Source organism: Rhinolophus sinicus, linkage group LG04 (assembly GCF_036562045.2).
Source record: "Rhinolophus sinicus isolate RSC01 linkage group LG04, ASM3656204v1, whole genome shotgun sequence".
Classification (NCBI taxonomy): domain Eukaryota; kingdom Metazoa; phylum Chordata; class Mammalia; order Chiroptera; family Rhinolophidae; genus Rhinolophus; species Rhinolophus sinicus.
The window spans coordinates 124,278,769-124,422,947 of record NC_133754.1 but is presented as its reverse complement, the minus strand read 5'-3'; the positions used below and the strand labels follow the sequence as shown (position 1 = coordinate 124,422,947).

Genomic DNA, 144,179 nt, shown 5'->3' with positions numbered 1-144,179 from the left:
TTTTTATCCGGTCCTAGAGATTTCCACGCTTTGCTTTCTCCCACCTCCTTAATCTACCACCAATAGATTTCATATAAACTTCCTTACGTTTTTTCCTTTGATTCTAAATGCATATAAGGAACTGCAAAACGGCCATTTTCCAGAGCATTTTCAAATCGGTTGAGATTTGGCTTCCAGGCATATCCTCAAAACTTTGGCTCAAATAAACTCTTATAAAACTTTTCTATAGGCTGGACACTCTTTCTTCAACACATCATTCATTCAAGCTTCTGGTGAGAATTCCTTGTCCTTTACCTCTCATTGTCACATGAAACATAATTGAAATTCGTTAAGCAGGATTACTGTTTTTATATCTCTTTCTCTTCCAAGTTAAAGCTCTAAGAGGATAAGTTTTGCATTTGCTTTTTTCATCTCTATATCCTCAGAATTATCACATAATCTGGCATAGAAATATACAGTTTTAAAACATAACTGACTGTGGAAAAGGAATGAGTGAGTTGAATTCATCCTCCATTTTTCAATATGGGTTCCAAATTCAGGTTATTTACTTTTTCCAGAATAAACAAATCCACAGTGTCTCTGGGGGAAATTTTCATAAACAAGAAAATCTTTGATAAAAGATAAAGGTAAACAGTTTTTTGTTATACTTGAATATATGAAGATGAGCTTGATACTATATGAACAGAACTATTTTAAATACACAGTATGATGTAGATAAAGTAGATAAATGAATACATTAGAGCCTTTGGCATATTAATTATAGTTAGTAAGTCCCTGATCTGATAATTTCAAAATCTCTGCCTACCTGAGTCTAGTTCTGGTGCTTGTTCTGTTTCTTCAAACTGTGCTTTTTACCTTTTAGTATGTCTTGAAAAATATTGTTGAAAGCTGACCATGATGTACTGGGTAAATGGAAATGAAGTCCATTGGTTTTTTGTGTGAAGTTTTGCATTTACCTCGCTAAAAGTTGGGTTGTGTTTACTGCTTGCTGTAGCTACTGGTGTCAGAGTCTAAAATTTCCTCTTGTGGCCTTGCTTTTTTCTCAAACCCTGTAGTCTTTGGTTTCCTTAGAGACTCGTTCTTAAATAAAGTCTGATTCTTGCAGCTCTTTTCAGTTGCAATCCCCTGTTATTATACAGGAACCCTACTGATATGGTGGTAGGTATGGGGGAGGGGAGGTGTTCTATAATCCTATACATTACTCTGTCTTTTAGTGAGACTATATTCCTGGGATATGGCCTTCACGAGTGCTTCTCGGCCTTTTTCTTTTCTTTTTTTTTTTTTTTTTTTACCACCTTATTAGGTGAGACAGGAAGTCTGGAGGGGGTTGGAGTTAGACATTTCCCTTCCCCCAGGTGGGAGAGGCTCTGTTAAAATAGTTTCCTTTGTGGGCAAGCCTCTGTTAAGGAGAACAGAATGCTCAGAACAGAACATTCCTGAATGATTACTTTTTCCCCACCTCTGCTGGAAAAACCGGGAGATATTTCACTGATCCTCAAAGTGAGAACCTGATGGGTTCCTGGAGGTAAAACTCAACAAAAATGTGGGATTCCTCTAAATCTGGGTCCCTGGAGTTTTTCACTTTCAAACTCATCTACGGAATCTGCAAAAGTCCTACAATTACAGATTAAATGTTCCTACCAATACTAGCTCCAGCCACCAGCTTTTGTTCCAGCTCAGCTGTGGTTCTCTGCATTCCTCTTCCTCTCCAGTTATCAGGGCAGTGCTTAGGGACCTCAGTTCTTGATGGATCTAGGCAGAGTTGTTGTTTTTCAACTCATTCTGCTTTTGTTGTTGTTGTTGTTGTTGTGAAGTCGGGAATGACAACTTCCAAGATCGTTACGTGTTGAATGAGAAACCAGAAGTTCCCCAGTATATGAATATGTACACAACATCAGTATAACTATCCCTTAAGGAATGATGCCCCTAGAGATATTCATCTTAACAGAAGACAATTTTAACAATTTTGAACAATTTAACTCACTGCATCTGTGACTAAAGCAGAAATAAGAGTTCTTAAAATGACAACGTGTGGGCAATGTAACTTAATCTGTTAGGTAAAGACAATCATTTCAATAACTGTATTAATTAAAGAATCATTTCCAGGTTCCCTTCCTTCATCTTTCTTGCGAATTTGATGATGAAGAGAATGATCAGAGGATTTCCATTCTGACAAATTCCTAGAGGCACATTTACTCTATTTCTTCTCTTTCAGGTAGAGATGGAGTACCTGGAAGTACCTCTTGATGGCCAGTGTAAGGCCTTCCAGTTTCCTTCTTCTCATTTTAGCATTAAACCTAACTAATATTAATTTCTAATATTAACAAGTATTAATTTTTAAAATAATTAATATTCAATTAAAATCAATTGATTATTGTGTTTATAGTACTTTCCCTACAAAAATCAAAGACACAAGAAAACAGAAACTGCATTTGTTAGGTTCACTGCCATATCCAGAGGGCAATGTAAACTCTGGCTTAGAGGAAGTCTATTTTTGCTTATAACACAAATATAATAACAATAATGGGTAAATAAATTGTACCACCCACTCTTAAATCAGGTTGCACATTTAGGTTTGGCTTTTTTTTTTTTCAATAATAAATACAAGATGATTTCTATAGTAAAAATTCAATGAACAAAGCAAAATAATAAATTGATTAAATATAAAGGATATAAGTACTTTGCCATATTAACCACAATGTAAAGGTGCACATAATATTTATCTGAACAAAAATAATTTAAACCTTATAAATAATTTAATAAATAAATATTTACATAGATAAATAGACCATCAGCATGGTCATATGTCTGAGACTACTGTCCTCAGAGTGAAACACAATATTAGTTAATATTCTTGAAACATTTGACAAATTTGATTGAATTCAGGTCATGATTATAGCAGAAATGAGAGTCCTTGAAATGACAGAACATGAGGAAGTGTGATATTACTACTCAGTGGGATTCATTTAGTATTTCTGTAAGATAGACACCTACTTTTACATTTGTTGGGTATGATGGATTAGAATTTTTGATAGATGTTGCTAAACTAATCACCAATAATGTTCAAAAGTTTTACACTTCTACCAACTCTGTACAAGTGTGCACTCTTACCCAACTATCACCAAGCAATCCTTTTGTTGTTGTTTACCAGCTTTCTCATTTGAAATTCCATTTCTTTGCAAAATCCGTGATCACAAGGAAGGCTGATTATTTGGCACATGTATAATATCTACTCGGTTATGCCTGATTCTGTAAATTACCTCTTTATATTCTTCTGCCCAGATTTTCATTGGATTATTAAACTTTTTTGAGCTCTTTTCTCTATTGAAAATGTTCATACTCTATTATATGTTATAAGTTCTTTTAACCTCATGTGATTTACATCTTATGAATTTTTCCTGGACAGACTTTGAAAATTAATGTGTTAATATGTGTAGTTCTCTTCCTTTATGGTCTTTAAATCTCAATTTCTCCCATCTTTACATCTGTTAACCAAACAGGCTGATTTAGCTTCTTTCATTGTACTTATTTTAAAGGAAAGGAAACGAAGCCACAGAGAGATTAAATAACTTTTCCAAGGTCATGGCCTGAAATCGAACCCAGACCTTCTGACTCCAGAGCTTTTACCAATTCTGGGAATATTACTACCAACAAGAACCAGAGAGATTGCTAAGAATCTGAGCATCCTTTCTCCCAGGACAGTCTTAATAAATAAATAATAAATTTTTTCTCCCCAACTGCCATTTGTCCCAGTAATAACAGGCTCCATGCCCTTATGAAAGACATTTTACAGCACAATTAATTTGGTCATCACTTTCCTTATACCTGTTACAAACCAGTTTTGTCATCCTGAGGATGTTTCTTTCTAAGTTTGGCCATCAGTGTTTTCTAAAAATTGAACTTGGGTGGTATATACATGTGGTGTTACATCAAGTGTTTATTTTCCGTCTTTATAGAATTTCCCATCTCAGGTTCTGATTGCCTTCTCCAATAGCCAGCCAACCTGCAGCTTGCCTCAAAATATACCTGGAGGTAGAGAACCATAAATATAACAGGCCAATCAACACATTTGTAACTTAAATGTAACAAACTTGACATCTTCTATTTAATCTGCAATCAAGAGCCCTGATGTACTAGAATTTGCGGAGTTTCTTACATTTCAAATTATTGAGCTGCTGCTGGCACTCACAAATTTTTCATAGTTCGCGATACTGTCTTTATGGAGAAAAAGAGCATCATGAGACTGGTGCTGTCTCCTAGTGGAATCAGAACTTAAAAGCACGTAAACACCTGCACAATAAGCTCCTGGATTCTCTACCAGCTTGTGTGGTATACACACGGGGGCCATGTTGGTGCTGCAGCTACCTCTATTTACTGCACTTCCGTGCCTGGCTGAACAGGGGTGCCTTGACCTCAGCAGAGGGCATGGCAGGTGGGTAGGGTCCAGGCGTGGCCATGTACAAACTGCTCATGTTCGGGCTGCTCCTGCAGCCCCCAAAAATCAGCTGCCTCTCAGTGAAACTACACTGAGATCCCCTGCATAAGCTCATGGTCACCATAGCACGACCCTATCTCCCCTCATTCTCTTCCCCAGGTGACCACATGTGTGTCAGGCAGCTACAGTCCAGAGCCTGGGCAGGTCCTGTGCATGGCGGGCTAGCAGCTCAGAGCAGCGGCAGCTTATTCACCCCCAGCTCTGCTTTGCCAGCCCCACTTCTCCGTTCTCCAATACTTTAGAACATACACATTAATAACTTCTAGATATTAAACAGGGCTTGACTACAGAGATTTTCAGGTCGAGGTGAAAGTAGAGAACTACCTAGAAGTTATCACATTAAATATAATAATATAACAAAATGAACAAAAGGTAAAATTATGCATATATATGTATGCCAGCTGGCCCAATGGATAGGTCAATGCCAAATCCTATATTGTGAGGTATGGATGACACCTAAAGTCTCCTATTATAGCTTGCTGTCAACATTTTTAAAATTTGAATTTATACAATCACTAAACTCCCCCTTGCTCCATGGTTGGTTTTGTTTTGACCAATGTGATGTTTCCTGCACATTACTTAAAAATTGTTCTTTACCTTAGGTTTTGGGAGAAAAATTGACTGATTCAGTTTCATTCATTTTTATTAGATGTCCCATTCTTTGTAATAAATAACCACTTGGGGTTCCACAAGTGTTTATGATTTGCATGAAACCAGTGCTCTCACCTGAGAACAATTCTAAAGTTAAACAGGGCATAATGCAAGCAATAATACTAAAAATAAAAAGGAATTCTTCCACACCCAATAGTTCTTAGCTACTTCACCTATAAATGAGTTTAAAAGTATCTGTAGTAAAACAACTATAACAATGATTAAAGTTTAGTAATCACTTTAATAAAGCAAACAATCTCAAAAATAGTTATATTATCAGAATTAGTTAGATTTAGAGTGAAGATGTATCTGTCAATAAGGAAAGAATTAACAATCAGTATAACATTCTAGGAAATTTGGCACTCTAACAGGAAGCAATTTAGATTATCATCTCACACCATAGATTTTTAAAACTGCCAATGGAATAGCGAATTTAGTGTAAAAATGGATTAATAAGAAAGGGATCTCAATATGTATAAAATCAAAAGAGGAATATGACTAGGAAGAGGCTTGGTCCTACATCCTAAGGAGCGCTTGGAGAAATGCACAAGGAACTGTCCAGCTCTTTGTATGCAGGCAAAATTAAAAGCAAGTGTCCATCAAAAGAATATGGCTATAATTTATAGAAAGTATTTATGTCGATCATTAGAAGTTATAAAATTATGAATAATGTAAACAACCAACACAAAAAACTGGAATAAATGAAGTAACAGAAAGCAGAAAATGAATCTTGACTGTAAAATTTGTTGGAAAAAAGGACTGCAAATAAAAGCAAATGGGTTACCATTGAAATTCGCTACAAAGTGATATTAATTAGAACAACGATAAATTATTTTTTAGCCGAATAAGCAATGTATTAAATCAAATACCTAAGAAGGCAATAGTTTAAGTCAAATAAGTCAGCCATTGAAAATGTTCATATATTTTATGCCAATTCATCTATTCTTTGAAAATTATTCTCAGAAAACATGAACGAAAATGTGCACGGACATGTTAACCCACATTCTCCTCCAGGTACCATCTACTGCACTCCTCCACTTCGCAAACAAGCTTAGGAAGCTAATTTTCTATACACAGTATCTCTAATTCTCGTTCTTGTGTTTCCTTGTCAACCTACTCCCACCTGGTTTCTGTCCTATTAATTCTACGAAAGCAGATCATCCTGAGGTCACCAACGGTGTCTGTTTTCAGGTCCACCGGGATAGTTCTTCTGCACCTGCCCTCCAAGTACCACTCAGTCTTTTAAACACACTCCTTCCCTTCATTAGCGTGTCCCCCCCCTATTCCCTATTTATCCTTCTAGCTTCACTGCCCCTCTACCTCACTGTCCTTTGCAGACTCTCTTCTGCCCAACCCTTAAATGCTGCGGGTCTGCAAGACTAGGTTTAGGTCATCGTCTCATTGTCCACTCGATAAGTGACCGCATGCATTCAGATGCCCTCATTACCAGATACGCAGTAAGGAATCCCAAATTAATACCTCCCCATGGCATTTCTAGACCCATATTCCCAACTGACAATAAGACTTCTGCATGTAAATGTCTCCCAGGCACCTTAGAAAGGGCATCTGTATTATTTGTCCTTTCCAGACTCATTTGTAACTAAACTCCTCGTGTGAGAACATGATTGTCCTTTCCTTCTCTCTGCGGTGTTTAATATAATTGAAATAAAAGAATCATTAGTACCGGTGTTATGTCTCCTTTTCTGTACGACAAAGTTACACCACAACAGGAACTGGATTTACTTTGCTCGCCTGTATTTCTTGACTGCAATTACACAATATATCATTAAGAGACTCAACTTATACATGTAATCTGAATGCAGTGAATGAGCAAATAAATTTTACTACTCATTCCTCAATATCTTTTACAAAACCAGGGTTTGGATTTTGATTTCAAAATAAATAAATTCAAGAAGTTTTCTTTGATGAGAATTTAATAAATAAAACAAATTGCAAAGTTAATAACATAGAAGAGTAAACGTGGCTTTTAAATTATAATACAATGTAAACATGTATATGTAATTACATGTGATTTTAAATATAAATATCATAGATACTAGAAGAACTGGAATAAATAAATAAACAAACAGGCATAATGCAGTCACCTCATAGGGACCGATGACACCGGAGCTGAATTTTTTAACATATTGTTGCTTAATGCTCTGACAAAAGAACTGCTGAATTAAATACAATCAATGCTGTGACTGAAGCAGAAAGAAGAGCCCTTTGAAATGACCAAACACATGTGCAAGGATGATGTGGCACAGTCACCGGTGAGAATCAGTTCAAGGTGAGCCCAGGTCTCCATCCTTCTTTCTTAACCCTTCTTGCAAGCTTGTTGATGAAGAGAAGGAACTCATGATTTCCTCTCTGACAACCTCCCAGGCACAGTCACTGTATTTCTTCTGTTTCAGGTAGAGACGAATGCCCAAGAAGTACCTCTTCACGGCCAGTGTAGGGTCCTTCCCAGAGGCAGATTCTGCCTGTCCCACGTCCTGCACCAAACAGGGTTCCAGGTCTTCCAGCTGCCGATGGAGACCAGTGAGGAGCTGGTGCAGCAGGGTCATGTTCCAGGCAGCAGAGTGCTCTGTGAGGAAGACTCTGGAGGTCTGCACGAGCATCTCGTAAAGGACAGAGATGGCCTGGGTCCTCTGGACCTGGCTGCCATTCACCGCCTGCTGGGGGAATCTGAACTCTTTTCTGTCATCCAGACACAAGGAAGGGGAGATTCTCCTCATTTGTTCCAGGAGCACGAGGTTCTCCCTGCTGACCAAATCGTGGTTCAGAGTCAGATTGCAGCCCAGAGACCCACCATGACCATGGCTGAACACCACAAGGGCCGAAAGAAGAGAGAGCATGAGGGCCATCTAGAAATGTGGGTGCTGCTGGCCTGGCTCAGCTGAGCGTCGGATGAACCTTGGCCTCTAGGTCCTCTGATGACATTCTTTCTGAGCATCACCATTAAATAGGGAACACAATCATTTTCATTTTCTAAACATTTCCTTGCACATTCACTTGCCTTTTTTGTTTTCATTCATGTCTTCTCCATGTGGTCTAACAAGATATCAGTCTACACTATTAATTTTGCAGTGGAAATTTAGGCTTCCCAGTAAACTTCAAATGTGCCAATCAAAATAGATATTGATCAATCAAATGAGAAATATTTTTGTCCAAAAGTCAGAACTCTATGTAGGCATATACTACTCGATCACATGCACATACTCATGTACATTTTTAATATATAAATACTGCTTTCTCAGCGTTAGAAACAAAATATGGCCTTGAATCTGGACAACATTTTTACCTCCTTACTTTATTTACAGAGGGAGTCAGGCTCCCTCAGCCCCGTAGATTTGTGTATTTTGTTAGGTACTTACCAAACCGTGTATAGGAAATAAGCTCTTCAGCACCCAGGACTGGGATTTGTTTTCTATTTTCTTCACAGCCGAGGCTGGTGATCATTAGTAAGTTTCTGGGATGTTTCTCTTCCTGCTAGGACACATTCCTGCAGGTCCATGTGGTTACACTTCACTGGGGCCACAAGGTCACGACTAACAGAGACATTGCCCTTTCTTTCCACCATTTTGTAATGGGTATATAGGGCTCCTCAGGTCGTGCCAATACTTGCAGCATGAATCCCAGTTCTTTTCTGGTGCATGTAGGTTGGCAATTCTAATACCAAGACAATTTTGTTTTCCCAGCAGCACCTCACTCATAAGGGAGGTATCACCTCTAGAAACCCTTTCCCTCTAAAGGGACAGAGTGTCCCTAACCTAAACTCTCCTGACTCACTCCCTAAGGGCAGGCTGACCACATCCTGAGGATTTTAGGATTCCCCTGCTGTGGAGAGATTGTGTCTTTGTTGGCAAAATAACGAATTTTCTAGCATCCTGGCCCATCCCACTGGATGTGTATTGAGGACCCTAGTTCTCATTGGTGACCTCCTCCTGACCTATGTCCCCAGGTATCAAGAGTGAAACCAGACCTCAGTGCTGATACCAAAGTTTATTTTTTCTAGTAAGTGGAAAAACCAGTTATCCAATTGTAATCATTTCACCCTTAGTAGGCAAATAATTTTTATATTTCCAGTATGACTTTTAGTGTTCGATTCTTTTACTTTGATTATTGGACACCCATTATGTTCAAAATTTGTGAGCTGCGCCCAGGAGAATGGATGATGACAACTCTCAGTAGAAACTTATGGCCAGAAACTAGTGAACTTCAATTGTTCATTCAGTCTGCATATTTCAGTTGGGCTTCTTTGTTCATCCTTCTTTGTCTCATGTGAGGAGGGCAATGAGCCCAGGCTATTATGTCGAGGAGACAAAGCTTTCTTTCCTTTACTTATCCGTGCTATTTCATTTTAAATTCAAAAGACAACAATAACAAGAATCTTAGTATCTTATTTTTTTTGCATAGCGGTTTATAGGGTATAGTCTGTCTCGCTCCTCTGGCATAATTTCTGTTTCATCCTGTGGTTAATACAAACAAAGGAAAGTAAAAGAAGGGCAATGGGGCTTCACTGTGTTTCTCTATAACGTTCAAGACTTCAGAGTTTTTGTTTCTCATTTCAACTTTCCCAGAAAGGAAAACTTGACAGTTGCTTGTGAGCAAAAATAAAACAAATATAATTCTGAATGTCATAAAAGTGCAAGAAGGGAAGTGACTCTTTGGGTGAGAAAATGACAAAGTGCAAGTTAGCAAAATTCAGTGTAGCCAAGTTGGGACCTGATCTGTGGCAGCGGAAGGAGGGAAGCCAGTGTTGAATGACACAGAATCAGGACATGGCTGCTCCTGCCAGAGGCTCACAGAACAGTACCTCTTGGGTCATTGACCAGCCTTTGGGTTGCAAGACCAACCATTTCATTTTTCTTCAATTAAGTCCACAAGTAATGAGCTCTGAGGAGAGAAAGGAGGAATCACACCAACCAACTCTCAAGGGACTGACCCCCTGAACTTCAATTGCTAGAAAACTAACCCTCTCGGGCAGGGTTGTGGATATGAACCCTTGCCTGAGCACTTATCTGCCTAAGATATTCACTCAGGAAATTAAAATGTTGACTCGAGAAATCTAGAATTAAGAGAGAGGGAATAGGGGCTGGCCCGGTGGCTCAGGTGGTTAGAGCTCCATGCTCCTAACTCCGAAGGCTGCCGGTTTGATTCCCACATGGGCCAGTGGGCTCTCAACCACAAGGTTGCCAGTTCGATTCCTCGAGTCCCGCAAGGGATGGTGGGCTCCGCCCCCTGCAACTATGATTGAACATGGCACCTTGAGCTGAGCTGCCACTGAGCTCCCAGATGGCTCAGTTGGTTGGAGAGCGTCCTCTCAACCACAAGGTTGCCAGTTCAAGTCCCACAAGGGATGGTGGGCTGTGCCCACTGCAACTAGAAAATGGCAACTGGACCTGGAGCTGAGCTGCGCCCTCCATAACTAAGACTGAAAGGACAACAACTTGAAGCTTAATGGCACCCTCCACAACTAAGATTGAAAGGACAACAACTTGACTTGGAAAAAAGGCCTGGGAGTACACACTGTTCCCCGTTAAAGTCCTGTTTCCCCTTCCCCAATTGAAAAAAAAAAAAAAAAAAAAAAACCTAAAAAAATAAATAAGTAAATAAATAAATAAATAATAAATCTAAAAAAAAAAAAAAGAAAAGAAAGAGGGAATAAAGAAATGATTCAGCTCGAGCCGGCCCGTGGATCAGGCGGTTAGAGCTCCGTGCTCCTAACTCCGAAGACTGCCGGTTTGATTCCCACATGGGCCAGAGGGCTCCCAACCACAAGGTTGCCAGTTCAATTCCTCGAGTCCCGCAAGGGATGGTGGGCTTCGCCCCCTGCAACTAAGATTGAACACGGCACCTTGAGCTGAGCTGCCTCCCAGATGGCTCAGTTGTTGGTTGGAGCACGGGCTCTCAACCGCAAGGTTGCCAGTTCAATTCCTCGAGTCCCGCAAGGGATGGTGGGCAGCGCCCCCTGCAACTAAAATTGAACATGGCACCTTGAGCTGAGCTGCCGCTGAGCTCCTAGATGGCTCAGTTTGTTGGAGTACGTCCTCTCAACCAAAAGGTTGCCGGTTTGACTCCCCCAAGGGATGGTGGGCTGTGCCCCCTGCAACTAGCAACGGCAACTGGACCTGGAGCTGAGCTGCGCCCTCCACAACTAAGACTGAAAGAACAACAACTTGAAGCTGAACAGAACCCTCCACAACTACGATCGAAAGGACAACAACTTGACGTGGAGAAAAGTCCTGAAAGTGCACACTGTTCCCCAATAAAGTCCTGTTCCCCTTCCCCAATTAAAAAAAAAAATGATTCAGCTCTTAATCTGGATAACAATAATAATGATGGTATTTTAAATGATAACACCGAAAGTTATCGCAGGCTAACTATGGACTGGGCCCTGTTCTAAGAACTTTGAGATTAACTCAATCTTCTCAATAACCCTGTTTGAATTACACTGTTTGGAGAGAAATTTAAATCTGGAGGGATGAATTTTTCTGAAGGTACCGAAGATTCAAGGTCAAAGCCTTAAGGAGATTTGAAATAATGGCTTGTCTAGAAGGATCTATTAAAAGAATTGATAGACAGAAATGGGCATGGGATTTGTGAACCAAGGAGAGGCCATGGCATGAAATCAGAAGAGCAGGGAAGGTGAAGTGATAAAGGATTTCCAGCTCCACTTCAAATGCCAAAGAATTGGTGTCTTTTGTATGTCAACGAGTGTGGTATATGAGTCAACTGAACTGTCTGACTTTACATTCTAAGGAAAAGTAGACAAAATTCCTTTTTAAGCAGTTGTAAGGGGGTAGATTTTTCTGTCAACTGAAACAGAAGTTTGCAGCTGGCACCGGAGTAACGCGCGTCCCTTCCGATGCTCAGCAGGCTGCTGTGCATTCAGAGCAGAGGGTGCTGGGGACACTGCTATTGGCCATGTCTCCGTGGGAGAACTCTGTGCTCATCTCCCCTCCCCTCTGAATTGGAATGACCTGGAGAAACAGCTGACTCAGTGCCGTCCATTCCATTGGATTGTTCCTCCTGCTGAGGACCTGCCTGCTGCAGTCCACGCTTTAAACGTCTCTGTTCTCCTTCCACGGGCTGGAGCTGCTGCTGACTTTCAACTCCTTCACGTTTCTACAGGTGCGCTCTGGGTTTTGGAGCAAATGTGAGTCCCGCGCCTGGTGAAGCCTTCTTCTATTAGAATCAGAGGTGGAACTGCCTACCAGATACCGGAATGAATGATTGCCTGGATTCTTTCCCAAGTCGTGGGTGTAGACGGGTGGGCCGAGCTCCGTGTCTTTACTGCGTTTCTGTGAGGGACTGGACATTAGGGGACCTGGACCGCTGCAGCGCAGAAATCAGTGGGTAGGGACGGTGTAGGGGGAGCCGTGTTCACAATCTCGCTTGGGAGGCTGGGCCACCTCCAGGGCTTCCAGCTGGGGCTGCACGGTGATCCCTCACACTCCATCCTTGTCACTGGGCTTCCCTCCTCATGCCAGGGGGTGTAATGACCCGCTCAGCTTCCCGAACTGTGACCCGGCTGCGGGCTGCGCAGCGCTCACTCCCCCTTCCCCAGCCCTCCAGCCCTGCAGCTTGTTCCTGCAGCACTTTAAAATATTTAGTAAGTCTGGGATGTGAAACAGCTCAGGGCTATAGAGATTTTCACGGCACGGTGACAGTATGAAAACAAATCATAAACTTTTACACCACTAAAGTACAAATAAAAAGCAACAAAAAAAGGGTAAAGTTTCAGGAAAAGAAAAATAATCAGCAACCAAGAGTGGAAGGAATCATACATATCATTCGAAAGGTGTAAGGCAATCACAAAGTCAGAGCCAGGTGAATGCAAACAATGACCTCCTAGTCCTCCTCCTGCAAGGTCCCCAACAAAAGGTGGAGGAATAAAGAAAAGCACGGACACACATCGTTTACCATGTGAATTAGAGCCCTTTAAACCCATCAATTGTAGAGCAGCAACCTAGACATTGAGTCTATAAACAAGCAAAGATTTGAGAGACCCCTGCTACCTGAGCAATTCATACCCACTTCCTGCTGACCTTGTTCATTTACAGGTGTGTATACCCTGAATACCTTTGCATTCTACCCAAATGGGTACTCGGCGGGCTGTCGTTTGGCAACAATTATACTCTCTGAAACTCTTTAAGTTGTGCTCTCTCTTACTACTGAGTCAAGGTGGAAGGGAAGCAAGTGGAGTCATTATTCAAAGTGACAATGAGAATTTTCTCCTGATTATAATAAAGTCAAACGACATGATCTGATAGTGGGAATGAATTTGAAAAACTGCCAACTTACTTTTAAGAAAGAGATCATGCCCCTTCGAAAAGGAGATGTTTCCCACTTTCCTCTCTGCTGCACACCCACACTGGCAGGCTCTTAGGGCCAAGTGGCCTGAAAGGACAGCAAAGGAGTGATGATTCAGGAGGCGCTGCCAGCTGAAGCCTGGAGGCCAGAAACATGTTCTGACCAGTTCTGTGCAGGTAGCTGCCCATTGTCCAAAGAGGGCGTGCCCTGCCGGCAGCTGGGGGGATTCTCCCTCTTCAAGATACAACAGCTGAGGAAGTGGGCTTAGTCAAATATTGGGGTGGGATCTTTCCAGGACAGAGCCTCTTTGCAGCTCTGAAGAAATAGGTGGAGGGTCAGACTCTTTTACATGGAACAGAAAGAAGCCTGCTGTCTACTGACTTGGTTGATTGTCGTTGTCCCTCTTGGCCAATAGGCGGCGCTCTACCTCTGTAAATGTTTTAATCATCCCCAGGGTAAAATCGACCGGATTTTCTAGTTCCTTTTAGCTACAGCTGCTGTTACATCATTTACAGTTCCAAAAATATTCATCCGAAGGAAAAAAAAAACAGTTCCAAGAATATTCATCAGAAGGAAAAAAAATATATAGGAGTTGTTTCTGAAACACCTAGAACTCTCATTCAACTTTTGTTTTTAATTGGTGGCCTTGTACTCTTAAAGGGAAGTAGGTGACCAGAAACCATAAAGGGGCGGGAAACCGCTGTATGAGTGGGCAGTGCAGGTGAAGGAGGAGTGAGTGAGGAGAGCACGCTGGGAATTTCTACACTGGAGAAAAAGGAAGTGATTCTGATATGGGAACAAAAGACGGGGATTCAGAAAAGCAAGAAGGGAAGGCAGAAGAGTGCCACATATTAGTACACGTACCATATAAGATTCATTTCTGTTTAGAAAACTAACTTCTCTTCCACCTATTTATACAAGCCGCCACTTCCTTACTGTACATACAAATCAGACTTATCTTTGATGGGAATAGTGACTATACTTTAGTCTTCACAACACTTTCCAGAATTCCTTTTTTCAGACTGTCAGTTTTTGCAGGTAGTTACTGAGACATTGGAGAGTTCACTATTCTGTGAATATAAATATATATATATTTAAAAAATAAGAAATAGTTACCATATTTTAGCCGTAACTCTGTAAATGTGTTTGAAGATGTTTTAGCTTGTTTAATACTCGCAATAACTCTAGGAATATCTCCACCTTATTTTACATTTGAGAAAACTGATGCTTGAAGAAGTTGTAAATTCCCCAGGATCACACATAATTGCTGGCAGAATCATGATTCAATACAGAATCCTATACTGCATATTTCTGGCAGTGGAAAGGTTTCATATTTCAGAATTCCATTAAGTTTTGAAATATGCTTTGATCCACAAATTAAATTCCGTTGTCTTTTTATTGGTGCCTACTATTGTTTTTGTTTTGTTTGGCTAATTTTCACCTATTCTTTGCTTTAGATATTGTGGAAGAGAAATTCCTTGATCCAATTTAATCAGGAAAATACAAATAATACTAAAGAACAGAAGAATTCTCAGCATAACTATCTGGTCTAGAAAACAAAGTGAGATAATAGTAGTAATACTAAAAACAGTGTGATAAAGGGACAAATTAGGTAAACAAATTGTTAAAGCACATAATCTCTAAAATTGTATTAACTGCATTAATTACATTTAAGATTTATGATATATATGATACTGATATTAATGCTGTGGAAAGAAGTTTTCAATAAATATTTCTAGGATGATTAGTTGGCAATCTAAGAAGAAATCAATGTCAAATCTCATCTCATTCCATAGGCAAGAATAAAATCTTGATGGAATGGAAAATTGACGGGAAGATTAGATTTTTAAAAAGAGAAAAAGCCAGGGGTACCATTGTAGCTCATGAGAATAGCTAACTTACAAAAGAAATGGTCATCCTTTTAAATATATACAAATTGCTAACTTCTTCATACAAAACAGGACATGACTACAGAGACTTTCCTGACAAGGTCACTGAATGGAGCCTGATCTCAGGATTTCCTCACGCACAAACCAACAAAATAAGGACTATTAAGTAAAACATATAAAATACGTAAGTGGCCATCAAATAATGAAAAAGGAATAATATTTGAAAAGTGTTAGGATATCAATTAGGGAGGAGCCATGTGATAGTTACTTTTATGTGTCAATTTAGCTAGGCCACGATTCCCATATATTTGTTTAAACATTATTCTAGATGTTTCTGTGAAGGCATGCTTAACATGAGATTATAGGTATTTAACATTTACATTAGTAGACTTTGAGGAAAGTAGATTTCCCTCCATATTGTGGGTGGCCCCTATCCAATCAGTTGAAGGCTTTAATAAAAAAAGGCTGACCTCCCAGGATAAGAAGGAATTCTGCCAACAGACTTTGGTCTGGAAATGCAAGTCTTCCTAGGGTATCCAACCTGTTGGTCCTCTTTCTGGAAACCCCTGAGAAATACTCTGGGAAGCCAAGTGTTCCCAATCATTGTGCATCTTCTGAATTACTGCATCCTCCAGAGAGGAGAACAAAACCGCACAGGACAGAAATATGTTGAAATTTAACTACAGTCCTAGCAAATCCCAAGTTGGAAAGCAGCAAATCTGAACCTTGAGCGTGTTACCTCAGGAAAAGACGGCTGAGCCCTCCACAATCGCAGGCGCTCCCTGCTACCTTAGCAATGACACATACTTCCTGGTGAAATACCTCAGGGAAGATATTATGCTCATCATAGAAATTCCTCTCAACATATACCACATTGATATATTTGAATAAGCAAAATGTCACTAGCTCGCAGGAACAATGACACTATTCATTCACAATCCTTAGCTTATATCGGGCTGCTCCATTTTGCTACCTATGCAGAGGTTTTCCCACTGAGTGAACGAATTTCAAGATCGTTTTTCAAGATGACAATGAGAACATTTCTCTATTCCATGATAGTTGGAGTCTGATAGTAGGAGTAAATCTGTGAAACTAATGTTGTACTATTGACAGTTGTATGATCAATGTTTCAAGAGATTTTCCTGATTAGCACTGAGTGCCATTCCCGGATTGGCAGCTCTACCTGCCCCCAGAGTCCTGTAGTGTGTGGAAGGGGTGATTCATAGTGAGGCTCTGGTCTGCACAGTAGGTTGTAGGCAGGGAACACACCTTTCTCTGTCCCTTTAACTGCCCAGTCCAAACAGTCCAGCCAGCCTGGAATCAGAGACTCCCACTCTTTCTCTTTGTAATAGACACAGGGTAAGGCAACAGGCAGGCTCATGACGGCATTAGAACGTATCGTTACCAAGAAGTAGCCGTGTTTTGTAGCATGAAGGGACGTCCCCTGGAAGTGGTAGCATCTGCCTAGATCAGAAGCCTGCCCCCCGGGAGTCGTGGTCTCTGCACTTGTTCCACTGGGTCACCAGGGAGCTGTTTCTCCTGAGAGGAGTTTCCTTTGCCCACCCACAGGCTGGATCCACTTTCTGTTTTCTGCTAGCTACAGCTACTATTACATCATACTCAACACATTAAGGAAAGCGATGTTTCTGCAAAACCTCGAAATGTGATGCACTTTTGCTTTTTACTTGTAATGTTCTGCTCTTTAGGGAAACTTCTAAGCTGAAACCACAATGGAACAGAAAGCAGTAGTGTGAATGGGCTGAGAGGTAAAGGGTGAATGACAAAGGGCTGTGGGGCTTTCTACCCTGGAGAGGAAGGAAAGTGTTGTGCTGTGGGGGTGTATCCTGGAATGTGCCAGATGCTGGAGCCATTACCTATCCTGCTGCTCTGCCCGTTACCTAGATATTTATTTCCCTCTCTCAGATATTAGTACAAGCCACCATTTCATCACTGAAAAAATAAGACACTTCTTTAAAATGAGGAATGATCATTTTCCAGCCTTCTCCAGAATTCATGACAGAATTTGTTTTTTTTCAGCTGCCTCCTTTGGAGGTCAGTTACTGAAAGGTAGGATACAGGTCCTAAGAATTTTATGGAAACAGACAGCATTTATATTCTTATATATAGCTGTCTGGGAAACACAAAACAAAACAAAACAAAACAAAACAACAGGAAAATACCTACCATCCTTTAAGTTCTTTCTCTATGGAAGATAGGATGCTAAATAAGTGCCTTAAAATGCATGAGTGCATTTAATATTCACAAAAACATATAAATATTTTGAACTAATTTTATTTATGGCAAAACTGAAGCTTATAAAGACAAAGTGGGTTACTCAAGGTTACACATATATCCAGGCAGAATGGAATTTCAATGAAAATTTCTTTATTGTGAGTTAAGGTGATTTTGTAAATTTTGTATTCTGGATTTCTGCTATAATTGTTAAATATTTTATACTCCTGAATTATATTCAACTCTCTCTTGCTCCATTTCATATTTCCAGCTGATTTTCACCATTTTTTAAAAGTACTGAGTAAGAGATTGTGTGGTTCACTTTCCAACTTTCTTTTTTTTTAACCTTGTATAAATTATTTTATTTATTATTGTAATTAGACCTTCACAATCAAAGTTGTCTTTTCACCGTCTGTGTTTTGTTAACGTGATATTAAATTGTAGTTATAAGCAAAAGTTTGTTGCCTAGGGAACAACTGTATATTCAGTTTAACAGAAATAAAAGAATATTTGTCTTAAAATGTAAGATTATTTGTTACATAGCCTTTCGCCATGCAGTGACATTATAAAAATTTTTAATTTCAAAAGTGAAAATTACTTGTGCTGTGTGAGGGCTGGAATGTTTAAGTGCAACATCAGCTCCTTAAAGAAAAAGCAAAGTGATCTATGATATATATCCCCTGCAAGAGGGAATTTAGATTTACAAGTAACATGAAAATCATGTGTCAGACTTGTGCAGGAGATTCTTCAGCAGACCTTACCCAGCTCTTATTCACAGTCCTTATAGCTTTGAAGAGACCTGGTAAGTATTTTCTCTGGCAGCCTCACTTTCCCACATCATGGAAGTACAGGTTCGCACATATACATAACATGATGATAGAAAATAAAATACAGTAAGTTAGATTTCTAAATTTCGGTTCTAAGTCTCCTTGTCGATACCAGTGGGTAAGTATGCAGACAGTAATACTACTCAAAGAGATGCAGAGAGCAAAAAATATATTCAACGGTTTTGGAGGTAGTTGAGGGAAAACAAAAGCACTGATCAGCGTTACTAAAATCAATAAGGAAGTTAAGCTGCCAACAACTAATTTGATGATTGGATCCTTGGCCGACGTCTCTCGGAACACAGGTCTGTTGTCCAGACCACTGGTGCCGTAGATCCTGGTAGAGAAGTCCTCCGTTTTGGGGTTTCCTCACTCTCCCCAAGTCACTCAAAACCGAGCCAGCATTCCCTCTTAAGTCTCAGATCCTGGGCTCCCCAAGGTGCCTGTTCACACGGCACACATATCCGAACCCCTGGAGAATCCAGGAAGTCCGGCAGCGCCGGTGGGTGGGCGATCTGACCTGGGGGATCAGGCAGCTGCGCCCAAGACCCTCTCTTCTCTCCATCTTGAGCCCCAAGTTTCAGTTTTTAAGAAAGTCTATTAGTTTATGTCCTTGATAATTTGGTTATTTTGGGATTCGCATGCAACTGTGATATTCATAAAATTAGGAAAAATTACCAAAGGTCATATTAAAAATATCCTTATCATGTCTAGCTCTACCAGGAAATCAGATGTGTTATAAACTGCTGTAGTAAACCAATGTCACAATGATGTTAAGCAACTTAATTAATAAAGCCAATGATTGCAGGGTTCATTATAGTATCAGTAGTAATTAGCTATTTTGATGAAAAATTGAGTTAGTTATCTATTCCTGCCTAACAAGTTCACAAAAACTGAGCAGCTAACTTATTTACAAAGTAGTATTACCAAGACATGGTAAATTATCTTTGTAGGTAATTAAATAACTCATTTAAATAAAAACAATATTAAACAAAATAATATGAATTACTAGTACATTGATTACATGAAATCATCCAGAAAAAGAAATATACTGCATAAAAGGGAAAACTATTCACAGAAAAACTAACCCACATTCTTTTCCAGATCCCACAATATTTCCTTCTCCACTTCAGAGTCACTGACTTCTCTTATTTACACTTCCATCTACTTTAATATGGTTATCAATGCCATTTATTTTTCAGATGTTGTGGGCAGTTGCAATCCACATCTTTCATGAATCTGCTGATTTTCATCTAAGCATATTTATTTTCTTAAATACACTCTTACCACTTTTCCCTCTTGTTTTCCTTCGAATGTATGGCCAATCTCCCTCAGTTTCTTTTGGAGCTCTTCTCTCCCTTCCCATTGAAGAGCCTCAGAATCAAGGTGAAGTCTTTTTCTCACTCTGTACTGTCTCCCCACATGACCACCTACATTTCTGGCTTTCCCTTGCCGCATATGAACCTCCAGTCATAGAAATTGCAAACTCACATATCCAACTAACAATGGATACTTGTACTTAGATGTCTACCAGTCAACTGTACAAAATATCTACTGCTTTTATTTTTATTTCCTGGCATTCTTCACTCTACCTGCTGGTGAGAGAATTCGTTTGTTTTTTTCTTCTTCTCGATACCATAACTTATATTAATTTTGATTATTGATTTTAGGTTCTTCCCCCACAAAAATCAAAGATACAAGAGAACAGGAACCTTATTCATTATGTTCACCTCTGTATCATGAGGGCAACACACAACCTGGCTTAGAGAACGTCAATAGTTACCTAAAATTTGAATGTAATATGATATGTAAATGAATTGTGCAATCCATTCTTTAAACCAAATTGCACAATGAGGCTTGGTGTTTCTTTTTAAAATAAACTGATACAAGAAGTTTACTATGATAAAATTTTAATAAGAAATATCACAAATATAAAGAACTAAATACAAAGAACACATTTTATTGCTTCCCCACAATGTTAATGGTGCATGTATGAGATACAATATACAAAATTTTATAAATAAGTAAATAAATAAATATTAAAATAGATAAACATATCCATCAGCATGGGCATCTATAAGTGACAAGTGCCTGTAAAGTTGAATGTGATGTTATATAATACTCTTGAAAACTTTTGACAAATTGATTACACTCATGTCAGGACACAGCAGAAACAAGACGAAAGACAGTCTTTGACATGACAAACACGAGGAAATGTAATATTATTAGTCAATGAGAATCATCTCCATGTTGAACCAGGTGTCATTCCTCATTCCTTAATCTTTCCTACAAGTTCGTTGGTAAAGAGAAGGACCTCGTGATTTCTGCTCTGACAATCTCCCAGGCAGATAGAGGGTGATTCTCTGGGAGTATTTCTTCAGGGCCAGAAGGGAGTCCTCATTCACCCGGGGCGTCCCTTCCACACCCACCTCCTGCATCAGACAGGCTTCCAGGTCATTCAGCTGCTGATAAAGCCCAGCGCAGAATTTGACTAGGAGGGTCTTGTCCCAAGCAGCGAAGAAGCCCTCTATTCTGAAGAGGTCGAAGGTCTGCTGGGTCATCTCCTGGATGACAGAGATGGCTTGAGCCTTCTGGAGCTGGTTGCCACCAAACTCCTCCCAGGGGGATCCAAAGTCTTGTCTGTCCTCCAGTATTTTGATTATACAATACACAAAATGAAATTACCCAGTGGCAATTATTTCTGAACGCCTAAAATGTGATCAACAAAATTAATTCTAATAAGAATTATAAAAATAACTATATTTAACATGCCTCCAGACCGTTCACATAGGTTGCTCAGTTAATTCTCACCATAAATTTATAAGATGCGTGGAAGACAAGACCCGTGAGAGTCATGGCCCCTTCACCAGAGAGTGACTGAATGACACACATTTCAGTTATTCCTGTGCAGAAAACACTGAGCTAGTGGCTCTTGTTGATTAAAAAGAAAAAATGCATATGCTACCAACGTACATGAATATGGAAAGGATTGGTAAAATATAAGACAGCATATACAAAACGGGCAAAATGTGAGGGATGGAGCAGATCGTCACCACTGGCCTCAGCAAACAGACCCAGGAATTCAGAAATTCAGTCCTTCACCCAGACCTCAGTGAAACTGAGCGCGCAGACACCGCTCAGCGGCGCGCGCAAAGCTCCCTTCGCTGCGCCCTAAACGGCCGGAAGGGGGCGCCAGAACTCGCCGTAACGGACCAACTGACGCCGCCGACCCAGAGGGACCCGCCTCCGGGTCCAGCGCGGCGGACTTCGGCGCCGCATCCACCGGGGCAACCTGGGCTTGGCTGTCCGCTGGAGCCTCTGCCTGGGCGAGGAGCCCCGGGGCCGCGGGAACAGCGAATAAATTCTTCCTTTTGGGGCCTGACTGCGTCGGGGCAGCTCTGCCGGGCTTTGCACGGAGCCTTTCATTTTCTGGACCTGCCCCTGCGGGGATCCTCTCCTTTCTCGGAGAATATTTTAGCCAGACCGCTTTACAAAAGTGCCCATTCATTCAGGGATTGCCGGCTGGAAATCAGAGCGTGTAGTGGTATGTGTTCGGATTCAGAATTATTTCTGGGAAGCAAGACAAGAATTCAAGGGAAGCGTAAATGCATCTATTATACAATATGGCAAAAAACTAAGAAATATTAGGACCCTCCAGTGGAATGATTTTAGGGGAAAAGGCTGAGACTTAAAGAAGCCCCAGGGAAAGGAAAAATGTGTGCCTGTATGTATACATTAGGATATATATATATATATGGATATATATACACATATATATATATATCCATATATATATAAGGATATATACATATGATAAAATATATATGATGTCATTCAAATTTAATGGTTAATTTCTCCTATAAGGTTAGTTATCAAAAAATGTTTTAATATTTAAAAGTAAATAATAGAACTCACATTAAGTTTAAATGTTTTGTTTATGCCAAAACCAGACTTCATTATAAATTCCTGGCTTTAATGGAAGGAAGGAAGTTTATCAGTAATATTTTCAAAATTACTTCTCTGCTTATCTCATTTTCAGTCAAGAGAATTGCCATATATGACAATATCTGATGACCCAGTAACTATTTTAAATAGTTAATTTCAACTTTAAAAAAATCTTTTTTCCCCTCATTTGTTTTAAGTAAGGGTCTTCTATTAAGCATTTGGCTTTATACAGAAGGTGCCAAAAAAAAGTATACACATTTTAAGAAACAAAAAAGCTGTATTAAAATTGTAATAATACTGGGGGTGCCAAAAAAAGGTACACGTTTTAAGAGAGGTTATCTATGTATTACTTTTAAAGTTGAATTGAGTTACAGTAGCAATGTGTAGTATGTGTTCGCTCAAAAGATGGCATTTATCAAATGAATGCTAGCATTATTCATTGTATTACAATTTTAACACCGTTTTTTCCTTCTAAAATTTGTATACATTTTTTTGGCACTCCCGGTATATACTTGTAGTCCTGGTTTTTCCATTGGAAAGTTTTATCAACTTTTTCAAAATGTCATCCTATATGGATAAGTTGCATAAAACTTCATAATATATTTGCATCAAGATACTTTCCATTTCAGCGTAATGTAGGTCTGCACTTAATATATCGTTAATAAATATGTGCCAAATGCACTGTTAGCATTTTATTTTGATGCCTACTGGATATCCTTAGGTGTTGTTAAAGCATTGTTTAGTATGGACATGAGAATATTTCACTTGCTGGTTGAATTAAAAATTTGTGAATACCCTTTGTACAACACTAAAAAAGATGGTCCTATTTTAATTCAGAGGTAGAATTTTTGCATAATAAAATTATGAGCTGAGCAAGGCACAACTATGCCTTAATCACCTTTTTGAATGGCATGAAATAATGGCTTTTACACCTTTGTATACACTTGTCACGATAGCAACGACCATAACTATATTTAATATGTCCCTAATGCTTTATATAATTTAATAAATTATGATAACTTTGAGTTGTTATAGAGACCATAATATGAGATGGTATCTTGCATAGAATATAGTATTCTAATTATCCCTATTTTAAAGCTGATGAAATTGCCCTAAACATAGAGCCAGTTGAGGGAAAGACTAAGCAGATGCCTGGTTAGCAAGTTTACAGGCCACCTGAGAAGACATGAGTAACCCATGAGAGAAAATGCAGCAAGACAGTCGTTTTCAAACAGTTTGCCTGGCACAACAGTGTTAAGCTTAGTACATTTATCACTTTTATTAACAACCCTGAGGAGCCATAATATCCCTAACACTGTTCAGGTTACTGGGTGGGTATAAGAAATGTAGAGGTGCTACTGCTCTGGGGGGTCCATTAATCGCAAGCATTTAAGTGGCTCTGTTATAAGGCCCTGAGTGAGTGGGGGCGGGGGGAGATAAAAGTAAAGGGCAACATCTTGCCCTTGAAAAGTACAAGACCATAGGAAATAATTGGAATAAAGTTGGAATATATTAAATATATAAACCTTCGGTAGGATTTTTGTCATTAAATGAACCCTGACTCATTACTGTAGGAACTTGGATATATCTCAATAACAATATTTTCTGTGCAGTAGTTTGACATATTGATTTTTAAAAATCTCTCCTAGAATACCATACTTTTGAGGACAGGGAACACATCTTATTTTCAGTAATTAACCTGATGCTCAAATCTCAGCCAAAGCTCAGTCCATGGTGGTGAACAAGTGCTGTGCTGGCTACAGATGACAAGCTTTGACATATTCCAGATAATCAATTATCAAGGTTTGGGCTTATAACTATACTTTGACATTTCATTTATTATGTTTGATCTTCAAAATATTTGAGCGGCATCTACATAAGTGTCTTGATAGACAAGGAAACAGGAATATAGGCTGGATTTAAAGGTAAGATTTACATAGATAAGCTGAAAAGGTGTTTAGAAAAAGTGTTTTCATAACAATTATGGGCCTTCCTGCTCTTTCCTAGGGTCACTTTCAGCATGTAATTTTACAATTAACAGACAAATTCTCTAGGGAAGTACCTTAAAGAAGTAGTAATGGACCCCCCAGAGCAGTTATCACTTTGTGATGGGTGTAAATGTGTAATTATTACATTGTTTTGTACCCCTGAAACTAATTTAAAAAAGATACTCAGATTATAAAAAATCCTGGGTGTATAACAAGTAAATTACTAGTAAAATAATTCAGAAGGCATGTTAATAATTCATAGTTCATAATCAAGTAGAGTTGATCTAGTAATTGAAGGATACTTACACCATAGATGTTAATATAATTAAGTAGATTTTAGAAGTGTGCTCAGATGCTTTACCATGCACCGAGATGACAACCCTCAATGATGAAAAACCTCAATTATACTCAGATGGGTGTATGATGAGAGAGAAAGAGAGGAGGTGAGAATGATTTCATGTGTTTTAACCTGAGAACCTAGAAATATGGAGTTGCCATTAACTAAATGGGAAAAAATATGATAGGGTTATTTGTTTTTTGTGTTTTTTGGTGTGTGTGTGTTTTAAGCAGATTTCACTTATGAATAACCTAAATTTGAGATGCTTGTTAGATACCAACCGTTAAGTAGGCAATTGGATATATGAATCCAGAATTTATCTTTGGAATACATCAGCATTAAAGTTGTTTCTAAAGCCCTGAAAACTAGATTAAGTCAGGGCCAAGTCTATAGATTTAAATTGTAAAGCATTTTAGGCACTGAACACAGGAAAACCACAAATTTAAATGTCACAAATGAAACTCAGACTGGGCAGGCCAGAGAGAGGGGAGGGACTCAGTGTGAGTGTGGGATCTGGGATCTAACTGAAGACCTGACACCGTGTGTGTGTGTGTGTGTGTGTGTGTGTGTGTGTGTGTGTGTCTATGTACTACTTGCGTAAAACAGAGTTTGTATAAAAAAATGAATAACGGATTTTGTTAAATAAGAAAAAGGCGATACACAAGCCGTAGGTACACTGTCCGTGGATAGTAAATTCACAGAAAAAAATATGAATTTCTAATAAATATGGGAAAAGCTCTCAACTAGACTAGTGTGCTGGTTTTGAAGCTGAAGTCTCACCTTCAAATTTGTCCTTCTCAACTTTGCTTCATGATGCTGGAGCTCCAACTCAGTCCATTACATTTCTCCTTTGTCAGCGGATTATTTTCTGCATTTTGACTTCTTTTATACCTGTTACAGGAGAGGAACTAGAAGGCCGCAGTACACTTTCTGTTTCCCTGACTGGACTGTGACTGATAATTACCACCAATTAGGAAAAGCAGAACTAATGGTTGCTGCTGAATGTTACTGGTCGCCTATAAGATGGGGAAAAGCTAAAAATGATAATATCCTGTGTTGGCCAATGTGTGGGAACATATCTATAAACGTATACAGTCTTGAATGTAGATTAATATAGCCATTTTTATTCGTGGACAATTGGCAGTACGTATTTGTAATGTGCATATATTTGACCAATTAATTTTACTTCAGGGCATATTCTTTAAAGATTTCCACTTGGTATAGGACACTTGGATGACACGTTGACACAGTGTTTAAACTTAAAAAAACCCAAGAAACTGCCAAATAGTCAATGTGGGCAAGAGTTAGGTAAAGAGAAAAGGAAACAGCTAGAAGCAGAGCTAGTGTGAGGGATCCATCCTGTGATGTGCCCCACCTAATCTGGGCACATCTCTTAGTAGCCCCTCTGTGTATACACATGTTGTCTGATTGCCTCACCCCTCGTGTGTTTCTGAAGAAAAGTACAGATCTGGGAGCAAGATGTGACTTGTGTGACCCATGGCCAGTCATTCATCCTCTCTGTGAATGAGTAGTCTTTGACCATGGGACATAAGAAAGGTCGCTGTCCTGAGGGTCACGTCCTCTGAGTTCTCTAGTGCTGGCTTTTCTGCCTATTCGGTTATTCATCCTCTCTTCAAGCTGAGAGACTCAAGTGAAAAGATGAATGTGCAACTTATCCATTAATTTTGTAATACAAAGCAGACATTAATCTTCCCAAGCTTTGCTGTGTAAATGTGAACCTCTCAGTAGGAGGGAAAGTTGCTTCTCTAGGCCCTGAGTATGGAAGTCAAGGCAGATGAGGAGACTAGAGCGGAGCCAGGATGAGCTACGTTAACCCTCATGTCTTCTCTCCTCCAGGTGGAAATGGTACAACACGTGGCTCCAGTGACTCTTTTCTTAATATCATGAGGACTCTGCACCTATTGGTGACTCCATTTCATGGTTCTTCTTTTTTGGCAGTCACAGCACTCAGCCCTTTATTGATGGTGACCCAGATACCTCATGGATGTAAGGAAGATGGAGAATGATTGAGAACACCTGGCCGTGCTGACATCAGTGAGCTGAGTAGGGATCCAAGGTGAGCCAAGCAACTAACTACTCTTATCACAAATTGCAGGACCTGCTCCTGCGGCATTAGTGTGTACATCCCTGAAGGAGCTACACCATCGCTCTATCAAGCACGCAGAGACCACAGAGGACTCAGCACTGAGAGGCCAGCTCCTTGTACCAAGGACAAGATTGGGCACGATGTCCTAAACCGTGACTGTAAGGAGGGCACTTACCCATAAAGGGATTTTCCAGGCCTGAAAATATCTTTGAAGACATTGTGTTTGTGCTCAAAGACATGCCCCAGCCTGCGCTACGATGACACGGCACCTGTGTGTGCTGCAGTGCCCTTGGGCGGGACCTGGAGCAGGTGTGTACATGGACGTTTACATGGAGACTGCTAATTGCCTTCATTACTGACGATGCAAATATTCCCGTTCCGTCCCAATAGCTAGATTACTTTTTCCGTCTTCACTGGCTTTCCTCCTTGTCCTCCAAACTTTTACTCACTGTCAGCCTCATTTCCCACAGGCACGGTGTGACTGCCCAGTGACACCTCCTGTCACTGAAGGCTGTGTGATCCTTTCCCTGCCATGATGTCATCAAGCCAGGCACCATGTGGGCTCTCTATAGGGAGTGACTTCTCTTTCTTAGGGTACTTACTCGGTGGGAAGAATTCCTTGTTGAATTCAAATTTTGTTTCGAGGCCAATGAACACCATAGACAGGGAAGATCCTTAAGTCGCACTTACCTTGTTCCTTGGCCTTGCCATGTCCCTCTGATAATCCACCTCAACCATATCCTCCCAAACATCTCCCTTCTAAAGCTCACCCAATTTTGTCCACTAGGCGGTGGGACTTTTTCTGACATTCAAAAAGTCACTGTTTTCTGGACAATGCTCTTATCCCTGAACATTTTCAGAGCTGAGCTGTCATGAGCAAGGTGACCCAAGCTGTCATATCCTCAGCTTGGAATCAACTGTCTTGAAGTAGCTGGAGAGTGAGCTGAGTGCTACCCGATGTAGAAGGGAATTTCTTTCCCAAGCCTGATAAACCGTTTTCTTCCACTCCCAGGTTTGTTAAGACCTTCTACCTGCTCTGCCTTCACTTTGGCCTCCTCCGGCCCCTGCCTGCTCAACTAAAAACACAGCCAGGAGTTCTGTGTCACTGCTGCTCCAGAGCCTGTCACACAAGGAGAGGAGAGGGGGAAAGTGCTCAATTGTAAGCTTCCATTGAAGCTAAACTGTGAATTGGGAGCTGAGCTGAGCTGAGCTATCTAGCCTTCGTCAGGAGTGGAAGGCGGCCTTGGATCAGATGGAAGGTGTTCTCCATCAAAATATTCAGGTTGTGGGGTGTGCTCCTTTTGAACTCAGGGCCTCAAGACTGAGAAAGTCGGGGCCGGCCCGGTGGCTCAGGCGGTTAGAGCTCCATGCTCCTAACTCGGAAGGCTGCCGGTTCGATTCCCACCTGGGCCAGTGGGCTCTCAACCACAAGGCTGCCAGTTCGATTCCTTGACTCCCGCAAGGGATGGTGGGCAGCGCCCCCTGCAACTAAAATTGAACATGGCACGTTGAGCTGAGCTGCAGCTGAGCTCCTAGATGGCTCAGTTGGTTGGAGTGCATCCTCTCAACCACGAGGTTGCCGGTTCAACTCCCGCAAGGGATGGTGGGCTGTGCCCCCTGCAACTAGAAAATGGCAATTGGACCTGGAGCTGAGCTGCGCCCTCCACAACTAAGACTGAAAGGACAACAACTTGAAGCTGAACGGCACCCTCCACAACTAAGATTGAAAGGACAACAACTTGACTTGGAAAAAAAAAAAAGGCCTGGAAGTACACACTGTTCCCCAATAAAGTCCTGTTCCCCTTACCCAATAAAAAAAATCTTTAAAAAAAAAAAAAAAAAAAAAGACTGAGAAAGTCTAGTTTTGTTCTTCAGATATGTGAATTTTCTTGTCTTACTCTTCCTACAGACTGAGGGGGACATTTTTGACACTGTGGCCCGTGTGACCTCAAGCTGTCCAACCCATGGCTGTTTACAGTTCAGAATCACGATGGAGCTCGCGCAGGGACTGATCAATCCAGGTCCTGAGGCACAGTCTGTAATGGAGTTTCTCATATTTTTTGAGCCTCTAAACAAATGTCAAGTTGTTATGCTTTTGTATTTGTTTTTGGAAGAGCGATATTCAGAATGACACATGAAGTCACCTGAGATGGTAGTGGGTGTGCAATGCCACTGTCAAACTCCCTCCCTCAGCCTCTGAAGCTCAAAGGTAGCTCTCAGTAAGAGCTGGAGCCAATGTCTTTTCTCTAAGCCCCCATTACTGAATACTCTAACCTTCTCCCAAATGCAGCAGAAACAAAAGAAAGCACTCTGTTTAGAAAAAATATATATGTTTGTGAAGAATAAGTTTCACTGTTTTTGAGAAACGAGACCATCCTTTGTAGGGGATGAATACTGTGAGAAACAATGAAGTTTCTCTAATTTTATGGAAACATTTCTTTGAGGGAATTTTCTTAGGAGTAGAGGGTAAAGGACTTTGTCAGTGAATCTGAGGAAACCCACTCCTGAGAGACAGAGCCTGGGGCTGGTGTGAAGATGGCCTGATGGACAAGTCATACGTGGACCAGATTGTTGTGTCCTGGCTGCGGACACTGGTTCTCTAGGGAGCATGAAAGTGGGATATTTTTGTTCCCTCCTTTTAAGTACCCGAAAGCATGGAAAGAAATGCCTCATTCTCTTCCTGATGTTATGCTTTGATGGAACTGGGGCTTTGTGCCCAGGAGCCCTTACTAATCTCCTACCCTGAGCAGGGGTCTCTCCTTGAGATGGGTGGTCTACAGTCTTATATCCTCTATTTCATTTTCTCCTGCTACGAGTCTCCTAGAATCCTTATTCTCATTGTTGATGGATTTTGGTCCTGTTTGCTGTCCTCTCCGGTCAAGGGCCTTCCCCAGCCTCTGAGCAAAATTGGTCCGTCTCATGGCCATCTAACATTCTCTTACCCACAGGTGGGGGTGGAGGGCAAGGTCAGGGACTGGATCTTTTGTGGTTGCCCCTTCTCCCTGACCTGCTTGAGGGTTTTTTCCAAAGAGCTTTGTGGGCATGGCTCTAGAGTAAGCCCTCCTCATGGCTGGATGAGAAGAAAAAGTCAGAATTGGGTCTTCTTCATGTTAAAAGTGTTTTATATTCATGATTCTCCAAGAGTGGGCCCCACCCCCGATGCCCCAAAACTGCCTAACATGGGCTTCTAAAATCTGTCAAAAATCTGGATGAAGGAAAGAAAGTCTCCAAGAGGAATTCTTGTAATACCTTGACACAGTAAGGGAGCGCATTTTTGTTTTGTGCGTGGATGAGGCGCTTCCCGGGACAGAGCAAGGCAGAGTGGGGGTGCTCCTCACAGTATTGAACCTTTTCATCTTCTTGCCCAGCGTGTGTCCTGGACAAACACCCAGGACCCGTCTAGTCCAGCTTCTCCTTTGGGTCTCTTGGTAGTTCATTCTGTGAGTGACTCACCAAGCCACATCTGTCTCTTTCTCAGAGCCTCCCCACACAAAGCTACCCTCACAAGGGAATTTACACAGGTGCTGGTGAAAGACAAGAGTTTAAAAAGTGCATCCAGGAGGAGAATGGGGACAGCCTGGCCAGGCAGCCATGGGAGGTCACATGCTTCATGTCCCCAACTTTATGATACTTTTTTCATCCTTCACCCCAAGGCTCCCTTTCATATTCTCTTCCTTATGGTTCTCCTTTATGTCCACTTCCTATTGCTCTGGGGTCCTGGAATTGCAGAGGACAAACTAGCAAGAGGGATGCCTGAAGTCACCTTTTCTGAAGAGAAAGTAGGTCTGGTTAGTGCCTTTCTGGTGAGCTCTCCAAACTGGGAAAATAGGAGCCTGGGTGTGTAGTGAAAGTTGGAGCAAAGAGCCTATGTAGGAGGCTAAGTAGAATGTTCCATTGGGAATAGACTCAAGACTAATGCCCAGGGATTAGGATTTAGGGTCAAAGTTTCAATGACAGCAACAGTGAGATCACTTATGTATAGGCTATTTCATTTTAAAGTGTTTTCACACACATTTGTCCCAGGTGATCATCACAACAGCCCCACAAGCTTTGTGGGTCACGTTCTCTCTCAAGGAGTCTGGAATTTAGGGAAGTTCATTTGTCCAAAGTTCTAATCCCCAAATTTTGCCATCACAATAATGATTCTTCCCCTACATCTCACACTGCCACCTAGTGAGTAATACCCATGGCCCGGCTCCATCACTGTTTCTTTCACATGGAGGAGCAGATAATGGATTAGGAGGTGTCTCGTGTTCTGATTTCTTTGCTTTCTTGCTATGAGTCTCTCCTCTGAGAGCCCACCTGCTGCAGTAGGTGAAATTGTCAGCAGTTATGGACCTGGGACTTTATAGAAAAGAGAAATAAGATTAAACCGGGGGGAGCCCAGGGTTGAATAGCAGAACCTTACCTTTCAGGCCTCCCTCTGTTTTCTTCCTGCCTCTGCATTGCTGCGGAAAGACTATATGACAAAAAGAGTTCAGAAGCTACGTTTTACCCTTCTCATTCAAGAAGAGCAACAAACGTTATTAATGAACGTGTGTGATTTTCTACATTGATTTAATGGACGTCTCTATCAGTTCCATATTATTCATGTTTAAAGTTGATCAACATATTATCTGCTGATCCTTCTTTGTCAAACTCAAATAAAATAAAATAAAAAACAGACAGGTTTTGTGCCTGTGGTCCTTTACTGATATCTCAGACAGGGATCCTGTTGAAAAGGGACACAGACTCTCAGATCTTCTACAACCCATCTGCTGCTCCATCCCAGAGGATTCTGCTCCCTGACAACAAATCAGGTTGTATCTGATCAGAGTATTTCAGAGACTCAGCATTACTCTCCATATGTCAGATCCAACACAAGGGAGAGACGTGGCCCTGAGACCCCTGAGATGGGAAGGTGGCTGATGGACAGGGTTGAAGGACTCTGACCCTCGGGTGGCCTGAATGCTCTTAAGCCATTCTGTGGCCCTGAATCCAAGCTTTGGGGATTTTGCCCTGGAATCTTCTACCACACCTAAGTATATGGTCTGTGAGTTTTGGATAGAAGCCCTAGTCTCCACTCTACCCCATGCCCTGACCTTCCAGTTCTCATAGATGGATGATGTTCTCATCTTTCCAGAGAATTCCCATTCCTGATGTTTCTCCATTCTAATAATTGGTTTAGAGCAGTGGGAAGAAGGGAAGGAAAAGCAAGATTCAGTCTCTTTGCTGGGCTGTGTCTCGGGTTCCCTTACTTCACTATTGTCTGTGTTTTTTTTGAAACATTGTTATATCTGGACATCATGGAATGCAGTAACATGACAAAGACGACCCCACCTGTATAGAAATGGGAGGTGGGAGGCCAATGGAGACAAAGACCTACGGTTTACTAAAATGCACAAGAAACTAGGCAAAGTTCTCCATCTAAAGCACACTGCTGGGGCAGCCAGTTAATTCAGTTGGTTAGAGCGCAGTGCTCATAACACCAAGGTTGCTGGTTCGATCTCCACATGGGCCACTGTGAGCTGCGCCCTCCAGAACAAGATTGAAACAACAACTTGACTTGGAGCTGATGTGTCCTGGAAAAACACACTTAAAAAAATAATAAATTAAATAAATTTTAAAAAGTAAAGCACACTGCTGCCCAATGCATTTGAAAACAGAATTCCAGCCACATGTCACAGTTACGGGACACACACAAAGTTCATGAGTGTGGGAATAATAACAGGAAGGTGAATCCAACCCCCCCTCCCCATCCAGCCTAGCAGATGCCACCATTTTTCATGGCCATTGGAATGCGTTCACTGGTCCTTACTATCCAACAATAAGCCTTGAGCATCTCATATATATATGTGGTAAACATAATACATATGTACCTAAGATATCCATGGGATGTTTATAGGTACGTGTGTGTGTTTTCAAAGATTATATGTGGAAAGTAGGACAGACCATCAAAGAGTGGACGGATGTTTATATTCCTTTAGTGAAGTTTTTCCATTCCAGTTTTTCCCCATATACTAGCTTTTTTCCTTACAGGAATAAACTTGGACCCCATCACATCATCAGCTTTTAGAGGTCTGAAAATCTCTCAATACTTTTCACTATACCCCAGGAACACTTTCAGAAGTGTAATACACAGAAATTGGAACTATCCTCAGCAAACAGCACAAGGAATTTTCACGCACTGCAGACACTGTGAAACAAGCACCTATATTTAAAAACATAAAAATAAATGTACCCAAGACCTAGAAGCCTCCCCAGTATTGCTTTCCAGCCACTGCCTCAGCCCAGCTCTCCTGGCTCCTCTCTCAGGACAGCCACTCTGACTTCTAACAGTTCTGATTAGTTTTGCCAGGCACACTTTCATGCCTTTTGTGTGTATTGACTCATTTCATCCTGACAAAAATCCTATGAAAAAAATACTCTTATTGTTCCCATATTGAAGACAGGAAACTCAGGATCATAAGCATTTATATTAATTTGTCAGGGTCACGCTGCTATTAAATAGCAGAGCTGGGATCCAGCCCAGGAACTCTGGCTGCAGAGTCACATTCTTTAACCAACAAACAATGCTGTGAAAAACATGACGAACTGGGAGCACAAGCCAATTCCATACAGTTAGGTGTGTTGAAGAATAACCACTAACCTTCACATAGCACTTTTCAGATGGTTTCACATGTGTTCTTACAGTTCCTATTTTCAAAGTTGTGTCTCAAAAGGCAATGGGGAGGCCTGAGGCTCAGAGAAGAGAAGGGACTTACCCAAAGGCCAGAGCTGGTAAGGAATAGTCAGATTTGCATACAGGATGCACTAGGAACCATTATTTTTTCCTCCTCATCACAGGACACGGGGAACCTGAGGCCAAGGAGGGTTGAACAACTTGTAGTCTCCTCTTTCCTGCAGGCCTGTCTCAGTGCACTGCACGTGACTGGGGCTAAACTTACATGAAGCTCAGTCGCTCCATGTTTTCTGGACTTGTTTTAGATGCTCCTTGAACTCTCAGATTCCCTGGGGGAGACAGGTCTGAACAGCCCTTGCGCAGCAGATTTGCTTATGACCTCACTTCTAGAAGGATGGGAGGAGAATTAGGTGGAGGAGTGAGACAGACACAGGGTGAACAGGGCAGAGGCTATCTATGAATTTGGGGATCCAGTAGGAGTGCCTTGGCACTTGATCTGTCTTGACAGTACATAACAACCTTGGGGAAGAGAATCATGGTATCCATCAAGTCCACGCATTTTCACACAATATAGATCTCTTGGATGATCTTAATTGTCAAAAAAAAATTGTATATAAACCTTCTACTACTTTCTCATTGTAACGGGGAAGGATAGTTTTGACCAAAACAAAACTTACTTTAAACGCTTTCATCACTCGTATGGTGTCCCAGAGAATATTGATACATGGCTTTATGTCAGGTTGAAATCATATAACCTAATTCAATCAAGCACGTGGGGTTAGGGCGATACAGGGTTTACCAATCCAGTAGGCTTCACAATATTTTAAACTCTTGTGATGGTGAATTTTCTGCGTTATTTTGATCGGACTACGGGGTGTCCAGATATTTGGTCAAACAGTCAAAGTGTGTGCAAGGGTGGTTTGAGATGAGATTAACATTTCAGTAGATGGACTGAGGAAAGCGGATCCCCCTTCCTGACCTGAGTGGCCCTCATCTAAGCATCTGAAGGCCTGAATAGACCAAAAGGCTGACCCTTGAGTATCAAAATAACAAAATATAATAGAACCATATGATTTCACTGATATGTGGTATATAAACCAAAAACAACAAAAGAAGACAAACAAATGGGAAACAAAAACTCATAGACACAGACAACAGTTTAGTGGTTACCAGAGGGTAAGGGGCGTGGGGGGTGGGAGATGAGGGTAAAGGAGATCAAATAAATATATGGTGATGGAAGGAGAACTGACTCTGGGTGGTGAACACACAATGGGATTTATAGATGATGTAATACAGAATTGTGCACCTGAAATCTATGTAATTTTACTAACAATTGTCACCCCAATAAAATTTTATATATATATATATATATATATATATATATATATATATATATATATACTGTGTCTTATGTAAATATATATATGATTGAGCTAAATTCACTGCAACAGAACTGGAGTCTAAGGCTTATGGCAAAGGGAATGATGAAGGGCCAGTAGAAGGAAACAAGGAAAGAAAAGCCGATTACTCTGGCGGGGACTTAAAGGAGAGTGATTCTAGGCGGAGGCCAGCCGTCAGCTGTGCAAAACCAGCCACATGATTCCTTTGTCATTTTTCTCCCCAGATGTGAACAGTTTGGGGACAGGAGGGGAAATCATGCCAACAAACTCATTGCAGACTCATCTTAAACAACACCACCAAATTACTCATTCCCTAATTCTATCTGGCAGAATAATGGATATTAGTCCTTTTCAATGTGCATTTGTGGATCAATTCAAAATGTGGGTCATCTCAATATCATTAATACTCAAGAAGATGATATAGCTGTAAAGTTATCTGACTATTAAAAATCAGGATGACATTATTGAGCACCTACTATGGACTAGAGTCAGTTATAAGCGCTTAAGATTATAATATATTAAAGAAGATTAGAAATCAAAGACAGACACAGAAGAGTGCAGAATTGGTAAGACTTTCTCCTGCTGCTAAACTCGTCCACGCAGAAGAAGTAGTAGAGAAGAGGAAGATAAAGGACAAAAATGTATTAACATATCACCACGATCTTCACCACCCACAATTTATAGAGAGCAAACTAAAGCATTGGCGAGGTCAACTGAGGCAAAGATTCAAGAAATCCTTCCGAATTGTTGTCTCTCCTCGCTACGTGAACAATTCACACACACACACACACACATACACAGACACACACACACACACAATCCCTGGGAACTATGTCAAGTACAACATTGTGTAGGCTTTAGTAACATCTCCGGAATTCTACCACTATTCTTACACTTCAATGAAAAAGCCTCTGCTTGTCAATTGGCAATATTAGCCGAGTTTCCCCGAAAATAAGACATAGTTGGACCATCAGCTCTAATGCATCTTTTGGAGCAAAAATTAATATAAAACCAGGTATTATATTATACTATATTATATTATACCGATCTTATATTAAAGTAAGACTGGGTCTTATGTTAATTTTTGCTCCAAAAGATTCATTAGAGCTGATGGTCCAGCTAGGTCTTATTTTAGGGAAAACATGGTACAATTATCTATCAGTTCAGAAAATATATCTGAACTCTGACTACTTAGAAGAGCTGCCAATATCATCATTCCACATAATGATGAGTACATTTTCTAGTTATACGGTCACACAGGATCAGATATTTGGAATGAGTTTGTGAAACTGGAAATTTAGTGTTCACACTGATATTTAAGCATCAACTAGAACATTTCCTGTTAATTAACACGCCAAAGCAGTTCCACACCCAGCTAGCCCAGCTCTAGCCCACAGTGTTCATAAGGATGGTTAGCAGCACACTGGAGCAGGAAATGCATTTTTATCCTTTTCTCTCTTTATAGCTGCCCATTGCAGAGAGACGCTGCACACTTGGCACACTTGTTCTTTTTGTAATGATATGAGCTAAAAAAAAATAATCTGTTATATTCAAGTATGATGTCACTTCTTGACCCAGACAGCCTGTTGTTCATTTCGGAAGTGGATCTCCGGGAAGGACTAAGATTGGGGATTGGAAGAAAAGGCTGCCCTCCTACATTCGATCTGGCCATGTCCCAGGTGGCCAGCGGAGGGCGCAGTTCCTACGTGAGGACTTTATTAGCCCACGCAGTGAACTGAGCTCAGTTGATCCTTTGACTTTCAGCACCAAGTTCATCATTGTAACCATAGCATTCAGTCAGGACCCCCAAATAGTCATCAGAACGCTCATGGAAACGAAACTGCCTACAACGATTTTGAAAAACAGCTCCTTTACAATTTTTGTTCTTTGTGGCTTTCTACTCTAAGAAGAAACCCTGAACCTAGAAACCACAAGGGAACCAGAGCACTTGTGAGGGAGGGTAGCAGGGAGGAGGGAGTGAAGCGACTGTATAAGGGACTGACTGCATTCAGTAAAGCAGGACAGGGGGAGGGTGGGAGGAAGACACCAGGTGCAGGGACCGGCCAGTCAACACCACTCATCTTTCCCACCTCATTCTGGATGACTCCTCTCACGTGTTTCTACGCACCTCTCTTTACTGAGTGAGTGTAAATCAGTTGCACCTCTGACATGGGTACTGAACGTTCTCCATGTTTTCCAGAACTCTTCTCAATTCCACAGCATTCCGGCTTTGGCAGGCATTTTATGACAAGTGGTAGAACTGTTCCATAGGACTTCACAATAACTGTTCTATAGGACAAAATCTATTTTGAAATAGATTTACATACAAAAATAAGATTCACGATCTCAGAATTTTAAAAACTCAACAAGGTTTCTTTGATAAGTAATACAAACAAAATGCAAAATAAACATGGAAATGTAAACATGTTTTGTAAATTTTAATACAATGTAAAAATGAGCATGTAATTACATATGGTTTTTAAATATTATAAATATGATAGACTCTAGAAGAAAGGGAATAAATAAAGAAATAAATTAAATAAACAAGTAAACAAACAAATAAGCATAACAGCAGTCACCTCTTTGCGGCTGATGACACTGGAGCTGAATTTTTTAACACAGTTTAACTTAATGCTCTGACAAAATATTTGCTGAATTAAATACAATCAATTCTGTGACTGAAGCAGAAAGAAGAGCCCTTTGAAATGACCAAACACATGTGCAAGGATGATGTGGCACAGTCACCGGTGAGAATCAGTTCAAGGTGAGCCCAGGTAGGTCTCCATCCTTCTTTCTTAACCCTTCTTGCAAGCTTGTTGATGAAGAGAAGGAACTCATGATTTCCTCTCTGACAACCTCCCAGGCACAGTCACTGTATTTCTTCTGTTTCAGGTAGAGACGAATGCCCAAGAAGTACCTCTTCACGGCCAGTGTAGGGTCCTTCCCAGCGGCAGATTCTGCCTGTCCCACGTCCTGCACCAAACAGGGTTCCAGGTCTTCCAGCTGCCGATGGAGTCCAGTGAGGAGCTGGTGCAGCAGGGTCGTGTTCCAGGCAGCAGAGGACTGCTCTGTGAAGAAGACTCTGGAGGTCTGCACGAGCATCTCGTAAAGGACAGAGATGGCCTGGGTCCTCTGGACCTGGCTGCCATTCACCGCCTGCTGGGGGAATCTGAAGTCTTTTCTGTCATCCAGGCAGAGGGAAAGGGAGATTCTCCGCATTTGATCCAGGAGCACGACGTTCTCATTGCTGACCAGATCATGGTTCAGAGTCAGGTTGCAGCCCAGAGACCCACCGTGGCCATGGCTCAATACCACCAGGGCCGAAAGGAGAGAGAGCATGAGGGCCATGGAGAAACGTGGGTGCTGCTGGCCTGGCTCAGCTGAGCGTCGGATGAACCTTGGCCTCTAGGTCCTCTGATGACATTCTTTCTGAGCATGGCCATTATATAGGGAATACAATCATTTTCATTTTCTAAACATTGCCCTGTACTTTCACTTGCTTGTTTTGTTTTCATTCATGTCTTCTCCATGTGGTCTAAGAAGATATCAGTCTACACTTAATTTTGCAATGGAAGTTTAAGTTTCCTTGTAAACTTTAAATGTGCCCATCGAAATGGATACTTACCAGTAAAATGAGAACCATCTTTGTCCAAAAGTCAGAACTGTGTGTTCGTATGTAAATACTGGAACACATGCACACACTCATGTACATTTTTAATATATAAATACTGCCTTCTCAGCATTAGAAACAAAATATGGCCAGGAATCTGGGCAACATTTTTACCTCCTTCCTTTATTTACAGAGGGAGACAGGCTCTCTCAGCCACGTGGATTTTTGTATTTTGTTAGGTACTTACCACAGCATGTATAGGAAATAAGCTCTTCAGCACCCAGGACTGGGATTTGTTTCCTATTTTCTTCACAGCTGAGGCTGGTGATCATTAGTAAGTTTCTGGGATGTTTCTCTTCCTGCTAGAACACATTCATGCAGGTCCATGTGGTTGCGCTTCACTGGGGCCACAAGGTCACGACTAACAGAGACATTGCCCTTTCTTTCCACCATTTTGTAATGGGTCTATAGGGCTTCTTAGGTCTGCAGATACTTGCAGCAGGAATCCCAGTTCTTTTCTGGTGCATGTAGGTTGGCGATTCTAACACCAAGATAATTTTATTTTCCCAGCAGCACCTCACTCACAAGGGAGGTATCACCTCTAGAAATCCTTTCCCTCTGAAGTGACAGAGAGTCCCCAACCCAAACTCTCCTGAGTCACTCCCTGAGTGCAGGCTGACCACATCCTGAGGATTTTAGGATTCCCCTGCTGTGGAGAGATTGTGTCTTTGTTGGCAAAATAACGAATTTTCTAGGATCCTGGCCCTTCCCACTGGATGTGCTGAGGACCCTCGTTCTCACGTTCTCACTGGTGATTTCCTGACCTATGTCCCCAAGTATCAGGAGTGAAACCAGTCCTCAGAGCTGACACCAAAGTTATTTTTTCTAAGTGGAGGAAATAGTTATCCAATTGTAGTCATTTCACCTTTAGTAGGCAAATAATTTTTATTTTTCCAGGATGGCTTTTATTGTTCGATTCTTTTACTTCAATTATTGGACAATCGTTATGCTCAAAATCTGTGAGCTGGGCACAGGAGATCAAATGATGACGTCTCTCAGCAGAAACTTACGGGACAGAAATTAGTGAACTTTAGTTGTTCATTCAGTCTGCGTATTTCTATTGGGCGTCTTTCTTCATCCTTGTCTGTCTCATGTCAGGAGGGCATGAGGCCCAGGCTATTATGTCAGGGAGACATAGCCTTCTTTCCTTTACTTATTTGTACTATTTCATTTTGAATTCAAAAAACAATAACAAGAATCTTAATATCTTATTTCTTGGCATAGCACTTTACAGGGTGCAGTCTGTCTTGCTCCTCTGGCATAATTTCTGTTTTAGCCTGTGGTTAATATAAACAAAGGAAAGTAAAACAAGGACAAAGGGGCTTCACTGTGTTTCTCTATAATTTTCAAGACTTCAGATTTTTTTGTTTCTCATTTCAACTTGCCCAGAAAGGAAAACTTGACAGTTACTTGTGGGCAAAAATAAAACAAATATAATTCTGAATGTCATAAAAGTGAAAGAAGATGGAAGGAGAACTGACTCTGGGTGGTGAACACACAATGGGATTTATAGATGATGTAATACAGAATTGTACACCTGAAGTCTATGTAATTTTACTAACAATTGTCACCCCAATAAATTTAAAAAAAAAAAAAAAGTGAAAGAAGGGAAGTGACTTTTCTGAAGACAAAATGACAAAATGTAAGTTTGCAAAATTCAGTGTAGCCAAGTTGGGACCTGATCTGTGGCAGTGGAAGGAGGGAAGCCAGTGTTGAATGACACAGAATCAGGACACGACTGCTTCTGCCAGAGGCTCACAGAACAGTACCTCCCGGGTCAATGACCAGCATTCGTGTTGCAAGACCAGCCACTTCATTTTTCTTTCATTGAATCCACATGTGATGAGCTCTGAGGAGAGAAAGGAGGAATCACACCACCAACTCTCAAGAGACTGACCCCCCTGAGCCCCAGTTGCCAGAACACTAACCCTCTCTGGCAGGATTGTGAATATGAGCCCTAGCCTGAGTACTCTATCCACTTAAGAAATGCACTCAGGCAATTAAAAGTTTGCCTTGAGAAATCTAGAATTAAGAGAGGTAATGAACAAAACGTTCAGCTCTTCATCTGCACAAGAATGACGATGGTACTTTAAATGATAACACCCAAAGTTCTCTCAGGCTAACTATGGACCAGCCACTATTCTAAGACCTTAGAGATTGTTAACACAATCTTCTCAATAACCCTGTTTGGATTACACTCATTTATGAATCTGTTTGGAGAGAAATATAAATCTGTAGGGATACGTTTTTCTGAAGGTAGCGAAGATTCAAGGTCAAAACCTTAAGTAGATTTGAAATAATGACTTGTGTAGAAGGACCTGTTAAATAAAGTGAAAGACTGAAATAGGCATGAACTGTATGAACCACGGAGAGGCAAAGCCATGAAGTCACAAGAGCAGGGAAGGTGAAGTGATGAAGCATTTCCAGCTCCCCTTCAAATGCCAAAGAATTGGTGTCTATTGTTTGTGTGTCAACAGGGTTGTGGTTTGTATAAGGATCTGAGCTGTCTGACTTCTAAGGAAAAGTAGACAAAATTCCTTTTAAGCAGTTGTAAGGGGGTAGATTTTTCTGTCAACTGAAACAGAAGTTTGCAGCTGGCACCGGAGTAACGAGCGTCCCTTCCGATGCTCAGCAGGCTGCTGTGCCATCAGAGCAGAGGGTGCTGGGGACACTGCTATTGGCCATGTCTCCGTGGGAGAACTCGGTGCTCTTCTCCCCTCCCCTCTGAATTGGAATGACCTGGAGAAACAGCTGACTCAGTGCCGTCCATTCCATTGGATTGTTCCTCCTGCTGAGGACCTGCCTGCTGCAGTCCACGCTTTAAACGTCTCTGTTCTCCTTCCACGTGCTGGAGCTGCTGCTGACTTTCAACTCCTTCACGTTTCTACAGGTGCGCTGTGGTTTTGGGAGCAAAGGTGAGTCCCGCGCCTGGTGCAGCGCCCTCGTGGTGGAATCAGAGGTGGAACTGCCTGCTAGAGACCCGAATGCTTGCCTGGATTCTTTCCCCAGTCGTGGGTGTAGACGGGTGGCCGAGCTCCGTGTCTTTACTGCGTTTCTGCGAACGACTGGCCGGACATCAGGGGGACCTGGACCTCTCGCTGCAGCGCGGGAACCAGCTGGCAGGGACGGTGGAGGCGGGGCCGTGTTCACAATCTCGCTTGGGAGGCTGGAACACCTCCAGGGCTGGGGCTGCACGGTGATCCCTCACACCCCATCCGTGGCACTGGGCGTCCCTTCTCATGCCTGGGGGTGTAAAGACCCGCTCAGCTTCTGGACCGGTACCCGGCGTGCGGGCTGCGCAGCGCTCACTCCCCCTTCCCCAGCCCTCCAGCCCTGCGGCTTGGTCCTCCAACACTGTCGAATATTTAGTAAGTCTGGGGTGTGAAACAGGACAGGGCTAAGAGATTTTCAGGGCACGGTGTCAGTATGAAACCAAATCGTCACCTTTTACACCTCAATAACACAATGGAAAAACAAAAACAAAAAGTTGCAGTAACAAACAAACAAACAAAAACAGCAACCAAGAGTGGAAGGAAACCTAAGTACGAACATTTGAAAGGTGTACGGCAATCACAAAGTCAGAGCCAGGTGAATCCAAAAAAATGTCCTTGTAGGCCTGCTTCTACAGGGTCCCCAACCAGAGGTGGAGGAATAAAGAAAAGCAAGGACAAACATCGTTTAACATGTGAATTAGAGCCCTTTAACCCATCAATTGGAGAGGAGCAATCTAGAGATTGAGTGTGTAAACTGAAGCAAAGATTTGAGAGACCCCTGATACCTGAGCAATTAATTTCCACTTCCTGATCAACTAGTTCATTTACAATTTTGGATAACCTTCATACCTCTCAATTCTACCCAAATGGGTCCTTGGCAGGCTGTTATTTGGCAACAACTGTATTCTCTGAAATTCCCTTATTTAAGTTGTCTTCTCTCTTACTTGAGTCACAGTGGAAGGGAAGCAAGTGGAGTCATTACTCAAAGTAACAATGAGAATTTTTTCCAGATTATATTATGCAGCTGGGGCATTCTCCCTCTCTAAGCTACAACAGCTGAGGAAGTGGGCTTAGCCAAATATTGGGGTGGGACCTTTCCAGGACAGAGCCTCTTTGTAGCTCTGAAGAAATAGGTGAAGATCAGACTCTTTCACATGGAACAGAAAGAAGCCTGCGGTCTGCAGACTTTGGTGATTGTCGTTGTCCCTCTTGGCCAATAAATGGCAGTCTTCCTCTAAAAGTTTTAATCATCCCCAGGGTAAAATTGACCCCGTTTTCTAGTTCCTTTTAGTTATAGCTACTTTTACATCATGGCAACAGGGACATTCCACAGTCCCAAAAATATTCATCTGAAGGAAAAAAATAGTCTATTATATAGGAGTTGTTTCTGAAACACCTAGAACTCTCATTCAACTTTTGCTTTTAATTGGTGGCTTTGTACTCCTAAAGGGAAATTGGTGACCAGAAACCATAAAGGGGCAGGAAACCGCTGTGTGGATGGGCAGTGCAGGTGAAGGAGGAGTGAGTGAGGAGAGCACGCTGGGAGTTTCCACACTGAAGAAAGAGGAAGTGATTGTGATATGGGGACAAAAGAAGGGGATTCAGAAAAGCAAGGCGGGAAGGCAAAAGAGTGCCACGTATTATTATTCATACCGTATAGTATTCATTTCTGCTTAGAGACTAACTTCTCTTTCACCTATTTATGCAAGCCGCCATTTCCTTACTGTACATAAAAATCAGACTTATCTTTGATGTGAGTAGGGACTCATAACACTTTCCAGAATTCCATTTTTTTTTGTCTCCCCCCCACACCCTCTATTTTTAAGCCTTTGTTTCACAGTCTAGTTGTAGGGCACAGCTCCCTGGCCCATGGTGGTATTAGTGAGCCTTGCGCTCCCCCCTGCTGAGGCAGGCATTTGCTAGTCATCAGTTGGCTGCTCACAGCAATTCACAGCAGCTCTCGCTTGCTGTCAGCCACTCACAGCTGTCGGCCAACGTGGGCACTGGCCAATCACGGTAGCACATGTCAGCACGCAACAGCCCACTGCAGCTCACAGCAGTCCATGGCAGCACACAGCAGATCACACTGTCCCAGCTGTTCATGGCAGCCCAGCTCCAGGGAGAGCCCTTGTTCACAGTCTTAGTTGTGGAGGGCACAGCTCACTGGCCCATGTGGAAATCGAACTGGCAGGCTTTGGCGTTAGGAGCATGGTGCTCCAGCCGCTTGAGCCATCAGGCCGCCCCAGAATTCCATTTTTTAGACTGTCATGTTTTTGCAGCTGTGTATTTACTGAGAGATGGTAGAGTTCACTGTTCTGCTAAATAAGATAGGACAATTAAGTTCATGAACACACCCTAGAAAAAGTGCTACATACCTCACTGCTGAATATCACTATGGTCACCTTCAAAGTACTCCTGTTGGGAAGCTATGCACCAATGTCAGTGTCTAGTCCACCCTTAAAAGCTATTTTGGATCTCTTTTTCTGGAATGGCCATCAGAGCTAGGTTGTGTTACCCTTAATGTCCTGAATGTCATCAAAATTTCTTCCTTTCAATATTTCCTTTACCTTCTGGTGAAGAAAGAAGTCATTGGGGGCCAGATCAGGTGAGTAGGGAGGGTGTTCCAATACAGTTATTTGAATGCTGGCAAAAATCTCCCTCACAGACCATGCCGTATGACCTGGTACATTGTCATGATGCAAGAGCCATGATTTGTTGAGAAAAGTTCAGATCATTTTTGTTTAACTTTTTCACCCAGCCTTTTCATGCGCTTCCAAATACTCATAGTAAACTTGGTTAACTGTTTGTCCAGTTGGTACAAATTCTTAATGAATAATCTCTCTCATATCAAAAAGTTAGGATCACCATTTGGACTCTTGATTTGGACTGACGGAATTTTTTTGGTCCTGAAGAATTGGCTGACTTCCATTGTGTACTTTGATGCTTTGCTTCAGGGTCATATGTGTACACCCAGGTTTCATCACTGGTGATAACACAGCCCAAAACATCATCTTGCATCTCCAGAAGGTCTTGGCAAACTTAGACTCTCATTTGCTTTTGTTCATCAATGAGATCCTTCAGGACCATTGTTACACACACCTTTCTCATGCCAAGATTTTCACTTTAGATTTTCCTAATGTTTTTCTGTCAATGTTTACTTAGTCTGTTATGCTTCTCACAGTCAGCCAATGATTTTGACACACAATTCAACAAATATTTGCAATATTTTCATCAGTTTGCTCATTACTGGCCACCCTGAACTTTCTTCATCACTGTTGAGTTCTCTCGCCTCAGAAAAATGTTCAATCAATGTTTTTTTTTTAAAGATTTTATTGGGTAAGGGGATCAGGACTTTATTGGGGAACAGTGTGTACTTCCAGGACTTTTTTTTTTTTTCCAAGTCAAGTTGTTGTCCTTTCAGTCTTAGTTGTGGAGAGCGCAGTTCAGCTCCAGGTCCAGTTGCCATTTTCTAGTTGCAGCGGGCACAGCCCACCATCCCTTGCGGGAGTCGAACCGGCAACCTTGTGGTTGAGAACCCACTGGCACATGTGGGAATTGAACCGGCAGCCTTCAGAGTTAGGAGCATGGAGCTCTAACCGCCTGAGCCACCAGGCCGGCCCCTGTTTAATCAATTTTATACTGCAGTTTTCTTTATGACATTGTCCCCATAAACTTGGACTAACAAATTCCTGATTTCACTTCCACTCTTGCCAAGTTTAACAAGAAATTTAATGTTTGTTCGATACTCTAATTCAAGGGTAGACATTCTCACGACTACACACAAAAAGACAAAACAATAATGAACACCACTCAGCAAGACACCGCCACACTTCGACATGAACACAGTTGAGACACTGATATACCAAGGTTATGAAACCTTACCGAGCTGTTGGTACAGTGCTGACAATGTAAGCGCACAGTGGTAAGTTCGCAAACCTAATTGTTAGGCCTCATAAATTTAATCAGGAAGAATAGAAATAATGTTAAAGAACATGAGAATTCTTAACGTATCTATCTGGTATAGAAAACAAAGTGAGATAATAGTAGTAGCACTAAAAGCAGTGTGATAAAGGGAGAAATTAGGTAAATGTATTACTAAAGCACATGATCTCTGAAACTCTATTATCCATATTAATTAGATTTAAGATTTGGGATGTAGCTGATATTACTATTGTGGAAAGATGTTTTCAATAAGTACTTCTAGGATGATTACTTGGCATTCTAAGAAGATATCAATGTCAAATCTCATGTCATTCCATAGGCAATAATAAAATCTTGATGGGATGGAGAACTGACAGTAAGATTAGATTTTTAAAAAGAGAGAAAGCCAGGGGTACCGTGGTAAGCTCATGTGAATAGCTAACCTACAAAATAAATGTTCATTCCTTTTAAATATATACAAATTTCTAACTTCTTCATACAAAACAGGACATGACTACAGAGACTTTCCTGGCAAGGTCACTGAATGGAGCCTGATTTCAGCATGTCCTCATGCACAATCCAACAAAATAAGGAAAATTAAGTAAAATATACAAAATACATATGCAGCTGTTAAAGAACAGTACACAAATAATATTTGAAAAGTGTTAGGATACCAATTAGGGAAGAGCCGTGTGATAGTTAATTTTATGTGTCAACTTATCTAGGCCACGGTTCCCATATATTTGGTCAAACATTATTCTAGATGTTTCTGTGAAGGTGTGCTTAACGTGACATTACAGGCATTTAACATTTGTATTAGTAGACTTTGAGTAAACAGATTCCCCTCCATACTGTGGGTGGGCCTCATTCAATCAGTTGAAAGTCTTAATAGAAAAAAGCTGACCTCCCAGGATGAAAAGGAATTCTGCCAACAGACTGCCGTTGGTCTGGAAATGCAAGTCTTCCTAGGGTATCCAACCTGTTGGTCCTCTTTCTGGAAAACCCTGACAAATACTGTGCGAAGCCAAATGTTGCCAAGCATTGTGCATTACCAAAAATTTTCCATCCTCCCATCCTCCAGAGGGAAGGATAAAAATCTATTAAGATTTAACTAAGGTCCTGGCCAACCCCAAGTTGGAGAGCAGCGAATCCAAATGTGAAGCATGTTACCTCAGGAAAAGATGGCTGACCCCTCCACCATCGCAGGCGCTCCCTGTTACCTTATCAATCACACATACTTCATGGTGAAATACCTCAGGGAAGATATCGTACTGATGATAGAAATTCCTCTTAACATATACCACAATTGATACATTTGAATAAATAAAATATCACTAGTTCACAAGGAACAATGACACTATTCATTAACAATCCTTAGCTTATATCAGGCTTCTCCATTTTACTAAGTGAAAGAGATTTCAAGATCATTCTTCAAAATGACAATGAGAATATTTCTCTATTTCATAATAGTTGAAGTCTGATATTAGGAGTAAATCTGTGAAACTAATGTTGTACTATTGAGAGTTGTATGATCAATGTTTCAAGAGATTTTCCTGATTAGCAGTGAGTTCCATTCCCGGATTGGCCGCTCTATCTGCCCCCAGAGTCCTGTAGTGTGTGGAATGGGTGATTCACAGGGAAGCTCTGGTCTGCACAGTAGGTTGTAGGCAGGGAACACACCTTTCTCTGTCCCTTTAACTGCCCAGTCCAAACAGTCCAGCCAGTCTGGAATCAGAGACTCACACTCTTTCTCTTTGTAATAGACACAGGGTAAGGCAACAGGCAGGTCATGACGGCATTAGAACGTATCGTTACCAAGAAGTAGTCATGTTGTGTAGCATGAAGGGACATCCCCAGGAAGTGGTAGGACCGGCCTACATCAGAAGCCTGCCCCCCAGTCTTGGTCTCACCAGGGAGCTGTTTCTCCTGAGAGGAGTTTCCTTAGCCCACCCACAGGCTAGATCCACTTTCTGTTTTCTGCTAGCTACAGCTACTATTACATCACACTCAATAGACATTAAGGAAAGCCTCTCATGCAGACGTTTCTGCAAAACCTCGAAATGTGATGCACTTTTGCTTTCTATTTGTAATGTTCTGCTCTTTAGGGAAACTTCTAAGCTGAAACCACAATGGAACAGAAAGCAGTTGTGTGGATGGGTTGAGAGGTAAAGAGTGAATGACAAAGGGCTGTGGGGCTTTCTACCCTGGAGAGGAAGGACAGTGTTGTGCCATGGGGGTGTATCCTGGAATGTGCCAGACGCTGGAGCCATTAACTATCCTGCTGCTCTGTCCTTTAGCTAGATATTTAATTCCCTCTCTCAGATATGAGTACAAGCCACCATTTCATCACTGAAAAAATAGTACACTTCTGTGAAATGAAGAACGACCATTTTTCAGCCTTCTCCAGAATTCATGACAGAATTCTGTTTTTTTCCGCTGCCTCTTTTTAGGTCAGTTACTGAAAAGTAGGATACAGGTCCTAAGAATTTGATAGAAAGAGACAGCGTTTATATTCTTATATATTGCTGTCTGGGGAAAAAAACATGAAAATACTTACCATATTGTAACTTCTTTTTCTATGTAAGATGTGATGCTAAATACGTGCCTTAAATGCATGAGTGCATTTAATATTCACAAAACATATAAATATTTTGAACTAATTTTATTGATGGGAAAACTGAGTCTTAGACAGAGAAAGTGCATTACTCAACATTACACATATGTCCAAGCAGAATGGAATTTCAATGAAAATTTCTTTATTGTGTGTTATAGGTGATTTTGTGAATTTCGTATTCTGGATTTCTGCTATAATTGTTAAATCTTTTATACTCCTGAATTATAATGCTCTATGGATTTCCATTTTCATTTTATATTTCCAGCTGTTTTTGAACAGTTTTTTTAACTTTAATTATTAAGAAAAAGATTGTGTGATTCACTTTCCCACTTTCATTTTTAAAGAAAGTCTTTCAGTCTTTCTGTCCTTGCTAATTTGGTAATCTTAGGATTCACATGCAATTGTGATATTCATAAAATTAGGAAAAATCACCAAAGGTATTATAAAATACTTATTATGTCTAGCTCTACCAGAAAATCAGATGTGTTATAAACTGCTATACTAAACCAGTGTCACAATGATGGATGTTAAGCAACTTAATTAGTAAAGCCAATGATTTCAGGGATCATTGCAGTATCAGTAGTAATTAGTTATTCTGATGAAAAATTGAGTTAGTTATCTATTCCTGCCTAACAAGTTCACAAAAACTGAGCAGCTAACTTATTTACAAAGTAGTATTACCAAGACATGGTAAATTATCCTTGTAGGTAATTAAATAACTCATTTAAATAAAAACAATATTAAACAAAATAATATGAATTACTAGTACATTGATTACATGAAATCATCCAGAAAAAGAAATATACTGCACAAAAGGGAAAACTATTCACAGAAAAACTAACCCACATTCTTTTCCAGATCCCACAATATTTCCTTCTCCACTTCAGAGTCACTGACTTCTCTTCTCTTATTTACACTTCCATCTACTTTAATATGGTCACCAATGCCATTTATTTTCCAGATGTAGTGGGCAGTTTCAATCCATATTTCCATGAATCCCAATTTTCATCTAAGCACATTTATTTTCTTAAATACAATCTTACCATCTTTCCCTCTTGTCCTTCTAATGTACAAGTTCTGACATTTAAGTTCGCAGACTTGCCACCATGAGCTTACACTGGCAGCTCAGTAAGGTTTCGTAACCTTTGTATATCAGTGTCTCACAGGTGTGTTCATGTCGACATGTGGTGGTGTCTTTCTGAGTGACATTCATTAATGTTGTGTGTTTTTGTGTGCCATCACGAGAATGTCTGAGCTCGAATTAGTGCAATGAACAAATATTAAATTTCTTGTTAAACTTGGCAAGAGTGGAAGTGAAATCAGGGACATGTTAGTCCAAATGTATGGGGATAATGCCATCAAGAAAATGGCAGTGAACAAATGGATTAAACGTTTCTCTGAGGGGAGAGAACGCAACACTGAAGAAGAGAGGTCAGGGCGGCCAGTGACGACAGAACTGACAAAAACATTGCAAAAATTCATCGAATCGTGGGTCACAATTGTCTGCTGATTATGTAGCATAGCAGACCAAGTAAACATTGATAGAGAAACAGATAGGAAAATCTAAACCGAAAATCTTGGCATGAGAAAGGTGTGTGCAACAGTAGTCCCGAAGGAGCTCTTGCATCGCCACAATGCACCAGCTCACATGGCACTGTCTGTGAGGGAGATTTAGCCAGTAAATAACTGTATTGAAACACCCTCCCTACTCACCTGATCTGGCCCCCAATGACTTCTTTCTTTACCTGGAAATAAAGAAAATGTTGAAAGGAAGACATTTTGATGACGTTCAGGACATCAAGCGTAGTACGACGACAGCTCTGATGGCCATTCCAGAAAAAGAGTTCCAAAATTGCTTTGAAGGGTGGACTAGGCACTGACATTGGTGCATAGCTTCCCAAAGGGAGTACTTTTAAGGTGACTGCAGTGATATTCAACAATGAGATTTGTAGCACTTTTTCTAGTATGGGTTCGTGAATTTAATTGTCAGACTTCGTGTAGTCAATCTACTTTGTTATGTTTGGAGTGCTTCTCTTCCCTCCCATTAAAGGACCTCAGAATCAAGGTGAAGTCTTTTTCTCACTCTGCAATGTCTCCCCACATGATGAACTACATTTCTGACTTTCCCTTGCCGCATGTGGACCTCCAGCCAAGGCATTGATTGTACATGGCAAACTCACATATCCAACCGACAATGGACCTGTGTAGTTTGATGTCTGCTAGTCAAGTGTACCAGATATCTACTGTTTTTATTTTTATTTCCTAGCATTCTTCACTCTAGCTACTGGTGAGAGAATTCATTTGTTTTTCCTTCTTCTCAATAGAGCATTTAACATAATTGATATTAATTTTTATCATTGCTTTTAGGTTTCTTTCCCCACAAAAATCAAAGATAGAATAAAGTAGGAACTGTATTTGTTATGTTCATGTCTGTAGCATGTCAAGTCAATAGCTGAAAAAGTCAATAGCTACCTGAAATTTGAATATAATGTGATGGGTAAATGAATTGTGTGATCCATTTTTTAAACGAAGTTGCACAATGAGGTTTGGTGTTTCTTTTTAAAATAAACTAATACATGAAGTTTACCATGGTAAAGTTTTAATAAACAAAAATATCATACATGTAAACAGTTAAATAGAACATATTTTATTGTATCACCATAATGTACAAGTGCATGTGTGAGATACTATATGAAAAAATTCTTATAAATAAGTGAGTAAATATTAAAATAGATACACAGATCCATCAGCATGGGCATCTGTAAGTGACCAGTGCCTGTAAAGTTGAACATCATGTTACCTAAAACTCCTGAAAGTCTTTGACAAATTGATTGCACTTATGTCATGATTACAACACAAGATAACAGACAGTCTTTGCCGTGACAAATACGAGGAAGTGTTATATTATTACTCCGTGAGAATCATCTCCATGGGGAACCAGGTGTCGTTCTCATTCCTTCATCTTCCCCACGAGTTCATTGGTAAGAGAAGGATCTCCTGATTTCTGCTCTGACAATCTCCCAGGCACAAGGGCTGTATTTCTTCCCTTGCAGAGAGAGGGTGATTCTCTGGAAGTATTTCCTCAGGGCCAGAAGGGAGTCCTCATTCACCAGGGGCGTCCCTTCCACACCCACCTCCTGCATCAGACAGGCTTCCAGGTAATTCAAATGCTGATAAAGCCCAGGGCAGAATTTGTCTAGGAGGGTCTGGTCCCAAGCAGGGAAGGAGCCCTCTATTCTGAAGAGGTCGAAGGTCTGCTGGGTCATCTCCTGGATGATAGAGATGGCTTGAGCCTTCTGTAACTGGTTGTCACCAAACGCCTCCCGGGGGAATCCAAGTCATGTCTGTCCTTCAGGCAGGAGAAAGGGGACATTCTCCTCATTTGTGCGAAGAGCATTAAGGCCCTCCTGTTAAGCAGCCTGTGGTTGTGAGGCAGGTCACAGCCCAGAGAGCAGCTGGAATGGCAGCTGAGCACCAGCAGGGCCATCAGGAAGGAGAAGGGCAGGGCCATTGGGGGCTGTCAGATGCTGCTGGCCTGGCTGAGCCCGGGACCTGCACACCTTGTCTCTAGGCTCTGAAGCCCTTCCTTTGTGCATGCGTCTCATGTAGGGGACATAACGAATTTCCAGTTTCTGAATGTCCCCTTTCTACTTCTGCTTTTGTTTTCCTTGATGCACTTTCTACATGGTTTAGATCAGTGCCATTCAAACTTTTATTTTTCATATTACTCCTTGCCCACAGAGTCGTCCAGATGTTTTTGTAAGTGAATCCCCCAAGGAAACTTAACACAGATGTACAATATATATGTATGTACTGCATGTGTATCTATGCTTTCTATATAAAAAAAAGACAGTTTAAAGTTTACTCTTTTTATTCAGTGAAAGATTAAGAATGACTAAATAAAATTTTAAGCTGCAAGTTAAATTTAAAAGATATTTACATTTCCTTTCACATAATTCAAATTAATGTAACTTTATAACTAAGTTTGCAGAGTGACTTTTAAGGCAATAAATTTACTCATACAAATAGTAAGGTATCCCATTACCTGTTTAAAAAAAATTTCTACAATACCTCAAAATAATACTAATATGTAGATGTAATGTAAAATCATTCAAAACTGCTAAACACCATTGAAACCTAAATTATTGTCTTAACATTTATTTTTTGGTAATTAACTTTTAATTTTGCTTCACATCAGAAAGTAATTTTCACTTCAGTAGCTGCTAAATGTTCATATAGATATTGCAAACTTTTTTATTAGCATTGACATAATTATTGATGTGCTGAATAATTTTAGTAGAACTAAATAATAAAATATAAACTGTTTGAATTTGTTTCTAAATCAACATCATACTGATGAGTAAACATGAGGATATTTAAACTGATGCGTTCACAAGACAGCCAGTGCCAGCTGGTAAGTAAGCAAAGGTACCCTCTCACAATATGATGCTGAGATCAAGCCAATGATGGAGGGAAAGTCCTCCAATGAAACACCAAGTCACCGGAGGTGTGGAGCACTGATCTTGCATGCATTTTGTATATCTTCATTGAACCAAGGATTCTCATGTGATACACGAGAAAACCCAAAGAGAAAAATGAATACTAAGGAATAAGATTTTGTTCGATAGGCTTGGGCTTTGGAGAGCAACAAACCATTGTCATAGCTAAGATTTGTTCACAGTCACAAGAACTAATTTTTGCACCCTTGGGAGCAATATTATCCCCAATGAGAGTACGTGATTAGACATCATCAGCTAGAATCTTTCTTTGTATTTTTGCATTCAATTTCAAACGTCCTAAAGGACTTTCGGTGTTTCCAATCAAGTCGCTTTTCTCAAACATAAAGGAAACCATCTTCGTAAATAATTGAACTGCATAAATATTGATTATTATCGTGGAGAGGATTAACTTTCAGCTTTGATCCTAAACTCTTTATATTTTGCTTAAGAAGTTATATTGCCTCAGCCGTCCAGATTCCTACCCTTTAAATGGCAGGTATGAGACCTTCTTTAGTCAATCAGCTCTTTAGTAACTGGACTCTGTCTTATTCACCGTGCTGTGCTCGGCTCCTGGCCCAGTGTGGTCACCCATTAAGTGATTTTTACTAAAAAGTTTTTCAGATTTCCCCTTCCTACTGGGAGGTACTCACGAATGACCAAGTTATGTTGCTTCTTCGTGGCCATAATTTCGTAGCATTATAACAGACAATGGCAAATATGTCCACTGTACTCATACTGGTATCACTAATGTCTCCTGAGTTTATTGCTCAAACCACTAGAATTCTATTTCCTACAAGGTGCATGTGGCTCTGGCAGGCAAGCTGTAAGTGCAGCACCTAATTTTCACCCTTTGCCTAGCAAGTATGACCTCATCTCCAAACCGCTTTCTACTTTATCATAAGAGAAAAATAACTGGCCTGGTGCCATATACAGAGCCACATATCTAAACACAAACTCTCCTGATTCACGCAGCTCACAGAACCAGACAATTTGCCACATTACTCTTTGGTGGGAATTTCCTGAAGTGGCAATTACCTACCTTGATCCTGAGACAGACTCTTGGGAAACCCCACACCAAGGATGATGAAAGATGCTTTGTGTGATCTCTATTCATTCCGTGGGTTATTGAGCTCCATTTCCATTTGAATTCCAAAACTTAGCCATGCATAATTAGAGCAATACTTCAGGTCAAAAGCAAGATTTGGATTCTGAATCCTTAGTCACTGTTTTTTGCCTACTGACCAGTTCATTCTTCTTTCCTTTCTAAGCATGGCTGTATTCTCTCTTCTGGATGCCAGGCGTGTAGCTATGGTGACCTGCTATGGTCTCATGATTATGTTCCCATAAAATTTACATGTGGAAGTCTGAACCCCTGAAGTGATCATGTAATGTGATGAGGAAATTTGGAAATAATTAGGGCCTGAGGGATGAGCCTCGTGAATAGTATTAGTGCCCTCATAAAAGAGGCCTGCGCTAGATCCCTCCCTCTCCTGCCATGTGAGGATACAGGAGAACTCGGCATTATGTCCCCAGGAAGCAGACTCTCCTCCTAAGCCAACCATGCTGACACCTAGATGTTAATTTCAGCCTGTAGAACTCTGAGCAAGAAATGTCTGCTCTTCACAAGCTACGGACTCCATGCTCTTCTGTTAAAGTAACCTGAATGGACTAAGACATACCTGACCTAATTTCTTCTCAGACTACATCCCCGGGGTCTGTAAAATACCTCAAAAGAGAGAAATCATTTTACTCAACCTTGGCATTTAGTGCAGTCCCTATTATTTCAGGAGCACTGTCAATATTCACGAAGAGAATAATGAAGGTAACAACGGGAGAAAGAATAATACCAATATACACTAGATAGACATGAATTGAGTGAACTAGAGAACTAAATACTTTGTAAATTCCTCATGGTTCTCTGAAGGAGGTTGTAATTAAATATTGCATGAGGCAGCAATTTAAAAGATTGTTGGGACTAGGAGATATTTACTTCAGGTTTGTATCTTCAATATTTAGACTATCAGGATGAGAATCATAGGCCTCGTCATAAATAGAAGACTCACGCTCTGCGTTTATTTCAGGGATCCTCGAGAACCTGGAAGGAGCTACCTGATCAGACTTTCCTCTTCTCCCCCGGGTAATAGGGAAACAACTTGCACTTTACACTGTGTTCTGAGACCTCGTCTACACACTTGTGGCCGTTCTTTAACTTTAGCTTGTGCCTTGAGAATCAACCTGAATGCTTCTTTCACAGGATCAGTGATGCTGTGAGCTGTAACTAGTGACCTCCATGCTATGTCCCCCCAGAGTTCAATTTGTAGAATCAGACTTGCAGTTGTATTGATAAAGTTAGTGCAGCAAATTGGTAAAAATAACACATGGGTTGTTTTTTCACCTACAAGAGCATTAGGACAAATAGCATAAAAATGAACAGTGGTCGTATACACTGAACTTGTCTGCTCTCCTAATTAGTCCCCAGAGTAGAGTCTGTTTCTGAACTTATTGCACTTAGACGTCCCATGAGAATAAATTCAGAACAACTATTGTGAGTGTAACTCATATTGCCCTGTAGAGTCCTGGCCCTTGAAAACACCCCATGTGATCTGCCATTATTTTCCCTTTACAGCTGAGTGGTATAGACTTGAGTACCAGAGACAAATGTGGCATAACATGTTGAATATGGCAAAGTCACACAATAGAAAGTACCCATGATATTGAATCACTGCAGAACAACCAACCAGAGAGTCCTCTGATGAGGAATGATTGCATTGTGTTCTTTTACAAAGGAAAGGTAAGTCTTTATAATGATCAATGTATGAATGGTTTTCTGTTTATCACTTAGAACAGCTACCATTGACTTAACTGACAAATATGTTTAACAAAACACTATCCTGATGAACCTTCCCATAAAAAGAATGGACTTTACACTTCGGACAGCAAATGTTTTCCTGAACCCCTGAACCCCAAAAAAACACCCTTAAACAGGTTACCGAAATTATATTATAAAATTATTTATTTGAAAAGGTAGTTCTTTTTCCTATCTATAATTTTGTAGCATCATGATGAAAATTGATTTTCTTAAATAAGGCCCTGATTTTGGTTTCAGGAATTTTCAGCCGGTGCCGAAAAGTGAATTGTGATTGTTTGGGGGTTTAGCAAACAGTGTCATCTAATAGAGATTTACGAATATACGTTTCTTCTTTGTTTGTGGACTTTGCTTGAGGGTTGTTACACAAGAGAAAGGCGCACTTGAATTTCACTTCTGACAACCTCCCAAGCACAGGAGCTGTATTTCTTTTTCTTCAGATACTTCAGGATTACGCGGAAGTAATTCCGGATACGAATTCCCAAATGGTCGGGACAAACCAGAGTTTGTTCTTTAGTCTGCCCCAGCTCTTCCAGACTGTCATCAAGGCCGGAGAGCAGTTTGGCGAGGAGCGTGTGGTCCCAAGCTGCAGGGCTCTTGTCTGTATTGAACAGCTTGAAGGTCTGCTGGAGCATCAGGAGGCACAAACAGGTGCGTTGTGTCTTCTGCATTTGGGTGATGTTCCCACTTTCCCAAGGAAATCGGAAGTCGATTCTGTCGTTCAGGCATAAGTGAGGGGGGATGCTTTCCAGCTGTCCCATAAGACTGAGGATTTCCCTTTTTTTTAGGCTGTCGCTCCAAGACAGGTCCCCGCCAAGAGAAAAAGCCGGGATGGAGCCCAGCATCACTCCCGCCACTAGCCACCAACAGATCTGGGCCATTGAGAATTGGACGCTTCGCTAGACGCCCTGCAGGGGGCGCGCGGGCACCGCTCCACAGCGCGAAGGTTCCTTCGAGGGTTTACTGAGAAGCGTGCTTCTCGAGCTGGCCGCAAGAGGGCGCGCGGACGCAGACTTGGCAGCCTTTCTGCGATTCGGGTAGCGGAGAGAAAAGTCCGGGGCCTCATTGAGGAACAAACTCGGCGCTGCTTTAATAGTGTAGGAAAGAAAACTTCCTTTCCGCGGCCGGGACGGCTGAAGACCGAGCTTTGCCGTGGCCGCGCCGGGGACATATTGCTTAGGGACGGAGAACAGAAACGCGCGTTTACTGCGCTTTCCCCCAGTTTTGTGCTTTCCTTTCGCACAGAAACCCTAGCGAGGCCACTTTCACAAAGAATCCGTTTACGGAGAGATTTGAGGCTCGGAATCGGAACATGTTGAGTCGTTTTTACGGCTTCGGGACAGTGTCTGTGCGAGATGCCGACAGATTCAGAGACAGAGGAACACGGAAACCATGGGATGTGACAGGACAGCGTTGGGGACGCCATCGGAGTGAGTCGGGGCGCGGCCGCCCCGGGGGCCCGAGCCCGGGAAGAATGTGCGTCCCCGGGTCAGGCTTTGTGACTTTCCTGGTGACTTTTCAACGTTACAGCGTTACAGGTGCTGGGGTAAAGTACTGAAAAAATGAAAAGTTGGAACATTAAATCCGCGTTTTACCAAAATATTGAACTATTTTAACATTAAGTAAAAATATCAAAGGTAAAATGTGGAAAATATTTTTCACATTTCAGCTTAAAAGAGCATTTAATTAAACTTTTTAAAAGGTAAAGAACCTTTACTATTGAAAAAAAAGACAAACGTAATATTTACAGAATATTTTTTAACACTAACACTATTGAGACAGCGTTTTCCTTCACTTCATTGAAACTGTATTTTACGTACATAGAAAGAAGAATTGAAGATAATTTTACTTTCTTGGCTTTAGGGGAAGTGAACTCATTGCTATTTTCAAGACGACTTCTTTACTTGTTTTCGTGTTTGACAATTTCTGGTGACTCCGTGACGATTTTAAATAATGTTTATTTAATATGACATTAGTGAATCGGCTTTCATAGGACTCCACCTTGACAACACTGTTCAAAAGGAAAGTTAAGAGTTGTGTGAAAGCAGTGGAGGACAGTTTAATTTTCTTTCGACAGAATGAATAGAACTATGTGAATTAACGCTCGGCGTTCAGAATTTTAGCAACTGCCTGAAACTTACCAAAATTTTACTTGTGTGGGGCCCACTTCCTCTGTAAGACTCTCAGGGCTTTGCAATACAAGGTCATTTCTTGTCTTTTAAATTTTGGTATTTTCTTCGTCATGGACATTTCAGCATGAATTTTCATTTTTTAGCATTGAATGAAAATAATATTTATCTTCATTCCTTAGATTTGGTGCCTTCTCAACTTCCGTGTTTGGGGAACGGAATCACTTTACCCCACTATTAATCCAGGAGATAGCTTTTGATTTAGAGTGTTGTGCTCTTCAGTGGCTGAAAATCTCAGAATGTCTCATTTCCCATCATCCTCGCCACCGCACCCTTTTTTAATTCTTTCACCATTTTCCTGGTCTTTACAACCTTTTAATTTAATCTGTGCCTTAACACAATATCACCAGAGGTATTCTGAATCTGCGGATGAGGGAAGGGATTATTTAGCTCATTTATAGGATTCGTAGCACAGCCATTTGTTTTCCTGTTTGTCTTTGACAACTTTTCTCCATTCTGGTTTTCTGCAGAGAGTTTCAAGTGTGCTGTAAGATTTCCCTCAATTAATGTGCCAGGCACTGATCTAAGGGTGGAAACTAGGGTCTGTTCCTTCAAAGTCCTACATAAAAGCCCCTCTCCTAGAGTTTCCATTGGGGAACCTCACCACGCACACCCCCGAGAATGTTAAAAGAACTGCAATCAAAGCTTCTCTTGGCTGGGCTGAACATGGACTATACGATTATCATATGTTACCTTAATACTAAAGGCAGCTATCACTCCCTATGATCAGATTCTCAGCCTGTAATTTGCACATATTTTGTTTAATCTTTACAATTTCCTATGTGACCACTAGTAAAGTTGTCTCGGTGTCCGAAGAGCGGAAATGACAATCTGATGTCATTTCAATTCAGGAGCCACAGATTTTGAAGAAAGTGAAGCTTTCAGCTGACCTCCACTCCCTCCTCTTCATCAGTTCTCTTTGCTCTGAGCTGCACTGAGCATGCTCGGACTTCATTCATCCTAATTGAGCCTTTAATGTCTGTCCTCCCTGCTCCCTGGAGAACAGTCAGCATCCCTGTCTCACTTTCCCTGAATCCACATTGCCAAGCACATTGTCGCCTCTGTGCAGTCAACACCTCGTGGGTGACAGAATGAAGAGCACTGTATGAATTAACCCTTAGTGTTAACCCTTGATCTGTGCTGATCGCACAAAACTACCTTGGGGGAGGGAATCGTGGTATCCATCAAGTCCACGCAATTTCACATACTATAGATTTCTTGCGTGATCTTAATTGTCAAAAAAAGTGTGTATAAACCTTGTGCTGCTTTCTCATTGTAACGGGGAAGGATATTTTTGACCAAAATAACACTTACTTTAAACGCTTTCGTCACTCGCATGGTGTCCCAGAGAATATTGATCCATGGCTTTATGTCAGGTTGAAAGCATATAACCTAATTCAATCAAGCACGTGGGGTTAGGGAGATACAGGGTTTACCAATCCAGTAGGCTTCACAATATTTTAAACTCTTGTGATGGTGAATTTTCTGTGTCATTTTGATCGGACTACGGGGTGTCCAGATATTTGGTCAATCGGTCTGAGTGTGTTGGAGGGTGGTTTGAGATGAGATTAACCTTTCAGTAGATGGACTGAGGAAAGCGGATCACCCTTCCTGACCTGAGTGGCCCTCATCTAACCGTCTGAAGGCCTGAGTAGGCCAAAGGGCTGACCCTCGAGTGTCAAAACGACAAAATATCATTCAGCTGCAATGGAACTGGAGTCTAAGGCTTATGGCAAAGGGAATGATGAAGGGCCAGTAGAAGGAAACAAGGAAAGATAGAGCCGATTACTCTGGCGGGGACTTAAAGGAGAGTGATTGTAGTCGGAGGCCAGCCGTCAGCTGTCCAAAACCAGCCACGTGATTCCTCTGTCTATTTTCCTCCCAGATGTAATCAGTTTGGGGACAGGAGGGGAAATCATGCCAACAGACTCACTGGAGACCGATTTGAAACAACACCACCAAATTCCTCATTCCCTAATTCTATCTGCACAATAATGGATATTAGTCCTTTTCAATGTGCATTTCACATGATTAGTGGATCCAATCAGAAACGTGGATCATCTCAATATCATTAATACACAAGAAGAGGATATAGCTGGAAAGTTATCTGACTACTAAAATCAGTATGACATTACTGAGCACCTACTATGGACTAGGGTCTGTCCTAAGCACTTGCGATTCATGGCTCTGAACACTCCTTTGAATGCACTTGCGTTTGTAAAACAGGTGTTTCTCAAGCACCTTCAGGTGTCAGTCTTGTTGTACTCCCTTCAGTGCATACCAGTTAACGGAATGGGCAGATATAGGTCCTTTCATTAACCCCATTTTATGAAGAAGGAAACAGAGCCACAGGGAGATTAAATAACCTTCCCCAATCATAGCAACAGATTAGCAATTAGGCCTTCTGACTCCAGTCCAAGCCCTAAAGAACTTTCTAGGGATTTCACTGTTCCTAAGAACCAAAGAGGCTGCTGAGTTTCTGAACATCCTTTCTCCAGGACAGTCTCTATGGTGGTGACTTTCACCGAGCAACTTGGCTAGGTCCACAGGCAGCCACCCTGCAACTGGCCTTAAAGTGTAGCTGGAGGGAAACAACCATAAGGGGAACCACCCACCAGGATCACAGTTTACACCAGCCGACGACCAGCGTCAAAAAACAACACGTCTGTAACTTCTTGTAACTAACACACTTGACATCTTCTGTTAACCTGCAAATTAAGAGCCCTGTGCGCCAAAGTGTGCCCAGTTTGTTACATTCCAAGTTCGCCAGCTGCTGCTGGCTCTTACACTTCACAGATCTTGATGCTTGCTTTGGTTCACTGAGCCAATGAGCTCATGTGACTGGTACAGTCTCCTCCTAGTTGGAATCGGAACTTAAAACCACCTAAACGTCTGTGGAATGTGCTCCGGGATTCTGTACCAGCTCGTGTGGTGTAGACGTGTGGGCCGTGTTGGTGCTGCAGCTACCTTCAGTTACTGTTTCTGTGCCTGGCTGGGCGCGCAAGCGCCCGCGTGCCCAAACACACACACACACATACACTCAAACACACACACTCACACACGTGTGCTCTTGCCCTAGATGGGCAGGGAGGATCAGGCGTGGATACATTCACACTCGGCTGCCTCTAGCTGACACTGCTCAGGGATACTACACAGACATCCACAGTCCCCACGGTTGTGACCTGGGTCTCCCTGGTCCCCTTCCCCAGCCACACGTATGTGGGGCAGCTGAAGTCCAGCGTCAGGGCAGGACCTGTGAGCGCTGGGCAGGTAGCTCAGGGCAGCGCGGCTCGGCTCTCAACCCCGCCTCTGCCACAGCCAGCTCTGCCTCTCGGGTCTCCAACACTTTCCAACATATGTAAACTTCTAACATATTATCATAAAAGTATGTTAGTAACTGCCAGACAGTGAACACGATATAGCTACTATGAAGATTTTCAGGACAAAGTGACAGTACACGGCTGGCTAGGGGAGCTTTTCACACTGAACATAATAATTTATCAAAATGAATGAAAGTAAATAAAATTACACACATATGTATGTATGCGTAGATGTTTATGTATACACATCTATGTCTACATATACATACGTATATTCTCATGGATATGATATATATACCATATGTGTATCTTTTTCAAAACCCCATTTAGAAAGGATCATAATATTTGAAAGATGTTTAGGAATCAAAGACAGACACAGAAGAAGTGCAGAATTGGTAAGCCTTTCTCCTGCTGCTAAACTCGTCCACGCAGAAGAAGTAGTAGAGAAGAGGAAGATAAAGGACAAAAATGTATTAACATATCACCACGATCTTCCCCACCCACAATTTATAAAGAGCAAACTAAAGCATTGGCGAGGTCAACTGAGGCAAAGATTCAAGAAATCCTCCCAAATTGACATCTCTCCTCGCTACGTGAACAATTCACACACACACAGACACAGACAAACACACACACACACACACACACACACACACACAATCCCTGGGGAACTATGTCAAGTCCAACACTGTGTAGGCTTCAGTAACACCTCCGGAATTCTACCACTATTCTTACACGTCAGTGAAAAAGCCTCTGCTTGTCAGTCGGCAACATTAGAATTCTCTAACAGTTCAGAAAATATATCTGAACTCTGACTACTTGGAAGAACTGCCAATATCATCATTCCATTGATAATGACAATATTTTCCAATCAGTCAGACAGAATCACATATTTGGAATGAATTGATGAAGCTGGAAGTTTACTGTTCACACTGATATTTAAACCATCAACTAGAACATTTCCTGTTAATGAAAACACCAAAGCAGTAGCACGCCCATTTTGCACAGCTCTAGCCCACAGTGTGGATAAGGCTAGTTAGTAGCAGGCTGGAGCAGGAAATGCAGTTTTATTCCTTCTCTCTTTAGAGCGGCCCAATGTGCAGAAAAGCCTTGCCCTGCCTGAAGCAGCACACTTTTTCTTTTTGTAATGATGTAAGCTACAACAGTGTGGTATTCAAGTATGATGTCACATCTTGACCCAGACAGCCTGTTGTTCATTTCGGAAGTGGATCTCCGGGAAGGACTAAGATTGGGGATTGGCAGAAAAGGCTGCCCTCCTACATTCGATCTGGCCATGTCCCAGGTGGCCAGCGGAGGGCGCAGTTCCTACGTGAGGACTTTATTAGCCCACGCAGTGAACTGAGCTCAGTTGATCCTTTGACTTTCAGCACCAAGTTCATCATTGTAACCATAGCATTGAGTCAGGACCCCCAAATAGTCATCAGAACGCTCATGGAAACAAAACTGTCTACAACGATTTTGAAAAACAGCTCCTTTTCAATTTTTGTCCTTTGTGGCTTTCTACTCTAAGGAGAAACCTTGAACCTAGAAACCACAAGGGAACCAGAGCACTTGTGAGGGAGGGTAGCAGGGAGGAGGGAGTGAAGCGACTGTATAAGGGACTGACTGCATTCAGTAAAGCAGGACAGGGGGAGGGAGGGAGGAAGACACCAGGTGCAGGGACCGGCCAGTCAACACCACTCATCTTTCCACCTCATTCTGGATGACTCCTCTCACGTGTTTCTACGCACCTCTCTTTACTGAGTGAGTGTAAATCAGTTGCACCTCTGACATGGGTACTGAACGTTTTCCATGTTTTCCAGAACTCTTCTCAATTCCACAGCATTCCGGCTTTGGCAGGCATTTTATGACAAGTGGTAGAACTGTTCCATAGGACTTCACAATAACTGTTCTATAGGACAAAATCTATTTTGAAATAGATTTGCATACAAAAATAAGATTCACGATCTCAGAATTTTAAAAACTCAACAAGGTTTCTTTCATAAGTAATTAATACAAACTAAATGCAAAATAAACATGGAAATGTAAACATGTTTTGTAAATTTTAATACAATGTAAAAATGAGCATGTAATTACATATGGTTTTTAAATATTATAAATATGATAGACTCTGGAAAAAAGGAAATAAATACAGAAATAAATTATATAAATAAGTAAACAAACAAACATACAACTAAGCATAACAACAGTCACCTCTTCCGGGCTGATGACACTGGAGCTGAATTTTTTAACACAGTCTAACTTAATGCTGACAAAATATTTGCTGAATTAAATACAATCAATTCTGTGACTGAAGCAGAAAGAAGAGCCCTTTGAAATGACCAAACACATGTGCAAGGATGATGTGGCACAGTCATCGGTGAGAATCAGTTCAAGGTGAGCCCAGGTCTCCATCCTTCTTTCTTAACCCTTCTTGCAAGCTTGTTGATGAAGAGAAGGAACTCATGATTTCCTCTCTGACAACCTCCCAGGCACAGTCACTGTATTTCTTCTGTTTCAGGTAGAGACGAATGCCCAAGAAGTACCTCTTCACGGCCAGTGTAGGGTCCTTCCCAGCGGCAGATTCTGCCTGTCCCACGTCCTGCACCAAACAGGGTTCCAGGTCTTCCAGCTGCCGATGGAGTCCAGTGAGGAGCTGGTGCAGCAGGGTCGTGTTCCAGGCAGCAGAGTGCTCTGTGAGGAAGACTCTGGAGGTCTGCACGAGCATCTCGTAAAGGACAGAGATGGCCTGGGTCCTCTGGACCTGGCTGCCATTCACCGCCTGCTGGGGGAATCTGAAGTCTTTTCTGTCATCCAGGCACAGGGAAAGGGAGATTCTCCGCATTTGATCCAGGAGCACGAGGTTCTCATTGCTGACCAGATCATGGTTCAGAGTCAGGTTGCAGCCCAGAGACCCACCGTGGCCATGGCTCAATACCACCAGGGCCGAAAGGAGAGAGAGCATGAGGGCCATGGAGAAACGTGGGTGCTGCTGGCCTGGCTCAGCTGAGCGTCGGATGAACCTTGGCCTCTAGGTCCTCTGATGACAATCTTTCTGAGCATGGCCATTATATAGGGAACACAATCATTTTCATTTTCTAAACATATCACCACACTTCCACTTCCTTTATTTTGTTTTCATTCATGTCTTCTCCATTTACTCTAAGAAAATATCAGTCTACACTATTAATTTTGTCATAGAAGTTGAAGTTTCCCGGTAAAATCCAAATGTGCCCATGGAAATGGATACTGATCAATCAATTGAGAAACGTCTTGTCCAGAAGTCAGAACTGTGAGTAGCTATGCAAATGCACAAACATATGCACATATCATGTACATTTTTCATACATAAATATTGCTCTTCTCCTCATTAGAAACAAAATTTGGCCTTGAATCTGGGCAACATTTTTACCTCCTTGCTTTATTTGCAGAGGGAGACAGGCTCCCTCAGCCCCGTGGCTTTGTGTATTTTGTTAGGTACTTACCACACCGTGGATAGGAAATAAGCTCTTCAGAACGCAGGACTAGGATTTGTTACTATTTTCTTCACAGCCGAGGCTGGTGATCATTAGTGAGTAAGTTTCTGGGATGTTTCTCTTCCTGCTAGAACACATTCATGCAGGTCCATGTGGTTACACTTCACTGGGGCAACAAGGTCACAACTAACAGACACATTGCCCTTTCTTTCTACCATTTTAACAGGTCCATAGGGCTCCTCAGGTCGTGCCAATACTTGCAGCACGAATCCTGGTTCTTTCTGGTGCATGTAGGTTGGCGATTCTAACACCAAGATAATTTTCTTTTCCCAGGAGCACCTCACTCACAAGGGAGGTATCACCTCTAGAAACCCTTTCCCTGTGAAGTGACAGAGTCCCCAACCCAAACTCTCCTGACTCACTTCCTAAGGGCAGGCTGAGCACATCCTGAGGCGGTTAGGATTCCCCTGTTGTGGAGAGATTGTGTCTTTGTTGGCAAAATAACTGATTTTCTAGGATCCCGGCCCTTCCCGCTCTATGTGCTGAGGACCCTCATTCTCACTCGTGACCTCCTGACCCATGTCCCCTGGTATCAGGAGTGAAACCAGTCCTCAGTGCTGATTCCAAAGTTTATTTTTTCTAAGTAAGTGGAGGAAATAGTTATCCAATTGTAATCATTTCGCCTTTAGTAGGCAAATAATTTTTATTTTTCCAGGATGGCTTTTATTGTTTGATTCTTTTACCTCAATTTATTGGACAATCGTTATGCTCCAAATCTGTGAGCTGGGAACACGAGATCAAATGATGGCGTCTCTCAGCAGAAACTTACGGGACAGAAATTAGTGAACTTCAGTTGTTCATTCAGTCCGCATATTTCTATTGGGCGTCTCTCTTCATCCTTCGCTGTCTCATGTTAGGAGGGCATGAGGCCCGGGCTATTATGTCAGGGAGACATAGCCTTCTTTCCTTTACTTATGCGAGCTATTTCATTTTAAATTTAAAAAACAACAGTAACAAGAATCTGAATATCATATTTTTTTTGCAGAGCAGTGTACCAGGCATGGTCTGTCTCGCTCCTATGGCATAATTTCGGTTTCTTTCTGCGGTTAATACAAACAAAGGAAAGTAAAAGGAGGGCAAAGGGGCTTCACTGTGTTTCCCCATAATTTTCAAGACTTCAGATTTTTTTGTTTCTAATTTCAACGTTCCTAGAAAGCAAAACCTGACAGTTGTGTGTGAACAAAAATAAAACATACGTAATTCAGAATGTCACGAAAGTGCAAGAAAGGAAGTGACTCTTTGGGTGACAACATGACAAAGTGTAAGTTAGCAAAAATTCAGTGTAGCCAAGTTGGGACCTATGGCAGCGGAAGGAGGGAAGCCAGTGTTGAATGACACAGAATCAGGACACAACTGCTTCTGCCAGAGGCTCACAGAACAGTACCTCCCGGGTCAATGACCAGCATTCGTGTTGCAAGACCAGCCACTTCATTTTTCTTTCATTGAATCCACATGTGATGAGCTCTGAGGAGAGAAAAGAGGAATCACACCACCAACTCTCAAGAGACTGATCCCCCTGAGCCCCAGTTGCCAGAACACTAACCCTCTCTGGCAGGATTGTGAATATGAGCCCTAGCCTGAGCACTCTATCCACTTAAGAAATGCACTCAGGCAATTAAAAGTTTGCCTTGAGAAATCTAGAAATAAGAGAGGGAATGAAGAAAACGTTCAGCTCTTCATCTGCACAAGAATGACGATGGTACTTTAAATGATAACACCCAAAGTTCTCTCAGGCTAACTATGGTCCAGCCACTATTCTAAGACCTTAGAGATTGTTAACACAATCTTCTTAATAACCCTGTTTGGATTACACTCATTTATGAATCTGTTTGGAGAGAAATATAAATCTGGAGGGATACGTTTTTCTGAAGGTAGCGAAGATTCAAGGTCAAAACCTTAAGTAGATTTGAAATAATGACTTGTGTAGAAGGACCTGTTAAATAAAGTGAAAGACTGAAATGGGCATGAACTGTATGAACCACGGAGAGGCAAAGCCATGAAGTCACAAGAGCAGGGAAGGTGAAATGATGTATTTCCAGCTCCACTTCAAGTGCCAAAGAATTGTTGTCTATTGTTTTGTGTGTCAACGGGGTTGTGGTTTGTATAAGGATCTGAGCTGTCTGACTTCTAAGGAAAAGTAGACAAATTCCTTTTAAGCAGTTGTAAGGGGGTAGATTTTTCTGTCAACTGAAACAGAAGTTTGCAGCTGGCACCGGAGTAACGCGCGTCCCTTCCGATGCTCAGCAGGCTGCTGTGCCATCAGAGCAGAGGGTGCTGCGGACACTGCTATTGGCCATGTCTCCGTGGGAGAACTCGGTGCTCTTCTCCCCTCCCCTCTGAATTGGAATGACCTGGAGAAACAGCTGACTCAGTGCTGTCCATTCCATTGGATTGTTCCTCCTGCTGAGGACCTCCCTGCTGCAGTCCACGCTTCAAACGTCTCTGTTCTCCTTCCACGGGCTGGAGCTGCTGCTGACTTTCAACTTCTTCGCGTTTCTACAGGTGCACTGTGGTTTTGGGAGCAAAGGTGAGTCCCGCGCCTAGTGCAGCGTCCTTGTGGTGGAATCAGAGGTGGAACTGCCTACCAGAGACCTGAATGCTTGCCTGGATTCTTTCCCCAGTCGTGGGTGTAGACGGGTGGCCGAGCTCCGTGTCTTTACTGCGTTTCTGCGAACGACTGGCCGGACATCAGGGGGACCTGGACCTCTCCCTGCACGCGGGAACCAGCTGGCAGGGACGGTGGAGGCGGGGCCGTGTTCAGAATCCTGCTTGAGAGGCTGAAACACCTCCAGGGCTTCCAGCTGGGGCTGCACGGTGATCCCTCACACCCCATGCGTGGCACTGGGCGTCGCTTCTCATGCCTGGGGGTGTAAAGACCTGCTCAGCTTCTGGAACCGTACCGGCGTGCGGGCTGCGCAGCGCTCACTCCCCCTTCCCCAGCCCTCCAGCCCTGCGGCTTGGTCCTCCAACACTGTCGAATATTTAGTAAGTCTGGGGTGTGAAACAGGACAGGGCTAACAGATTTTCAGGGCACAGTGTCAGTATGAAACCAAATCGTCACCTTTTACACCCAATCGCAAATAGGAAAAACAACAAAAAAAGTTGCAGTAACAAACAAACAGAAACAGCAACCAAGAGTGGAAGGAATCCTAAGTACAAACATTTGAAAGGTGTAGGGCAATCACAAAGTCAGAGCCAGGTGAATCCAAAAAAATGTCCTTGTTGGCCTGCTTCTACAGGGTTCCCAACCAGAGGTGGAGGAATAAAGAAAAGCACGGACAAACATCGTTTAACATGGTAACTAGATCCCTTTAACCCATCAATTGGAGAGGAGCAATATAGAGATTGAGTGTGTGTCATGCAGGGAGACCCGCGGGGTCTCTGGTCCCGCTCCCCATACAAGAACGCAGGACATGGTGAGGCCAAAAAGGAACACCCACGGAGACATAGGTAGGGGAGTCATACCACTATATTCTCTCTGGTGGCACTATACTCTCACTGGAGGCTGGATCCACACTGTCCGCAAACCGCCATCCACACTTGCCAGCCCAGCTGCCATCTTCTTGCTAGCCCCCATTCTTCCTCCTCTCTCTTCTCTCTCTGCTAGCGTAGCCACAGCAGTTATATTAGTGGCCAATGGCTCACTGGTTACAGCTGACGGCCAACTAGCCACAGCTGATGGCCATGCAATCACAGTTGGCCATTTACTACCTGAGCCAACACCTTTCTATGTGAGGCCGAGAGCCTGGAAACTACTTTCTGGGGCTCTGCCCCCACAGTGTGTAAACTGAAGCAAAGATTTGAGAGACCCCTGATACCTGAGAAATTAATTTCCACTTCCCGATCAACTAGTTCATTTACAATTTTGGATAACCTTCATACCTCTCAATTCTACCCAAATGGGTACTTGGCAGGCTGTTATTTGTCAACCACTGTATTCTCTGACATTTCCTTATTTAAGTTGTCTTCTCTCTTACCACTGAGTCACAGAGGAAGGGAAGCAAGTGGAGTCATTACTCAAAGTAAGAATGAGAATTTTTTCCAGATTATATTATGCAGCTGGGGCATTCTCCCTCTGTAAGATACAACAGCTGAGGAAGTGGGCTTAGTCAAATATTGGGGTGGGACCTTTCCAGGACAGAGCCTCTTTGTAGCTCTGAAGAAGTAGGTGAGGATCAGACTCTTTCGCATGGAACAGAAAGAAGCCTGCTGTCTGCAGACTTTGGTGATTGTCGTTGTCCCTCTTGGCCAATAGGTGGCGCTCCTCCTCCTTAAATGCTTTAATCATCCCCAGGGTAAAATCCACCGGACTTTCTAGTTCCTTTGGGCTACAGCTACGATTAGATCATGGTAGAAGCGACAAGCCGCAGTTCCAAAAATATTCATCCGAAGGAGAAAAATAGTCCGTGATGTAGGAGTTGTTTCTGAAACACCTAGAACGCTCGTTCAACTTTTGCTTTTAATTGGTGGCTTTATACTCTAAAGGGAAATGAATGACCAGAAACCACAAATGGGGAGGAAACAGCTGTATTGGTGGGCAGTGCAGCTGAAGAAGGAGTAAGTGAGGAGAGCACGCTGGGAATTTCTACATTGGAGAAAAAGGAAGTGATTCTGATATGGGAACAGAGCAAGGGAATTCAGAAAAGCAAGGAAGGAGGACAGAAGAGTGCCACGTATTATTACACGGACCATATAAGATTCATTCCTCCTTAGAGACTAACTTCTCTCTTCCACCTATTAATGCAAGCCGCCATTTCCTTGCTGCATATTCTTATCCTCGATGCGAGTAGTGACTATACTTTAGTCTTCGTAACACTTCCCAGAATTCTGTTTTTCACACTGTCGTGTTTTTGCAGGTATTTATTGAGAGATGGGAGAGTTCACTATTCTGATACTCGAATAGGACAATTGAGTCGCGAACTCATCCTGGATAAAGTGCTACATAGCTCGCTGCTGAATATCAGTAGGGTCACCTTACAAGTACCCCTTGGGAAGCTATGCACCGATTCCATCTCCTAGTCCACCCTTCAAAGCCATTTTGGAACTCTTGTTCTGGAATGGCCATCAGAGCTGTTGTCATATCACCCTTGATGTCCTGAGTGTTATCAAAATGTCTTCCTTTCAATATTTTCTTTATCTTTGGGTAAAGAAAGAAGTCACTGGGGGCCAGATGAAGTGGGTAGGGAGGGTGTTCCAATACAGTTATTTGCTGACTGGCTAAAAACTCCCTGACAGGTAGTCCCATGTGAGCTGGTGCATTGTCCTTACTCAAGAGCCATGAATTGTTTGGGAAAAGCTCAAGTCGTCTAACTTTGTCACACAGCCTTTTCAGCACCTCTAAATAGTAAAGTTGGTTAACTGTTTGTCCAGTTGGTACACGTTCATAATGAATAGGCCACTGATGTGGAAGAAAGGTTAGCAACATTGTTGCAATAAATTTGCATATTTAATTGTCAGACCTTTGCATAGCTGTATTTAAAAATGAGAAAACAGTTACCATATTTAAGCCTTAACACTGTGAACATGTTTGAAGATGTTTTAGTTTGTTTCATGTTCACAATAACTCTAGGAATATTTTCACCTTATTTTACATGTGAGGTAGGTGATGCTCAAAGAGTTCTAAATTCCCCAGGATCACACCTAATAGCTGGCAGAATATGGTTCAATACTGAATCCTATCTTGCGTATTTCACGCAATTGAAAAGTTCATCTTTTAAAATTCCTTTCAGAAAAAGGCCGACCTCCCAAGATAAGAAGGAATTCTGCCAACAGACTGCCTTATGACTCAGAAATCCAAGCCTTCCTAAGGTGTCCAACCTGTTGGTCCTCTTCTAGAAAACCCTGACGAATACTCTGGGAAGCCAAGTGTTCCCGATTCTTGTGCATCTTCTGAATTACTGCATCCTCCAGAGGGGAGAACGGAACCGCACAGGACAGAAATATGTTGAAATTTAACTACGGCCCTAGCCAATCCCTAGTTGGAAAGCAGCAAATCCGAACCTTGAGCGTGTTACCTCAGGAAAAGACGGCTGAGCCCTCCACAGTCGCAGGCGCTCCCTGCTCCCTAAGCAATGACACCTACTTCCTGGTGAAATACCTCAGGGAAGATATTATGCTCGTCATAGAAATTCCTCTCAACATTTACCACAATTGATATATTGGAATAAGCAAAATGTCAGTAGCTCGCAGGAACAATGACACTATTCATTCACAATCCTTAGCTTATATCGGGCTGCTCCATTTTGCTACCTATGCAGAGGTTTTCCCACTGAGTGAAAGAGATTTCAAGATCGTTTTTCAAGATGACAATGAGAACATTTCTCTATTCCATGATAGTTGGAGTCTGATAGTAGGAGTAAATCTGTGAAACTAATGTTATGCTATTGACAGTTGTATGATCAATGTTTCAAGAGATTTTCCTGATTAGCACTGAGTGCCATTCCCGGATTGGCAGCTCTACCTGCCCCCAGAGTCCTGTAGTGTGTGGAAGGGGTGATTCACAGGGAAGCTCTGGTCTGCACAGTAGGTTGTAGGCAGGGAACACACCTTTCTCTGTCCCTTTAACTGCCCAGTCCAAACAGTCCAGCCAGCCTGGAACCAGAGACTCACACTCTTTCTCTTTGTAATAGACACAGGGTAAGGCAACAGGCAGATCATGATGGCATTAGAACGTATCGTTACCAAGAAGTAGCCGTGTTTTGTAGCATGAAGTGACGTCCCCAGGAAGTGGTAGCATCTGCCTAGATCAGAGGCCTGCCCCCCAGGCTGGGTCTCTGCATTTGTTCCACTGGGTCACCAGGGAGCTGTTTCTCCTGAGAGAAGTTTCCTTTGCCCTCCCACAGGCTGAATCCACTTTCTGTTTTCTGCTAGCTACAGCTACTATTGCATCACACTCAACGCATTAAGGAAAGCCTCTCATGAAGACGTTTCTGCAAAACCTCGCAATGTGATGCACTTTTGCTTTTTACTTGTAATGTTCTGCTCTTTAGGGAAATTTTTAAGCTGAAACCACAATGGAACAGAAAGCAGTTGTGTGAATGGGCTGAGAGATAAAGAGTAAATGACAAAGGGCTGTGGGGCTTTCTACCCTGGAGAGGAAGGAAAGTGTTGTGCTATGGGGGTGTATCCTGGAATGTGCCAGACGCTGGAGCCATTACCTATCCTGCTGCTCTGCCCGTTACCTAGATATTTATTTCCCTCTCTCAGATATGAGTACAAGCCACCATTTCATCCCTGAAAAAATAAGACACTTCTGTGACATGAGGAACCACCATTTTTCAGCCTTCTCCAGAATTCATGACAGAATTCTGTTTTTTTTGGCTGCCTCTTTTTAGGTCAGCTACTGAAAGGTTGGATACAGGTCCTAAGAATTTGATAGAAAGAGACACGTTATATAAGTATATGCTGGTGAGAGAATTCATTTTTTTTCCTTCTGCTCAATACAGCGTTGAACGTAACATTAATTTTGACCATTGCTTTTAGGTTCCTTTCCCCACAAGAATCAAAGAAACAAGAGAGCAGGAACCTTATTCGTTCTGTTCACCTCTGTATCCTGAGGGTAAAACACAACCTGATATAGAGAAAGTCAACAATTACCTAAAATTTGAATATAATATGATGGGTAAATGATTTGTGAGATCCATTCTTTAAACCAAGTTGCACAGTCAGGCTTGGTGTTTCTTTTAAAAATAAACTAATACGAGAAGTTTACTATGGTAAAATTGTAATAAACAAAAAAGTCACAAATGTAAAGAACTAAATAGAAAGAACATATTGTATTTTATCACCACAGTGTAAAGATGCATGTGAGTGACACTATATGAAAAAAATTATTACAAATAAATGAATATTAAAATAGATACACAGATCCATCGGCATGGGCATCTGTAAGTGACGAGTGCCTGTAAAGTTGAACATCATGTTACCTAAAACTCCTGAAAGTCTTTGACAAATTGATTGCACTTATGTCATGATTACAACACAAGATAACAGACAGTCTTTGCCATGACAAACACGAGGAAGTGTTATATTATTACTCCGTGAGAATCATCTCCATGGGGAACCAGGTGTCGTTCTCATTCCTTCATCTTCCCCACGAGTTCATTGGTAAGAGAAGGATCTCCTGATTTCTGCTCTGACAATCTCCCAGGCACAAGGGCTGTATTTCTTCCCTTGCAGAGAGAGGGTGATTCTCTGGAAGTATTTCCTCAGGGCCAGAAGGGAGTCCTCATTCACCAGGGGCGTCCCTTCCACACCCACCTCCTGCATCAGACAGGCTTCCAGGTCATTCACATGCTGATAAAGCCCAGCCAGAACTTGTCCAGGAGGGTCTTGTCCCAAGCAGCGAAGGAGCCCTGTATTCTGAAGAGGTCGAAGGTCTGCTGGGTCATCGCCTGGATGACAGAGATGGCTTGAGCCTTCTGTAACTGGTTGCCACCAAACGCCTCCCGGGGGAATCCAAAGTCATGTCTGTCCTTCAGGCAGGAGAAAGAGGACATTCTCCTCATTTGTGCCATGAGCACCAAGGCCCTCCTGTTAAGCAGCCTGTGGTTGTGAGGCAGGTCACAGCCCTGAGAGCAGCGGGAGTGGCAGCTGAGCACCAGCAGGGCCATCAGGAAGGAGAAGGGCAGGGCCATTGGGGGCTGTCAGATGCTGCTGGCCTGGCTGAGCCCGGGGCCTGCACACCTTGTCTCCAGGCTCTGAAGCCCTTCCTTTGTTGCATGCGTCTCATGTAGGGGACATAACGAATTTCCAATTTCTGAATGTCCCCTTTCTACTTCTGCTTTTGTTTTCCTTGATGCACTTTCTACATGGTTTAGATCAGTGCCATGCAAACTTACATTTTCATATTACTCCTTGCCCACAGAGTCTCTCAGATGTTTTCGTTAGTGGATCCCCCAGGAAAACTTCACACAGTTGTACGATATACATGTATGTACTGCATGTGTATCTGTGCTTCACATATATGAAAAGAAAGTGTAAAATTTAATCCAAATATTCTGTGAAGGATTAAGATTGAATAGTAAACATTTCAAGCTGTAAGGTAAATTTAAAAGCTATTGATGTTTCCTTTAACGTAATTCAAGTTAATTTAACTTTTTAACTAAGTTTCCAGAATGACTTTTAACGCAATATATTTACTCATATATATAGTAACATATCTCGTGTTCAAATAAAAATGTATGTCGTATGTCAAAATAATATCAATGTGTAGGTGGAACTTAAAATCATTCGAAACGACTAAACACCATTGAGCACTTAAATTAGTTATCTAACATTTATTTTTTGGTACTTAACTTTTAATTTTGCTCCATATCAGAAAGTAATTATTAACTTCAGTAGTTGCTAAATATTCATCTATCTTGTCAACGTTTTTTGTTTTAGTTTTGACATAATTATTGATGACATGAATAACTTTTGTAGAACTAAGTAATAAAATATAAACTGTTTGCATTTGAGCGTCAAAAACCACGTCACCCTGAGGCTCAAACGTGAGGAACATCCACAAAACAGCCAATGGCAGCTGGTAAGTAAACAAACGCGCCCTCTCACAATATGACTCTGAAATCAAGCTAATGATGGAGGGAAAGTCCTCCAATGAGCCACCAAGTCAACGGAGGTTTGGAGCACTGATCTTGCATGCATTTTGCCTGTCTTCATTGAACCAAGGATTCTCATGTGATACACGAGAAAAACGGATACTAAGGAATAAGATTTTGTTGCATAGGCTCGGGCTTTGGAGAGCAACAAACCGTTGTCATAGCTAAGATTTTTTAGTGACCTGCTATGGTTTCATGATTATGTTCCCATAAAATTTACATGTGGAAGTCTGAATCCCTGAAGTGATCATGTAATGTGATGAGGAAATTTGGAAATAATTAGGGCCTGAGGGAGGAGCCTCGTGAATGGTATTGGTGCCCTCATAAAAGAGGCCTGCGCTAGATCCCTCCCTCTCCTGCCATGTGAGGATACAGGAGAACTCGGCATTATGTCCCCAGGAAGCAGGCTCTCCTCCTAAGCCAACCATGCTGACACCCTCATGTACATTTCAGCCTGTAGAACTGTGAGCAAGAAATGTCTGCTCTTCACAAGCTACGGACTCCATGCTCTTCTATTAAAATAACCTGAATGGACTAAGACATACCCGACCTAATTTCTTCTCAGAAAACATCCCCGGGGTCTGTAAAATACCTCAAAGGAGAGAAATCATTTTACTCAACCTTGGCATCTAGTGCAGTCCCTATTATTTCAGGAGCACAGTCAATATTCATGAAGAGAATAATGAAGGTAACAACGGGAGAAAGAATAATACCAATATACACTAGATAGACATGAATTGAGTGAACTAGAGAACTAAATACTTTGCAAATTGATCATGGTTCTCTGAAGGAGGTTGTAATTAAATATTGTATGAGGCAGTAATTTAAAAGATTGTTGGGTCTGGGAGATATTTACTTCAGGTTTGTATCTTCAATATTTAGACTATCAGGATGAGAATCATAGGCCTCGTCATAAAAAGAAGACTCACGCTCTGCGTTTATTTCAGGGATCCTCGAGAACCTGCAAGGAGCTACCTGATCAGACTTTCCTCGTCTCCCCCGGGTAACGAGGAAACAACTTGCACTTTACACTGTGTTCTGAGACCTCGTCTACACACTTGTGGCCGTTCTTTAACTTTAGCTTGTGCTTTGAGAATCAACCTGAATGCTTCTTTCACAGGATCAGTGATGCTGTGAGCTGTAACTAGTGACCTCCATGCTATGTCCCCCAGAGTTTAATTTGTAGAATCAGACTTGCAGTTGTATTGATAATGTTAGTGCAGCACATTGGTAAAAATAACACCTGGGGTATTTTTTGACCTACAAGAGCATTAGGACAGATAGCATAAAAATGAACAGTGGTCGTATACACTGAACTTGTCTGCTCTCCCAGTTAGTCCCCAGAGTAGAGTCTGCTTCTGAACTTATTGCACCTAGACGTCCCATGAGAATAAATTCAGAACAACTGTGGTGAGTGTAACTCATATTGCCCTGTAGAGTCCTGGCCCTTGAAAACACCCCATGTGATCTGCCATAATTTTCCCTTTACAGCTGAGTGGTATAGACTTGAGTACCAGAGACAAATGTGGCATAACATGTTGAATATGGCAAAGTCACACAATAGAAAGTACCCATGACATTGAATCACTGCAGAACAACCAACCAGAGAGTCCTCTGTTGAGGAATGATTGCACTGTGTTCTTTTACAAAGGAAAGGTAAGTCTTTATAATGATCAATGTATGAATGGTTTTCTGTTTATCACTTAGAACAGCTACCATTAACTTAACTGACAAATGTGTCTAACAAAATACTATCCTGATGAACCTTCCCATAAAAAGAATGGACTTTACACTTTGTACAACAAGTGTTTTCCTGAACCCCCAAGCCCCCCAAAAAACACCCTTAAACAGGTTATCGAAATTATATTTTAAAATTATTTATTTGAAAAGGTAGTTCTTTTCCCTATCTATAATTTTGTAGCATTATGATGAAAACTGATTTTCTTAAATAAGGCCCTGGTTTTGGTTTCAGGAATTTCTCAGCCGGTGCCGAAAAGTGAATTGTGATTGTTTGGGGGTTTAGCAAACAGTGCCATCTAACAGAGAGTCACGAATATAAGTTTCTTCTTTGTTTGTGGACTTTGCTTGAGGGTTGTTACACAAGAGAAAGGCGCACTTGAATTTCACTTCTGACAACCTCCCAAGCACAGGAGCTGTATTTCTTTTTCTTCAGATACTTCAGGATTATGCGGAAGTAATTCCGGATACGAATTCCCAAATGGTCGGGACAAAGCAGAGTTTGTTCTTTAGTCTGCCCCAGCTCTTCCAGACTGTGATCTAGGCCAGAGAGCAGTTTGGCGAGGAGCGTGTGGTCCCAAGCTGCAGGGCTCTTGTCTGTATTGAACAGCTTGAAGGTCTGCTGGAGCATCAGGAGGCACAAACAGGTGCGTTGTGTCTTCTGCATTTGGGTGATGTTCCCAGTTTCCCAAGGAAATCGGAAGTCGATTCTGTCGTTCAGGCATAAGTGAGGGGGGATGCTTTCCAGCTGTCCCATAAGACTGAGGATTTCCCATTTTTCTAGGCTGTGGCTCCAAGACAGGTCCCCGCCAAGAGAAAAAGCCGGGATGGAGCCCAGCATCACTCCCGCCACTAGCCACCAACAGATCTGGGCCATTGAGAATTGGACGCTTCGCTAGACGCCCTGCAGGGGGCGCGCGGGCACCGCTCCACAGCGCGAAGGTTCCTTCGAGGGTTTACTGAGAAGCGTGCTTCTCGAGCTGGCCGCAAGAGGGCGCGCGGACGCAGACTTGGCAGCCTTTCTGCGATTCGGGTAGCAGAGAGAAAAGTCCAGGGCCTCATTGAGGAACAAACTCGGCGCTGCTTTAATAGTGTAGGAAAGAAAATTGCCTTTCCGCGGCCCGGACGGCTGAAGACCGAGCTTTGCCGTGGCCGCGCCGGGGACATATTTCTTAGGGACGGAGAACAGAAACGCGCGTTTACTGCACTTTCCCCCAGTTTTGTGCTTTCCTTTCGCACAGAAACCCTAGCGAGGCCACTTTCACAAAGAATCCGTTTACGGAGAGATTTGAGGCTCGGAATCGGAACATGTTGAGTCGTTTTTACGGCTTTGGGACAGTGTCTGTGCGAGATGCCGACAGATTCAGAGACGGAGGAACACGGAAACCATGGGATGTGACAGGACAGCGTTGGGGACGCCATCGGAGTGAGTGGGCGCGGCCACCCTGGGGGCCCGAGCCCGGGAAGAATGTGCGTCCCCGGGTCAGGCTTTGTGACTTTCCTGGTGACTTTTCAACTTTACAGCTTTACAAGGTGATGGGGTAAAGTATTGAAAAACGAAAAGTGGGAACATTAAATGAGCATTTTACTAGTAAGCTTTCAAAATGTTAAAATGTTTTAATACTAAATAAAAATATCAAAGGTAATATGCTAAAAATTTTTTCACAGTAAAAGTCAAAATGTAATTTAAACTTTTTAAAAGATTAAGATTTTTTAATAGTCAATATAAATATTAACATAACATTTAGAAATATCTTTAAGTGAGAGACTATTAAATCGGCATTTTATTTAACTTTGTTTAAACTGTATTTTACGTATGCCAATACAAGAATTTAAGATAATTTTCCTTTTTTGGCTTTCAGGGAAGCGAACTCATTAATATTTTTAAGACTGCTTCTTTACTTGTTTACATGTTTGATAATTTCTTGTCATTCCCTTACAATCTTCAATAATTTTTATTTAATTTGTCGTTACTGAAACACCTTTCACAGGACTCCAACTTGACTATATTGTTAAAAAGAAAAGGTAGTTGTGTACAAGCAGTTGAGGACAGTTTAATTTTCTTTTGACAAAACGGAGACAATATATGAATTAACCCTTGGTGTTCAGAATTTTAGTAACTGAATGGAATTTGTCAGAATTTTGCTTATACGGGGCCCCCCTTCTGTGTAAGACACTCAGTTACTTGCAATGCCAGGTCATTTCATGTCTTTTAATTTTTTATATTTTTTTCATCATGGATGTGTTGGCATTAATTTTCAATTTTAGTGTTGCTTAAAATATTATTTATCTTGATTGCTTAGATTGGTGCCTTCTCAATTCAGTACCTGAGGGCAGTAATAACTTTACAACCCCATTAACCCAGGAAATAGCTTTTGAATTAGAATGTTGTGATCGTCACTGGCTGAATATCTAGGAATGTCTCATTACCCATCATTTCTCCCCACCCCCTTTATTGTTTTACTGTTTTCCTGGTCTTTAGAACTTTTTAATTTAATCTGTGCCTTAACATAATATCATCAGGGATAGTTTGAATCTCAGGATGAGGGAAGGGATATTTAGCTCATTTATAGGATTCATAGAACAGCTGTTTATTTGTTTGTTTGTCTCCTGACAACTTGCCCTCATGCTGGTTTTCTGCAGAGAGCTTCAAGTGTGCTGTAAGATTTCCCTCATTGGGGCCGGCCCGGTGGCTCAGGCGGTTAGAGCTCCGTGCTCCTAACTCCAAAGGCTGCCGGTTGGATTCCCACATGGGCCAGTGGGCTCCCACCACAAGGTTGCAAGTTCAATTCCTCGAGTCCCGCAAGGGATGGTGGGCTGTGCGCCCCCTGCCACTAGCAACGGCAACTGGACCTGGAACTGAGCTGTGCCCTCCACAACTAAGACTGAAAGAACAACAACTTGAAGCTGAACAGAACCCTCCTAAGATTGAAAGAACAACTTGACTTGGAGAAAAGTCCTGAAAGTGCACACTGTTCCTCAATAAAGTCCTGTTCCCCTTTCCCAATAAGATTTCCCTCATTAATGTGCCTGGCTCTGAGCTAAGAATGGAAACTGGGGCCTGTTCCTTCACAGTCATACATACAAGCCCATACAAGCCCCTCTTCTAGAGTTTCCATTGGGGGACCTCAACAGGCACACCCGAGAGTGTTAAAAGAGCTGCAATCAAAGCTTCTCTTGGCTTGGCTGAACATGGACTTTACAGATTATCACGTTACGTTAATACAAAAAGCAGAATGTGTTCAGATTCTCAGCTTGTAATTTGCAAATTTTTGTTTAATCTTTACAATTTCCTGTGTGACCACGAGTAAAGTTGTGTTTCAGAAGCGGAAATGAAAATCTGATGTCATTTCAATTCAGGAGCCACAGATTTTGTCAACTGCTGCACTGAGCATGCTGGGATTTCATTAAAACTAATCGTGCCTTTAATGTCTGCCCTCCCTGCTCCCTGGAGGCCAGTCACCATCCCTGTCTTACTCTCTCTGAATGCACATTGCCAAGCACATTAAACCACCTAAGTGCAGTCCATACCTCTTGGGTGACACAATAAAGAGACCTGTGTGAATTAACCCTTAGTGTTCAGTTGTACTAGGCAGTTATATCTGCAGACTGTGTCAGAGAACATGAGCTATGGTACCTGCAAAGCAATGTGGAAGAATTGAAACCGAGTCTATTAGCCCCTTAAGAGGAGAGTTCAGAGAGGGGAGACAACTTCTAGCAGTGCAATTTCAGAAATGTTCAGTGGAGTCCAGGATCCAACCTCTAAGTACTCTTATTAGAATTAAAAACAGAGATTGAGACTCAAGTATTTGTTTTATTTAAATGGGTTCATTTAGGTGAACATGTCTTATTGGATTGAGACTTGTGTCATTTTTCCATTAATGAGTTGAAATTCCATTATAATGATACTAAAGAAATATTGAAGTTAGGTCATTATGTGAGGCCCATAAGTAGAAGAGAAATTGGAAACAAGTGGAAACAGAATTGGGACAAGTACAGAAAACGATAACCCAGGCCCATTTAAGAATCTCATTTGCCAGAAGGTACTCAGGGCAGCTGGGCAAAGGCTCCTAAGGCCAGACCACTGCATCACCAATTTCTTAGGGGCCCACCAGCCTCTTTACTGATGATGACACAGAGAATGTTCTCCAGCTCCGTTCTGCACCAGATGGGAGAATCTTCCTTGTGTGTCTGCCTAAAGGACAAGAATGTTTTCAGGTTCCTATAGAGGCAGCGAGATGGCAGCCAGTTTGAAAAATGTGAGGCTACCCCTTTCTCTATGTGATGACGGACCAGAAGATCTTCAGCCTCTTCAGCACAAACAGCTGAAATTCCTCACTGGGTCTGAGCAGCAGCTGGGAGATGTAGAGACCAATTTGGTGCAGGAGATGAGGGAGGAAAAGACCATGCCAGGCAGTGAGGACTCCAGCCAGGCTGTCAAGTGCTATCTCCAAAGAACCGGTCTCTATCTGAAAAAGGAAGTGTACAGCTGCGGTGCCTATTATTATCAGCTGGACATTAAGAAATGAAAATGGTTAAGTGCTTTCTGTGTATCATCAAGCTCACAGAAAACCCAGAGTTGGAAAGGAGACATAGGAGACGTAGGCCCAGTCTTCCCTAGTTGAGTCTTGTTGATTAAGCCTTATCTACATATAAGCCTGAAGGTTGTAAATAGTCAATTCAAAGACTTATTTTCTACTTCAGTTGTAAAATGCATCGTCATTTTTGGCCATTGTTTTTCTATAAAAAGAGGAAACTCCTTTTGAATCACGAGAAAATGCATTTCTACTTTGTAATAATTAGAATTTATCTACTTATCTAGGATGATTGTTGTATTTACCAAATTGATTCTTTATATTATTTTATGGTCAACTTGGTCTTCTGTTTTCATTTGCTTTGGAGGTGTAAAATCTATACCTTAAATGTGAGCTCTTACTCATACTCTTATTAAAGAGATACACAGGTTAAAGCCCTTAACCTATGATCTGCCTTCAAATCCAAAAGGAACATAGTTTTATTCCTTTCATTGATTTATAAAATATTTTGAAGTATTCTGCTGTGGGTAATTTACCTGTGTTTGTGAATATATTGGTAAATATAAAAAGACATTACTTTCTTGAATGGAGCACTCTGGCAGAGAAGACAGGCCTTAAAGAGTAAAGAGGGCCCGCCGGTAGCTCAGGTGGTAGGAGCGCCATGCTCCTAACGCAAAGGTTGCCAGTTCAATTCCCAGCCAGTGAGCTGAGCCCTCTACAGCTAAGATTGTGAACAGCAGCTCTCCCTGGAGCTGGGCTGCCATGAGCAGATGGAGGTCAGGTCGGTATGAGCTGCCATGGGCTACCATGTGCTGCCAGGAGCAGCTGGTGGCCAGCATGAGTGGTTGGCAGCCATCGCAAGCAGCCGGCAGCCGCAAAAGCTGCCGTGAACTGTTGACCGAGGACCGCTGACTAACTGCCTTGGGCAGGGGGGGTGGGGCAGTGCAAGACTCATAACACCAGCATGGGTCAGGGAGCTGTGTCCTACACAACTAGACTGAGAAACAACGGCTTAAGGGGGGAGAGGAGGACAGGCAGAAGAAAGGGGGAAAAGATATAAAATAAATAATAAGAAACAAGGTTTTTATACTATGCAGGTAATGATTCTTTACAGGTAATGATTCTTTAAGGTGAAAAATACAAAAGAATCCACTAAAAAAACTAAGAATCAAGGAGAGTAATGACAGAAAACCAAAATGCTAAAACCATGTATTTCTTACTATTGCAATAAAGTTTGGAGTATATGAAAACAAAATCCAATTTGAAACAGCAATCTAATCAAGACAACTTGAATAAAAGATCATTGAAACTGAAGAAAAATACCCTAAATTGCCCATATTATAAATACAATTTTATTATTTCAAAAAGCCTAAGAATTCAGTGAGAAAGTGAAGATTATTTAAAAAGTGATTGAACAAGATAATTTGAAAACATATATTAAATTTTATACCAGAAGTCTAGTAAAAAATCATCTCCATAATAATAACAAAATACTGGGATAATTATACCATCTCATGATGGGAAAAAAATAAGCCAAGAAAGCAAAAAAAATGACAAAGGAAAAACTAATTTCACTATATTACCAAAAAACGTGTATGTTAAGACATAATCAAAGAAAAAATGATAAAATATTTGCTGTAAATAAAGGTTAATATTCTTACTAAAACAAAGATTAATATTGTTAATATAAAAGTAATTTTTATAAATTTGTAAGAAAATTCATCTCCATTTCAACTAGAAAGAAAAGCTACTTACAGGAGACAAATAGCAAATGCCACCATAGCATGTTAAGAATTAGCACTGACAAAGCGATAAGATAAAGGACAAGGAATGTGGTATCAGTACTACATAAAAAAACAGCAAAGTTATCCCTAAAAGGTCAAAATGCAAAAAAGACAAATTTGATCTCAAAAATTAACTGAATTGGCCCTGCCTTTGTAAAACTGTGAGAAAAAAGAAGAAATGCAAGCAAATGCCAGTTAAATTATATTTATTATATAAAGAGACCCTATAAGTTGGTATGAAAAACAACGCAACTCCAATAGGTATTATTACAATGGCAAAGAACATGAACATTTGCTCAATAAGGAAACACAGCTATTCAAAAAACAAACTCACTAATAATGAAATGATTGGGATGCCATTTCTCATTCAATGCACAAGGTTAACAGCAATTTCTACTTTTTATATTTTCTAAATGTACTCAAATGATTTTAGTAAAAAATTGAATCATTAAAAAAAAAAAAAAAAACCCACAGAAAGTATGAAAAATTCTGCCAGTGCAGAAATCATAAAAAGCATTAAAATGAATCAACACTTGTATGGGCAGTAAGATTCAGATCCCTGGAAGCCAACTGCATTTGTCTTGGTTCCTGAGTTTTATTATGAGATCATCAATAAAGAGAAGGTTGTTCCTGATTTACACTATGACAATCTCCCAAGTATAGAGATATACATATACAGATATATGATAAAAGTATGTCTGTAAATTTTCTCTTCAGGTAGACATTCCAGGAAAGTACTTCTTGAAAATCACTCACTATAGAGGATTCCTCTGGTTCTCAACCAGTAGGGATGCCAGGATGCCCTTGGTATTGAAGAGGCTGAAGATCTACAGTTTAGTATTGCCTGCAAGACAGCAATGTCCTAGGTTTTCTGTAGCTGGCTCCTTAGGGAATCTGAAGTTGGTCCTGTTCTTTAGAAATAGCCAAAAAGACATTTTTCTGATTTGATGCAGAAAAGAGTACATTTACTGGTTGCTCAGATCATAGCCTTGAGGCAGATCACACAAAGTTCAGGATGCACATGGGCTTGAGCAGCACCAGAGCAACCACCTCAAATCAAATAATCTTGTTAGAATGACTTAAGTTGGGAGACTGAACTTAAAATCCTATAGCTCTGTTCAGCATACTTCTTTGCTTTTACAGTATCATAAGTTTTACTGAACACAAAGGTAGAAAATAGCAGAGCCTAAATTTAGAGCAAAAGCCAAGTCTCTGAAACCTGAACTTTGCTAAATAAGATGTATAAAAGCAACTCTACGGAAAATAATATACAGGCAGAAAAAGTCGTATGTTTCATCTGAAGTAACAATTTAGTCAAATGACAAACTTGGTCTGTCAATTTAATATGTAGTGCTTCTATCTCAATTCAGTATGACTATACAGACATTTATTCTGTGCTATTGAATTCCCATTTGAATAGAAATCGCAGCTAGGTAAAAGAAAATAATTTAACTTTAGAAATAATTTCACTATGCCTGAAATTCCAATTTAAAAATTACATATTTGTATGTATGTATATACATATGTATGTATGTGTGTGCGTGTATCTTCTCTCTCCTCCCTCTCTCCAGCGATACAGACTTAGGGCTATACTGTTTTTTCAAGTTAGTATTTTTAAATTTACTATTTCTCCTTTCTGCCTAAGAAATTTCACACATTCTGAGTGCACCAACACAATCTGGTGAGTTGGCAGCTATGCCAAAAACTATGAAAAAAGGGAGGTAGCTAATAATACTTGGCGACTTTTTGTTTAATATTTTAGGTTAGAGCTGGCAGCCTCCCTTTGATGTTTTGCAGTCAAAGATGAAAACTATCAACTTTGAAACATAATGAACATAATTATACATTTACTACAATCACCTACAATTTGACTTACACAACACCACAAAAAGACATCTAACCATTTTTTTTCACAGATCTTTTTACATTTTTTAAAACAGCTGGCTGTGTTGAATACATTTTCAGAATGCATTTAACCATTTGATAAACATACTAAGTTAAACAATACAAATAACATCAGTTACCTTTTTATCTAATAACTGTACTAATCACTGAAAGAAGGTACAACTGAAGGGGAATTATGAGATCATCCATATGCACAGCAAAAACATTAAGACCTTAGTCCTAAGAATGATCTGATGGTGCTGAAAGAGGTGATTCTCTAGAAGGTGACCCAGGGTTTTCTTCAGGTGGAAAAACTGTGAGAGTACAAGCTCGAATGCCACCAAGTGACTCTGGAAGGTCAAAAACTTTATGCCACTCATCCTTTTCTGGGTCATATTTCTGGACAATTTCTACCATACAACGATTATTCCAAGAATATCCACCTACAACATAGATTTTATTTTCAAAGACAGCAACTCCAACATCACTTTGACCCCTTAACATAGCAGCAATTGGTGTCCACTGGTCAAGGGTTGGTGAATAGTATTCACAGCTTAGTACATCATCATAATCACTTGTTCCTCTGAAGTGATTGCCACCAATGACATAGAGCTTGTCTCCAACTGTACACATGCAATGCAGACCTCTGACTGTAGTCATTGGAGCCTTCTGTGTCCATTTGTCTGTGTCTGGGTCAAAACACATGAGCTCGTTTTGGAAAGTGTCATGAGTAATTCCTCCTGAAATATACATTAAGCCTCCATACACTGTTCCAGCATGGCCATAGTGGGGTTCACTCATTTTTGCAACATAGCTCCACTCATTCATTCTTGGGTTGTAACATTCTACTGTGGCCAGTTCACCAGCTGCACTTCGCCCACCAACAGCATACAGATGTCCTTTGAGGGCACTCAAGTGGAAGAATGTGCGCTTTTCATTTAATGAGGCAACCTGCATCCATTTATTATACCGTGGATCAAATCTGAAAACTGTATCAACAGCAGTTTTTCCTTTCGTATCATAATTACTTTGACCACCAACTACATAAAGAAAGTTTCCAATGACAGCAATGCCATGCTGGTAACGTGGAGCATCCATAGGGGCTAAAGATCTCCACTCTTGTGCCCTTTCATCATACATCCTTAATTCTTTACTCACAACCAGCTGCTGCCTCAGAACTCCTCCTAATGTAACCAAATGCGTTGAGTCCGATCGAATGGCAGTTCTATCTGACTGCATCACTGGCTGCATGTATGGCATCATTTGGTAATTGCTAGCTTCCAAAAGCAAATTCACACAGGTATTGTCCGTTCTCATGAAATCTACTGTCTGCACATAATTGATGAGGTCCTGTGGTGTCATCAGTGGAAATCGAATATTCTTCATTAATTTTGCAGCATAATCCATTCGAGGGTCTTCCAACCTTAGCCAGCGACAGGCAGCCTTGAAGAGCTCAAGTTCCGTACAGTGCTTAAGACTATTACTGGAAAGCACAAAGGCAAGCCGTTCAAAAGGGAGTTTTAGAAACTCCCCAGTACTCAATAATGCAGGAAAATTCTTCAGGATAAAATTATTGACATATTTATCCACTTCTATAAGATTATAGGTGTTAGCTATTCGCCCAACTTCAACACAGTTATCTAAAGAGACTCCTGAAATGAGAAACACTTTACAGAAGTCCAAAACAGGTAAAATTTGTAAAAAGCTGGCAGCTTCAAGTGTGTCCTGAAGATTGTCCATATTAAGAGAAAGTTTTGCAGTATAAATAAAATCAATTATTTTCTTCAGACCAACCTTGTTCACCCCATGAAGCTTAATGCACATTAAATCTTGTTCTTTCATTCCACCTGTAAACATAGCTTTGAAATAATCACTAGCAGACGCCATCATCGCTCTGTGAACAGGGAAAATTTCATCTCCATCACCTGGTACCAGAGTCACATCACAAAGCAATCCTTCTATTCTAAGCTGATCAAAGCCTTGCAATACTACCGAACTGTGAGTATTGCTGGTAAAAAATCGTGTGGTTCCTGCCTTGCAAGGCTGTAAATGGGCGGAAACGCCCATTTCGCCGTTACCAAGAGACACTTTCATGGGAAAGCCTCTTGCACAAAGATGCCAGAGAAAAAGGTTAAAACCGGTATGCTTTCAAGGAAACGAGGATGTCCAAAGCGCAGGAGATCCGCTTTCCTTGTCAAGGGCAAGCAGTCACCGTGGCACCCCTCTGAACACACCAATCAGTCATCCACTTAAAAGTGTTCTGTAGCAGGACCACAAAGGGCTGCGGACATCAAATCTGCTTGTTATGTAGATGATTCATCATCTGAAGGCAGTTAATTGACCCGGTTCACCTTGTCTGGCCTGCGCTGCCGCTCCTCCAGCAGTTCCGCTCCAGGCCAAGGGGGAGGCACCGCCACGTACTGCGGCTCCGCGGCTCGCTCGGCGGCGAGGCCGGGCACCTCAGCGAGCAGCCTGCTGCGTCCTCCGCTGTCACTAGAGCTTCGTCGTGGCTCGGGCTTTCTTGGAGCAAGGGCCTGGAACACGGGTCTGGAACACGGGCCTTTGCCCCAGACGCCCAGCCGGTCCTTTCCGGAAAGGCCAAGTCCCAGGATCCCCCGGGCTAGGAGCGGCCGCAGCACTTACTGCGGCTGCGCGGCTGCGCGGCCGCCTCACTCGCCAATGGGCGGGGGTGTGGGGAAGGGGAGGAAGTGCGCCGGCGACTGCAAGGGTAAGGGGTGGGGGCGCGGAGCTGAGTCGGGTGGGCGCGGGCGGGACCTCTTTGGGTCACATTCTAGGTGGGACTAAATAGGCCAGCATGTATGTTATGCTGCACGTTTGGTATAAACTCTTCACAGTTTCTGAGCTCTCCACCCCTCACCACCCCCAAGGCATACGTTTTGTTTAAGGTTTACATTTCCTGGCTTCTGCCCTTTGAATAACAATGAATTACGGCTTTTATATAAATTGAAGCAAAACATAGCAGAGGAGGGCAGGGGTGGGGTGGGGTGGAGATGCTTAAAAGTTTTCCTCTTAAAAGACTTTATCATTTATATCCCACACCATTTAATTGACACTTCAATTATAACTGGTTCGTATTTTCAATCATTTAAAACACATATCATCTGTCTCTTTAAATACCAAATTGTGACTATGCTATGTAAATAATATAGCCTGTATTTTTGCCTTCCAGTGGAATTCCACCATCAGTAATTCTTCATGCTTTTGTTTTCCATTCAAATTTTAAAATGGCTACACAATTGTCCAATAACTATACATACCAGTGCTGTCCTTTCCTTTGCCCATTATTTGTTCCTGAATATATACCTTCTTGTTCTCCATTGTTTTATAGAATCTGTAATTTACAGAAATTGGGCACAAAACTTTCCCGTTTTAAGATAAAATCTAAGACATAAATATTTCTTTCCAAAACTGTCACTGGCGATGTTTTGAGTGTGCTTTTCCCTTCTATTTATCTTTCCTTTTATAGATATTTTATTAACTTGAATTTCGTTGATTACTAGTAAATTTAAATTTGTCATATGAATAAATGTATACTTTGACAAAATTCTTCCAACATTTTCCACAGTTGGAAGTTACAACTGTCTTTTAAATTCTTCTAGTTTCTTTTATGCACATGCAAACTAATCAGAGTATAGCTGTATTATTTTTACACTCTCCCAGTTTTTATATAAAAGATACTTACATACAATACTCACTGTTCTGCACCCATCTTTTTTCACTTGAAGATCTTCCCATATAATAGAGAACTTTTTTTTTTTAAGTTTATTGGGGTGACAAGTGAGAGAACTTTTTAATCTTTTTTAAGCAGTTCTTTTTTTCCCATGAATAGGTGTGTCATAAATTATTTACTCATGGACAGTTAGCTGTTCCAGTTGTTTTCTGTTGTTTCTGAAGGATGGCAGCAAGATCCCAAAGGCTCAGACCACTGCTATCCTCCACCAGATGTTTCAGCAGATCTTCAATCTGTTCAGCATAAGAGGTTGGCTGGGATGAAACTGTACTGGATAAATTCTTTACTGGATTTTATCAGCATCAGGAAGTCCTAGAGACCTGCTCGATGTCTGAGTTGGGGATGGAAGCACTCTCCTGAGCTATAAAGACTCCATACTGGCCCTGAAGAGGTACTTCCAAGGAATCAGTCTCTGTGTGGAAAAGAGAAAATAGAGGTGCTGTACCTGGGAAGTTGTGAGAGGAAGAAATTATGCTATCTTTCTCTTAATTATCAAGCTTAACAAAAATGACTAAGAGCTAAGGAACCAGACCCATGCTCTTCACGAAACTATTATGGACAGATATAATTCATCATACTCCCAAATGTTTAGCCACTTCAAAAGACTGTTTTTTTCTGCCTGCATCATGAAATAAGTTGAATCAAATTTGTCACAACACTTATTGGTAGTGTTACTGAACCACCTCCCAAAATTCAGGTCCATGTCATTGATGTGCTAGTAAACAAACATTGAGACACTGGTGCTTGGAGATACAGAAAGGTTTATTCCATTTGGCCAAAGCAAGAGGATGAGAGAGCAAGATCTCTCAACTCTGTCTTCCTCAAAAAGCAAAAGTAGGGAGTTTTTATGTGGCTAGGGAGCATAGGAGGGTGTATTTCATGGAACCAAAGGGAGAGTCTGTGTTTCTTTAGTCAGAGAAAACATTTTGTGCAACCAGACTTCTGGGTGTCAGCAGCTGGTTGTAACTTTTATTCCTTCTGTAAAATAAACTCATAAATTCTTCTTGTGACCCTGGAGTTATTTCCTCTTGCTTGACAAAGAAACAGTACGTCAGCAACTTAAAATTATATTTTAAGATGTGCTGGGTTGAAGAACCAAGATTCTGCAAAAACATCTCATAACTGTGCATCAGTGACATTATCTTTAAAGCAAAAAGCAAAAATTGGACATCTTGTGACCATCACCATTGTTTAAGGTATCATTGTTTTGTGCTTAACTAGCTGTATTTTCTATAAAAGTGTACTTTTGAACATTTCTCCTGGAACTTGCTTTACAGGCAGGCCTTAATCTTTGACTATAAGCTGTGTGATAACCAAAGCAATTGAAACATTTAGTTAAAGCCTATACCTATATCTTTAGAGTCTCTGATCTACCTAAACATGTTAATTGTTAACTGATTGTTTCAGTAGTATTAAGCCACTGTAAGTTAAAGCATCCAGTTCCTAGGGGGCCCATCCTACATGGCCTTTTTAATGTGCTTACTCGTATGTACTTAACTATCTATTTTACTATATTTATTGTATTTCAATATTTGCTTCCATATCATGTTCACCTGTACATTGTGCTAATTACATAAAAAGCATTCACCTTTATATTTTTAAATTATTCTCTTAATTATTTCAAGTTTTACTTTCAAATCTTTTTTGAAATTTTATTTTAGTTATTTTTTTAAGGAGGGTGCAGCTCACAGTTGCCCATGCAGGGATCAAACCAGCAACCTTGGTGCTACCTGCACCACGCTCTAACCAACTGAGCTAACCCGCCACCCCTTCAAATCTTTTTAGGTATGTTTATTTTTAACCAATGCCAAGACTGATTTTGCAACCCCAGTTGAAGGATGGAGTTGAATTTCATTCATTCATTTCGTTCAAGCTATATGTAACACTTGAATATCTAAATCACAGGTTCTACACTCCCTTCATAGGATAAAAAGGTTAAGGAAGAAAACAAAGTGACAGCTGTCTTGGAATCATAGAATGTGTAAGCTTCAGTTGCTAAGGAAGAAAGAGGAAACAAAAAAATTATAAAGTACAGGTTCAGACACCCCACTTTCTAGAATGACTGCCAAAGGCTTGGCATGACTCTCTGCCTTCACTTTGTGCCTCGGGAGCTCCTGAGTGTGTACAGGAGAGCAGAGGCTTAGTAGCTAGGACACCTCAGAGCAGAGGAGAGTTGATTGCAGTGATATGTCTCACATTCTAACTCAGTTTCCCCAAGCCGTTAGTCTTGAGGTTCACCACACTCTTTCGTTATAAAGTTAGCCAACAATTGAAGCTTGGGCTCAACTTGCTTCTGAAATAGAAAAACAGTGTGGTGGGTGAAAGGCGGCCACAGCTTCTTTAACCCTCTTTCTACTCCTTTTAACCTGAGGGGCCCCTGTGACTACTTAGACCAATCTGTTTAGCTCCAAAGGCATTCACAAATGATCTGATAAAGTCTTATGAAAAACTCTGGGAACTTGGGCTGGATTGAAGTCGATATCTTTATTTTGTAAATAGGAGCTTAGATACGAAGGTCACACAGTAGGCATGTCTTCTCTCGGGTCGGGGCTCCTTCTCCTGCATCACTCATTCCCTTTGCCCTTCTCTTGGACAATCACAGCAGGAGGGTGCTTACTCACCTAAGGTCTAAGGGTCAAGACTTCCCTCTAGCCGGCCCTAAATGCCCACTATGGGGATGACTGCCTTGGGATAGAAACACAAGTGAGTGCCGTGTCTCTAGAACGCCATTGTTATTCTTCCCTAGAAGGCCCAGAACCTGGCGTCTTTCCTCAGCAAATGAGTTTGTAAGATGAACTAATGATCCCTTGGAGGGTCAGAGAGCCTTGAGGCCACAATAAAAGGGGAGATGTCAGGAGCTCACAGAGAAGCACCAGCTGCTTAGGCAGAACGGAAGCTGATGGCGTGGAGCCAGAAGGGGCTCTAGAGGGAAAATTTGGAATGGGGATCCCATGTTTTTTGGAGACATGCTTGCTGATTTAGGACTAGGTGTTGAGAGGCAGCTAGCGGTCTATAAGAAGGAAATAACTACCACTTGATCGGAAAAAGCAACAAAAACGGTTCCATTCACCTGAACCTGAGATTTTTTGCCATCAGCCCACCTCAGCCTCAATATCCCTATCTGTGAAATGAAGATAATTCCCCCTTTTTGGGATGCCTCGTGATGTTCTGGGAATCAAGAGAGACGTGTGTGTACACTTTGGAAAAGTCAGGATGCTCTGCCCCTATCAGGCATTTGTTAGAGGGAGCAGGATGGTGTAGCAGAAAGACCTGTTAAGTGGGTGTCAAAAGGCCTGGCGTCCTGCCCCACCTCTATCTCTTGCTAATCATTAGACACCAGACAAAATGCTCAATTGCTTTATTTTCTATAAAATGTAATAATAGTTGCAGCTATCCCTAGAGATGTGGAATACCAATGAGAAGCTTGTGGGGAAGTGCAATACAAGCTCTTGTTATTAAATCTAAAGTAATGTTAGGATTACAGCCCATGTGCCTGTCCAGACACACCCTTTCAATTGAATATTGCCTCATTTGTGGACTTGGAGCTCTTCAAAACGCCCTTCGTCATGATCTTACCATTGTCCATAGGGGTCTGCTTTTATTTACAATGTGAACGCATTACCTTGAAGTCCTGGTGACTGGATCACCAGTATCTGCTCCCTCCCACATAACTTGCCCACACTATACACAGCAATCTGTTCTCCTCACCAGTGGCTGGTGTAGGAGTCGGCGGGTGGTCCAAGTCCTGGTCAGTGAGGCTTGTGGTGGAGTCTCCAGAGGGCTCTGCACAGACGGCCTTGCTCTCAGTCAGCAGACAGAGGAAGGTTAGTCACTTTCTGCCTCTGCACACTGCTCCATGGCTGCGATGCCTGGACCAGAGCAGCATCTTGAGTCCAGGAGCGAATGTGCCTCAGAGTACAACCGATGCATTGTGGGTGGCAGAGGAAGACTTAGAAAGACGCTTAGACCCTTGAGAATCATTGAGCTGTTGAATCAACCATCCCTGGAGCCATCCTACCTCTAGACCTCTTATCTCCAAATATAATGCACTTCTGTTTTGGTTGAGTCAGTTCAAGAAGGTTTTTTAAATTGCTGCAGCCAAAGGTATGTTAACTGACAAAACCTGTAATTTGACCAATAAAGTTACATAAGTCTTGATACTTACTTTTCCTTATTAATATTTTAACATCGTGAAAAATAACTCCCATCCTCCCTATCATAAAAGTGATGATTGTTAATGATAGTAGGCTTGACAAATACGGAAATATTTAATGAAGAAAATATAAATCATAATGGCCTCCCAACTTAGAAAAACTCACAGCTAACATTTTGGTCAATTTCTTCTTGGTGTTCAGTTTAACTTGATTTTACTTGTTTGAAAAGTTTGGAGGGAGGAGGAAATTCACAATAGAATTTGCTGGACTGTGTCCTTCTAGAAGGAATGCCAAAAAAGGGATAAAAGTAGTTGTAAATCTGGGAAGCCTTGCTGGAAGGAAATACCAAAGAGTGGAAGAACTTTGGGAAGAGAGAGGAAATGCTCAGAGACAAAATATCACCTTCAAGATTTTCCCAAAGGTTGGTCATGGCCCTCTCTCTGGTTTTCCTTTCCATGTGAAGGAAGGATGTCTTTCCTTGCCATGTCTTTCCTTTTCCACTATCTTCTCCTTCCCTGTGTGCTAAGCCTGGCAGAGACCAATCCTGACCCCTCTGTCTGGAGGAGGCAAACACTGGAGCCAGCTGGCGCCTTGCATATTTTGATCAGCTCATCCAGATGCATCTCGGTGATCACATTAATGGGGGTGAGAGCTGTGCTTCCAGGAATCAGGCCGTGAAACCTACCCACACGATGCTCAGAATTCAGAGAAAGGCAAGAATTGCAAGAACTGGTTTATGGCAGAGATTACAAAGTGACAGTCTCTGAGCTGTGTGTGACCCAAACATGCATTTTGTTAGACTGCATAGTATTGAAAAATTGGGAGATTTTAGATACATGTGCAGATTTCACTTTCGTTTTCTTTAAGTATGAAGCTGTGGCGAGGTTGCGCTTGTACTTCAACATAGGAAGACTTTAGCTGGAGGCAACTTGGCTGCTTCTTCATCCAGGACATATGCTCGTGTATTCAGCACATTCATGTGAGGTGTGCAGATACTGACATCCCACCGACTTTACTTACTTCCATGACCGTCCTGGCCCCTGTTGGAGGGATTTGAGTTTTCATTCTGTAAGGTCTAGGCACCTCACTTGCCAGATTTGATCAAGTGGTATTGGCTCCTGAGCGGCTGTATTGAAAAAGGAGCTCATTAGAAAAGAGCCACGATTGATTGATGATGTCTGCCGGGGCACCAGATGGGTGCTCACTGTCATCCGTAGTCTAAAGGTCAACCACCAAACATTTTGTGGAAAAGACCTGTAGGACTTCTTAAGTCAGGTAGAAAGTCGTTTCCAGATAGTTTGGAGGAAACACTGGGCCAGGCTACCTGAGTTCTAATTCTGATTCTACCACTACCTAACCTGGGCAGGATGACTGATAGTCCAGTTCCCAATTTCTTCACCTGCAAAATGGGGTTAGTGATCATTTCCCTAGATCTATCTCAGGGTTGCTATGGGAATAAAAAAGTATGACATTGTGCATAGAAGGGTTGGGATAACCATAACAAGTGTTGTTATTATTGCTTTCTTGTATTGATTTGATTTAAAATTCTTCCTCAAGTATATTCATTATTTAACAAAATTTGGAAATGGGCCTCAACCCAAGACAACTTGTAGATATAACGTCTTTGTTTTGGTTTCTCAGTCACTAAGGCAATTCTATAATACACTTTTTTTTTTTAATTCAAATGTGGAACTGGGGGGAGAATCCATATGGATCAGTCTATGTCTGTGTAAGGTCTATTTCCTGATTCCAAGAAGTCAGTGTTGGGAGTCAGCTCAGGTGCTGACCACCCCTTCCTCATTTCCTATTAGATAGAATAACAATCATAGTAATAATGAGAATAGCAGATATTTTCTCAGTGCTCACTAGTAGAGAAAACATTTCATATGTATTATCTCATTTAATCCTTACAATGAACCTATAAGGAACTTATTGTTCCCCAGATTACAGATGAGGAAACTGAAGCTCGGAATTTAAGAAATCTGTCCATAGTTCATGGCAATAAAATGGCAGAGCTGTGATAATTATAATAACTGCTAGCATTTATTGAACACTCACTGTATGCCTAGCACTATCCTAGTGTTGACATGCACTATTTCATATGACCTCTGAGACAGACAGATTAGGTAGATAATTTATTGTGTTTTTATCCCATTAGAAAACTGAGGCTCAGAGAGGTTAATTAACTTGCCCAAGGTCACACAGCTTGTGTGACTCATAGGCAGGCAGGCTCACTCCAGGGTTCACTACACTCTGTTGTCTCAGCCTTGAGACAGGACTGCTAAGTCTGAGCCTATGCTATGTCCACTTGGCTCCCTGGCCTGTGCAGTCTGTGGCTCTACACTCAGCATCTTCTAGGAGGAGAGTGAGAGACACCAGAAGCAGGAAGAACCATGAGCAGATCTCAGGAGGAAACGACTGTTTAGAGGATCCTTTCTTGTCTGTGAAGGTCCTAGAGGAGCTCTGCCTTGTACGGGCCTCAGAAAAGTAAATGCCGCCAATACAGTTGTACATCAGATTGCAGTTGGATAGTCATTTCGCTCCTCATAAGACAGGAAATGAATTCTCAGAATTCTGCTTGTGAGGCAGAGCCAGAGAAATGCTCTTTCTTTGGGGAAATTTTTGTGCAAGATGGAAACATTCCTGACCTGTAAGATCCACACTGTGGACTGGCGGGAGTATCCACGAGGGTCCATTGCATTCACCACTTGTCCCAGCTGCAGCCACATCCCCAAAGCAGCCACGTAGAATAACCCATTCCAGCTCAGGAATCTGAAGCTGAGCCTCAGAGAGGTTGAGTTTATCAAGAACATACATCTAACCGGTGTGAGCTGGGTCTAGCACCGAGATTTTCTGACGTCCACTTTCATGCTCTTTGCTTCACACACATGCGGACAGACTTCTCAAGCCCTATTTCTTGAGGTCTTACAAAGTGCCAGCACCATCCAAACACTGTGTGAGTAATAACTCAATTCCCATGAGCATATTGGGAGGCACTGTTGTTATTCCCATTTTACAGATGAGGGAACTAAGTCTCACGGAACTTGGAAAACTTTTCCAAGTTCACACAGTAAATGAGTTGGACGTCAAGCCCCTGCTCTTAAACTGTTATGATATGTGGCCCCTTGGCTCTTTGTGACAGTCACATGAACAGGCTCTGAATCTGGAAAACACTTGATGGTGAGAAGTATGGAGTAGGTGGGAGAGGCAAGACTGTGCTCTGTGTGCTCCGAGTTTCTGATGAGGGTCTGTTGCTGCTGATGTGAGAATGACACCACCATGGGATCTGCTTGAAAAGAAAATGATCTGTTGATTCTCCAGTGGGTGAACATGTCAATCAATGCTCTCATGTAGGGCATATATTCACAGAAATGCCTTGATGTTTATGCCACTGCTGAAAAATATTTTTAATATTGAACTCTGTAAAGATTTAATGAGATAATAAAGTCAGCTGAGCTACTTAGCAGAAAGTGCTATTGAAGTTGAAGATACAAGTTGTTTCAAATGTTTTTTCTGTGAAAGGAATCTCATTTTATAATAACGAAGCACACTGTATAACAGTCACTTGGCACAGAAAGACAATACAAGAAAGCTGTGTTCTATGGAAACGTGAGTATCCTGGGGCTGCCCTCCCCTTTAGAAGGCTGAGCTGCAGCAGACGTCACTCAGCGGCTGTGTTTGGGGGTGGCCGGTGTAGCTGGGTGACGTATGAATGCAAGGAACCATCATGGGCGCTCCTGCCAGGCCACCAGGTCTGAGGTGTGTGTGTGAATGGCGTACCTGGGTGTGCAGATAGTGTCACTGAGGCCCAGGGACCAGGGCAGGCCAGAAATAGGCTGATGTTCCCTTCCTCCCAGTGATCTTGAACTTTATGGTTGAATTTCTTCTCTCTTTTCCTGAGGGGCATCTGCATTCTGTTTACTTGTGGGTAACCTTTCATTCCTGTCGTCTTCCTGTTAAATTCTATCAACACAACTGACTGAGATGCATTTATTTTATTATGTCCTGAGCCCAACACCTGTGCTGAGTGGTTCATAAAATTAAAATGAGCTCTTTATTCCTGACTGAATTTTTACACTTTTATTGGGTGTTTTGTTTTAAGAAAAGCCAATATGAGTAATTCCAAAATTGCAAAAACAGGTACTTAAAGGGTAATGTATTTGTTTTATACAAGGAGCTATCTCTGAGTTATTTTAAAGAGAATGTGTTCAGCGAGGTGACGAAAATTATTTGCTTGACTAAAATTTGATACCCATATACTTTGTGTTGTGGGGGCTTAGTAAATATTTTGATGATGTCATAACACCAGCGCTGACACAGGCCCATGTTAATAAGCGCTTAGAAAATATTTGTTGAAGAATGAGTCTTTCTCCAAGTGCCAGACCTATTTTTCTAACTATTTATTGGATATCTGTTTTGATATTCTACAGCAACCTCAAAATTTACCTACACACATGACCTCATTTTTTACCCTGACATGTCGTATCTCCTCTGTGAGCAATGTATATGGTGAGTGTCCAGGGAAACTGGGCGGCCTTCTTTTGAATCATGGCTTCCTCATTTACTAACCTGAAACCGCTCTTTGCCTCATTTTCCTCATCTGTAAAATTGGTATAATAATGGTTGTTACATGGTTGTTGTGAGGACCAATTTTGAACGGTTAGCATGGATCTGGCACGTAAGACACAGTTAAGTGTCAGCTAATATTATTTCCAATTTTAGCCAAGCACCTGCTTAGGAACTTCGTTAGGAGCTGTGTTGTCAAGCTCACCTCCCTTTTTCTCCCCAGAGCTAATCTGACTCCATCTCTCCTTGGTTTTGTCCACCCTAACACTGCCAGAGTTCAAGTGGTCCCTATTGCAAATCTTGATCCCCTTTCTCTTCCAACACAACATCTGAAGACCAGGATGTTCTTTCTAAACTGGCGACGCCCCTCCCCATCGCTTGGGAGTCCACCTTCCTTAGCACAGCAACCCAAGCCTTTGATGAACTGCTCTGTGGCTCCAAACCCACATTCCCAGCTCATCTTCAGCCATCACTTGCCTCCCCCGTCTCCATACTCTAGCTGCCCTGGACTCCCTATTGCTTCTGGAAAATATCACAGACTACCACTCCTCTTGGCTTTACCTCTCTCTGGGTGGGACTCCCTTATCTTTCTTGTTTCATCAGTGTCATGTAGACGTAGTTTTCCTTGATGCAGTTAGAGTCCTACAGAAATAACTGCTCCTTCACATATACCCCACAGAACCTGATTCCTAACTTGATGACAGCGCCTATAATTTTGTATTAAATGCAGTTATTAGAGTACCTGCCCCACTCTACCTTCCTTACTTCCCCCCCTTGAGGACAGGAACTGTAAACAATGAGATCTTTCTTTATCCATTTTTGTGTTACTACGGTCTAATACATGATTGCAGTTCAATAATTTTTTTTCTATTTTTCCTATTATAAAATTAAAACATTCTTATAACAAAAACAAAAAAACAAAGACAAACAAACAAAAAACAAAAACCCTCCATGGGAATAAATGATTTAGAATATGAAAATCCTCCATAATCTCTGCACCCAGTGCTAACTCCTGCCAAGGACATTATTTCAGACATTTGCCTTGCAAACACTAACACAAACAAATGTTTGAAAATGGAACAGGAGCACCTAATCATGATGACACCCTATCAAAACCACAGATTTTTTTTTTTTATAAGAGAGATAAATTGTACTGTGTTTAGATAGACTTTAAAGCAAATTACATTTCTCTGTTTTAAAGAAAATATAGAAACACTTGCTTCAATAAGAAGCAATGCTGTTATTCTGTAATACCTTCTGTTTTTATATAATGCCTCCCATCATAATTTCTCCTTTTCACTTGAAGAAAAATAGTACGGATGCACAGAGAGACAGTGGGGATATTAATTTCTCTTTTGAACCTAAGGGGAAAGCACATGCTTCTACCAAACTTCCATTTAGCTTTGAAGGCAGAACGATTTTTCATTTGTAGCCCAAGCAGAATTTCAAAGGTGTTCAGCGCCAGTGTCCCTCTCTGAGTTGCTGCTAGAGGCGGGTATAAATCTGGCTGGATCTGAGGGCTGCACACATGCATTTCACAGGAGGGCAGTGCGTAGGGCTGGGCGGGTCCTCTGGCTGGCCTGGGGGTGAGGGCCATCTGGTCTCCTTTCTCCATCACTCTGGCTTCCAGGCCCCTCTCTGATACTGTTTCCTCCTTTCTGGTTTTCCCAATGCTGAAATGATCATCTGATTCTTCACTTGTTCTCACTTCCCTTAATTGTCTCCTTGGAAGCTCATACAGACTCATTTTGATGTCTGGCTCATAGCTGTTTCACAGCACATGTTTTAACCTGAGAGTTTATTTCTTCTTCTTCTCTTTCCCCCTGAGTTCATTGTTCTTCGAAGCTGCCTTGGCTGGACTACAAGCAGGAGGGGTGCCTTTCAAAGGCATCGGTCCAAAGCTGCCCAGACTCCCTGGATTAACTTAAGCATCCTGCATGGGCAGGCTGGACAGCCACAGAGCATTCTGCTGGAGGTTACACATCCCTGATAATTCCCTCCTTCCTCTTCCCTTCTCCTCCGGTCCTTCCACCAATCAATAAAGAACCTGAGAAACAACCTCTGGAAGAAGAGACTTCTCAGGCCTTGATTTTCACACTGGCCTGGAGCCAAGCCTGAGCCTGCCTCAGATGAACCCAGGAGGGAGCTACTGCGAGGCAGTCCGACCCCCAGTAGCCACCCCACCCTCAACAAACTCATGTGCTCTGCCTTCCTTTCATTTAAAGGAAAAATGAAGTCTTCTAAGACATTCTCTAGGCTAATAGTAAAATTCCAGAACACCTTATTCATAAACCATGTTTCCCCAAAAATAAGACCGGGTCTTATATTAAGGTTTGCTCCAAAAGACTCATTAGGGCTTATGTTCAGGGGATGTCATCCTGAAAAATCATGCTAGGGCTTATTTTCCGATTAGGTCTTATTTTAGGGGAAACGCAGTATACAACAAAATTGAGAGAGAATATGTGTGATCATGTAAGTGTGTGTGTGTGTGTGTGTGTGTGTGTGTGTGAGAACTTCTCTATAACCTGGCTAGTATTCTCCTAGGTCGAAGTTCTCCTCAGTTAATTACTGAAGGTGATATTTATCTTTTCCAAACATGTTTAAATAATTTTACTATTTATGTACTTATGTACCCACAAACAGTATCATATATTATGAGTATGCTATATAATTTAAAAAATAACATTTCATTATATGCATTAAATATTTCATAAATATAATCATAAAAAGGAAGGAAGGAGCTAGTATGTCAGCGTTCTTTGTAATAGTCTCATGAAAGGGGGTTTTAACGCGTTCACAGTTGAAATGCCACAGATGCCAACCATGAGGGAATGAAGGCGCTAATTTATAATATTTTAAAAATTGTGCAAAGAGAAAGTTAAAAGAATGTAAGTGCAAGCTTAGCAATAAAGAAGTGAAAGCACTCACAATATAGGGGTGAGAGTGGAATCCTTTCGTCTGTAACCAAGGAGGTCTGTAAGAAACCACGACAGAAGCTTCTGCTAACTTGAAGTTCCACCAGCTGAGAAATAAAAACACTACCGGGTTACTGAAAAATTTTCTTGGCAACTTAAGCACAGGAAATGAAACTTTTGATTTTGCAACTGGCTTGTAGATTTGTTATAACCCCCTCCCTCCCATCATCTTTCAAAGTCTGAAGTTAGAGATGTGATTTGCATATATTGCCTAGTTGACAGCAGCAGATCAACAGTGGAAGACTAATTAAGCAGCCATTTTGCTCACCTGGAGGTAACACTGAGGTTTTCTTGCACCTATTCATATTAGAATCTATGAGATGACTCCCTTAAATCAATACATAACTTTTTCAGCTTGAATGAGTGTGAGCCAAATAATTAAGCAACTGCTATATGAAATAAAATAAACACTATATAAATTACCTGTTCAATTCAGCAAATGTTTATTGAGGGTCCACTAGGGAAGTGAGCAGCATAATGATTAAGAGTATGGGCATAGGAGGAGGGTGGATCTTAAGGGAGAAGAGGGAGGCAAGAGAAAGCACCACTTTTGAAGAAGACTCATAAATCTATGCCTCGACTTACATGTATATGGCAGAGAGGCCATCAATACAGTGGCCTTTCAGGGGCGGACACTCTGTACTTGATAGACCCTCAGAGGTGCGAAAGGCTTGTGGAAGCATTACTATCACATTCACCAACACACTCTCATCAGCACTCCGGGTAACCCCCTCTTCAGCACTCCGGGTAACCCCCGTTTCCTGGGATTCCCCCCCTACCAGCACCATCTGCTTGCCCCTCAGGGCAGAACCACCCTGGCCCTTGTCAGGTACAACTGGAGGAATGAGTCTCGGGAGATCAAAATTGATCTATTAGAATTTATTTGACATGTTTGAGCTGCGGAAGGTCAGACTAGAAAAGACCATAATGTCTCTGAGCAAAAAGAGGTATGGAGTTTTATAGGAGGGGGTAAACGAGGTTGTTCCCCCCCTTTAATGCTTCAGGTGGTTTTCGTTGCATTGTCTCTAGCAACGAAGGGTTTTGGGGCATGACCAAGCCCTCTGGCTCCACACCCTGGCCCCCAGGCCTCCATCTGGACCACCCAGGCCCTCCCAGGCCGGTTGATCACAAGCCCCTAGGAGACAAAGTACAAAGCAAGACAGAAGAAGGTGGTTTCTACATTCCAGGCGGCTTCTCCAGGCTTAAGGCAAACACAAGCCGGCAGGGACAAGGTACAAAGCAAGACAAGATGGCTTTTAAGATAAGAAGGTTCATGTTCCTGGCCTCTATATGGCCTAACAGCCTCGAGGACAGTCCAAGCCCTCTATGACCTCCACCGTTGTTTCAGACCCTAGTCGTTTTAAATCCTGTTATAATCTGAAAGAAAGGAACCCGAGTGCCTTACTTAGAGTTAAAAATTCTCCTCCCATTAAATCACGCATTAAAAAGGAAGATGCTCAGTTTTGTCCTGGGCCAGTTTGCCATCACCTCCTACTTGACTTTTAAGCAGAAAGACGCGCGGAGCAGGATTCCATGGGGCTGTGGTTAGGAACCAGACAGGGAAATCAAGGGAGGACTCTTAGCTTTCCTGAGTTCCAAGTTCATTTACATCTTTCCTCCAACACTCAGCACTTTGCCTTGGGGCAAGCTTGCTCAGCCCCCTGTGTGTGCACCCCTGCAGCTCTGAGTTACCATCACTGGGATTAAATTCTCCTCCAAGGCAGGCTCCTCCCAGGACCATTAAATTTTAATAAAATCATATATATATATTTATCTGTATACATGTGTGTGTATGTATATGTATATATGATTCATCTCCAGATTGTAGATGCGTTTACCATTCCCCTGAATTCGGGTCATTCTCCCCAGAAACAATCTTGAATCCGAACACACCACTGCACACTCTGATTTCTAGCCATCAATCCCTGAATGTAAACCGGTCTGGCTAAAATATTCTCCGAGAAAGGAGAGGATCCCCGCAGGGGCAGGTCCAGAAAATGAAAGGCTCCGTGCAAAGCCCGGCAGAGCTGCCCCGACGCAGTCAGGCCCCAAAAGAAAGAATTTACGCGCTGTTCCCGCGGCCCCGGGACTCCTCGCCCGGGCCGGGGCTCCAGCCGACGCTGAAGCCCTGGTTGTCCCGGTGGACGGGGCGCCAGAGTCCGTCGCGATGGACCTGAATGCTGGTCCCTCTGGGTCTGCGGCGCCTGTTGGTCCTTTAACAGGGAGTTAGGGCGCCCCCTTCTAGCGGTTGGGTGGCTGCGCGCTCAGTTTCACTGTGATCCAGCTAAAGTACTGAAATTCTCAACTTCTGGTCTCCGTTAATGGCAATGGTAATGCTCTGCTGTAACTGTATCTGTTCCTTTGGTTGGGATATGCCTTGGATCCAGAGCCTGGAAAATAAGGAAATCATGCTTTTAAGTCATCTAAAAAGGAATGCCTCTAAATTACTCTGGAATGCATAATCCACTTCAATTTTCCTGAGAAAAGTGGAGATATCATCAAAATCCAGAAGACATAAACTCACTGTATCTACCATCACATTCTCCAGCAAATCTTCAACCTGTTCTGCAGAGAAGACTACAGCGCTGCTTAGACTAAGATCCTCCTGGATACATTACCCTTTGGCCTTGACCATAAAGTCAGGAACAACTGGAGCAAAAGGCGAAAATGAAAATCCTTCAGATCTGTCTTATTTGGGTGTTGCAGTCCAAAGAGTCTTCCAGGGCATCGTTCCCTATTTGAAGGAGTAGGAAGTTGTCAGAAAGGAAATTGAAGTGTACTGCTCCCTTATTTAATAATCCCCATAGAAAAAATCAGGAAATAAAGAAGAACGTTATACTGGATCGTCTCTAATCAATTATATTGATTGCCAAGCTGGAAAAAGCAATCAATAGTTCTTTCCAGGTACTTATAGAAAAGGCAAAAAGAAGAGAGTGAATGTTTCAATAAGAACCAGAAATTTGTTTCTCGTTTCAATATTATACATTTTGCAAATACAAAGTTGACAAAAATGTTCTTGAAATCAAAACAAATTTTTAAAAATACTCTTCAAAAATCTTTTATAGCTTCCTTTGAACCATAAATAATTCACACTTGTCTTCTGATCAATTTTTACATTCTCCAAAATTAACTATGTGTGTGTGTGTGTGTGTTGGTATTATTCTGTTTTTATTATTACCATGGTTATTCTCTTCACGAATATTTCCTGAACTCCTCCAGTGGTAACCACCGGGCTAGGTGCCAATGAATCAAGGTTGATAAGGTACTTTCTTGCCCCACAGGTATTGTATAGACTCCTGGGGAGCTATTCTGAAGAGAAAATGGGACATATCTTCAAAGGTTATATCAATGGCCACTGGTTGCGAGAACATAGACATGCTTAGTTTGTACACAGAGCACATTAGCAGGCAAAAAGAGTACACCTGAAGTAGCTATTAGATGCCGTAATATTGGAAGTTCAAACTGAAATGGAGCCCACTATCCTGTGCTTTGATGTGAATGGATGAAGAAGTTTAGTTCAAGGTCAATATGCAAAATCAATTGCACGTGTCCCGCGACAGCGGCAGACTTTACACCCTTAAGTGCTTCTGGTCTGCCTGGGGGTGGGGGGGTGGGGGCGGGCACACGGGAGGCAGGGATGCGCACCAGGTAACCAGGGATGGAGTGTCAGGGATCACCGTACAGCCCCAGCTGGAAGCCCTTTGGAGGTTTTCCAGCCTCCAAAGCGAGATTGCGAACATGGCCCCGCCTCCACCGTCCCTGCCCGCTGATTCCTGCGTTGCAGCGTTCAAGGTCTCTCTGACATCCAGTAAAGACACAGTAATGCAATAAAGGCACAGAGATCGGTCCACACGTCTACACCCACGACTGGGGAAAGAATCCAGGAGCTCATCTGGGCCTCTGTTTAGGCAGTTCCACCACTGATTCTACGTACTTGGAGGAGGTTGCACCAGGCACGGGACTCACATTTGCTCCAAAAACCACAGTGCACATGTAGAAACGTGAAGGAGTTGAAAGTCAGCAGCAGCTCCAGCCCGTGGAAGGAGAACAGAGACGTTTAAAGCGTGGACAGCAGCAGGCAGGTCCTCAGCAGGAGGAACAATCCAATGGAATGGACGGCACTGAGTCAGCTGTTTCTCCAGGTCATTCCAATTCAGAGGGGAGAAGAGCACAGAGTTCTCCCACGGAGACATGGCCAATAGCAATGTCCCCAGCACCCTCTGCTCTGATGGCACAGCAGCGTGCTGAGCATGGGAAGGGAGGAGGGTTACAGTGCAGGGAAAATTATTCCTGGGACCAATCCAATCCAAGGAATCTCTTAAATTCAGGTCATGATGCAGCCTCCTTTAAAAACGAACAACGTGAAAACAATGGTTGAACAAAATGGTCACAGTTATTTGAGTATATTTAGCAACAAGTAGGGCAGAGCCTTCCCAGCCCAACATATATTAGTAATGTGCATATTAGAAGATCACAATTTCTTTTCTCCCCTCTTCTTCCATCCCCCCCTTCAAGCCATTGTTTCTCAGTCTAGTTGTGTAGGACACAGCTTCCTGGCCCATGCTCGTATTATAAGCCTTGTGCTCCCCCCAGCTGAGGCATCGGTAGCGGGTTGTAGGTCAGTCAGTCACTCACAGCAGCCCAGCTCCAGGGAGAGCCCTTGTTCACAATCTTAGCTGTGGAGGGTGCAGCTCACTGGACCGTGTGGGAATCCAGACGGTGACCTTGGCGTTGGGAGCACAATGCTTCAACCACCTAAGCAACCAGCCGGCCCCCAAAAGATCACAATTTCTAATAGTAGCAAATACCTTTGGGAAAATTAATGTGTTTAATTTATTCAGTTGAAAAGAGGGCATTGGTGAATCAATCCTTTTTTTTTTTTTTTAACAGATGGTGAACACTGCATTGAGCAGGTGCATTTAAAGTTGGAGCTTGGAACCCTCCTGTGGATTAGGGTCCAAAACACAAAAATCATCAAACCTATATAAATAAAAAAATTAGAACCATTAGTCATTAAAGTGAATATTTAAAAAGCTATTATAGTGTACCCTGTGACAATCAATCATGACTGGACGATAGAGTCTATGAAAACCAAATTAGGAAACATAGAAACAAACAAAAAAAATTAATTTCTTGTCATACATACCAGGAAACCTCATGAAGTGTGTTAAGATGGTCACCACATGCTCAGCTTTCTGTGGATTCTGTTGGAAGTAAGGTAACCTTATCCTGCACTGATAGCTCTAGGACAACAAACCTAGACAGCTATCCAGACTCCTGGACAGTGAGGTGACAGCCCAGGCATGAGGGCCTTTGCCACTCAGACTGTGCGTGCAGAGTCTGGTGCCAGCGGAAAAAGCTTTATGTGTCCCTGTGTGGGTCATAGATGTTGGGCAGGCCAATGTCTGAGCCAAGAGTTTTTATTTCAGACTTTGGTAATTGTTTCCAAAATCAAAATGACATCTTGTTGCTCTTTCACAGGAGGCTTTCACAGCTCTGCCATGTCTCTAGTGATCCCTGAGAAGTTCCAGCAGCACGTTTTACGAGAACTCAACACCAGTATCGATGGGTGGAGGAAAATAGCCTTTGTCATCACTGCAATTAAGGGTGTGGGGCAAAGGTATGCTCATGTGGTGTTGAAGCACGCAGACATCGATCTCACCAAGAGAGCAGGAGAGCGCGCTGAGGAGGAGGTGGAACGTGGGATCACCATTATGCAGAATCCATGCTGGTACAAGATTCCAGACTGGTTCTTGAACAGACAGAAGGATGTGAAGGATGGAAAATACAGCCAGGTCCTGGCCAATGGTCTGGACAACAAGTTCCATGAAGACCTGCAGTGACTGAAGAAAATTCAGGCCCACAGAGGGCTGAGCCACTTCTGGGGACTTTGTGTTCGAGGCCAACACACCAAGACCACCAGCCACCAAGGCTGCACTGTGGGTGTGTCTAAGAAGAAATAAATCTATAGGCCTTGTCTGTTAATAAAGAGTTTATACAGCTAAAAAAATAAATAAATAAAATAAACGACATCTTGCTAAAGCTTACCCCTAAGAAAAATAGATGACATGGGTCAAAATGTGGGAAAATCATCTATGTTAGTGTATTACTTAACAGTATTAAAATAACTCACTCCTAGCTCTTTACTATGCACAAAATTAATGAGGTTGGGACTAGGTAAAAGGTCAATGGTAATGTTTTTAGTTTATTTTTAAAATCATTACACTTTACCTGCTTTGAACTCTTTTGGTATCAATAATAGACACACCATCACAATTTACATAGGTAAGTTCAGTACTCATTTAAATGTAAACATTACTTCCATTTTCCAATAGTTGTGTTTCTCAAAGTGGTTTGGGGACTCTTGAGACACTTTCTGTGAGTCCACAACGTCAAAATATTTTTATTATATTATTAAGATGTTGTCTTTTTCCCTCTCATTCTCCCATAATTGTCTGGTGTATTTTTCCAGATGTCAACTGATATGTGATAATGTCATCACACTAACAGTTCATAGAATGCATGTGTGTATAATGTTATGTATTAAAAGTTTCTCAGGGGGTGGCCGGATGTCTCAGTTGGTTAGAGCAAGAGCTCTTAACAACAAGGTTGCTGGTTCAGTTCCCACATGGGATGGTGGGCTGTGCCCCCTGCAACTAAGATTGAAAACAGTGACTGGACTTGGAGCTGAGCTGCACCCTCCACAACTAGACTGAAGGACAATGACATGGAGCTGATGGGCCCTCGAGAAACACACTATTCCCCAATATTCCCCAATAAAAAATTTTTTAAAAAAGTTTCTCAGTTTACATGTATTGTGTGGGAAATATTGACAGATACTATTCACATAAATGAAAACTTACCAGGTCCTCAATAATTGTTCATAGTGTAAAGTGATCCAAAAGTTTAAGAAATGCTATCCTATCAAACAAAGTCTTTCTCCCTGTCCTCATGCTTCTATTACATAGGACATCTGTATTCTTAAATATTTCAGAGATGTTATTTGCATTAAAGTGGAATTTCTAGTCGGTTTTTTTGATGATGAATCTTTCGTTTGCCTTTATTCCATGATTCCCATCTGGATCCTCTCCTCTTTCCAGGAACTTTCTTGGAGACCTCATCTCTGGCTGATTGAACTTTGTAGACCTAAAGTTATTTACCTAATCTTTATTTCCAATACAAATAATACTTCTATCATTTTATATTAATGGGGATTTTAATGGTATGCTTATTTCAGCCTGAAGTTTTATTTTGATTTTTCAAATAAGATGAGGCTAGAAAATTAAAGACAACTAAACTAAGCAATGTGGCCGAGTTTGGGATTCAAGCGAGACTCTCCTTGGTAAGTAGCCCTTTAAAAGCATTCACTGCTTCTGTCTAGGAAGTGCATAATGCTCCTCCATCTTGCTCACACGTAAGGTCTCTTCAGCGCTTACATCAAAACCGTTGGTTGCAAAGATAGTGAGAAGAAGAAAGTCTTCATTGGACTCCATCTGTAGACAACAGGAAGTCTTAAGCGGCTGGTGAGAAACAATTATCGTCTTTGGGAATGAGAACCACTGGCTGGCCTGCAGAGGTCTACTGTAGAACCAAAGAGGTCCTGAAGAAGAAAAGTCAGAGCCTATATGCTGGGTTACTTTTAGAATGGAAAGTTTTTGGTGCTTTTTGTTTATTCACAAACTCACAAGAAAAACCAAGAGTCCAAAATAATAATGTCCAGAGTCAGCAGTTAATGGATTAAAAAAATTATTTCAATATATTTAACTGAAGAAATTTTGGATTTTTTTTTCAGTTGGCAGAAAAATGTATTCCCTTATGACTATTTAAAAGGTATTTGTCTACTTTTCATTAGTACTTAAAGTGAGTCAGTTCAATTTCCTTATACCAAACCCTCTATTATCCTAAAAAATAATAGCAATCCTTTGCCATTTGAGGTGGACTTCAGAATCCCTGAACATTTCGCTCTCTCTGCTATACTGATTTAATCTCCTAGCCTCTCTTTGGTCTTAAGTTCTGTGTCATTTCCATCTTTTCTTTCTTTTAATAGGCCCTCTTAGACAAGCCATGATCTCAACTATCCCTAAGGTTTTTGGTACATTTCGAAAACAGGCAGACCTAGGAGATATTGTAGGTTCAGTTCCAAACCACCTCAATAAAGCAAGTATTTCAGTAAATTGAGTCAATCATTTTGCTGGTGGAGGGCCTTGCCTTCAACTTTGCAAAAAAATACATCTGTGAAGCACAATAAAATGAGATATGCCTGTAGTTCATCTCTCCAAATTTCTAATTCTCTCCAAATAGTTTTATGAATGAGTAGTAATATAAATAGGTGTGTCAGAAAGATTGAGTCATTGTTTGTGATCTTCAAAAACATTTAATGTTATCATTTTTTAAAAAAGATTTTATTGGGGAAGGGGAACAGGACTTTATTGGGGAACAGTGTGTACTTCCAGGATTTTTTCCAAGTCAAGTTGTCCTTTCAATTGTAGTTGTGGATGGTGCAGTTCAGCTCCAGGTCCAGTTGCCATTGTTAGTTGCAGGGGGCACAGCCCACCATCCCTTGTGGGAGTCGAACTGGCAACCTTGTGGTTGAGAGGATGTGCTCCAACCAACTGAGTCATGTGGGAGCTCAGCGTCAACTTAGCTCAAGGTGCCGTGTTCAATCTTAGTTGTAGGGGGTGGAGCCCACCATCCGTTGCAGGAGTTGAGGAGTCCAACTGGCAACCTTGTGGTTGAGAGCCCACTGGCCCATGTGGGAATCGAACCGGCAGCCTTCGGCATTAGGAGCACGGAGCTCCAACCGCCTGAGCCACCGGGCCAACCCCAAATGTTATCATTTTTAATATCACGATTATTATTATTATTATCCAGAGTAACAGCAGAATCTTATGGAATCATCATTTTCCTTTCTTTTAATTCTGTGTTTCTCAGAGTAATCTTCTCATTGTTTTGAGTGGATTTATCAACTAGGTAGAGTGCTCAGGCAAGGCTAATATCAACTATTCTGGCAGAAAGGGGTAGTGTTCTAGCAACTGGGGTTCTGGTTGTCAGTTTCTATTGAGCGGATTGGTGTGATTCCTGCCTTCCCTCCTCCAAGTTTATCTCCTGTGGATTAAATAGAAGACCAATCAGATGACTTGGTCTTGCGAGGTGAGGGCAGTTCAATTGACCCAGGAGAAGAGCATAGAAGTTGTTCTTGTTTGAGCATCTGGCAAGAGCAGCCATTTTTCTGCTTCTGTGTAATTCAATATTGGCATTTATCCTTCCCCTCTTTGATAGTCCCTACCAAATTTGTTGCATCAAATTTTGCTAATTTACACTTTTCCATTTTGATAGTGGAAAAGTCACTTCCCTTAATTCATTTTCATGACATTCAGAGCTTATTTGTTTTCTTTATGCCCACACATGTCGAGTTTTGCTTTCTACAAAAGTTGAAATGAGAAACAAAAACTCTGAAGCCTTGAAAATTGTAGAGAAAAATGGTGCAGCCTTTTGCCTTTCTTCTATTTCTTTTTGTTTGCATTAACCTCAGGATGAAGTAGATTGTAATGGAGGACCAGCATGACAAAACATACCCCATAAACCACTACGGGAAAAAAGAGTTAAAACAATTTTAAATGAAAAAATTATGAAAAAATAAAGAAAAGAAGGTTGTTTCTCCCTGACTTAACGCCTGGGCCTCACTGCCCTGTTGTCTCAGCGTGAGACAGAAATAAGGGAAAAAAAAGAAGGTCAACAGACTCATGCAGACTGAATAATTAAAGGTACTAAAATTTGTAATAAAATCTTTTATCAAGAGGTATTTTGAGCATAACAAGGGATCAATCATTTAAATAAACAAGTTGAACAATCAAGCTGTACTGGAAAAAAAAAATTATTTCCCTACTAAAGGTGAAATGATTACAATTGGATAACTATTTCCTCCACTTACTTAGAAAAAAAATAAACTTTGGTATCAGCACTGAGGACTGGTTTCAGTCTTGATACCTGGGGACATGGGTCAGGAGGTCACCAGTGAGAACAAGGGTCCTTAGCACATCCAGTGGGAAGGGCCAGCTTCCTAGAAAATTCATTATTTTGCCAACAAAGACACAATCTCTCCACAGCAGGGGAATCCTAAAATCCTCAGGATGTGGTCAGCCTGCCTTTAGGAAGTGAGTCAGGAGAGTTTGGGTTGGGGACTCTCTGTCACTTCAGAGGGAAAGGATTTCTAGAGGTGATACCTCCCTTGTGAGTGAGGTGCTCCTGGGAAAAGAAAATTATCTTGGTATTAGAATCGCCAACCTACATGCACCAGGAAGAACCAGGATTCATGCTGCAAGTATTGGCACGACCTGAGGAGCCCTATGGACCTGTTACAAAATGGTAGAAAGAAAGGGCAACGTCTCTGTTAGTTGTGACCTTGTGGCCCCAGTGAAGTGTAACCACATGGACCTGCATGAATGTGTTCTAACAGGAAGAGAAACATCCCAGAAACTTACTCACTAATGATCACCATCCTCTGCTGTGAATAAAATAGTAACAAATCGCAGTCCTGGGTGCTGAAGAGCTTATTTCCTATACACGGTGTGGTAAGTACCTAACAAAATACACAAAGCCACGGGGCTGAGGGAGCCTGTCTCCCTCTGCAAATAAAGTAAGGAGGTAAAAATGTTGCCCAGATTCAAGGCCAAATTTTGTTTCTAATGAGGAGAAGGACAATATTTATGTATTAAAATGTACATGATATGTGCATATGTTTGTGCATTTGCATAGCTACTCACAGTTCTGACTTCTGGACAAGACGTTTCTCAATTGATTGATCAGTATCCATTTCCATGGGCACATTTGGATTTTACCGGGAAACTTCAACTTCTATGACAAAATTAATAGTGTAGACTGATATTTTCTTAGAGTAAATGGAGAAGACATGAATGAAAACAAAATAAAGGAAGTGAAAGTGTGGTGAAATGTTTAGAAAATGAAAATTATTGTGTTCCCTATATAATGGCCATGCTCCGAAAGATTGTCATCAGAGGACCTAGAGGCCAAGGTTCATCCGACGCTCAGCTGAGCCAGGCCAGCAGCACCCACGTTTCTCCATGGCCCTCATGCTCTCTCTCCTTTCGGCCCTGGTGGTATTGAGCCATGGCCACGGTGGGTCTCTGGGCTGCAACCTGACTCTGAACCATGATCTGGTCAGCAATGAGAACGTCGTGCTCCTGGATCAAATGCGGAGAATCTCCCTTTCCCTGTGCCTGGATGACAGAAAAGACTTCAGATTCCCCCAGCAGGCGGTGAATGGCAGCCAGGTCCAGAGGACCCAGGCCATCTCTGTCCTTTACGAGATGCTCGTGCAGACCTCCAGAGTCTTCCTCACAGAGCACTCTGCTGCCTGGAACACGACCCTGCTGCACCAGCTCCTCACTGGACTCCATCGGCAGCTGGAAGACCTGGAACCCTGTTTGGTGCAGGACGTGGGACAGGCAGAATCTGCTGCTGGGAAGGACCCTACACTGGCCGTGAAGAGGTACTTCTTGGGCATTCGTCTCTACCTGAAACAGAAGAAATACAGTGACTGTGCCTGGGAGGTTGTCAGAGACGAAATCATGAGTTCCTAAGCTTCATCAACAAGCTTGCAAGAAGGGTTAAGAAAGAAGGATGGAGACCTGGGCTCACCTTGAACTGATTCTCACCGATGACTGTGCCACATCATCCTTGCACATGTGTTTGGTCATTTCAAAGGGCTCTTCTTTCTGCTTCAGTCACAGAATTGATTGTATTTAATTCAGCAAATATTTTGTCAGAGCATTAAGTTAGACTGTGTTAAAAAATTCAGCTCCAGTGTCATCAGCCCGGAAGAGGGGACTGTTGTTATGGTTATTTGTATGTTTGTTTGTTTACTTATTTATTTAATTTATTTCTGTATTTATTCTCTTTTTTCCAGAGTCTATCATATTTATAATATTTAAAAACCATATGTAATTACATGCTCATTTTTACATTGTATTAAAATTTACAAAACATGTTTACATTTCCATGTTTATTTTGCATTTAGTTTGTATTAATTACTTATGAAAGAAACCTTGTTGAGTTTTTAAAATTCTGAGATCGTGAATCTTATTTTTGTATGTAAATCTATTTCAAAATAGATTTTGTCCTATAGAACAGTTGTTGTGAAGTCCTATGGAACAGTTCTACCACTTGTCATAAAATGCCTGCCAAAGCCGGAATGCTGTGGAATTGAGAAGAGTTCTGGAAAACATGGAAAACGTTCAGTACCCATGTCAGAGGTGCAACTGATTTACACTCACTCAGTAAAGAGAGGTGCGTAGAAACACGTGAGAGGAGTCATCCAGAATGAGGTGGGAAAGATGAGTGGTGTTGACTGGCCGGTCCCTGCTCCTGGTGTCTTTCTCCCACCCACCCCCTGTCCTGCTTTACTGAATGCAGTCAGTCCCTTATACAGCCACTTCACTCCCTCCACCCTGCTACCCTCCCTCACAAGTGCTCTGGTTCCCTTGTGGTTTCTAGGTTCAAGGTTTCTCCTTAGAGTAGAAAGCCACAAAGGACAAAAATTGAAAAGGAGCTGTTTTTCAAAATCGTTGTAGACAGTTTTGTTTCCATGAGCATTCTGATGACTATTTGGGGGTCCTGACTCAATGCTATGGTTACAATGATGAACTTGGTGCTGAAAGTCAAAGGATCAACTGAGCTCAGTTCACTGCGTGGGCTAATAAAGTCCTCACGTAGGAACTGCGCCCTCCGCTGGCCACCTGGGACATGGCCAGATCGAATGTAGGAGGGCAGCCTTTTCTTCCAATCCCCAATCTTAGTCCTTCCCGGAGATCCACTTCCGAAATGAACAACAGGCTGTCTGGGTCAAGATGTGACATCATACTTGAATACCACACTGTTGTAGCTTACATCATTACAAAAAGAAAAAGTGTGCTGCTTCAGGCAGGGCACGGCTTTTCTGCACAGTGGGCCGCTCTAAAGAGAGAAGGAATAAAACTGCATTTCCTGCTCCAGCCTGCTACTAACTAGCCTTATCCACACTGTGGGCTAGAGCTGTGCAAAATGGGCGTGCTACTGCTTTGGTGTTTTCATTAACAGGAAATGTTCTAGTTGATGGTTTTAAGTATCAGTGTGAACAGTGAATTTCCAGTTTCATCAAGTCATTCCAAATATGTGATTCTGTCTGACTGATTGGAAAATATTATCATTATCAGTGGAATGATGATATTGGCAGTTCTTCCAAGTAGTCAGAGTTCAGATATATTTTCTGAACTGTTAGAGAATTCTAATGTTGCCGACTGACAAGCAGAGGCTTTTTCATTGACGTGTAAGAATAGTGGTAGAATTCCGGAGGTGTTACTGAAGCCTACACAGTGTTGGACTTGACATAGTTCCCCAGGGATTGTGTGTGTGTGTGTGTGTGTCTGTGTGTGTGTGTGTGTGTGTGTGTGTGTGTGTGTGTGTGTGTGAATTGTTCACGTAGCGAGGAGAGACGACAATTCGGAAGGATTTCTTGAATCTTTGCCTCAGTTGACCTCGCCAATGCTTTAGTTTGCTCTCTATAAATTGTGGGTGGGGAAGATCGTAATGATATATTAATACATTTTTGTCCTTTATCTTCCTCTTCTCTACTACTTCTTCTGCGTGGACGAGTTTAGCAGCAGGAGAAAGTCTTACCAATTCTGCACTTCTTCTGTGTCTGTCTTTGATTCCTAAACATCTTTCAAATATTATGATCCTTTCTAAATGGGGTTTTGAAGAAGATACACATATGGTATATATATCATGTCCATGAGAATATACGTATATATATGTAGACATAGATGTGTATACATAAACATCTACACATACATATGTGTATAATTTTATTTACTTTCATTCATTTCGTTAATTATATCCAGTGTGAAAAGCTGAATATTGAAAAGGACTAATATCCATTATTGTGCAGATAGAATTAGGGAATGAGTAATTTGGTGGTGTTGTTTCAAATCGGTCTCCAGTGAGTCTGTTGGCATGATTTCCCCTCCTGTCCCCAAACTGATTACATCTGGGAGGAAAAATGACAGAGAAATCACGTGGATGGTTTTGCACAGTTGACGGCTGGCCTCCGACTACAATCACTCTCCTTTAAGTCCCCGCCAGAGTAATCGGCTCTATCTTTCCTTGTTTCCTTCTACTGGCCCTTCATCATTCCCTTTGCCATAAGCCTTAGACTCCAGTTCCATTGCAGCTGAATGATATTTTGTCGTTTTGACACTCGAGGGTCAGCCCTTTGGCCTATTCAGGCCTTCAGACGGTTAGATGAGGGCCACTCAGGTCAGGAAGGGTGATCCGCTTTCCTCAGTCCATCTACTGAAAGGTTAATCTCATCTCAAACCACCCTCGCACACACTGAGACCGATTGACCAAATATCTGGACACCCCGTAGTCCGATCAAAATGACACAGAAAATTCACCATCACAAGAGTTTAAAATATTGTGAAGCCTACTGGATTGGTAAACCCTGTATCTCCCTAACCCCACGTGCTTGATTGAATTAGGTTATATGCTTTCAACCTGACATAAAGCCATGGATCAATATTCTCTGGGACACCATGCGAGTGATGAAAGCGTTTAAAGTAAGTGTTGTTTTGGTCAAAAATATCCTTCCCCGTTACAATGAGAAAGCAGCACAAGGTTTATACACACTTTTTTTGACAATTAAGATCACGCAAGAAATCTATAGTATGTGAAATTGCGTGGACTTGAAGGATACCACGATTCCCTCCCCCAAGGTAGTTTTGTGCGATCAGCACAGATCAAGGGTTAACACTAAGGGTTAATTCATACAGTGCTCTTCGTTCTGTCACCCATGAGGTGTTGACTGCACAGAGGTGAAAATGTGCTTGGCAATGTGGATTCCGGGAAAGTGAGACAGGGATGCTGACTGTTCTCCAGGGAGCAGGGAGGACAGACATTAAAGGCTCAATTAGGATGAATGAAGTCCGAGCATGCTCAGTGCAGCTCAGAGCAAAGAGAACTGATGAAGACGAGGGACTGGAAGTCAGCTGAAAGCTTCACTTTCTTCAAAATCTGTGGCTCCTGAATTGAAATGACATCAGATTGTCATTTCCGCTCTTCGGACACCGAGACAACTTTACTAGTGGTCACATAGGAAATTGTAAAGATTAAACGAAATATGTGCAAATTACAGGCTGAGAATCTGATCATAGGGAGTGATAGCTGCCTTTAGTATTAAGGTCACATATGATAATCGTATAGTCCATGTTCAGCCCAGCCAAGAGAAGCTTTGATTGCAGTTCTTTTAACATTCTCGGGGGTGTGCGTGGTGAGGTTCCCCAATGGAAACTCTAGGAGAGGGGCTTGTATGTAGGACTTTGAAGGAACAGGCCCTAGTTTCCACCCTTAGATCAGTGCCTGGCACATTAATTGAGGGAAATCTTACAGCACACTTGAAACCCTCTGCAGAAAACCAGAATGGAGAAAAGTTGTCAAAGACAAACAAAAAAACAAATGGCTGTTCTACGAATCCTATAAATGAGCTAAATAATCCCTTCCCTCATCCGCAGATTCAGAATACCTCTGGTGATATTATGTTAAGGCACAGATTAAATTAAAAGGTTGCAAAGACCAGGAAAATGGTAAAAGAATTAAAACGGGATGCGGTGGAGAGGATGATGGGAAATGAGACATTCTGAGATTTTCAGCCACTGAAGAGCACAACACTCTAAATCAAAAGCTATCTCCTGGATTAATAGTGGCGTAAAGTGATTACGTTCCCCAGACACGGAAGTTGAGAAGGCATCAAATCTAAGGAATGAAGATAAATATTATTTTCATTCAATGCTAAAAAATGAAAATTCATGCTGAAATGTCCATGACGAACAAAATATCAACATTTAAAAGACAAGAAATGACCTTGTATTGCAAAGCCCTGAGAGTCTTACAGAGGAAGGGGGCCACATACAAGTAAAATTTTGGTAAGTTCCATGCAGTTGCTAAAATTCTGAGCACCGAGCGTTAATTCACATAGTTCTCTTCATTCTGTCGAAAGAAAATTAAACTGTCCTCCACTGCTTTCACACAACTCTTAACTTTCCTTTTGAACAGTGTTGTCAAGGTGGAGTCCTATGAAAGCCGATTCACTAATGTCATATTAAATAAACATTATTTAAAATCGTCACGGAGTCACCAGAAATTGTCAAACACGAAAACAAGTAAAGAAGTAGTCTTGAAAATAGTAATGAGTTCACTTCCCCTAAAGCCAAGAAAGTAAAATTATCTTCAATTCTTCTTTCTATGTAGGTAAAATACAGTTTCAATGAAGTGAAGGAAAATGCTGTCTCAATAGTGTTAGTGTTAAAAAATATTCTGTAAATATTACGTTTGTCTTTTTTTCAATAGTAAAGGTTCTTTACCTTTTAAAAAGTTTAATTAAATGCTCTTTTAAGCTGAAATGTGAAAAATATTTTCCACATTTTACCTTTGATATTTTTACTTAATGTTAAAATAGTTCAATATTTTGGTAAAACGCGGATTTAATGTTCCAACTTTTCATTTTTTCAGTACTTTACCCCAGCACCTGTAACGCTGTAACGTTGAAAAGTCACCAGGAAAGTCACAAAGCCTGACCCGGGGGCGCACATTCTTCCCGGGCTCGGGCCCCCAGGGTGGCCGCGCCCCGACTCACTCCGATGGCGTCCCCAACGCTGTCCTGTCACATCCCATGGTTTCCGTGTTCCTCTGTCTCTGAATCTGTCGGCATCTCGCACAGACACTGTCCCGAAGCCGTAAAAACGACTCAACATGTTCCGATTCCGAGCCTCAAATCTCTCCGTAAACGGATTCTTTGTGAAAGTGGCCTCGCTAGGGTTTCTGTGCGAAAGGAAAGCACAAAACTGGGGGAAAGCGCAGTAAACGCGCGTTTCTGTTCTCCGTCCCTAAGCAATGTGTCCCCGGCGCGGCCACGGCAAAGCTCGGTCTTCAGCCGTCCGGGCCGCGGAAAGGCAATTTTCTTTCCTACACTATTAAAGCAGCGCCGAGTTTGTTCCTCAATGAGGCCCTGGACTTTTCTCTCCGCTACCCGAATCGCAGAGAGGCTGCCAAGTCTGCGTCCGCGCGCCCTCTTGCGGCCAGCTCGAGAAGCACGCTTCTCAGTAAACCCTCGAAGGAACCTTCGCGCTGTGGAGCGGTGCCCGCGCGCCCCCTGCAGGGCGTCTAGCGAAGCGTCCAATTCTCAATGGCCCAGATCTGTTGGTGGCTAGTGGCGGGAGTGATGCTGGGCTCCATCCGGGCTTTTTCTCTTGGCGGGGACCTGTCTTGGAGCCACAGCCTAGAAAAATGGGAAATCCTCAGTCTTATGGGACAGCTGGAAAGCATCCCCCCTCACTTATGCCTGAACGACAGAATCGACTTCCGATTTCCTTGGGAAACTGGGAACATCACCCAAATGCAGAAGACACAAATCACTTGTTTGTGCCTCCGGATGCTTCAGCAGACCTTCAACCTGTTCAATACAGACAAGAGCCCTGCAGCTTGGGACCACACGCTCCTCGCCAAACTGCTCTCTGGCCTTGATGACAGTCTGGAAGAGCTGGGGCAGACTAAAGAACAAACTCTGGTTTGTCCCGACCATTTGGGAATTCGTATCCGGAATTACTTCCGCGTAATCCTGAAGTATCTGAAGAAAAAGAAATACAGCTCCTGTGCTGGGGAGGTTGTCAGAAGTGAAATTCAAGTTCGCCTTTCTCTTGTGTAACAACCCTCAAGCAAAGTCCACAAACAAAGAAGAAACTTATATTTGTAAATCTCTATTAGATGACGCTGTTTGCTAAGCCCCAGAACAATCACAATTCACTTTTCGGCACCGGCTGAGAAATTCCTGAAACCAAAACCAGGGCCTTATTTAAGAAAATCAGTTTTCATCATGATGCTACAAAATTATAGATAGGGAAAAGAACTACCTTTTCAAATAAATAATTTTATGATATAATTTGGATAACCTGTTTAAGGGTGATTTTTTCGGGGCTCGGGGGTTCAGGATAACATTTGCTGTCCAAAGTGTAAAGTCCATTCTTTTTATGGGAAGGTTCATCAGGATAGTATTTTGTTAAACACATTTGTCAGTTAAGTTAATGGTAGCTGTTCTAAGTGATAAACAGAAAACCATTCATACATTGATCATTATAAAGACTTACCTTTCCTTTGTAAAAGAACACAGTGCAATCATTCCTCAACAGAGGACTCTCTGGTTGGTTGTTCTGCAGTGATTCAATGTCATGGGTACTTTCTATTGTGTGACTTTGCCATATTCAACATGTTATGCCACATTTGTCTCTGGTACTCAAGTCTATACCACTCAGCTGTAAAGGGAAAATTATGGCAGATCACATGGGGTGTTTTCAAGGGCCAGGACTCTACAGGGCAATATGAGTTACACTCACCACAGTTGTTCTGAATTTATTCTCATGGGACGTCTAGGTGCAATAAGTTCAGAAGCAGACTCTACTCTGGGGACTAACTGGGAGAGCAGACAAGTTCAGTGTATACGACCACTGTTCATTTTTATGCGATCTGTCTTAATGCTCTTGTAGGTCAAAAAATACCCCAGATGTTATTTTTACCAATGTGCTGCACGAACATTATCAATACAACTGCAAGTCTGATTCTACAAATTAAACTCTGGGGGACATAGCATGGAGGTCACTAGTTACAGCTCACAGCATCACTGATCCTGTGAAAGAAGCATTCAGGTTGATTCTCAAGGCACAAGCTAAAGTTAAAGAACGGCCACAAGTGTGTAGACGAGGTCTCAGAACACAGTGTAAAGTGCAAGTTGTTTCCTTATTACCCGGGGGAGACGAGGAAAGTCTGATCAGGTAGCTCCTTGCAGGTTCTCGAGGATCCCTGAAATAAACGCAGAGCGTGAGTCTTCTTTTTATGACGAGGCCTATGATTCTCATCCTGATAGTCTAAATATTGAAGATACAAACCTGAAGTAAATATCTCCCAGACCCAACAATCTTTTAAATTACTGCCTCATACAATATTTAATACAACGTCCTTCAGAGAACCATGAGGAATTTGCAAAGTATTTAGTTCTCTAGTTCACTCAATTCATGTCTATCTAGTGGATTATTCTTTCTCCCGTTGTTACCTTCATTATTCTGTTCATGAATATTGACTGTGCTCCTGAAATAATAGGGACTGCACTAAATGCCAAGGTTGAGTAAAATGATTTCTCTCTTTTGAGGTATTTTACAGACCCCGGGGATGTTTTCTTAGAAGAAATTAGGTCGGGTATGTCTTAGTCCATTCAGGTTACTTTAATAGAAGAGCATGGAGTCCGTAGCTTGTGAAGGGCAGACATTTCTTGCTCACAGTTCTACAGGCTGAAATGTACATGAGGGTGTCATCATGGTTGGCTTTGGAGGACAGCCTGCTTCCTGGGGACATAATGCCGAGTTCTCCTGTATCCTCACATGGCAGGAGAGGGAGGGATCTAGCGCAGGCCTCTTTTATGAGGGCACTAATACCATTCACGAGGCTCCTCCCTCAGGCCCTAATTATTTCCAAATTTCCTCATCACATTACATGATCACTTCAGGGGTTCAGACTTCCACATGTAAATTTTATGGGAACATAATCATGAGACCATAGCAGGTCACTATAGAAATCTTAGCTATGACAATGGCTTGTTGCTCTGCAAAGCCCGAGTCTATGCAACAAAATCTTATTCCTTAGTATCCGTTTTTCTCGTGTATCACATGAGAATCCTTGGTTCAATGAAGACAGGCAAAATGCATGCAAGATCAGTGCTCCAAACCTCTGGTGACTTGGTGGCTCTTTGGAGGACTTTCCTTCCATCATTGGCTTGATTTCAGAGTCATATTGTGAGAGGTGGCCTCTGCTTACTTACCAGCTGCCACTGGCTGTCTTGTGGATGTTCCTCATGTTTGAGCCTCAGGGTGACGTGGTTTTTGACGCTCAAATGCAAACAGTTTATATTTTATTACTTAGTTCTACTAAAGTTATTCATATCATCAATAATTATGTCAAAACTAAACCAAAAAACGTTGACAAGATAGATGAATATTTAGCAACCACTGAAGTTAAAAATTACTTTCTGATATGGAGTAAAATTTAAAGTTAAGTACCAAAAAATAAATGTTAGATAACTAATTTAAGTTTTCAATGGTGTTTAGTCGTTTTGAGTGATTCTAAGTTCCACCTACACATTGATATTAGTTTGACGTATGACATACATTTTTATTTGAACACGAGGTGGGATATGTTACTATATATATGAGTAAATATATTGCGTTAAAAGTCAGTCTGGAAACTTAGTTAAAAAGTTAAATTAACTTGAATTACGTTAAAGGAAACATCAATAGCTTTTAAATTTAACTTGCAGCTTGAAATGTTTACTATTCAATCTTAATCCTTCACAGAATATTTGGATTAAATTTTACACTTTCTTTTCATATATGTGAAGCACAGATACACATGCAGTACATACATGTATATCGTACAACTGTGTTAAGTTTTCCTGGGGGATCCACTAACGAAAACATCTGGAAGACTCTTTGGGCAAGGAGTAATATGAAAATATAAGTTTGCATGGCACTGATCTAAGCCATGTAGAAAGTGCATCAAGGAAAACAAAAGCAGAAGTAGAAAGGGGACATTCAGAAATTGGAAATTCGTTATGTCCCCTACATGAGACGCATGCAACAAAGGAAGGGCTTCAGAGCCTGGAGACAAGGTGTGCAGGCCCCGGGCTCAGCCAGGCCAGCAGCATCTGACAGCCCCCAATGGCCCTGCCCTTCTCCTTCCTGATGGCCCTGCTGGTGCTCAGCTGCCACTCCCGCTGCTCTCTGAGCTGTGACCTGCCTCACAACCACAGGCTGCTTAACAGGAGGGCCTTGGTGCTCATGGCACAAATGAGGAGAATGTCCTCTTTCTCCTGCCTGAAGGACAGACATGACTTTGGATTCCCCCGGGAGGCGTTTGGTGGCAACCAGTTACAGAAGGCTCAAGCCATCTCTGTCATCCAGGAGATGACCCAGCAGACCTTTGACCTCTTCAGAATACAGGGCTCCTTCGCTGCTTGGGACAAGACCCTCCTGGACAAGTTCTGGCTGGGCTTTATCAGCATGTGAATGACCTGGAAGCCTGTCTGATGCAGGAGGTGGGTGTGGAAGGGACGCCCATGGTGAATGAGGACTCCCTTCTGGCCCTGAGGAAATACTTCCAGAGAATCACCCTCTCTCTGCAAGAGAAGAAATACAGCCCTTGTGCCTGGGAGATTGTCAGAGCAGAAATCAGGAGATCCTTCTCTTACCAATGAACTCGTGGGGAAGATGAAGGAATGAGAACGACACCTGGTTCCCCATGGAGATGATTCTCACGGAGTAATAATATAACACTTCCTCGTGTTTGTCATGGCAAAGACTGTCTGTTATCTTGTGTTGTAATCATGACATAAGTGCAATCAATTTGTCAAAGACTTTCAGGAGTTTTAGGTAACATGATGTTCAACTTTACAGGCACTCGTCACTTACAGATGCCCATGCTGATGGATCTGTGTATCTATTTTAATATTCATTTATTTGTAATAATTTTTTTCATACAGTGTCACGCACATGCATCTTTACACTGTGGTGATAAAATACAATATGTTCTTTCTATTTAGTTCTTTACATTTGTGACTTTTTTGTTTATTACAATTTTACCATAGTAAACTTCTCGTATTAGTTTATTTTTAAAAGAAACACCAAGCCTGACTGTGCAACTTGGTTTAAAGAATGGATCGCACAAATCATTTACCCATCACATTATATTCAAATTTTAGGTAATTGTTGACTGTCTCTATATCAGGTTGAGTTTTACCCTCAGAATACAGAGGTGAACAGAACGAATAAGGTTCCTGCTCTCTTGTTTCTTTGATTCTTGTGGGGAAAGGAACCTAAAAGCAGTGGTCAAAATTCATGTTACGTTCAAAGCTGTATTGAGCAGAAGGGAAAAAAATGAATTCTCTCCCCAGCATATACTTATATAACGTGTCTCTTTCTATCAAATTCTTAGGACCTGTATCCTACTTTTCAGTAACTGATCTAAAAAGAGGCAGCCGAAAAAAACAGAATTCTGTCATGAATTCTGGAGAAGGCTGAAAAATGGTCATTCCTCATTTCACAGAAGTGTCTTATTTTTTCAGGGATGAAATGGTAGCTTGTACTCATATCTGAGAGAGGGAAATAAATATCTAGCTAACGGGCAGAGCAGCAGGATAGGTAATGCCTCTAGCGTCTGGCACATTCCAGGATACACCCCCATAGCACAACACTTTCCTTCCTCTCCAGGGTAGAAAGCCACTCAGCCCTTTGTCATTCACCCTTTACCTCTCAGCCCATTCACACAACTGCTTTCTGTTCCATTGTGGTTTCAGCTTAAAAATTTCCCTAAAGAGCAGAACATTACAAGTAAAAAGCATAAGGGCATCACATTGCGAGGTTTTGCAGAAACGTCTTCATGAGAGGCTTTCCTTCATGTGTTGAGTGTGATGTAATAGTAGCTGTAACTAGCAGAAAACAGAAAGTGGATCCAGCCTGTGGGAGGGCAAAGAAAACTCCTCTCAGGAGAAACAGCTCCCTGGTGACCCAGTGGAACAAGTGCTGAGACCCAGCCTGGGGGGCAGGCTTCTGATCTAGGCAGATGCTACCACTTCCTGGGGACGTCCCTTCATGCTACGAAACACGACTACTTCTTGGTAACGATACGTTCTAATGCCATCATGATCTGCCTGTTGCCTTACCCTGTGTCTATTACAAAGAGAAAGAGTGTGAGTCTCTGGTTCCAGGCTGGCGGACTGTTTGGACTGTGCAGTTAAAGGGACAGAGAAAGGTGTGTTCCCTGCCTACAACCTACTGTGCAGACCAGAGCTTCCCTGTGAATCACCCCTTCCACACACTACAGGACTCTGGGGGCAGGTAGAGCTGCCAATCCGGGAATGGACCTCAGTGCTAATCAGGAAAATCTCTTGAAACATTGATCATACAACTGTCAATAGCACAACATTAGTTTCACAGATTTACTCCTATTATCAGACTCCAACTATCATGGAATAGAGAAATGTTCTCATTGTCATCTTGAAAAACGAACTTGAAATCTCTTTCACTCAGTGGGAAAACCTCTGCATATGTAGCAAAATGGTGCAGCCCGATATAAGCTAAGGATTGTGAAGAATAGTGTTATTGTTCCTGCGAGCTAGTGACATTTTGTTTATTCAAATATATCAATGTGGTATATGTTGAGAGGAATTTCTATGATGAGCATAATATCTTCCCTGAGGTATTTCACCAGGAAGTATGTGTCATTGCTAAGGGAACAGGGAGCGCCTGCGACTGTGGAGGGCTCAGCCGTCTTTTCCTGAGGTAACACGCTCAAGGTTCGGATTTGCTGCTTTCCAACTGGGGATTGGCTAGGGCCGTAGTTAAATTTCAACATATTTCTGTCCTGTGCGGTTCTGTTCTCCCCTCTGGAGGATGGAGTGATTCAGAAGATGCACAACGATTGGGAACACTTGGCTTCCCAGAGTATTCGTCAGGGTTTTCTAGAAGAGGACCAACAGGTTGGACACCTTAGGAAGGCTTGGATTTCTGAGTCATAAGGCAGTCTGTTGGCAGAATTCCTTCTTATCTTGGGAGGTCGGCCTTTTTCTGAAAGGAATTTTAAAAGATGAACTTTTCAATCGCGTGAAATACGCAAGATAGGATTCAGTATTGAACCATATTCTGCCAGCAATTAGGTGTGATCCTGGAGAATTTAGAACTCTTTGAGCATCACCTACCTCACATGTAAAATAAGGTGGAAATATTCCTAGAGTTATTGTGAACATGAAACAAACTAAAACATCTTCAAACATGTTTACAGTGTTAAGGCTTAAATATGGTAACTGTTTTCTGATTTTTAAATACAGCTATGCGAAGGTCAGACAATTAAATATGTAAATTTATTGCAACAATGTTGCTAACCTTTCTTCGACATCAGTGGCCTATTCATTATGAACGTGTACCAACTGGACAAACAGTTAACCAACTTTACTATTTAGAGGTGCTGAAAAGGCTGTGTGACAAAGTTAGACGACTTGAGCTTTTCCCAAACAATTCATGGCTCTTGAGTAAGGACAATGCACCAGCTCACATGGGACTATCTGTCAGGGAGTTTTTAGCCAGTCAACAAATAACTGTATTGGAACACCCTCCCTACCCACTTCATCTGGCCCCCAGTGACTTCTTTCTTTACCCAAAGATAAAGAAAATATTGAAAGGAAGACATTTTGATAACACTCAGGACATGAAGGGTAATATGACAACAGCTCTGATGGCCATTCCAGAACAAGAGTTCCAAAATGGCTTTGAAGGGTGGACTAGGAGATGGAATCGGTGCATAGTTTCCCAAGGGGTCCCTGGAAGGTGACCCTACTGATATTCAGCAGCGAGCTATGTAGCACTTTATCCAGGATGAGTTCGCGACTCAATTGTCCTACTCGAGTATCAGAATAGTGAACTCTCCCATCTCTCAATAAATACCTGCAAAAACACGACAGTGTGAAAAACAGAATTCTGGGAAGTGTTACGAAGACTCAAGTATAGTCACTACTCGCATCGAGGATAAGAATATGCAGCAAGGAAATGGCGGCTTGCATTAATAGGTGGAAGAGAAGTTAGTCTCTAAGGAGGAACGAATCTTATATGGTCCGTGTAATAATACGTGGCACTCTTCTGTCCTCCTTCCTTGCTTTTCTGAATTCCCTTGCTCTGTTCCCATATCAGAATCACTTCCTTTTTCTCCAGTGTAGAAATTCCCAGCGTGCTCTCCTCACTTACTCCTTCTTCAGCTGCACTGCCCACCAATACAGCTGTTTCCTCCCCATTTGTGGTTTCTGGTCATTCATTTCCCTTTAGAGTATAAAGCCACCAATTAAAAGCAAAAGTTGAACGAGAGTTCTAGGTGTTTCAGAAACAACTCCTACATCACGGACTATTTTTCTCCTTCGGATGAATATTTTTGGAACTGCGGCTTGTCGCTTCTACCATGATGTAATCGTAGCTGTAGCCCAAAGGAACTAGAAAGTCCGGTGGATTTTACCCTGGGGATGATTAAAGCATTTAAGGAGGAGGAGCGCCACCTATTGGCCAAGAGGGACAACGACAATCACCAAAGTCCGCAGACAGCAGGCTTCTTTCTGTTCCATGCGAAAGAGTCTGATCCTCACCTACTTCTTCAGAGCTGCAAAGAGGCTCTGTCCTGGAAAGGTCCCACCCCAATATTTGACTAAGCCCACTTCCTCAGCTGTTGTATCTTACAGAGGGAGAATGCCCCAGCTGCATAATATAATCTGGAAAAAATTCTCATTGTTACTTTGAGTAATGACTCCACTTGCTTCCCTTCCACTGTGACTCAGTGGTAAGAGAGAAGACAACTTAAATAAGGAAATGTCAGAGAATACAGTGGTTGCCAAATAACAGCCTGCCAAGTACCCATTTGGGTAGAACTGAGAGGTATGAAGGTTATCCAAAATTGTAAATGAACTAGTTGATCGGGAAGTGGAAATTAATTTCTCAGGTATCAGGGGTCTCTCAAATCTTTGCTTCAGTTTACACACTCAATCTCTAGATTGCTCCTCTCCAATTGATGGGTTAAAGGGATCTAGTTTCCATGTTAAACGATGTTTGTCCGTGCTTTTCTTTATTCCTCCACCTCTGGTTGGGGACCCTGTAGAAGCAGGCCTACAAGGACATTTTTTTGGATTCACCTGGCTCTGACTTTGTGATTGCCGTACACCTTTCAAATGTTTGTACTTAGGATTCCTTCCACTCTTGGTTGCTGTTTCCGTTTGTTTGTTACTGCAACTTTTTTTGTTGTTTTTCCATTGGGCTATTGAGGTGTAAAAGGTGACGATTTGGTTTCATACTGACACCGTGCCCTGAAAATCTGTTAGCCCTGTCCTGTTTCACACCCCAGACTTACTAAATATTCCAAAGTGTTGGAGAACCAAGCCGCAGGGCTGGAGGGCTGGGGAAGGGGGAGTGAGCGCTGCGCAGCCCGCACGCCGGTAAGGGTCGAGAAGCTGAGCGGGTCTTTACACCCCCAGGCATGAGAAGGGACGCCCAGTGCCACGGATGGGGTGTGAGGGATCACCGTGCAGCCCCAGCCCTGGAGGTGTTTCAGCCTCCCAAGCGAGATTGTGAACACGGCCCCGCCTCCACCGTCCCTGCCAGCTGGTTCCCGCGTGCAGGGAGAGGTCCAGGTCCCCCTGTTGTCCGGCCAGTCGTTCGCAGAAACGCAGTAAAGACACGGAGCTCGGCCACCCGTCTACACCTACGACTGGGGAAAGAATCTAGGCAAGCATTCGGGTCTCTGGTAGGCAGTTCCACCTCTGATTCCACCACGAGGGCGCTGCACCAGGCGCGGGACTCACGTTTGCTCCCCAAACCACAGTGCACCTGTAGAAACGTGAAGGAGTTGAAAATCAGCAGCAGCTCCAGCACGTGGAAGGAGAACAGAGACGTTTGAAGGGTGGACAGCAGCAAGCAGGTCCTCAGCAGGAGGAACAATCCAATGGAATGGACGGCACTGAGTCAGCTGTTTCTCCAGGTCATTCGTATTCAGAGGGGAGAAGAGCACAGATTTCTCCCACGGAGACATGGCCAATAGCAGTGTCCCCAGCACCCTCAGCTCTGATGGCACAGCAGCCTGCTGAGCATCGGAAAGGAAGTGCGTTACTCTAGTGCCAGCTGCAAACTTCTGTTTCAGTTGACAGAAAAATCTACCCCCTTACAACTGCTTAAAAGGAATTTTGTCTACTTTTCCTTAGAAGTCAGACAGCTCAGAGACTCATACAAACCACAACCCTGTTGACACACAAAACAATAGACACCAATTCTTTGGCATTTGAAGTGGAGCTGGAAATACTTCATCACTTCACCTTCCCTGCTCTTGTGACTTCATGGCTTTGCCTCTCCATGGTTCATACATTTCATGCCCATTTCAGTCCTTCACTTCTTTTTACAGGCCCTGCTACACAACTCATTATTTCAAATCTCCTTGAGGTTTTGACCTTGAATCTTTGGTACTTTGAGAAAAATAAACCCCTCCAAATTTATATTTCTCTCCAAACAGATTCATAAATGAGTGTTGTGGGGACAGAGCCCCAGAAAGTAGTTTCCAGGCTCTCTGCCTCACATAGACAGGTGCTGGCTCAGGTAGTAAATGGCCATCAACTGTGATTGGATGGCCATCAGCTGTGGCTAGTTGGCCGTCAGCTGTAACCAGTGAGCCATTGGCCACTAATATAACTGCTGTGGCTACGCTAGCAAAAAAAAATGGGGCTAGCAAGATGATGGTGGCTGAGCCTGCAAGCGGCGCAGTGAGGGTTGAGAATTGTGTGGCTCCTGCTTCCTGTGTCTACAACCCAGCTGCCAGCGAGAGTATAGTGGTATGACTCCCCTACCTATGTCTCCGTGGGTGTTCCTTTTTAGCCTCACCATGTCCTGCGTTCTTATGTGGGGAGCAGGAGCAGAAACCCTGCAGGCCTCCCCACGTAGGACACCCTGCACGACAAGTGTAATCCAAATTGGGTTGAGAAGATTGAGTTAATAATCTCAAAGAGTTTAGAACAGGGACTGGTACATAGTTAGTGTGCAATAAATTTTGGTGTTAATATTTAAAATACCACTGTTATTATGCAGATTAGGAGCAGAATCTTTTCTTAATTCCCTCTCTTAATTCTCGATTTCTCAAGGCAAACTTTTAATTGCCTGAGTGCATTTCTTAAGTGGATAGAGTACTCAGGCTAGGGCTCATATTCACAATCCTGCCAGAGAGGGTTAGTGTTCTGGCAGCTGGGGTTCAGGGGGTCAGTCTCTTGAGAATTGGTTGGTGTGATTCCTCCTTTCTCTCCTCAGAGCTCATCACATGTGGATTCAATGAAAGAAAAATGAAGTGGCTGGTCTTGCAACACGAATGCTGGTCATTGACCCGGAAGGTACCGTTCTGTGAGCCTCTGGCAGAAGCAGTCGTGTCCTGATTCTGTGTCATTCAACACTGGCTTCCCTCCTTCCGCTGCTATAGGTCCCAACTTGGCTACACTGAATTTTTGCTAACTTACACTTTGTCATTTTGTCACCCAAAGAGACACTTCCTTTCTTGCACTTTCGTGACATTCTGAATTACGTATGTTTTCTTTTTGTTCACACACAACTGTCAAGTTTTGCTTTCTAGGAACGTTGAAATTAGAAACAAAAAAAATCTGAAGTCTCGAAAATTATGGAGAAACACAGTGAAGCCCCTTTGCCCTCCTTTTACTTTCCTTTGTTTGTATTAACCGCAGAAAGAAACCGAAATTATGCCATAGGAGCGAGACAGACCATGCCTGGTAAACTGCTCTGCAAAAAAATAAGATATTCAGATTCTTGTTACTGTTGTTTTTTAAATTTAAAATGAAATAGCTCGCATAAGTAAAGGAAAGAAGGCGATGTCTCCCTGACATAATAGCACGGGCCTCATGCCCTCCTAACATGAGACAGCGAAGGATGAACAAAGACGCCCAATAGAAATATGCGGACTGAATGAACAACTGAAGTTCACTAATTTCTGTTCCGTTATTTTCTGCTGAGAGACGCCATCATTTGATCTCGTGTTCCCAGCTCACAGATTTTGAGCATAACGATTGTCTAATAATTCAAGTAACAGAATCGAACAATAAAAGACATCCTGGAAAAATAAAGATTATTTGCCTACTAAAGGTGAAATGACTACAATTGGATAACTATTTCCTCCACTTTACTTAGAAAAAATAAACTTTGGAATCAGCACTGAGGACTGGTTTCACTCCTGATACCAGGGGCCATGGGTCAGGAGGTCACCAGTGAGAACGAGTGTCCTCAGCACATGCAGCAGAAAGGGCCGGGATCCTAGAAAATTCGTTATTTTGCCAACAAAGATACAATCTCTCCACAGCAGGGGAATCCTAACCGCCTCAGGATATGTTTAGCCTGCACTCAGGGAGTGAGTCAGGAGATTTTGGGTTGGGGACTCTGTCACTTCAGAGGGAAAGAGTTTCTAGAGGTGATACCTCCCTTGTGAGTGAGGTGCTCCTGAGAAAAGAAAATTATCTTGGTATTAGAATCACCAATCTACATGCACCAGGAAGAACCAGGATTCCTGCTGCAAGTATTGGCACGACCTGAGGAGCCCTATGGACCCATTACAAAATGGTGGAAAGAAAGGGCAATGGCTCTGTTAGTCGTGACCTTGTTGCCCCAGTGAAGTGTAACCACATGGACCTGCATGAATGTGTTCTAGCAGGAAGAGAAACATCCCAGAAACTTATTCACTAATGATCACCAGCCTGGGTTGTGAAGAAAATAGTAACCAATCCCAGTACTGGGTGCTGAAGAGCTTATTTCCTATACACAGTGTGGTAAGTACCTAACAAAATACACAAAGCCACGGGGCTGAGGGAGCCTGTCTCCCTCTGCAAATAAAGTAAGGAGGTAAAAATGTTGCCCAGATTCAAGGCCAAATTTTGTTTCTAATGAGGAGAAGGACAATATTTATGTATGAAAAATGTACATGATATGTGCATATGTTTGTGCATTTGCATAGCTACTCACAGTTCTGACTTCTGGACAAGACGTTTCTCAATTGATTGATCAGTATCCATTTCCATGGGCACATTTGGATTTTACCGGGAAACTTCAACTTCTATGACAAAATTAATAGTGTAGACTGATATTTTCTTAGAGTAAATGGAGAAGACATGAATGAAAACAAAATAAAGGAAGTGAAAGTGTGGTGAAATGTTTAGAAAATGAAAATGATTGTGTTCCCTATATAATGGCCATGCTCCGAAAGATTGTCATCAGAGGACCTAGAGGCCAAGGTTCATCCGACGCTCAGCTGAGCCAGGCCAGCAGCACCCACGTTTCTCCATGGCCCTCATGCTCTCTCTCCTTTCGGCCCTGGTGGTATTGAGCCATGGCCACGGTGGGTCTCTGGGCTGCAACCTGACTCTGAACCATGATCTGGTCAGCAATGAGAACGTCGTGCTCCTGGATCAAATGCGGAGAATCTCCCTTTCCCTGTGCCTGGATGACAGAAAAGACTTCAGATTCCCCCAGCAGGCGGTGAATGGCAGCCAGGTCCAGAGGACCCAGGCCATCTCTGTTCTTTACGAGATGCTCGTGCAGACCTCCAGAGTCTTCTTCACAGAGCACTCTGCTGCCTGGAACACGACCCTGCTGCACCAGCTCCTCACTGGACTCCATCGGCAGCTGGAAGACCTGGAACCCTGTTTGGTGCAGGACGTGGGACAGGCAGAATCTGCCGCTGGGAAGGACCCTACACTGGCCGTGAAGAGGTACTTCTTGGGCATTCGTCTCTACCTGAAACAGAAGAAATACAGTGACTGTGCCTGGGAGGTTGTCAGAGAGGAAATCATGAGTTCCTTCTCTTCATCAACAAGCTTGCAAGAAGGGTTAAGAAAGAAGGATGGAGACCTGGGCTCACCTTGAACTGATTCTCACCGATGACTGTGCCACATCATCCTTGCACATGTGTTTGGTCATTTCAAAGGGCTCTTCTTTCTGCTTCAGTCACAGAATTGATTGTATTTAATTCAGCAGTTCTTTTGTCAGAGCATTAAGCAACAATATGTTAAAAAATTCAGCTCTAGTGTCATCGGTCCCTAAGAGGTGACTGCGTTATGTCTGTGTATTTATTTATTTATTCCAGTTCTTCTAGTATCTATGATATTTATATTTAAAATCACATGTAATTACATATACATGTTTACATTGTATTATAATTTAAAAGGCACGTTTACTTTTCTATGTTATTAACTTTGCAATTTGTTTTATTTATTAAATTCTCATCAAAGAAAACTTCTTGAATTTATTTATTATGAATTCAAAATCCAAACCCTGGTTTTGTAAAAGATATTGAGGAATGAGTAGTAAAATTTATTTGCTCATTCACTGCATTCAGATTACATGTATAAGTTGAGTCTCTTAATGATATATTGTGTAATTGCAGTCAAGAAATACAGGCGAGCAAAGTAAATCCAGTTCCTGTTGTGGTGTAACTTTGTCTTACAGAAAAGGAGACATAACACCGGTACTAATGATTCTTTTATTTCAATTATATTAAACACCGCAGAGAGAAGGAAAGGACAATCATGTTCTCACACGAGGAGTTTAGTTACAAATGAGTCTGGAAAGGACAAATAATACAGATGCCCTTTCTAAGGTGCCTGGGAGACATTTACATGCAGAAGTCTGATTGTTAGTTGGGAATATGGGTCTAGAAATGCCATGGGGAGGTATTAATTTGGGATTCCTTACTGCGTATCTGGTAATGAGGGCATCTGAATGCATGCGGTCACTTATCGAGTGGACAATGAGACGATGACCTAAACCTAGTCTTGCAGACCCGCAGCATTTAAGGGTTGGGCAGAAGAGAGTCTGCAAAGGACAGTGAGGTAGAGGGGCAGTGAAGCTAGAAGGATAAATAGGGAATAGTGGGGGGACACGCTACTAAAGGGAAGGAGTGTGTTTAAAAGACTGAGTGGTACTTGGAGGGCAGGTGCAGAAGAACTATCCCGGTAGACCTGAAAACAGACACCGTTGGTGACCTCAGGATGATCTGCTTTCGTAGAATTAATGGGACAGAAACCAGGTGGGAGTAGGTTGACAAGGAAACACAAGAACCAGAATTAGAGATACTGTGTATAGAAAATTAGCTTCCTAAGCTTGTTTGCGAAGTGGAGGAGTGCAGTAGGTGGTACCTGGAGGAGAATGTGGGTTAACGTGCCCGTGCACATTTTCGTTCATGTTTTCTGAGAGTAATTTTCAAAGAATAGATGAATTGGCACAAAACATAAGAACGTTTTCAATGTTTGACTTATTTGACTTAAATTATTGCCTTCTTAGGTATTTGATTTAATACATTGCTTATTCGGCTAAAAAATAATTTATCATTGTTCTAATTAATATCACTTTGTAGCTAATTTCAGTGGTAACCCATTTGCTTGCTAATTGTAGTCCTTTTTTCCAACAAATTTTACAGTCAAGATTCATTTTCTGCTTTCTGTTACTTCATTTATTCCAGTTTTTTTTGTTGGCCGTTTACATTATTTATAATTTTACAACTTCTAATGATCGACATAAATACTTTCTATAAATTATAGCCATATTCTTTTGATGGACACTTGCTTTTAATTTCACCTGCATACAAAGAGCTGGACAGTTCCTTGTGCATTTCTCCAAGCGCTCCTTAGGATGTAGGAGCAAGCCTCTTCCTAGTCATATTCCTCTTTTGATTTTATACATATTGAGACCCCTTTCTTATTAATCCATTTTTATATTAAATTCGCTATTCCATTGGCAGTTTTAAAAATCTATGGTGTGAGATGATAATCTAAATTGCTTCCTGTTAGAGTGCCAAATTTCCTAGAATGTTATACTGATTGTCAATTCTTTCCTTATTGAAAGATATATCTTCACTCTAAATCTAACTAATTCTGATAATATAACTATTTTTTAGATTGTTTGCTTTCTTAATATGATTACTAAACTGTATTCATTTTTATACTTGTTTTAATACAGATATTTTAAAACAATTATAGTTGAGGTAGCTAAGGTTAAGAATTCCTTTCTATTTTTAGTATCATTGCTTGCATTATTTCCTGCTTAACTTTAGAATTGTTCTAAGGTTGAGAGCACTAGCTTCACGAAAATCATAAACACTTGTGGAACCCCAAGTGGTTATTTATAACAAAGAATGAGACAGCTAGCAAAAATGAATGAAACTCGATCAGATAATTTTTCTTCCAAAACTGAAGGTAAGAACAATATTTAAATAACATGCAGGAAAAATTACATTAGCAAAAAAAAAAAAAAAAAAAAAAAAAAAAATTAAATGAAATAAAAAAAAAACACACAACAACCATGGAGCAAAAGGGAGTTTAGTGATTGTATAAATTCAAAATTTAAAAATGTTGACAGCAAGCTATAATAGGAGACTTTAGGTGTCATCCATACCTCACAATATAGATTTGGCATTGACCTACCCATTAGGCCAGCTGGTATATATATATATATATATATATATATATATATATATATATGCATAATTTTACCTTTTGTTCATTTTGTTATATTATTATATTTAATGTGATAACTTCTAGGTAGTTCTCTACTTTCACTTTGACCGAAAATCTCTATAGTCATGCACTGTTTAATATCTAGAAGTTATTAACATGTTGTATTGGAGAATGGAGAAGTGGGGCTGGCAAAGCAGAGCTGGGGGTGAATAAGCTGCCGCTGCTCTGAGCTGCTAGCCCTCCATGCACAGGACCTGCCCAGGCTCTGGACTGTAGCTGCCTGACACACATGTGGTCACCTGGGGGAGAGAATGAGGGGAGATAGGGTCGTGCTATGGTGACCATGAGCTTATGCAGGGGATCTCAGTGTAGTTTCACTGAGAGGCAGCTGATATTTGGGGGCTGCAGGAGCAGCCCGGACATGAGCAGTTTGTACATGGCCACGCCTGGACCCTCCCCACCTGCCATGCCCTCTGCTGAGGTCAAGGCACCCCTGTTCAGCCAGGCACAGAAGTGCAGTAAATAGAGGTAGCTGCAGCACCAACACGGCCCCCGTGTGTATACCACACAAGCTGGTAGAGAATCCAGGAGCTTATTGTGCAGGTGTTTACATGCTTTTAAGTTTTGATTCTACTAGGAGACCGCACCAGTCTCATGATGCTCTTTTGCTCAACAAAGAAAGCATTGAGGGGCCGCCTGATGGCTCAGTTGGTTAGAGCGCAAGCTCTGAACAGCAGGGTTGACGGTTCGATTCCCACATGGGCCAATGCTCTGCACCCTCCACAGCTAGACTGAAGACAACGAGCTGCCGCTGAGCTTCCGGAGAAGCAGCAGGTTGGCTCAGTTGGGTAGAGTGCAAGCTCTCAACAAGAAGGTTGCCAGTTCAATTCCCTCATGGGAATGTGGACTGCGCCTCCTGCAACTAAAGATTGAAAACGTGGACTGGACTTGGAGCTGAGCTGCGCCCTCCACAACTAGATTGAAGGACAGCTGTTGGAGCTGATGGGCCCTGGAGAAACCCAATATTCCCCAATAAACTAATTTTTAAAAAAATCTTTAAAAAAAGGAAAAAGGAAAGCATTGAGAACCATTAAAAATTTGTGAGAACCAGCAGCAGCTCAAGAATATGAAACGGAAGAGGGTCCAAGATGGTGGATCAGGTAAATACTATTCCTAATGTATCCCAGGATCACACCAAAATTACAAATAAATTATAGAACAATCAACTTCAAGAATAATCTGAAGTCTACTGAACAGAACACCTGTAACTAAGGATATAAAGAGGCCACATTAAGACTGGTAGGAGGGGTGGAGATTCGAAATGGGCTGACTCCATACCCATAGATAGTGGCTGCACACCAGAGGGACACCTCAGTGGCAGAGGTCTCCCTGGAAGAGGGATGGATTCCAGCCTCACACTGGGCTCCCCAGCCCAGGGGTTCTATGCCGGGAAGAGGAGTTCCCACAACATCTGGCAGTGAAAATTAGCGAGGATTCTGTCTGCCCATCCCAGTGAGACGGAAGGCGACTGGAAACCCAGAGGCCCTATTAAAAGGCCCGCACATATACTTACTTGCAAATACTCACCTGGTCTCCAGTGGAGAAGTAGTACTCAAGAGGCACCAGAGACATATGGGGAAAGACTGAATTGTGTAGCTTTGGCGCGAGTGCTGGAGGGATAGGAGCCGTTATCTTTGTGTGGAGCCTTCCTCATGAGTAACCTACAGGAGGGCACCATCTTTTCTACGTTGAACCCTCCCCCAAAAGGTCAAACCTGAGACCGCACTGGTCTGGTAAAACCTGAGCGTGTGCACCATTTTGGTGATGCCCTTAAACCCTGCCCTGCAGAGCTAGAGCTGAATAACGGGGGTACTCTTGGTGCCTGGGAGCCGGCACTGCCAGAAAAGCTGCAGAAGCCTTTTACAGAAATGGATGGCCTGTGGCTGCCTGGGGAATTTTGGGCAATGAGGCACAACTTGTGCCGCAGCCTCTCTTAAGTGACTCTCAGGGATCTGTGAGCCCGAGGTAAGTGGTGACTGGCTGCAGTGTCTTCAGGACATTTTGTGCAATAGGCACAGGCAAGGCACAGGTGAAAGAACTGAATTTGCATTAACCTTGTAAAAACCACTGGCCACACCTCGTGACTCCCTGGGAGCCCCCCTCCTCCCATCCCTCCCAGCTAGGGCCACATCACCCAGGGCACTCTCAACCCCAGGTCAAGCAGCTCTGCTGATGCACCTAAGGAGGCACTTTCAAGAGCAGAACCTTACAGGCAGCTAGTGGGTGGCAATAGGCCTAGGGGGCCCTGGGCCTTTTACTAAGCTGCCCCAGGCCCAGAACTGGTGGCAGCCGACCTGGGTTCACAGAGAGGCCACTCCCACATGCCTGCAGGTCCAGCAAAGGCAGCAGCCAACCACATATAGCTTTGTGGATCCTACCATGTAGCCCCGGGCTGGTCACAGGCAAGGCTGAAATTGACCTGCATGGGAGCCCCTCCCAAGAGACACCAGAAACAACACACCAAGAGGCCAACTTCAGACCACACCAGAGCACTACCTGGTTAGCCCCACAAGCGCCATACCCAAAGGGTGGTTTCAACAGGTACAAGAGCCTGTAGGGGTGAACCCCTTTTTTGAGGAATCAGCCCCCACACAGCAGCTCATACATTTTGGGTGTAGTCAACACTCACAGTCAGTCAGCTTTGGAGTCAATCTCACTCTCTGATGAGCCAAAAGCAATCAAGGCTCAACTATAGCAGAAGAACACACACTATAACACTCAAGGGACACTCCTGGAAGACACCCACAGGAGACCAGGGAGACTGCGCCATTGGACCACACAGGACACATATACTTCATAAGTCCACCCAGCAAAGACTGAGAGACATAGGAGGTCTACCTCATACATAGAAGCAAACACAGAGATGCAGCCAAGATGAGGAAACAAAGAAACATGTCCCAAATAAAAGAACAGGAGAAACCTCCAGAAATAGAACTAAAAGAAATGGAAGCAACCAACCTAACAGAGACAGAGTTTAAAACACTGATTATAAGAATGCTTAAGAAACTTAGTGAGAATTTCAACAAAGAGATAGTCAGCATGAAGAAGTAAATAGAAACCATACAAAAGAACCAGTCAGAAATAAAGAATATAATAATTGAAATGAAGAATACACTAGACGGAATCAATAGCAGATTAGATGAAGCAGAGATTTAGATGAATCAATGATTTAGAAGATGAGATAGCATAAAATACCCAATCATAACAACAAAAAGAAATAATAATGAAGATAGTTTAAGGAATGTGTGCGACAACATCAAGTGTAACCTTGAGACAAATGAAAATGAAAACATGATGATCCCAAATCTATGGGATACAGCAAAAACAGTCCTAAGAAGGAAATTCATAGCAATGCAGGCCTATCTAAAGAAACAAGAAAAATCTCAAACAATCTAACTTTACACCCAAGGGACCTGGAAAAAACCCAAAACAAACAGCAAACAAAGTGCAAAGGGAGTACAAGGGAGGAAATAAAAAAGATTGGAATAGAAAGAAACAAAATAGAGATGAAATAAACAATACAAAAGATCAATGAAACCAAGAGCTGGTTTTTTGAAAAGATAAACAAAATTGACAAACCTTTAACCAGACTCATCAAGGAAAAAAAAGAGAGCACCCAAACAAATAAAATCAGAAATGAAAGAGAGAAGTGACAACATACACCACAGAAATACAAAAAATTTTAAGAAAATACTATGAGCAACTATAAGCCAACAAATTGGACCATCTGGAAGAAATGGATAAATTTCTAGAAGCATACAATCTTCCAAAGAAGAATAAAAAAGAAACAGAAAATCTAAACAGACTGATAACTAACAACGAATTCAAATCAGTAATCAACAAGCTTCCAACAAACAAAAGTCCAAGACCAGATGACTTCACAGGTGAATTTTACCAAACATTCAAAAAAGAACTAACACTTATTCTCCCCAAACTACTCCAAAAAATCCAAGAGGAGGGAAGGCTCCCGAGCTCATTTTATGAGGCCACAATTACACTGATTCCATAGCCAGATAAAGACATTACAAAAAAAAAAAAAAAAAAAAAAAAAAAAAAAAAAGGAGAAGAAAAAAGAAAAAACAAAAGAAAACTACAGGCTGAAATCACTAATGAACATAGTGAACAAAAGTCCTCAACAAAATATTAGCAAACTTAATTCAGCAATACATTATAAAGATCATACATCACGATCAGGTGGGATTCATTCCTAGTATGTAAAGTTGGTTCAATATTTGAAAATCAATTAATGTGATACTCCAAATAAACAAAATGAAAAATAAAAATCATATGGTCTTATCAGTAGATGCAGAAAAAGCATTTTAAAATCCAGCATCCATTTATCAAAAAACTCTCAGCAAAGTGGGAATAAAGGAAACATATCTCAATATAATAAAGGCCATATATGCCAAGCCCCAGCTAATATCATACTCAATGGGGAAAAACCAAAAGCATTCTCCTCAAGATCAGGAATAAGACAAGGATGCCCACTTTCACCACTTTTATTCCACCACTGGAAGTCCTAGCAACAGTAATCAGTCAAGAAAAAGAAATGAAAGGAATCCAAATTGGAAAGGAAGAAGTAAAACTGTTATTGCTTGCAGGTGACATGACACTATATAGAGAACCCCAAAGATTCCACCAAAAAACTATTAGAACTGATAAATAAATTTAGTAAAGTAGCAGGATACAAAATTAATATTCAGAAATCAGTTGCATTTTTATACATCAATAATGAACTATCAGAAAAAGAAATGAAGAAAACAACCCCATTTTCAATTGCATCTGGAAAATAAAATACTTAGGAATAAATTTAACCAAGGAAGTAAAAGACCTGTACTCAGAAAATTATAAGACATTGAAGAGAGAAATTAAAGAAGATACAAATAAATGGAAACCTATACCATGCTCATGGATAGGAAGAATTAATATAGTTAACAGGTCCATACAACCCAAAGCAATCTGTAGATTCAGTGTAATCCCTATCAAAATATCAATGGCATTTTTCACAAAACAAGTACAAATAATCCTAAAATTTATATGGAACCATGAAAGACCCTGAATAGCCATGGAATTCCTAAGAAAGAAGAACAAAGCTGGAGGTATCACGCTACCTGATATCAAATTATACTACAAGGCTACGATAATCAAAACAGCATGGTATTGGCATAAAAACAGACACATCGATCAATGGAACAAAATGAGAACCCAGAAATAAATCCATGCCTATATGGTCATTTAATCTATGACAAAGGAAGCAACAATTTACATTGGGGTAAAGACAGTCTATTCAATAAATGGTGCTGGGAAAATTGGACAGATACATAAAAAAAAAAAAAGAAAAGAAAAGAAAAGAAACTGGACCACCTTCTTATGCCATATAGAAGAATAAACTCAAAATGGATCAAAGACTTAAATATAAGACCAAAAACCATAAAACTACTAGAAGAAAATATGGGAAGTAAACTCTCAGACATTACTCCTAGTAATATTTTTACTGATATATCTCCTTGGGAAAGGGAAACAAAAGGAAAAATAAACAAATGGGACTACATCAAAGAGCTTTTTCACAGCAAAGGAAACCATCCAACAAAACGAAAAGGTTTCCAACTGAATGGGAGAAGATATTTGCCAACGATACATTTGATAGAGGGTTACTATCCAAAATTTATTTAAAAAACTCATACAATACCAAAAATCCAAACAATCCAATTAAAAAAATGGGCAGAGGACCTGAATAGACATTTCTCCAAAGAGGACATACAGATTGGCTAATAGACATATGAAAAGACGCTCAACACCACTAGTCATCAGAGAAAAGTAAATAAAAACCACAATGAGATACCATCTCACTCCTGTCAGAATGGCTATCATCAATAAATCAACAAACAACAAGTGTTGGCAAGGATGTGGAGAAAAGGGATCTTTAGTGCACTGTTGGTGAGATTGCAAATTGGTGCAGCCACTATGGAAAACAGTATGGAGGTTCCTCACAAAATTAAAAATAGAACTACCTTATGACCCAGCAATTCCATTCCTGGGTATTTACCCAAAGAAATCCAAAACACTAATTCTAAAAAATATATGCGCCCCTATATTTACTGCAGCATTATTCACAATAGTCATGATATGGAAGCAACAAAAATGCTCTTCAATACTCCATTTATACAACTCAATTTACAGCTGTTACAATACCATTGACTATACTCTCTATGCTGTACTTTTTATCTCGTAAACATATACACATATATACATAATATAATTATACTTGACATTCATATTATATTAGTTTCAGGTGTACAGTGCAGTGGTAAGGCATTCATATAATTTAAGAAGTTATCTCCCCGATAAGTCTGACACCATAGTTTTTACATCATTGATTATATTCCTCATATTGTATTTCACATCCCCATGACAATTTTGTGACTACCAATTTGTACTTCTAATCCCTTCACCTTTCTCACCCATCCCCCATCCTCTCCCATCTATTCCAATCATCACAAAAATCAAGATAATGAAGATAGCTGTCACCCCCAAGTTTCATCATGCACCTTCTGTCCCTCTCTAACCTTACTTCCACACTCCTAGTCAGTCTTTTCTGTCCTGATATATGAGTTTGCATTTCGTAGAATTTTATGTGAATGGGAAAACACAGTATGTACTCTTTTTCTTCTTTCATTCAGCTTCAATGTTTTAAGATTCATCCATATTTATCATGTTTAAATAGTTGATTCTTTTTATTGCTGAATAACATTCCATTTTATGGATCCATGACAATTTATCATTTCACTTGTTGATGGGCAGTTTTTTCCCCAGGGTTCTGTAATACAAATAAAGCCGCTTTGATCATTCGTGTATAAGTCTTTATGAGGACATATGTTTTCATTTCTCCTAGGTAAATATCTAAGAGTGGAATGGCCAAATCATATTGAAGGCATATGTATTTACATTTCAGGGAGGTGCCAAACCATTTTCCCAAGGAGCTGTACCATTTGACATCCCCACCAGCAATGGAGGAAAGTTCCAGTTACACCACACTTTTCCCCATCACTAGTTATAGACAATCTTTTGAATTTTAGCCATTCCCATAGACATTAAGTGGTATTTAATTATGCTTTAAATTTGCATTTCCTTAATGACTAATGATGTTGAGTATCTTTTCATGTCTTTATTTCACATTCACTTATCTTTTTTGGTAAAGTGCCTGTACAAATCTGTCAAATCTGTCCCAAAATATTTTACACGAAAAAAATTTAAAGAATTTGAAGAACTTCCATCCATCAGCCCCAATTTTTTTCTGAGTTGTGATGTGACTCAAGCCATAGTCTAGACAAGAGGCTCATCTTAATGTTTCTCCAATGAAAAATGACTATTTGACGTGTCAATATAGACCATTCAATAGTAATTAGAATCCCCCTCTCTCAGCCTCTTTGTCCATACCTCCAAAGCTGTTGACTGGCTGAAATAAATCCGAGAACGATAAGCACCCACTTTAATGGTAACAGGATTGGGGACATGGATCAATAAAGAGCTGGACATGTTTTTATGGAAAAGAACTAGGAAAGGAGACTATGTAATGTAACAGCACTCCTTGAGTCATAGACCTGGGGAACTCTCATCTGTTGTCTATTGATACTGATTTGATCTTACTTCTTATTTAAACTTATTCCTTTGGTTGCAGCTACAAAAGAAAGATGGAAAAATGTTCAAGCAAGCTGAAATTTAGGGAGCACCATTAAATAGCACATGTGTTTATAGCCACATTCATCCTAAGTGAGAAAATGCTTAGTATAGGAGAACATACTGCAGAAAGAATGCACTGGATAATGGGAACGCCGTCAGTGCCACCTGAGTGTTCAGATGGTCAACAAATAACCTTAGTTGAAATGTGTGTGAGGACTGGGAGAAGCTGGGTTAGTTGGTCAAGAAACCATTCTGTATCATTCATACATGGATGCCTGTGTGTGTGTTCATGTTTCTGTGCCTTTGTTCTTGTGTGTGTGTGTGTGTGTGTGTGTGTGTGTGTGTGTGTTTTGCCTGAACTAGGTGGAAGCTTTTGGGCTGCAGCAGCAAAAATCCTAGTGTCTACAAAGAAATAGTGTATAAAAACCACTTAGAATATTAAAACTTTGTCAGCATTATTTATATCTGGATATGTTGCATGTTCCATTTTTTTTTCTGCTCTTGAAAAACGTTACTCTCTTATGGTTTGAAGATAAGGAACTTTGTTCAGAAAATGGCATGGGAAGTCATTGCTGAACTCTACTGTTGATTGTGAATGTATAAAATCACCTTGAAGTCTTGAAGTTTTGAAAGCTTTTGAATGACCTAATGAGCTAAACAATGCAAATATGAAATATAACGGGATCAAAATATTTATGCTCTAATTATTTAATGACATATATATCAAGTTTTCCATATTGTTTTATTTATTTTTGGCCTGTTTTCTATTTAAGGGGAACACTTGACAAAGATTCTACCTTAAAACTATTTTCCTGGGACATACCAAAACACATTTCAATTTGTACCAGTAGAGGGCAGAATAACATTAGTTACTAGAATGCGTTTGCTCAGCGTGTCAACAGTAAGCAAATAAAATAACTAGGTATTCATATGTCTTAGTGTATTTGGTTAATTAACATAACGCCATGTTATGTTCATCCTTAATGAACACAGCTAAGGCTTTTGTTTTTTGCCAGCACTCAGCCACTCAAATATGCTTCTCAGCAGAGACACCAGAGGACAAAGCTAAGTAATTAAAATCAAGATATAAAAATAAATTCCAAAAATTCCCTTAGAAAAAATTATATTGAATGGTCCTATGCAGTCATATCAGATAGTAAATATCAACATAGAACTATTATTAGGCTGACATCACAATTTTAAAGCTTACCTTTTGCCCTTTATTTTGCATTATTTACTTATACTAGATTTCCATAAATATATTTGCTGTTTAAATAGAATGACACTTGGAAAACTTTTGTACAAATTGTTTCTAATCTAGTTACCACAATGGATAATGTGATGTGTAACACGGATTTTTGATCCAACTACTGGGGACAATTCAAAGCAATCCATCAGTATGTAACATGAGAAAAATAAACTGCAAATATTTTGATGTGATATTTGTAAAAAAAGAAAAAAGGGAAATAATATACATCATAACTTTTAAGACTTCAAACTAATGAGAAATAAACAGATACATGTGGATAATATCAAGCACTTTTAAATGAGAAATTGTAAACCAGAATATTTTTTAAAAACATAGGCAAAAGGCAACAATGCTTATTTCCTCTCTAGTTTGTAATATTGTGGTGGGGTAACAGTAAATTGAAAAGTTGTAAGACAAACGAGGAATAGAAGTTATAATATGTAGATAACATGGTTCCTTATGGTAAAAGCAAGGCCCCCTTTATGCATTCTTAATAACATCCCCCCATTAGTCTAACCACTTTTGTGTCCTCTACCACTGTAGATTAGTTTTGGTAATTTCTGAACTTCCTATAAATGAAAAGACTCTTCAGGTAAAATTTTAATCTAGTGTTTTCACTCAGTGTTATGTCTGCAAAACCATCCATACTGTTCCATGTATCAGTAGTTCATTACTTTCATTGCTACGTACTATTGTAGTTTGAATAGTTCAAATATTGTCAATTCTAGTATTAATGTACTTTTGCTTTGTTTCTTTGGCATGCGTGGCTATAATTAAAGCTTCTGTGACTATATTTGGACATTTCTTTTGGTGGACCTACGAAATAATTTTTGTTGGATGTATACCTAAGAATGAACTGGTTTTGTCACAGGGTATATGTTTACAGATTTAGCTTTATAGATACTGCCAAACACTTTTCAAAAATTTAAAAAATTTGAAGTCCCATTATCAACAATTGCATGTCAGTCATTTTATTTTTTTAACTTAATCTTTTTAGTTTTAGCCATTCTGGTGTGTGTGTTGTGGTATGTCATTTTGGTTTTAATTTGCACCCCATGAGGAATAATGATGTTGAACCCTACCCGCCCCCCCCAAGATTTATTGATCATTTGGACATCCTCTTTTGTGAAGTGCCTGTTCAAATTTTTTACTATTTTTAACTGGACACTTTCTCATTGATATTGAAATCCATATTTTAAAAGATATACAAGAAAGCTACAACTTCTCCCAAGGAGTAAGAATAAATTAGAAGCTGTTACTAAGAAAAATGTCTGCTATACTGAATAATACACCAGATAAGAATTCAATTCTTAATGCTCTCAAATTAACTATTTTGATCAGATTGATAACCACCTTGTTTGTCTGACATGAACCCAAATGAATTTCTGTTATTTGAAATATGAGTAATTTCTCCCCAAATATCTATACCCAAAGATCTATAAGGGATATACTGAAACTTAACTTGGAATAAATTTCACTAAAACAATGTACATTTAGCTCTTTTATGTAGAAAAAGTTACATGATTCATGGGTCAAGAGAACCCTGCCTTTTGTTTCAATCAGACCTTGCTTCACTCTTCCCAAGAGGAACAGATGTTCACCTTCAGTGACAAAGACTTGGTTGAACAGGTTTCCACACTTATAAGAAGCTGGAGTCTTCTTGCATTGAAGGTAAACCCATGGGACTGTTTCTGTGTTATGATCCCTTCTCTGCATACCTGCAGTGTGACTCTGGCTATGAAACCCTCACTACCTGCTGGCCGTCTTCTGCCTACCCATAATGTTTCAAGTATATAAGCCAAGAAATGAGGGAAGCTCCTATCAAGTCCTTACTAATCACTGGCAGAAAAACTAATCCAGTGGCTACCATTTTGGACAATAAGACAAGTGGTCTTTTAAATAGAACAATGGGAAGGCACTGCACTTTGTACAATCGAGCCATTTACACTATTGGCATGTATTGTTTTCATAATTTACCCAATATATTCAATTTTTTATAAACTTGAACCAAAAATAGATCCCCCAGTGGTTTCTATATAATTTGGCAGTTGACAGCTTAACTGACTATCATCAGTTTGACAAAACCCAAAGGCCCAAGAGTGAACAGGACTTTATTGGGGAACAATGGTCAAATTGTTGTCCTTTCAATCTTAGTTGTGGGGGGTTATGTTCAGCTTCAAGTTGTTGTTCTTTCAGTCTTAGTTGTGGAGGGCGCAGCTCAGCTCCAGGTCCCAGTTGCCGTTGCTAGTTGCAGGGGGCACAGCCCACCAACCCTTGCGGGAGTCAAACCGGCAACCTTGTGGTTGAGAGGACAGGCTCCAACCAACTGAGCCATCTGGGAGCTCAGCGGCAGCTCAGCTCAAGGTGCCGTGTTCAATTTTAGTTGCAGGGGGCGCTGCCCACCATCCCTTGCGGGAGTCGAGGAATTGAATTGGCAACCTTGTGGTTGAGAGCCCGCGCTCCAACCAACAACTGAGCCATCCGGGAGGCAGCTCAGCTCAAGGTGCCGTGTTCAATCTTAGTTGCAGGGGGCAGAGCCCACCATCCCTTGCGGGACTCGAGGAATTGAACTGGCAACCTTGTGGT

The 144,179-nt window shown here is 41.6% G+C and overlaps 9 protein-coding genes, 3 long non-coding RNA genes and 2 pseudogenes across 13 annotated transcripts; 5 read left to right on the top strand and 9 right to left on the bottom strand.

The window, feature by feature from the left end:
* Positions 1–7,431: 7,431 nt before the first annotated feature.
* On the bottom strand, positions 7,432–8,013 carry IFNW1 (interferon omega 1). Its single transcript, XM_074331577.1, has one exon. It carries the CDS (start codon positions 8,011–8,013, stop codon positions 7,432–7,434), a length of 582 nt encoding a protein of 193 aa, XP_074187678.1.
* Positions 8,014–18,171: 10,158 nt separating this feature from the next.
* Positions 18,172–20,971, bottom strand: LOC109457434 (transmembrane protein 243). Its single transcript, XM_074331520.1, has 2 exons — positions 20,840–20,971; positions 18,172–18,761 (listed from the first exon to the last, which is right to left on the bottom strand). The coding sequence occupies exons 1-2, from the start codon at positions 20,969–20,971 to the stop codon at positions 18,411–18,413; spliced, it is 483 nt and encodes a 160-aa protein (XP_074187621.1). The 3' UTR covers positions 18,172–18,410.
* Positions 20,972–37,602: 16,631 nt separating this feature from the next.
* On the bottom strand, positions 37,603–38,196 carry LOC141571264 (interferon omega-1-like). Its single transcript, XM_074331519.1, has one exon. The coding sequence runs from the start codon at positions 38,194–38,196 to the stop codon at positions 37,603–37,605; it is 594 nt and encodes a 197-aa protein (XP_074187620.1).
* A 12,825-nt stretch (positions 38,197–51,021) lies between these two features.
* Positions 51,022–51,557, bottom strand: LOC109457433 (interferon alpha-4; annotated as a pseudogene).
* An 11,755-nt stretch (positions 51,558–63,312) lies between these two features.
* LOC141571111 (interferon omega-2-like) lies at positions 63,313–63,894 on the bottom strand. Its single transcript, XM_074330330.1, has one exon. It carries the CDS (start codon positions 63,892–63,894, stop codon positions 63,313–63,315), a length of 582 nt encoding a protein of 193 aa, XP_074186431.1.
* An 8,662-nt stretch (positions 63,895–72,556) lies between these two features.
* Positions 72,557–73,092, bottom strand: LOC141571263 (interferon alpha-5-like). The gene is given in 2 exon segments (XM_074331518.1): positions 72,557–72,762; positions 72,765–73,092. Coding segments are annotated over 2 exon segments (534 nt in total).
* A 1,973-nt stretch (positions 73,093–75,065) lies between these two features.
* LOC141571112 (uncharacterized) lies at positions 75,066–80,328 on the top strand. Its single transcript, XR_012495703.1, has 3 exons — positions 75,066–76,439; positions 76,577–77,325; positions 78,436–80,328. It is a non-coding gene; the product is annotated as an uncharacterized LOC141571112 (long non-coding RNA).
* A 1,972-nt stretch (positions 80,329–82,300) lies between these two features.
* Positions 82,301–86,634, bottom strand: KLHL9 (kelch like family member 9). The gene has a single exon (XM_019719944.2). It carries the CDS (start codon positions 86,087–86,089, stop codon positions 84,236–84,238), a length of 1,854 nt encoding a protein of 617 aa, XP_019575503.1. The 5' UTR covers positions 86,090–86,634; the 3' UTR covers positions 82,301–84,235.
* A 13,305-nt stretch (positions 86,635–99,939) lies between these two features.
* LOC141571327 (uncharacterized) lies at positions 99,940–102,868 on the bottom strand. Its single transcript, XR_012496091.1, has 3 exons — positions 102,620–102,868; positions 102,060–102,175; positions 99,940–101,831 (listed from the first exon to the last, which is right to left on the bottom strand). It is a non-coding gene; the product is annotated as an uncharacterized LOC141571327 (long non-coding RNA).
* A 2,074-nt stretch (positions 102,869–104,942) lies between these two features.
* LOC109439667 (small ribosomal subunit protein uS13) lies at positions 104,943–105,404 on the top strand (annotated as a pseudogene).
* A 5,118-nt stretch (positions 105,405–110,522) lies between these two features.
* LOC109457453 (interferon omega-1) lies at positions 110,523–111,121 on the top strand. The gene has a single exon (XM_074330329.1). The coding sequence runs from the start codon at positions 110,523–110,525 to the stop codon at positions 111,039–111,041; it is 519 nt and encodes a 172-aa protein (XP_074186430.1). The 3' UTR covers positions 111,042–111,121.
* Positions 111,122–115,336: 4,215 nt separating this feature from the next.
* Positions 115,337–119,637, bottom strand: LOC141571110 (uncharacterized). 2 transcript variants are annotated; one of them, XR_012495701.1, is made up of 3 exons: positions 119,357–119,637; positions 117,636–118,344; positions 115,337–117,118 (listed from the first exon to the last, which is right to left on the bottom strand). It is a non-coding gene; the product is annotated as an uncharacterized LOC141571110 (long non-coding RNA). The 2 variants fall into 2 exon arrangements; XR_012495702.1 differs by lacking the exon at positions 119,357–119,637 and having other exon boundaries at positions 117,636–117,800; positions 118,289–118,555.
* A 614-nt stretch (positions 119,638–120,251) lies between these two features.
* Positions 120,252–120,787, top strand: LOC141571262 (interferon alpha-5-like). Its single transcript, XM_074331517.1, is given in 2 exon segments — positions 120,252–120,579; positions 120,582–120,787. Coding segments are annotated over 2 exon segments (534 nt in total).
* Positions 120,788–129,434: 8,647 nt separating this feature from the next.
* LOC109457438 (interferon omega-2) lies at positions 129,435–130,016 on the top strand. Its single transcript, XM_019750351.2, has one exon. It carries the CDS (start codon positions 129,435–129,437, stop codon positions 130,014–130,016), a length of 582 nt encoding a protein of 193 aa, XP_019605910.2.
* Positions 130,017–144,179: the final 14,163 nt, after the last annotated feature.

Excerpts from the sequence above, each read along its gene's own strand:
- IFNW1 (XM_074331577.1), bottom strand. The coding sequence starts at position 8,013 with ATGGCCCTCATGCTCTCTCTTCTTTCGGCCCTTGTGGTGTTCAGCCAT.
- LOC109457434 (XM_074331520.1), bottom strand. The coding sequence starts at position 20,971 with ATGACCCAGCAGACCTTCGACCTCTTCAGAATAGAGGGCTTCTTCGCT. Across the intron at positions 18,762-20,839 it reads AAGCCTGTCTGATGCAGGAG|GACTTCTCTACCAGGATCTA; the intron begins GTGGGTGTGGAA and ends CCCAAAACGGAG.
- LOC141571264 (XM_074331519.1), bottom strand. The coding sequence starts at position 38,196 with ATGGCCCTCATGCTCTCTCTCCTTTCGGCCCTGGTGGTATTGAGCCAT.
- LOC141571111 (XM_074330330.1), bottom strand. The coding sequence starts at position 63,894 with ATGGCCCTCATGCTCTCTCTCCTTTCGGCCCTGGTGGTATTGAGCCAT.
- KLHL9 (XM_019719944.2), bottom strand. The coding sequence starts at position 86,089 with ATGAAAGTGTCTCTTGGTAACGGCGAAATGGGCGTTTCCGCCCATTTA.
- LOC109457453 (XM_074330329.1), top strand. The coding sequence starts at position 110,523 with ATGGCCCTCATGCTCTCTCTCCTTTCGGCCCTGGTGGTATTGAGCCAT.
- LOC109457438 (XM_019750351.2), top strand. The coding sequence starts at position 129,435 with ATGGCCCTCATGCTCTCTCTCCTTTCGGCCCTGGTGGTATTGAGCCAT.